Source organism: Emydura macquarii, unplaced genomic scaffold (assembly GCF_026122565.2).
Source record: "Emydura macquarii macquarii isolate MOO-44397 ecotype Brisbane River unplaced genomic scaffold, CSIRO-AGI_Emac_v2 contig_1305, whole genome shotgun sequence".
NCBI lineage: Eukaryota > Metazoa > Chordata > Testudines > Chelidae > Emydura > Emydura macquarii.
In genome coordinates, this window is record NW_027131442.1 from 2098443 (window position 1) to 2234276 (window position 135834).

The following is a 135834-nucleotide window of genomic DNA, read 5'->3' on the forward strand; positions in this document are numbered from 1 at the left end:
GCCTTCCTCCCCTTCCTCAGGGGCAGAGTGGTCCAAGTCCTTACGGACAATACGGCAGCCATGTTCTACATGAACAGGCGGGGGGGGCATGCTCCTCGGCACTTTGCCAGGAAGCCATTCACCTCTGGAACTTCGCGGTGAGACACGGTTTTCATTTATCTGCCTCTCACCTTCCGGGGTACGAAACAGCGAGGCGGACCGCCTCAGCAGAATTTTTTCTCCCCGCCACGAATGGTCCTTACACCAGGACATAGTGGCTTCCCTTTTCCAACGGTGGGGTTCTCCCCGTCTGGACCTGTTCGCTACAGCGGAGAACAGGAAATGCCCGAGGTTTTGCTCGCTCAGGGGTCGCGAGCCGGGCTCTCTGTCCGATGCCTTTTTGGTTCCCTGGACAGGGGAGTTAATGTATGCTTTTCCCCCTGTCCCGCTCCTGCCCCAAGTCCTCCTAAAAATCAAGAGGGACAGGGCGGACGTTATCCTGATTGCTCCAGCGTGGCCGAGGCAGCATTGGTACGGCGTGCTGCTCGACCTCTCCATCACCGAACCGATTCCGCTACCCAGACGGTGCGACCTGATCTCCCAGGACCATGGGAGATTGTTGCACCCCGACCTGGCCTCCCTCCACCTCACCGCCTGGAGACTTTGTGGCTGACGGAAGGAGAGAGAGCCTGTTCCATGCAGGTTCAACAGGTCCTCCTGGGCAGCAGGAAGCCGTCCACGCAAGTAACATACAAAGCTAAGTGGCGGAGGTTTTCGGGGTGGGCAGAAGCGAGAGGGTTACACCCTAGCATCTCCCCTATTCAGGCTATCTTGGAGTACTTACTGCAGCTTAAACTGCAGGGCCTGGCTTTGGCCTCCCTCAAGGTCCACCTAGCAGCCATCTCGGCCTTCCACCAACCCATGGAGGGCCGCTCCCTGTTTTCTCACCCTATGTCGGTGAGGTTCCTTAAGGGGGTGGAGAGGACTTTCCCTCAGGTGCGGGACCCGGTGCCACCCTGGGACCTCAACTTGGTCCTTAACGGGCTGATGGGTCACCCATTCGAGCCCTTGGCTACATGCTCCCTTCTACTTTTGTCATGGAAGGTGGCCTTCCTAGTGGCTATCACCTCGGCCAGAAGGGTCTCCGAACTGAAGGCGTTAACCTCGGAGCCCCCCTACACGGTTTTTTATAAGGATAAGGTCCGGCTGAGGCCTCACCCGGCTTTTATGCCTAAGGTGGTGTCTCAGTTCCACTGTAACCAGGACATTTTCCTTCCTGTGTTCTTTCCAAAACCCCATGGGTCGGAGGAGGAAAGGAGGGGACATTCGCTGGACGTCAGGCGAGCCTTGGCCTTCTACCTCGAGAGGACCAAGCGTTTCCGGAAGTCGACACAGCTCTTCGTAGCTGTGGCGGATAGGATGAAGGGCTTGCCTGTCTCCACCCAGCGCATCTCCAAGTGGATTACTGCCTGCATTAAAACATGCTATGAGCAGGCAGGAGTACCCCTCCCAGGGCCGGTGAGAGCACACTCCACTAGGGCCCAGGCCTCTTCCGCAGCCTTTCTAGAGAGGGTTCCCCTGCAGGACATCTGCAGGGCAGCGACCTGGTCGTCAGTCCATACGTTCACGTCGCATTACGCCATCGTGGAACAAGCGAGGGAAGACGCAGGGTTCGGCAGAGCCGTGCTGTCTAGATCAGGTCACCGATAACTCCTACCCTCCTCCAAGGTACGGCTACGCAATCACCTACATTGGAATGCATATGAGCAATCACTCGAAGAGAGAAAACAAGGTTACTTACCAGTAACTGTTGTTCTTCGAGATGTGTTGCTCATATCCATTCCAAACCCACCCCCGTCCCCACTGTCGGAGTTGGCAGAAAGAAGGGACTGGGGACCCGCGCAGCCAGCAGCGCCCTTTATACCGCGACATGAGCGCGGCACTCCAGGGGGTGCCTGAGCTGGCCATGCGGGGCTTGCTAGGGAAAAAGTTCCGGGAATCTGTGCACGGGGCGCGCACACACCTACATTGGAATGGATATGAGCAACACATCTCGAAGAACAACAGTTACTGGTAAGTAACCTTGTTTTCCTTACTGTTACAGGCTAGGGGAGAAAACCCTGTCTCCCTGCCAGCCGAGCTATTTGCATTTACACTGACACCTCCAGTGTGTGGCTCTGCCTCCGGTGGCTCACGCCCTTGGCTGGCACTGGAAGAGGGACTGCATTTTGTCTGCAAGTGATATAGTCACTCCCAGAAGGGGGTCAAAGCCGATGTCCTGGAGAACCGTGATTCCCAGCACCACCGTCCCCGACCCTTCCTGTGTCTGTGCTGGGCTCTGAGCCCTCGCTAGGGCACCTGGCACCACAGGTGGACCCTTCTCACAGGCGGCTCGGCCTTTCAGTGTTCACTGGGGCTGTACTGCACAGGGTTTGACAAGGGGGCAGAGGGGCTCGGAGGGCCCGGTGGCCTACGGGTTAGTGCATCTGATGTACAGCCCCTTGCACCTCTGTTGGGGCAGAAGAGGGCCTGTTTCTGGTCCTAACCCAGGAATCTCCAGCTCTACACCTGCAGCTGGGCTTCGGCCCGTATGTGGTAGGGGAATCTGCACCCTCTCTGTGCCCGGAGCCTGTGGGAAGCAACATTGGCATCGAGGCCAAGTCCGCTGCCCTTGGCCCCTCTCCACCTCTGTGTAAGGCGACTGTTCGTCCTTTACTGAAACTTAACGGGCCTTTTTGGCTGGACATCTTCTCCCAGCGCCAAAGGACAGGGGAGGGTCGATGAGGAATCAGGCCCGTGAGATGGACAGACCCCAGGGCCAGTGGGGAGAGGCCAACGCTCCAAGTAAGCCTGATTGACAGGGTGGACAGGCCAATGCAGGAGCCAGGAGGGGGGCAAGTCCCGTGCTCTGTGATGTGTCTAGGGAGCTGTGGGCAGACCTAAGGACAATGCGGTGCCCTGAGCCAGGCATTGGCGAGCCAGAGCGGCCCGAGGAGCAGCCCAGGGAGCCGAGCCGCACCGAGAGATGCAGCCAACCCGCAGCAGAGAAGCTGCCCAGGGAGCAGAGCTGGGCTGGGAGCAGAGAGCAGCAGCTGCACAGGGCCTGGAGCTGGAGCCAGGGCGGGAGCCATCCGGAGCCGGGTGCAGTGAATGAGCAGCTGGGAGTAAGGGGGGCCCTGGGCAGAGGACCTAGGACAGGGAAAGGCCACCAGCCACGAGGCCGCGCAGGCTGGACTGGGATGGGGGTTGTGACCCCGACAGGGGCAGCGCTGGGGAGAAGGGTCCTGCCACCTAGAGCCTGGGGCGTGTGGCCACCATCTGATCCGCGGCGTCCCTGCAGCGCAGCCAGGGCCTGGAACGTGTGAGAAACAGACTGTGAGTGTCCCTCTCACCCCAGGGACGCTGTGTCTCTGGGTCCCTGTGCCAGGGGGTGGCCTTGGGTGTTTTCCTTTAACCTTTCCCATTATTTTCCACTATTATTTAATTGGTTGTTGTTTAAACAATCATGTTTGCTATGAGCTGTACGCACTGATCAATGGGTCTGGGAAACGTCGGGTGCAGAGAGACCTAAGTGACCAGGGCAAGTCTGGGGGGGGGGGGTCAAACACACAGAAATCCTGGGCCCAGCCTTGTTGGGGTTACAGGGACTCTGCCACGAACGAGAGGTGGGGGGAGGTCGTCCAGGTCAGGCAGGCCTCTGGTAAAGGGAATAGGAGCGAGGACTCAGATCCTTTTGCTAACCAATTACCTGGATGAGGCAGCACTTGCGTGGCAGGCCAGAGGGGCTAGCTGGGCCCAGTACTGCCTTGTAACCCCATCAGTATCTTCCCAGTAACTACCACCTTCTACCCACTGGGAGTCAGATGAATACAACAGGACATGGGGACCGGTGCCTGGCGTGGGAGCCCATCTGTCACCACAGCCCGTGTTCCAGAGGAGCTGGCTGGGCGACTGCTTTCCTCTGGCAGTTCAGTGCCCTCCTCAACTCTGAGCCTGAGCTTGACGCTGCCTCCTCGGCTGCCCAGAGGAGGAGTTAGCCCTTCTGTCCCGAACAAACCCTATTTCCTCAGTCCTCTGCCATTTTACTCACAGAGGCCCTGTTTTCCTATAAATGTTGCACCTCAGGAATTTGCCGTCACTCAGCAGGGCCCACCACCAGTGTCGGCTGCTCTCCTCATTTTGGGTTTACCCGACTCCCATTTCTGGGGCACCTCCCCTGGCTCCCTTCCCAGGACCCATGCTAGGTCCTTGTGGGTCATACCCGGAGCTACTGTCCAGTAACGCATCTGCCAAGCGCCCTGCGCTGCGCAGCTCCTCAGGCTTTTTAATCTCATGGGGGAGCATCAAACCCTCCAGCAAGCGCCACCTGCCCCATTAGCCAGTTGTGGAGACAAGCTCCCAGCAGGGCCGTGGTTTCCACAGACGTCACAGCCTGGGTCATTTCACACCCCAAACCTTTTCCTACAAGCCTCAAGGTCAGTTCACACTTCAGCAGTGGAGCCTCCTTAAACTGTTCCTAGTCCCCCATATCCACTCCGTCCATCCAGCTGTGCACCTCCTGGTGTTGGGACCCAGGAAGGGAGTGAGACATGGAGCCAGTCCACAGGGTCAAACCACCAGCCTGCTGAAAGGCAGGGAGGTCGGCATCTGCATCCCCCTGCCTTACAGTGGGGCCACAATTTGGTATCTAGGCTCCCTGCAGAATGGGCATCCTGGGGCTCTTTTCCCACTTCCCCCTTGGTGGGGCCTCTCGCCCCTCCTCCAGCTCATGCTTCACTGCTTCTCTTCATGTTTTTGCTGCTCCTCAGTCAGCTGCTTCCCTTTCACGGACCGCTATCTCCTTGACTTTCAGCGCTAACTCCTACTGCTTCAAATCTAGTGGAGGGGAACCGGGCCCTGAGGACACCCAGCTGGGGGGAATCAGGTCTGGAGGATGCCCTGCTGCTGCTTCTGTTACTCTTGGACTTTCGTCAAACCCTGCTTGGGTCTGGAGCCTGCTTCTGGGTCCCTCCATCCTCTCCTGCCTGCAATCAGCCCTCTCTCCCTGCCCTTGTTTGCCATGTGCGTCTCAGGGCCGTGGTCCTACACCGGCTTCTTGCTGTTCCCTTTGACAAAGCTGGTTTTACTACTGGTGCATTCAGTATCCCACTGCTACCACCAGCTGAAAGCAAACGGCCTGTGTGTCTTAGCACTAAGAGCAAATGTAACTCGCTTCCCCCATGGGGCAGCCAGGCAACATACGGCGCGGGGAAAGTGAGGCACACAGAGTGGTCATAAGACACTACAAAAATGCCCATTTGCCACAGGGCAGAGGTGGGGCTCCAGAGTCACGAGGGAACCATGGGATGTTTACAGACAGCGCTGGGGATGGTGATAGCCATGGGGACCATGACTGGCTGGCACCCAGCTCTTCCAAACGGTGACGGGCTGCCATGGTATTTCACATTTCCACTGGCTCACACAAAACCCCCCACATTGCAATTGGCTGGCCCAGAGACCCCCTGCTCTGATTGGATGGGCAGGTGCTGCCTGCTACACTGGGTGAGCAACAGGTATTTTATTGGTGGGGTGCTGGGTTCAGATTTCGGGAGGCAGGAAGGGCGAGTGAGGTGAGGATCCCTGGGGGAGAGAGGGGCCCCCGCCACCCTCTCACCCAGGTGAGTAACCTACCACCTCCCCCACTGATACCCTCCCCCCCACTGCTACCTCTACCCCGAAGCAGGCAACCTGTGTGACGAAGTAGGAGCTTTCTGTAGTATGCTTCTCATTCCTATGTGCACCTCGGTTTCCCTGGCGTCCTGCACAGCTCTGCACAGTGTGGGAAGGGCAGGGAAAGGGGTCTGACTCCCTAGCAGCCCGACTGGAGACCAGTGTCAGTAACAAAGGGAAATAAGCCCACACCTGTGAAAGGAGGATCTGGAGAGACCATGGAGACCCCGATGGCTGGGATGGACGTTGACACTGAGTGCCCAGCAACCGAGAAGGAGATTCCCCCCACTGCTCCACTGCAGTGGAGAGGCCCCAGCTGGAGACCGACGGCCAAGAAGGGTCAGGAGGGGGGGCTAAGAGCCGACTTTTGGAGGGTCTCAGCACCTGTCACTGGGGTCTAAGGACAAAGGGAGGGAGTCAGACACGGGACCAGGATGGGCTGGGGCTTCACCTTCCCCCTGTGCTGATCTGAGGACTTCTTCATGCTGTAGCCAGTGTACTAATGAACAACTACCATATTTTGCCAAGGCGGCCAGTGTCTCTGCAAATGCTCACATTTACATCGCGCACACCTGGGCCCAGAACAAGCCTCCAGCAGGGGTCTGGCTGGGCTAGATTTGCTGCGGGGAGCCATGGAAGGAGACCCATCGCTGGAGTCCCAGGGCCAGCCATGATGGAGGCTGTGCACCTGCCCCAGTGGAGCTGTGTGGATAAGAGCCTGTCCCTGCACTGCTCCCCCCGACCTGGAGAAGGGGCCTGCCCCCCAGCCCAGTCTGTGCCCCATCACCCAGGGACACAGAGGGACCTTCCCCTGCTCTCTGCCCAGCCCCAGGGTGGGAGGGATCTTGTCACTGGCAGCGTCTCAGGCAGGCCCTGCCGTAACAGCCCCTCCAGCAGCCGCAGCTTGGAGGAGCAGCTCAGGATCAGCATCTCTGGCCGGGAAGGGCCTTCACAGCTTCCAGCGGGACAGTGCAGGGGGCACCTGTGGGGCAGGTGACCCATCAGTTCCCTGTGACTGTCTCCCACCCCCACAGACCAGCGGAGAGATCCCAGCCCTGCCAAAACTGCAAACACTATGTGTAGACCCTACAATAATTAAAGAGTTTGTGCGCAGCCCTCGAGATCAGCCAGAGACCCTGCACTAACTAACCAGGCTCTGCTCAGCCCCCATGTTTACCGGACCCTGTAATAAGTAACAAGTCTCTCCAAAGCCATCATGGTCACCACAGACCCTGCACTAACCAGTGTCTGTGCAGTCCCCGTAACCACCAGAGACCCTCCAATAACTAGTGAATCTGTGTGCAGCTCCTGTGAACCCCGGAGACCCTGCACTAACTAACCAGGCTGTGCTCAGCCTCTGTACCCACCAGAGACTCTACCGTAAGAAGGTCACCCTAGGGGCATGTGATGCCAGGGCTGTCTGAACAGGGCTAGGGTGGCCCCAGCTGCTCCCACTCACCTGGGGGTGAGTCTATGCCAGGGGATGGAGCAGTCCTGGACATGCTTGGCATCTGCCTGTCTCTGTTGCGTCCTTCAGGGGCTGGTCTCTGAGCCCCGCACTAATGAACTATTAACAGAGTCTGTGCCAGCCCCGGGGCGGTGACGTCCTGCAGTCACATGGCACAGCTGATCATGTTTTTGCTCTGGGCAGTGGAGGAGGGCCTCTGGGGAAATTCAGATGCACCCAGAATGCAGCAGGGCCAGAGCAGAGTGAGAGCAGGGGCTGCCTGCCCCCCAGCACCACTGATGCCCCTCCATCCCAATCGGCAGCCCCCTGCTATCCCAGCCCTGGCTGGGCTCCCTCTGCCAGTGCCCCTCAATCCTGCCTCATCTTGGTCATTGTGTGTCTGTGCTGCAGCTGTTTGAAGGCCAGAGGGGGGGTTCAGGAAAGATTTCTTCCAGGGTGGGGTCCCCATCGAGCATGGGTGGTGGTGGTTGGATGACACCCATATGGGTTCCACTGTGGGATGGGAGGTGGTAGATGGGGTGTGAGGTCAGAGGGGTTTTATTTCTGCACTGAAGCAGGTTCTCTTGGGCTATTTGGGTGCCCCTTCCATGATGGGATCTGCTTCTCTGCTGGAGTGTCCTTGTGTGACGAAGTGGAGATGCTCCTCATGTTTTTGCTGTGTGCGCGCCTCAGTTTCTCCACACGTTACTCATGTGTTTCGGTGATGGGACCCAGTGTGTGATCAATGCGGAGAACAGGAGAGGGCAGACGGGCCTTCCCCAGCCTCATGTTCAGACAACAGGGAGACCCTCCTCTGCTCTCGTCAGTCAAAGCAGCTACGACAGGTTGTAACTTCTTGCACAGGAAAGAGAGAAAGGACTGGGAATGGGCCGGGGGAGGGGTCTGTCCAGTGGCTGGGGGAAGGAGAGTCGCCCATGAGGGGTGTCGGGCCCAACAGTGGGACTCTGAGACCTGCTGTTGGTCGTTGCTGTAACTCATAGTTAAGCTGCTAGCGACGTCCTTCTACTCTGTGATCCTGAGAACTAATGAACCCTTCTCGCTTCCACACTGGCTGTGAATCGCTTCTGACTGCAAGGCGTGGTGCCTGGCCCTTTGGGGGGTGGGGACATGTAGGGCTCCCCAGGGTCCCATCCAGGGGGACCACAGGGGTAGCTTGGGCAGAGCGGGGGGAGGGCTGCACTGGTGTGTGCAAACCCCATTGGGGGGAGGGGCAGACTCCGAGCACTAGAGTCCTGACTGGCTGCGCCCCAGGCGGTTCCAGAGCCCCATCCCAGGGACTGCGTCACCCGTGGTAGCAGAGGGTGGTTGGATGCAGACGAGCGTCTGGCAGTAAGTGATTCAGGAGCAGTGGGTGTAAGGGGAGTGGAGGGAACAGCGAGATGGAGTACCACCGTCTCCTTACGAAGGACATTGTAGAGCTGAGCAGAGAGAGGTTTGTGCGTTAGAATGCTGGCCGGGGCGCAGCTGATTGCCCAGCTGCAGGAGAGCAACCGGTCTTCAGAGCCAGACCCACACCCAAAGGGGAGTTCCAGGGGACTGGGAGTGGCAGCCAGGCGTCCTCAAGACACACATCCCCAGCCAGCGGGGGGTCTTCACGGTCAAGTTCCCCCCTGGATGTGAGACGGTTGGGGATCGAGCTATGACTAAAAGAGCTAGAAAAGCAAGGGGAGCATGAAAGGGAGGGAAAAAAGGAACAGCGGTAGCATGTGAGAGATCAACAGGAAAAACAGAGGCAGCATGAACTGAAGTAGGTCAAGAGGACAGGCACCGTGGTGAGTGCGGATAGAACCTGGGGTGCCAGCTCTGCAGAGCACATAGACGCTTAACTTGCTGCCCCATTCAAAGAGGGACGGAATAGATGCTGGGATGCTGGCTGAATTAAGGAGACCATTCATGATATTATCTAACATCAATATTTCAAAATTACAACAATTCATATGAGATAGGCCATGTCAGGTAGTGTTAGAAAGGTTATAATTTGCTAAGTATGATGATATTGTTTATGTGCATGTGTCATATTTGTGTTGGAAAGTATGGATCTGTTTGATGTATCTGTAGTGTAACTTGTGCTGTGTTTTTGGGTGACACCCCAGACAGGATCGTTGCAGCACTAGCCTGCTTAATGGCCCATTAAAGAAATTCACAGGTATAATGGGCCCAGGGAGAGAAGCAAGGGATATACCTGATGAGTCACCAGGACTTACTCATGTGACCCTGGACTCCATCTTATTTCTGTAAATTTCCACAAGCAGCATGAGAAAGGCCAAGGGAGAGGGATATAAAAGGCCGCTGCACCACACATCCATATTGTCTTCAGTCAGTCTTCTTCAGTTGTTATTAGTTACTATTTAGTCATTCTTAAGCCTTCAGCCATCACCTACCTCTAGATCAACTCATCTACAACTGAAGATGCGTAACAAAGGACTGAGACCCATCCAGGTACTGGATGTACACCAGAGGGACTGTACAAGCCTGCAAATTCCACAATTCTACTGAAAATCTGATATATATGGACTTTCAAATCATTTGTATGTACCTGACATCTCTCTTATAGTTTGTTTCTTTCCCTTTATAATAAACCTTTCATTTTAAATACTAAAGGACTGGCTGGCAGCGTAGTATTTTATCTTGATCTGGTACTGTGGCTGACCCTTTGGGGTCAGGAGAATCTTTTTGGTAAAGAGCATAGAGTTTAAATAACTTCTCTCTTTACTGGACCTAGTGGCTGATTGGGAACCAGAGACTGAAATGCAGTAAAGGGGGCTGTGTGTATTTGTATTTTGACTTCTTGATAACCAGTGTGGGGAATCAGAAGCGCAGTTTGTGGCTGGTTGGGAAGTCTGACTTCAGTGTCACCCAACAGTGCTGGGAGAATCCTTTTGCAGTCTGCCCTGACCTTGGGATTCTCAGGTAGCTATCCTAGGCACAGACGGTCACAGATGCCTACCTCACTGCCTTCGAGAAAGCTTGTAACTTGCACCAAGTGGACCCTGCAAATCGACTGCAGCACCTGGCACCCCTCCTGGGGCCGAAAGCCATAGATGTGTTCAGCCAGACGGACAGGGTGGAGACCGGGGACTAGGAGAGGTTCAAGGAGGCTCTGCTGCTCACATTTGAGATGACCCCTGAGGTGTTGCCGGAAGAGATTCCGGGTCGTGCGAACAACCCCGGGGGTGACCTACCTGGGAACCATCTCCCTGATGAGAGAACACATCTGCAAATGGACCAGTGGAGCTGGGGCTGTCAGCAAGGAGGACATAATCAAACTGATAGGTCTGGAGTAACTGTACGATATATGCCCCCCAAAATGAAGCTGTGGCTGAGAGACAAGAAGCCTCCGGATCTATGGAGTGCAGGCAAGCTGGCTGACAAGTTTGTGGGCAAGACATGGATTAAGTCCAAAGGGGGATGGGCCCAGATCAGGGATGACAAAGGGGAGCCACCAAGGAGGCCCCAGATGGGGGACCCTAGGAAGCCTGCCCCCAGAGGGACAGCTAATACTGGGACAGACCGACTGGCCCCCAGAGACCAACGAGACTGGAGGTGCCATTCCTGTGGGCAGGAGGGCCACAAGTGGATGCGATGCCCTAGGCTCCAGGATGGGCGGGGCAAGCCTACTCCTCAAAGAGTTAATTGGGTAGGGACTTCCCCGGAGAAGGAGCTGGCTCTCCTGGGGTGCAGCTGGCAGCGTCAAGGGGTCTCAGAGGGGAGGAGGTTGCCAGACCAGCTCACTGGGGGAGGGCAGAGCTCCGGACTTGGAGCTCTCCATCTGCCAAGTGAGCGTGGGGCTGTCCCGACGGAGCCAGCACCACCTCATCCCCTGGGAGGTGGAGGGAAAGAAGAAAGGTCCAGCACTGCCAGGTGGTGCCCGATACTTACCTAAACCTGAGGGGGGTGTTCAGCCCCCCCGGTCAATGTACCCGTGGTGAGGGTGCATCTGATGTGGGGGCCAAGGAGGTGGGAGATGCACAATTGGTTGACAGCTGAGGTGCTGATGGGGAGTGACTTGGAGGACTGGCTGGGCAAACCCCAGAGCCCCCTGGCCATTACCCATAGCTGGAGCCAGGCACGTGGGAGACCCCCCCATCCAGATGTGGGGAATCCTGCCTTGACAGGGAGGGAGCTACCGGGGGCAGGGCTTAGCAGGGCTGGGATCCCAGACCCAGCAAAGGGGTGGGGACAGGCACCACCCCATCCCCAGCAGCTCAATTCCAGACTGAGCTGCAGAAGGACCCCTCCTTAGCGAAGCTGAGGGAACTTGCTAGCCATGGGGCTGCAAAACCCCTTGGGGAATGCTGCGGGGAAGCGTTTCTGTGGGAGAAGGGGTTCCTGTGCTGGGAAGGGGCTCCCCCTGGGGAGGGAGAACCGGGGGGAATCAGGCTTGGGTGCTGGGTGTGAGGCCAGGGAAGCAAAACCTTCCCTAACAGCCAGGCGTGGCCCTGGCCACACTCTGTTTCCTCCTGCTGGTGTGGATCTGGTGGCCGTGGCACTCCCAGCCAGTTGCCTCTCCGCTGAAGCAGATAGGGGCTGGGGTGCAGGTGGCTGCCCAGCCAGAGAGAGGGGGCATGGTAGCGCTGGGGTGGGCCGACCCAGTCCAGCTCTCCAGGACTGAGGCCACCTGGCCTGCCCGGTGCTGGGCCCACCTGGCGCTCTGGTGCTGGAGTGGGCAGGCTGTCCAGCCCAGGTGGGGGTGGGTTGGCGCCGAGGCAGGCCAGGCCAACACTCTGGCAGTGGGGGGGAGTGTCTGGGGACACTCTGGAGGCTGGGGCGGACTGGCCAGCCCAGGCCGGCAGTGGGGAGGAGCATGGGCTGGCGCTGGGACGGGGCAGTGCTGGGGCACAGGTCTGCCAGCCTGGGTCCAGGGTGGGTTGGGGCAGGGCTATGACGGGAGGGGGGGTGAAAGGGGCGTGACTTTGGGCAGAAGGGGAGGGGGCAGGGCAAGTCTCTCCAGACCAGCAGCTCATGAGTCACCCATGCCACCCCGAATCCCAACCGGGGCACCAGTCACCCCGAGTCCCAGCCAGGCTGCATGTAGCCCCAGTACTGGGTGGCCCTGGCCACCCTGGAGTGCCGGCTTCCCCAAGTTGCAGCCAGGTGACCCCAGCGCTGTGTGGCCATGCAGCCGCCCTGACTCCCGGCCAGGTGGCCCCAAGTCCCGGTCAGGCTGCCTCGAGTCCTGGCTGCATGTGGCCCCAGTCCCCAGCCCCACCCCCTTTGGGGGTGGAGGGGGGCTGAACAAGGGCAGGAAGAGCTGCTGCTGCAGCGCCCGCCTGCCGGGGAAAGCAGCTGGAGGGGGCAGGGTCACGCCTGGCTGTTTGGGAAAGCTATGCCTTCTCCCGCCTATTAGACCAGTCACCCGGCTGGCACTCCGGGGTAGCTGTGGCCATGCCCAGCCGGCACTGGGGTGGGGCCAGGGCCACATTTGGCCCTGCTGGGACTCAGGGTGACCAGCAATCCGGGATGGCTGGGGCCATGCCTGGCCAATGCTCCAGGGCAGCCAGGGCCGCCCTGTGCTGGGGCCACGTGCAGCTCAGCCAGGACTCGGGGCAGCTGAGGCCACCCAGTTCTGGGGCTGCCTGCCTGGGACTGGGGGCAGCTGGGGCCTGGCTGGCATGGAGCTGGGGCTGGTGGCTCAGGCCGGCTGGATTCAGCGAGGGGCTCCTCCCCATCAGCTGCAATAGGGGGCTTGGCTTGAGGGCATGGCCTCAGGCAGAAGGGGCGGGACCATGGTCTAACCTACCCTAACAGGGGGTTCACCAGCCACCCATGCTGAGTGAGCCACCAAAGCAAAGGAGCGAATAGGATGGCCAGCTCCTTACACACCTATCTCCCAGCGCTGTGTGCCTGTGCCTGGGCCCTGCACAGAGCCTGCCCGTCCCAGTGCTCAGCTCAGACTCATCATGCCTAGCACTGTTTGGCAGGAGCCCAGCAGAGACTGATTGGGCCTGACTGTGACTCTTGCACTGATATCCCTGGTTGGTACCATTCTCCATGTGCCAGCCAGTTCCCCGAACCCACTCCAGCCCCACCAGGCATCATGTCCCTGACAGCAAAGGCCCAGATTGTGCCAGGGTGGAACGTTGGCAGACAGGTTGGTGGCAGGGGCCAGAACTTCTCAAAAGCACCCCTCCCACCCCCGCCTAAAGACCCTTGCTCTGGACCAGACAAAGACCAGGAGTGCCCTATCACTCCCAGCACCCAGGAGAAGGCTACAACATGCAGGCCACAGACTGCTGGGATAACACTTGCTCCATTAATCCAAGTAGGAGCACCCGGCTCAGTGCACAGCAGAGCTGCTGAGGGGGCAATTGCTGGCACAGATGCCAACCCACCACAAACAGAGAGATGCAAGTTCATGTAGCTCAGCAATTTCTGAGCTGGCCCTTGGTGCCACTGAATAGCTGAGCTCAGTGCAGGCTGCTGGGGGCGGGGGAGGAACAGCCCTCAAATTGTCCAGCACCTGGTACCAAATAATAGGTGTAAGAAGAGTTTAACAAAGAGAAGGTTGAAGGGTGACTTGATCCCAGCCTGTACGTACCCGCATGTGGAACAAATATTTGATAATGGGAATCTAGCGGGAAAGGTCTATCATGATCCAATGGCTGGAAGTTGAAGCTAGACAAATTCAGCTGGGAAATAAGGTGTACATTTTTAACGGTGAGAGTCATTAACCATCAGAACAATTTACCCAGGGTCACGGTGGATTCTCCATCACTGGCCATGTTCAAATCAAGACTGGATGTTCTTCTAACAGCTCTGCTCTAGAGATTATTTGGAGGAAGGTCTCTGACTTGTGTTACGCAGGAGGTCAGGTTAGATGATCACAATGGTTCCTTGAAACCTACCTTAGAGAGAGAACTGATTTTCCAGACAAAGGGAATGCAGTAGAGCTAATTTACCTGGATTCCAGTAAGGCATTTGACACAGTTCCACATGGGCAATTAGTATTTATATTGGTGAAGATGGGCATTAACATAAGAATTGAAGGTGGGCAAGGAACTGGTTAAAGGGGAGACTACAACAGGTCAGACTGAAAGGTGAACTAGCGGCTTGGAGGGAGGTCAGCAGTGGAGTTCCTCAGGGATCGGTCTTGGGAACCAGTCTTATTTAACATTTTCATTACTGACATTGGCACAAAACATGGGAATGGGCTAATAAAATGTGCAGCTGACACAAAGAGCGGAGGTATTGCCTATACAGGGGAGGACCAGAATATCATACAAGGAGAGTTGGACTACCTTGAAATCTGGAGTAATAGAAATGGGATGACATTTAATAGTGCAAAGTGCAAGGCCATGCTCTTAGGGACTCACAAGAAGAATGGTTGCTGTAAGCTGGGGATATATCAGTTGGCAGTGACGGAGAAGGGTAAAGACCTGGGTGTACTGGCTGATACAGAATGACTATGAGCCACCAATGTGACGCAGCCATGAAAGGGATGAAATGCAGTCTAGGGTGCATCAGGTGAGGTATTTCCAGTAGAGACAGCGAAGTGTTAGTACTGTTATACAAGGCGTTGGCGAGACCTCATCTGGAATACTGTGTGCAGTTCTGGTCTCCCATGTTTAAGAAAGATCAATTCAAACTGGAACATGTGCAGAAAAGGGCGACTAGGATGACCCGAGGAATGGAAAACCTGCCTTACGAGAGGAGACTCAAAGAGCTTGGCTTGTTCAGTCTAACCAAAAGACAGCTGAAGGGAGATACGATTGCTCTGTATACATACATCAGAGGGATAAATACTAGGGAGGGAGAGGAATTACTTAAATTAAGCACCAACGTTGACAAAAGAACAAATGGATGTAAATTGGCCATCAACAAGTTTAGGCTTGAAATTAGGTGAAGGTTTCTAACCATCAGAGGAGTGACGTTCTGGAATAGCCTGCCAAGGGGAGCAGTGGGGGCAAAAAACCTAAGGCTATGTCTACCCAACCGCTTTTGTCAATATAACTTCTGTTACTCAGGGGTGTGAATAAGCCACTCCCTGAGCGACATAAGTTACATCGACGTAAGTCCCAGTGTGGACAGGGAGAGCTTCTCCCACTGACATAGCTACTGCTGCACGCTGGGAGTGGATTAATTAAGTCCATGGAAATGTTCTCTCCCACCAGTTTAGAGCAGCTACATTAGAAAGCTTACAGCAGCGCAGCTGCATGTCCCTGTACACTCTCTAGTATAGCCATAGCCATGGCCTAAGTGGTTTCAAGACTGACCTTGGTGCGTTTGTGGAGGGGATGGTACAAGACTGCCTCTGATGGCAGGTATCCCATCTGTGGCTGCTAGCAGCAAATACCTCCGCCGGCCAGTGATGGGGAGGGTTCTGAGTTACTACAGAAAATTCTTTCCCAGGTAGCTGGCCTCTGCTCAGTTCTAACTGATCGCCATGTGTGGGTCGGGTAGGAATTTTCCCCCAGATCAGATTGGCAGTGACCCTGGGGTGTTGGGTTTTTTTGCCTTTCTCTGCAGTGTGATGCTCAGTCACCGGCTGGTTTGAACTAGAGTAAATGGTGGGTTCTCTGTCACTTGAAGTCTTTAAATCAAGGCTGGAGGAGTGTGGTAACTCAGCCAGAGGTTCGGGGCCTATCGCAGGAGTGGGTGGGGCAGGTTCTGTGGCCTTCTGACCTTAACGTCTATGAAACATCTGAACAGGACAAAAGCAGAGCAGTGCAGAGGGCTGGATCTTAGGTGCCCACCTTCACCCCCCAGTCCCTGGTGGGGGGCAGCACTTTGACAGCTCAGCTCCTGCACTCAAGGGTTTGACAGTGCTTGAGTCGGTCCTTAACCAGAAAGGCCCACTCAGCTGTAACAGCGAGCCACCGCGCCTTGCAGACGTGCCTGTCGTCCCCCCCCTCCGGCAGGATTTGAATGCACAGCCCTTGGCCATCGACTTCAGGGCCTTTTCCCCACTCCCCAAACCCCCGTGTAGCCAGGCTGGGCTGACCGCCCCTGGCAGGCACCACCTGCACTCCCCATTGAAGGGAAGCAGGCCAGGTGAGGGCACAGATTCCCGTCGGGCAGCAGTTGCCAGTCACCAGCTCAGGCTGCCCTCCTGGTGAAACAGTGCCAGGGCTTGAGGCCCCAGCACCCACTGCTCCCCTCATAGCGCCAGCTCCTGCCGGCGGTGCCGCAGCAATGCCAGACGCTCGCAGGTTGCAGGTGGATTTTAGAGACTTTGACACATCAGTTGGTAACAGGCAGCCCTGCTCCCCCCAGCCCCTCCCTACCCAGGGGAGCTGCCCACATCCACAGGCCCTGTCCCCACCCCACACAGATAGCAAGAGAAGAGGGAACCTCTCCTGTCACTTGACCCCAGGCAGGAGGGCCTAGGGCCAGCCCCCTGTCCCCATGGCAGCATGATCAGAGGGTGGGGGGCCCAAGGCCCCATCTCTCGTGCTGTGATGGACTCCCAGGCGCACGACAGCGCTGCAGCTGCCCTAGGCTCTATGCCCAGGCACCAGTCTCATCCCTGCTGTCACTAACAGCCAGGGGCTGGGGGCAGTGCCAGGCTGAGAACTGGAAGGGGAGGGGGGCAGAAAATCAGCAGGGACCCCACTATGACCAGCAAATAAACAAGTTACAAGGCATCAAATCCAGCTCAGCCCCCACGTAACAGGGGCTGCAGGGCCTCAGGGTGCCTGGGACTGGGCCTAATGGGGTCTTGTGATGTGGAAGCAGTGAGGAAGGTGGCGGGGGATGGCAGCAGCTCTTGCCTCCTTGGACTGGCTCAGGCAGGGAGGGCAGAGCCCATCAGTTTATTGGCTACTGAGGGTGGGAGGCGAGGCAGAGGCACGCAGGGGGCAGGCCAAGCGCAGATGGATAGACAGATGGGAGCTGCCAGCTGCGGGAGCCGGAGCACAATGGTCCCGGGGGCTGACCCAGCCCCCCGCCTTGTGCAGCCACCTCTGGCGGTGCCCTGCTACTCCCCGGAGGTGGGGCTGGCACAGCCGCTACTGGGAGAAGATGCCTTTGAAACGGATCTTGTCCTCATTGTCCTTCTGGCGCAGGCGTGTCTCCAGGCTGCGCAGCTCCTTGGCCACCACAGGGCCCAGCGACGGATCCAGCGCCAGCACCTTGGCGAAGTCGGCCTGGGCCTCGGCCGTATTCCACACGGCTGCATGTGCCTTCCCCCGCTTGAAATAGGCCTTGACGTTGTCTGTGGGGAGAGAGCACAGTGGCGGCACCCTTCACACACGGCCCACAACCTCTGCTATCCCGGCCCTGGGCTCCCTCCTTCCCCCCTCGGCCCTGGCCCGCAGCCCCCTGCAATCCTAGCCCTGCCCCTCCCAGCTCAGTACCTTCATACTTGTTGAGGATGGAGGAGCAGTGGTCCAGCACCTCGTAGTACTCCTGGCACAGCAGCTTGCACTGGCAATAGTTCAGCAGCAAGGGTGTGATCTTCAGGTCCAGCTGGATCCAGTCTGGGGAGCCTGGCTGCTCCTGTGAGGGGGGAGGGGAGTGAGGTGCAGGCACTAAGGGGGGGGGGGGCTGGGGCTGGATCCCAGAAAGACAGTGAACTTGGTGCTGCTCCGATGGAGCAGCACTTGGGGTTGGGGACTGGGGAAAATATTGTCCTGAACCATGTGCGTGATTCAGTTTCCCCACCCACTCTGCACAGGGGGTGAAGGTGTTAATTCCTCCTCTGGGACAGGGACAGGGACTGCTGGCAGTCACGTGGCCGGTGGGGCTGGCGGCACTGGTGTGTTGCCACTGTGAGCCCTGTGTTGCCAACTGCAGGGCCGTTCCAGACAGGACAGACCCTGCAGGCAGCTGGGCTAGGAACCAGGCTCACAGACAGACTAAGAGGCACAGGACGGAGAGCACCCGGTGGAGATGGACACCAGGAGGACCGTTGGCACAGGGGCAGCAGGCCGGCTGCCCCGAGGTGTCACTGTGCGGTGGGCCAGGGGTCGAACAAACCCTGCCCTGTTCTCTCTCTGGAGACAGGGCAGCCTGATCTCTGGCTGCTGGAGCTCAGGTGAAATGGGGGACTGAAACTGAGCTGGGGAACTCGCTCTGGGGAAAGCAAGCCGAGGGCTCAGCGGGAACAGCAGCTCTCCCAGGAGACTGCGTAGAAGGAGGCAATACTGGCACGCCAGGCGCCGCAGCGTAACCAGACAGGGGCAGCAGCTGGGTTGGAGGGGCCTGTGCCCCCGTGATCAGGGCCAGCATCTGGGGATGCAGTGCCTGGGGCGTGGCTCACCTTCATTTGCAGGTTCTTGAGGCAGGCGATGGCATCATAGTATTTGGCGGCCGCCTCGGCCACCTTGCCCTGGCGATAGAGCTCATTGCCCTCCTCGTGGATCAGCGGCACGGCCTGCATCTTCTCCTCATCTGTCATGGCCCATGGGTCCTGCCGGTATGAGCCAGGTGCCTCCACCTGCAACATCGTGTCCGTTGGGGGAGAGGCCGGGCCCTGTCCCAGCCATGGGCACCACGCCCACCCGGAGAGACCCTGGGCCCCACCCCAGCCATGGGCACCACGCCCACCTGGAGAGACCCTGGGCCCTGCCCCAGCCATGGGCACCATGCCCGTCAGAGGGACAGCCCCATCCCCCTCCATCCCAAACCCAGGCACCACACCTGTCAGGGGGAGAGCCCCAGTCCAGCCCCAGGCACCACATCCCACCCCACCACCCCCTCCCTAGGACTGCCCCTCCCTTAGGACCCCTGCAGGTCAGGGACCACAGGGCGTCCCCCTTCCCAGCAGGGTCCCTTAAGCCTCCAAGCACCCTCCCTCCCCATCCCCAGGTCAGGGTCCCCAGGCCCCCCTCACCTTCAGCATGTCAATGGCGAAGATCAGGGGCTGGGGATTCTGTTGCAGGGCATCCAGGTCAGGGTAGCCCAGCGAGTGGTGCTCGTGCATCTGGGCAATGCCGCAGCAGTGCCGCTGCCCCTCCAGGGGGTCCTTCCCTGCTGCGATGTTCCGCAGGCTCTTCGCCACCAGCGGGTACAGCACCACGTGCTGGGGGGACAGGGGTGTCAGCGCTGCACTGCAGGGGACAGGGGCATCCCACAGGAACCTGGGGCACAGGGGCGTCAGTGCTACGCAGCGGGGGACAGGGGCATCCCACAGGAACCTGGGGCGTGGGCTGAAAGCAGGAATTTCTGGTATTGACTCTGGGCAGCGGCCCACTCTGCATGGCTGGTGGGGTGGGGGAAGGGGGATCATTCTCCTTCCTGGGGCTGGGAGCTCAGAGCCAGGGGTTCACCACTGCGCCAGCTGGGTTTGAACCAGACCCATTAATGACGGTGGGCTGGATTCAACACCCACGAATGGAGACCCAGCAGGAACCTAGGAGCCAGGTAACGCCTACCCACTGACCCAGAAGGGGCCTGGCTGGGGCTGGGTACAGACGGGAGGAGTTGGGGGCTGCTGGGAGACACAGGCCTGGTCTGTGCTGCAAGGCTCTGCTGGCTACAAGAGCGAGAAAATCAGCCCCCAACCGGCAGAGCTGGCTGAATTCCTGGCGCAGACACAACTGCGCCGACAAGAGTGCTGCTGTCAGCAGAGCAAATAGCATTTGGGGAGGCAGGGTAGCTATAGCAGCAGATCTCTTGCTGCCTTCCATCGGAGCTAACCCTCTGCCGACACAGCTATGCTGGCGCTCTACAGTACAGAGCCCTGGCTGGTCTAGCTATACTCGCTGCTAAAAGCCTCCAACAGATCTCGGCTGGACTTGCTGGTGAGCCTGAAGGTCCAGAGCCGTTGAGGCTGTATGGCCTGCCCTTGTGGAAAGCTCTGTCCAGAGTCTTGCAAAATCGAAGGGTGCACCCCAGAGAGTGTCTCAAAGCTGGGGTCACAGCACAGGCAACAGAAATCCCTGATGGGGATAGGGGGGTCTTGATGTCACACAGGAGCTTGGCTTATATCCCACCCCCCAGGGGTGGTGCTTGGAGGAGGGACGCAGGGAGCTGTGGGGCCAGCAGGGGTACGGTGGAAGGATACCTTGGTGTCACACAGAAACTCAGCCTGCTCCCCCTCCCGCATGGTGCACAGGATGGTCTCCCACACAGGCAGCTTGAATTTCTTGCCAACAATGAGCTCCATGGGCTTCCCACGGGCACGGCTGTCATCCAGCAGGCGGCACTCCCCGTCAGACAGCATGGTGCAGTAGTGGAAAGTGGCCTGGGTGGGAGGGAGAGCAAATGTGGATAAAGCTGTTCCACACCACACCCCACACAACACAATGAGGCTCAAGGGTCAGTGACTGCTCACCAAGACCCAGGCTCTCATTGGAAGGTGCAGGTGCTGGCACTGGGATTCTCAGCTCTCGCCACCTCTGATAACTCCCAGTGATGGGACCCTGTCAGGCCAGGGGAGGCTCGCTGGGCCAAGGAATGGGCCTATGCTGCCCCAATGGCTCCAGCTGCCATTTGCCCCTCCAGAGCCAGGCCCTGGCCAATGAAAAAACAGAGAGACCCTACCAAAATATCCCACCGTGGGTCACTACCCTACCCCCAGCCTTAGGAGGCGGGGCCTCAGCGCTGGCAGCTTGGGCCACGCTCCACCCTGGCAGACAGCGCCTCTTCCCCAGGAGTCCCCCGCCTGCAGCGCCGCTGGCCAATCACAACACCGCCTTGAGGAGGCGGGGCAGGCAAAAGCGCCTTCCGGTCGCTCAGTTAAGCCGAGCGGGCCCCGCCCCGTTAGTGTGAATGACCAATCAGCGTACAGGACGAGGCCATACGTCACTGGCAACAGCACCAATAGAAGCGGGGTGCTGAAAGGCAGGGCGCGTCACCATAGTACCGGCTCGATTTCGCATGCGCACTGACTACTCCCATGTCAGCGCCGCCCGATTTCGCCGAGCCCTGGCCTCGGTCCGCCCCCACCGTGTCCCGAAGGGGAGGGGCAGCCGGCTGTTTACCTTGGTGCCGTCGCGGTAGTCGGGCAGCGGGCCCCGGCCCTCCTGTACCAGCCTCTTCATGATCCCGTCGGCCCGCAGCTGCGCGACGTGATCCGCCATGATGGCTCCTATAGAGGCTTCTACGCCGCCGCCGGCTCGGAGAGCTCCGAAGTCTCCAGGGCGTTCCGGAAGGGCTCGGCTACTTCCGGAGACGCTCGGCCATTTCCGTAAATGCTCGGCTACACGGGGCGGATGCTCGGCCATTTACGGAAGAGCTCGTCTATGGCGAGAGGCTATCGGCTACTTCCGGAACCACTCGGCCATTTCCGGGAAATCTCGGCGCGGCAGGCGCTCGGTTCTTTCCGAAACGGCTAGTTTGGCGTTGGGAGGTCCACGCGGCAGGCACTGTTCACTCTGAACCCTACTGACGGCAGCACTCTGCGCTGTGCCCCTTACCTGCCCCAGCCGTCCTCCCCCCACATCTGTCCACTTTCCTGGTCTCACCCCACCCTAGGTCTGTGGGGTTGGGAATCCCAGCTGCAGCATGTAGCAAGCTAGGAGCTTGCTGCTGCTGCTCCCAGCTAGAGAAGCTGATGGGGTGGGGGGGGAGTGTAAGGCCATGGGTTTGAGCCCTACCCACGGAGCACTTGTGTATGGTGTGAGGGGAGGTTGTGCCCAGGGCTTTGTGTGAGATGGCAAAAGTCACTACAGAGCCAGGTCTCAACTCTGACCCCCTCTGCCAGGTATCTGTGGGCACCCTAGCGCTGGGGGGACCCTGCTGCTTTTTGTCCTGTCTCTGCAAACCATAAATGAAGGACTTTTGAAATCTTAACAACCAGTTGTGTGAGGGGTGGGGGGCTGCATCTCAGGCCCCCCTATCAGGAAGCAGGACCTGCAGCACAGCCACTTTCTGGGCAATCTAATGAGCACAGCTGGCCAGTAGCAGCCTGCCTCATTGGTGGGAAGAGTCTGCAGATTGGCTTTTAACCCCAGCTGCAGTTTGGTGACTGTTCAAAGTATTTGCTCATGGTTGTAATAACTCCTGCGCCTGCTTGTTCCCAGCTCTGCACCCCCCTTTCCCACTCCAGGTAACCCAGCTTTGACCCTCAGCTCCAATTCCTGAGAGTGGCTCTGCCCCTGAGCTACAATTCCTGGTGACCAACTCCTGCTATGACCACTAGGCCTGATTCCTGCTCTGAGCATCAGGCACAACTGCCCATGTCCAAGGCTCTGATGCCCCTTGCTCAAATAAGCTCCAGTTTGCTCCTCAGACCACAGTCACAATTTAGGGTGCAATCCAAACCAGGGAAGGGTTGTGTCATTGCCTGCCCTGGGTGCTGTGGATGCTCTGCTACTATGGCTCCTGCTCCGGGCACCAACCGCCAGCAGACAAGCATGCAGTCCCTGAATGTCTGTGTGCCGTGCATGCCTGGGGCAGCAGCTGGCCTACAACACAATAGCTCCCCCCGCCCATCTCAGCCAGCCTGGGTCACTACTTGCAGGGTAACAGCTTCCAGTCCCAAATTTCCCCAGAGTCATCTCCCCTGAAGTGTCCTGCCCTCTCCTGGAGCACTCAGAGAATTCATAATGTTTGTTCTTCCTTTAAAGAGACAAAAACACAGCTTATTACTTCAACGGGAGCTAACAATCACTTCCGTTCAAATGCAGCACATGTACATTAAAAGTAAAACAAGTTTATTAACAAGGTTCCAGAGGGGTAGCTGTGTTAGTCTGTATACAGCAAGCTGTGGGAGGTAGATCTATCCTTGCTTACAGAAAGCACCCCAACCTGAAACAAATACTCACCAGCAACCATACACCATACAAGAAGAACACTAACTCGGGTACATACCCCTGCAACAAACCCCGTTGCCAGCTCTGCCCCCACATCGACTCTAGTGACACCATCACAGGGCCTAACCACATCAGCCACACCATATAGAACTCATTCACCTGCACATCTACTAATGTAATATATGCCATCATGGGCCAGCAATGCCCCTCTGCCATGTACATTGGCCAAACTGGACTGTCACTATGCAAAAGAATAAACGGACACAAATCAGACATAAAAAATAGAAACATCCATAAACCAGTCGGAGAGCACTTCAATCTCCTAGGATACTCTGTCACTGACTTGAGAGTTGCCATACTTTTACAAAAAAAAAACTTCAAAAACAGACTTCAAAGAGAAACTGCTGAGCTTGAACTGATCTGCAAACTTGACACTATCAAACTGGGTTTAAACAGGGACTTGGAATGGCTATCTCATTACAAGAAGTAATTGTCACCTCCTAATCAATGGTTGTGAATAGGCCTCAACTACTTCCCCATTGCTATTCCTTAAACTTGGATGTATATATATATACCTGCCATTTGATTTCTATTTCTTGCATCTGACAAAGTGAGTTACAGCCCACGAAAGCTTATGCCTGCAGAAATTAAATTTGTTAGTCTTTAAAGTGCTACAGGACTCTCGTTGTTTTTATTAACAAAGAGGTTTCCAGTGAGTTCAGGTACAAGGGATACAGACAAAAATGGTTACAAGCAAATAGGAGTAAAATATGCTTCTAGTAACTAAGACTTAACAAGCTACAGCCTTGGTTCAAAGGTAGATTTCTTACCAATCTTTTTCTTCTGACTTTCCTTCAGTCAGGTCCATCCGTAAAAGTACAAAGGGCTGGTTTTCCTTGCCTTCCTAGGTGAAAGATCTTTGTCGAAGCAGGTTTCTCACCTAGATTCAGTTTCCAGAGACTTCAGCCCCCCCTTGGTTGAAGGACCCATCTTTCTCAGCTTGCATGAGCTCTGGCCCCTTGTGTCTGTCCAGTGATGGATGTCAATGTGGCTTTTTCTCCCTCCATATGTCTTCCCAAACTTGTTGTTTTGTCCGCAGACTCAGGATGACCTCATGCTGTTCTTCCCTGCCTATGGACTTCCCACCAGATGATTCGTAGATAAATGGGGATTCCACTGTTTTTGGTCACACCTTGCTTAATTTCATTGGACACAGGCAGTTCCCCCCTGTCTGGGGAAAACCTGTTTCTCTCTTTGTTTGGTCGCAGACTTTAAAGCATAATAGCCATGAATATCTGTAATTCCTCATGTAGTGTTACTACAGACATTTCACAATGGCACTCATTACCAGTGTATCACAGGCTTTCATAAAAGACCTCACTCGTTACAGTATCATAATACACTAATGTTATATACAGCCCATTGAGTCAATAGCTTACCAATTGTGGCTCAGACCTCCCATGAGAGGCTACCTCCTCCCTCCCCATCACCAGTTTGACAGCTTTGTTTAGCTTTTATGGAACTGTACCTTCATTGTCTCTGCCTGACAACCAGGCTAGTGAGACAAACACACTCCTTTGTCTAGGGCAGACTGGATTTATGCATTGCTTGCCAAACACATTTGAAGACCATCATTCTTGCACTTGCCCATAACTCTTTGTACACTCCCCACACATACCTCCTGCAAGGACACTAGCGATCCGTGAGGTATTCTCTTTCCAACTCTCTCTCACGTGGCACCTTTTAGGTACAGATTATGCCAGCAGTGTGTTAAGTGCAGTGAGTATGTCAGGCCTGACAAGAGCTGCTGATGCAATAGTGAACCACCAACAGGCCTGTGTGGCACAACCAGTCTCCTCCTTTGAAGTTCCTGCCAATTTCCAGGCAGACTTGACCGTGTTTGTATCATTCAGAGATGCAAACTCCAGCTTGAAACAGAAGCCCTGTGTTAGCCTGAGCCATTGGGCAGCTATTGCCCAGGGGGCCCAGTGCCACTCAGGGTCAGGACACTAATTTAGCTGCCTGACTATGGACTCAGGGGCAAGAGACCTGGGTCGCTATGATGAGAATTGTAACTTTGGCGCAGGGATGTCATTCCTCCAGGGAATCCATATTCGCTGGGCCCTGCGGGCATCTGTCTGGTATAGTGACAGCTCCTCTGTGGCCCTTGGTTGGGAGGGTGTGGCACAAGCCCAGACCCCTCCACGCAAACCTATATCCCAGTTCCCTGAGCAGCCAAATGCTGCAGCCCCCACAGACCCGGTTCCCCCCACTCCTCGGTCGTGTATCAAGGGTGTGACCCGTGGAAATGGTAACATTCGAATGAACTGCCTGTAGGACTCTGTACTTACCAGCTTGGTGTCATTCCCCGATGGGAGCAGAAGGGTTAAAATGCAGCTCCTGGGGCCGAGCAGGAGATGGGCAGTGGTGGGAATGGGCATTAAAGGGCAGGCGGAAACTGACCCACGTCGATGGAGGATCCAGGAGGACACTGGGAACCCCAAGGACTGACTGCAGCAGGAAGCTCCGGCAGGCTGCATGTGACCCCAGCATAGTTTGCTGGGCAGGGCAATGGACTGAGAGGTGACAGGAGGGGTGATAAGTACGTGGCTCCCAGAGACGCAGCAGCTCTCCCCTGGGATTGACAGATGGAGACAAGGCTAGGATGGCTTCTCCAGCAGCTTGGCTGGGTAGAACCCTAACGCTGGCTGGACTGAACATGGGCTAAGACTCTGTCTCTCTGTGCTGCCCTCCTGCTGCACAGGCTGCCTGCTGACAGTGCAGAGTCTCGCTGGGAGCACCACGTCCCGAAGGAGCCCAAATTTTTTTTGCTGACTGTAATAGTGTCAGCCTTTGCACATGGGTAAGCTTTTACCCATCCTGAAAACATACATACAATTACCAATACATATTCATATGAAACACATTTTGGCATTTGAATGAAATCAATCTGAATATTTACAAATGGTCCCCATGGTGGGGGATGTGCTGCCCTTTTTGTTTTTACAGGTTTACCCATATTGTGAGCCTGACAAATAGGGCAGGTTTGGCAATATTGGTGAGCCACAGTGGGGAAAGTGGGGGCATACCAATCCCTTTTCACTGCTTCTATCATCCCCCCTTTGCTCAAGTGGGCTACCCCGTGATGCAATCGAGCAAAGTAAGGGAAAAGGACCATGGGTGCAACCAGGCGGCTGTCCGGGGAGCGCCACAAATGGTCTGGGTGCAATAGGCACCCTGCCAGTCTCCAACACTTCTTTTTACTTTCTGGGGCCTGATCCTGGAGGAGGGCAACATCCTCAGGAGTAGCCATAGGAGATTGGACTGACATGAACAAAAACATTGATGTGGCCTGAGGTGCGGAAAGGGCCGCAGCCTTAGCAGCAGAGTCTGCCAAAGCATTCCCACGAGTAACTTCATCATAAGGAATTCGGTGAGCTTGACATTTAACAACAGCAATGGTGGAAGGTAACTGTAAAGCATCTAATAAAAGCAGCAACATAAGATCCATTTTTAATATGTGAGCCTCCCGAAGTGAAGAAGCCTCTTTGTTTCCAGAGTTGACCAAAATCATGGACAACACCGAAGGCATAACGGGAGTCAGTATAAACATTAACAGATTTACCTTTAGCCAGGATACAAGCCCTAGTTACAGCAAAAAGTTCAGCTACTTGAACAAAGTTCACAGAAGGAAGAGGGTAACTCTCAATTACCTCATGTTGAGAACAAACAGTATAGCCGGCCACAAGAATACCTTTAGAGTTTCTTTGACAAGAGCCATCAACAAAGAAAATCAATTCTGGGTTCTGCAAAGGGGTGTCTTTAAGATCAGTTCGAGGCATAGTAAGCTGCGCGGTCACAGTCAAACAATCGTGAGGTTCACCATCAAGAGGGGTGGGTAATAATGAGGCAGTGTAGGACGGGCTCCTGCCCGGTCCAGTCCTGGCGGCCCTCCCGCGGGCCCAGGCTCAGAGGAAGGCCACTGCGCCTTCCTACAAGACAGGGGAATGTTAGTCTTTCAGTCTTTCGCCCCGGCCCTCAGGCAGGGCGGGCGAGCAAGGAGTCTTTCGCCCCGGCCCTCAGGCAGGGCGGGCGAGCAAGGAGTCTTTCGCCCTGGCCCTCAGGCAGGGCGGGCGAGCAAGGAGTCTTTCGCCCTGGCCCTCAGGCAGGGCGGGCGAGCAAGGAGTCTTTCGCCCCGGCCCTCAGGCAGGGCGGGCGAGCAAGGAGTCTTTCGCCCCGGCCCTCAGGCAGGGCGGGCGAGCAAGGAGTCTTTCGCCCCGGCCCTCAGGCAGGGCGGGCGAGCAAAGAGCAGTGGCTCGAGTTTAGCGGGCGGCAGAGGCTATTTCCCTTTTGGGGATTGGCAAGGATCAGGGGGGAGGGGAGGGGGACGCAGGCTCACCTAACTCCACTGCGTCCCAGCCCAGGGCCCTAGCAGTGGCACAGGTGTTGCCACTCAGTCGGCGGGGCTCCTGCCGCAACACGCCGACTGGGCATTACCCCTAGTACAGCCACGCCTCTGGCTGTCCCTGGGCTCCTTCCTCCCCAGGTTCCCCACTACCTATGTCCATCGGTTCCTCTGGATCATCAGGGTACACCGCACGGGGTAGGCCGGTCAGTCCTTCTGCGTCGACGGGGGGTAGGTTGGGAAGCTCCTCAGCGAGGGGCAGCTCCTCCAGATCGCTGGGTTGGGGGTACGGTTCAGCCTCTGGCAACTCCTCCAGGTCGGATCCCGCCTCCTGGGGTTGGGCGTCTGGCAGCTCCTCCAGGTCCGGACCAGCTTCTGGGCGGAACTCCCAGCTCTCTGGTTCAGGTGGCTCATCCCAGCCGCTGCGGGCCTGAGGCTGGGCCCAGCGCCTCGGCCCTGGAGACCTCGGCCAGTCCAGAGGGCCCGGAGGCCCAACCCAGGCCTTAGAGGCGGGTCACCGGGGCCGCAAGGCCGGGAGGGGGTTACCTGCGGCAGTAGTCTGGCATGATTCAGCCCCTGGCCGCAGCCAGCAAGGCAACGCGTCTGTCTCCGCCGGCAGCCTTCTCCCTTCTGAGCTGTAGGGCCCGCTTTTTATAGCTGCCGCCCTCCCTAAGGCTCCGCCCCCCTGCTGCCGGGTTGGCCGTTCAGCAGGACCTATCGGGGCCCAGCTGCCTGGTTGCTGGGCAGACTGGGCTGCCGGCGAGTCTAGCGTCTGATTGGGTGCCTGTGGCCCTTCCGCGGGCCCAGGCTCAGAGGAAGGCCACTGCGCCTTCCTACAGGCAGGATTGAGGACCGGACACCAGGTGAGAGTAATATGGCCTGCAGACAAAAAAAGAATTTCATATTTTGTTAAGTGAGCATTAGATAAGTGCTGTGTTTTGGTTTTCAACAACAGAGCTGCAACAGCATGGGGAACAGAGACAGTAAGCGGAGAGCCAAGGACCAGGGTTTCCGAGGTTTCAACCAAGACAGCTGTGGCTGCAACAGCACGGAGACAAGATGGAAGCCCTGCAGCCACAGGGTCCAGGGTAGTACTATAATAGGCAATAGGCCTATGCTTATCCCCATGCATTTGTGTGAGGACACCTAAAGCAAACCCATCTTTTTTATGACAAAACAATATAAAAGGTTTTGAATAATCAGGCAAACCAAGTGCAGGTGCACTAGAAAGTGCATGTTTTACAGAGGTAAAAGCTTGTTCTGCCTTGGCAGACCAGGGAAGAGGTTCAGGAGTCTCAAGTCGAGTGAGTTCTTGCAGAGGCTTAACAATAGAGGCATAGCCCAAAATTCATTGGTGGCAATAGCCTGCCATGCCTAAAAAGGTTCTCATTTGTGACACAGTAGTGGGTTTAGGAACCTGCAGGCTAGCCTGGACCCGACCTTTGGAAAGGTGTCATTCACCTGTGGAAATGTTATGGCCCAAATAATGAACTTGGGGCAGACAAAGTTGTAATTTTTCCTTAGAGGCTTTGTGTCCCTTATGAGCCAGAGCAGAAAGCAGGGTTAAAGAATCCTTTTTACAGGCTGCTAAAGAAGGAGAGGCTAAGAGCAAATCATCCACATATGGAATTAAAACAGAACCTTCTGTAAACACTATATCATATAAATCTTTTTTTTAAAATCTGAGCAAAGAGAGAGGGGGCCTCGCAGTAACCTTGGGGCAGGTGAGTCCACATGAATTGGAGCCCCTGGTAAGTAAAGGCAAAAAGAAACTGGCTGTCAGGGTGTATAGGAATAGAGAAGAAAGCAGAGCATAAATCCACAACAGTAAAATACTTGGAGGTTGGTGGAATACAAAACAATATTGTAGCTGGATTAGACACAACAGGAAAGGTAGGTAAAACAGCAGAATTAACAGCTCTTTAATCTTGCACAAAGCAATAAACATCTTTCCCAGGTTTCTTAACAGGGAGAATTGGGGTATTACAGGAGCTTTGAGTAGGCACAATAATTCCTTGTTTTAGAAGGGCTGTAATCATAGGGTGTATTCCTTCCTCTGCTTCAGGGCGCAAGGGGTTCTGAGGAATTTTAGGCAGAGGCTTGGGTGGGTTTAGTTGAATTTTAACAAGTTGAGCTGTTCTAATTTGTCCAACCTTATTGGCATGTTGGGACCAAAGAAGGGGTGGAACCACTGACAAAAATGTTTTCTGTATGTTGGATATCTCAGGATCCTGTCTTTGTTCAGGTGGTACAGCCAAAACAGCAAGTTCATTTTCATAAGGAAGGTCCAAATAAACCCCATCTAGTGAACAGTAAATAGTACAACCAAGTTTACAAAGTAAGTCTCTACCTAACAGGTTAACTGGAGAAGAAGGACTTAAAAGAAAAGCATGCTGATCAGAAATAGGTCCCAAAGAAACAGATAGCGGTTTAGACACCGGGTGCGGTACTAATTGGTTAGAAATTCCTACTGCATTTACAATTTCAGTAGATAAGGGAATAGAGGAAAAATCCTGGGCTTTTAAAGTGGACCTGCTAGCTCCAGTGTCTATAAGACATTCTACTGGTTTCCCACCAATAAGGCAAGACACAAAAGGACCTGATTGATCTATTGACAAAAGGGGTGCATTGATGAAGTTACTATTCCCCAGGCTGTCCTGATAAGAGGGTTGAGTCTGGTTTTGGGGAGGAGGAGGTGGTGGCCCAAATGTCCGCTCCGACTGGCCAGGTCGGTTTGGACAATCTGCTTTCCAGTGTCCCATCCGTCCACAATAGTGGCAGGAAGAATCTCCTGGGGCTGAAAAGGTACCACGTCCCACTCCACAACCCTGTCCTCAACCCCTAAAGTCCCCTCTATTAACTTCTTTACCTTGGGCTCAGTTGGGGTCAAAATGCTGGATTTGAAGAGCCATCAATTTAGTTTCTGTGCTTTCTTTCATTTTTTCCTGGCAGGCCACACAATGATTTGCAATACTAACAAGTTCAGCCAGTGTTTTAGTTTTCCAGCCTATTGCAATAGAACGGAGTTGTTCTTGAACTTTAGGCAGGAGACCTTAAACAAAAGCTGCAGCAGAGGCTTCAGTAGTTGTATCAGCTGCATTCTCTATGCCAGAATGCCTATCAAAAACAATTTTAAGGTGGTCCATATAGTCTGCTGGCGATTCACCTTTGCTTTGTTTACAAGTATTTATTTTTGCCCAATCTGTTTTCCTGGGACAGACACGAGTGATGGCTTCTATAAGTCTATTTCGGGCGGCATCCAAAGCTTCCAAATCATTTGGGTCTGCTTGAGGCCAGCGTCCATGTATTTCCAAGTGCTGGCGCACTTCAGCAGGCATAACAGCTCTCATTACTTGATTTAAGTCTGCCCAATTAGGGTTATAATCATTTATAGCAATTTGTCATTCTTCTTTGAATTTCAGAGGTTCTTCTCTTATGTTAGGAAATTCTTTGACTAGATTCCTTAAATCTGTTGGTCACCAAGGGGCATGGACCATTACCAAGCCCCCGTCCGAGCCTGGCAATTGGTGAAGAGGAAAAATTCCCTGTGAGGTAGTTGTCAGAGGTTTTTGGTGTGAGGTAGAAATCAGGAGTTTTTGATGCCGGGTATGAAAGGCTGGACCTTGTGGGCTTATGGTGTTTAAAGTCTGATCCAAATCCTTTTCCTTGGGACTGTCAGGCGGAGTTTCTACCTGGGCTGAAGGTTGTTGTGGTGGAGGCGCCCCTTGGTTGTTTGGGTTATATGGTGATGGAGGAAAATCACTGGAAGAGTCTATTATATCCTCAGCCATTCCTTCCTTATCCTCCTTTTCAAGTTGGGGGTACAATGGAACAGATGGAGCGCTAGGTGGGCAAGCCAGGCCAGGTTTACATTGGGTCTTTAGCTCCTTTATCTGAATTTTCAATTTCTCTTGGGAGTCCTTTAGACTCCTCACCCAGGATTCATGCAGTCTTTCATGCATCCCATTGAGCCTGTGTGGGTGACTCTAGGGCTCTGCAGAGGTGTACAATTTTATTTAGATCAAAAGTTCCAGTCAAAGGAAACTGCTTACTAGGATCACCTCTGGTATACCAATTCCACTTAGCCAAATATCTGCAAGTCTTTTGGCCATAATGTGTGCACATATAAAATGCTGGGGTTCCCTTTGGCAGGACAGAGACATCCTTTGACTCTCCAACCCCCATTTTCTCAATTCACACGGGCACAATCACACAGCAAAGTTCATAAAGGCAGTCCTGTTGCCAACAGGGCGTGTCTGAGGGAAATGCCAGAGGCACTCCAGCAGTGTCTCCTACTGTGGCTTCAGGCTCATTATCATGGATAAAGGGGAGGAAAGAAAGACAGTCATTCCCACTGGGTCACAAGGTTCCACCGAGCCCCCTTGCGATCAGTTCTGCCTTTTAGACAGCCCTGGGGTGGCTGAATTCGGCTTAAGTCCTAGACCTGGTCAGCGGTTATAGTCTCAATTCACACATTATAATCTCAATTCATACATCCCGCTGGTTATAGTCTCAATTCACACACTGGTTATAACCACAATCACACACTGCCAGCTTTTCAGAATCTCTTTTAACTAGTCACCTTTATACCTTAACCAGTATGTCTGATGAGCCTCCTTTCAAAAGTTCAGATCACGTCAACCAATGTTCAGGATTTCCAACCCCACGGGCAGTCCTCCACCGAGCACCCCATCAGAGATTTCAAAAGGTCTCTTACCTTGGTGTGGCATGCCAGGGTTCGGAGGGAGACGGCCTGCAGCTTGTGGGGTCCTGACTGGCCATTTAGCGATCCGAGTCATGGCACCAAAGAATTGTGGAAGAAACGAGACTTCACTCTGCATTTTTAGTTGAGGCTCATCAGAGATCTGAGACTCTTATTATTATGAAGCACAAGCACATGCAAGGGGAGAGCAACTGACAGAGTTGCCTCTGGTCAGTAAAGGGTCTCTGCCCTCAGGCAGATTTTAACATATATTTATAACAGTGTTAGAATTACAGCATTCATTCTTCTTATCATCAGTCAAGGTTACAAACATAAGCAGACTGCAATACAAGCTTTTTCTTTTGATTCATACAGTTACATTTTTCAGCACTTTCTCACTCTCTGATTTACCCTCTCCCTTTACCCATAAGACATACTTTTCTTGACCAAAGTTTAAGGCCTAAGCAGTTTACTTCAACAATATGGACTTACAATCATCTGTATGTGTTTGATTTGATTTGACTCTTTAACCTTTCTCTTATGGTTTATTTCTTTCCTTTTATAATAAACCTTTAGTTTTAGTTACTAAAGGATTGGCTGGCAGTATGATATTTTAGGTAAGATCCAAACTTATATTGAACTGGTGATGTGGCTGACCCTTTGGGGTCAGAGGGAACCTATTTAGTAAAGAGTGTAGCGTTTAAATAACTGGTCTCTTTACTGGACCTAGTGGCTGACTGGGAGCCAGAGGCTGAAATGGAGTAAAGGGGGCTGTGTGTATTTGTATACTGGCTTCTGTGGGGATTCAGAAGTACAGTTTGTGGCTGGTTGGGAAGCCTGACTTCAGTGTCACCCACCAGTGCTGGGAGAATCTGCTCTCCGTTTGCAGCCTGCCCTGACTTTGGCATTTTCAGGTGGCTACCCTGGGCACAGGACGGGTCACAGATGGGGACCCCACCCTGGAAGAAATCTTTCCTGAAGCCCCCTTCTAGCCTTCAAACAGCTGCAGCACGGACACACAGTGACCAAGACGAGGCAGGATTGAGGGGCACTGGCAGAGAGAGCCCAGCCAGGGCTGGGATAGCAGGGGGCTGCCGATCGGGATGGAGGGGCATCAGTGGTGCTGGGGGGCAGGCAGCCCCTGCTCTCACTCTGCTCTGGCCCTGATGCATTCTGGGTGCATCTGAATTTCCCCAGAGGCCCTCCACCTCTGCCTAGAGCAAAAACACGATCAGCAGGACGTCACTGCCCCGGGGCCGGCACAAACTCTGTTAATGGTTCACTGGTGCGGAGCTCAGGGACTAGAGCAGCCCCTGAAGGACGCAACAGAGACAGGCAGACGCCAAGCGTGTCCAGGACTGCTCCATCCCCTGGCATAGACTCACCCCCAGGTGAGTGGGAGCAGCTGGGGCCACCCTAGCCCTGTTCAGACAGCCCTGGCATCACATGCCCCTAGGGTGACCTTCTTACGGTAGGGTCTCTGGTGGGCACAGGGGCTGAGCACAGCCTGGTTAGTTAGTGCAGGGTCTCCGGGGTTCACAGGGGCTGCACACAGACTCACTAGTTATTGTAGGGTCTCTGGTGGTTACAGGAACTGCACAGACACTGGTTAGTGCAGGGTCTGTGGTGACCATGAGAGCTTTGGAAAGACTTGTTAGTTATTACGGGGTCCGGTAAACATGGGGGCTGAGCACAGCCTGGTTAGTTAGTGGAGAGTCTCTGGGTGAACATGGGGGCTGCACACAAACTGGTTAATTATTGTGGGGTCTACACATAATGTTTACAGTTTTGGCAGGGCTGGGATCTCTCCGCTGGTCTGTGGGGGTGGGAGACAGTCACAGGGAACTGATGGGTTGTCTGCCCTGCAGATGCCCCCCGCACTGTCCCGCTGGAAGCTGTGAAGGCCCTTCCCGGCCAGAGATGCTGATCCTGAGCTGCTCCTCCAAGCTGCGGCTGCTGGAGGGGCTGCTACAGCGAGGCCTGCCTGAGACGCTGCCGGTGACAAGATCCCTCCCACCCTGGGGCTGGGCAGAGAGCAGGGGAAGGTCCCTCTGTGTCCCCTGGGTGATGGGGCACAGACTGGGCTGAGGGGCAGGCCCCTTCTCCAGGTCGGGGGGAGCAGTGCAGGGACAGGCTCTCATCCACACAGCTCCATTGGGGCAGGTGCACGGCCTCCATCATGGCTGGCCCTGGGACTCCAGCGATGGGTCTCCCTCCATGGCTCCCCACAGCAAATCTAGCCCAGCTAGACCACTGCTGGAGGCTTGTTCTGGGCCCATGTGGGCGCGATGCAAACGTGAGCATTTGCAGAGACACCGGCCACCTTGGCAAAACATGGTAGTTGTTCATTAGTCCCCTGGCTACAGCATCGGGAACTCCTCAGGTCAGCACAGGGGGAAGGTGAACCCCCAGCCCATCCTGGCCCCGTGTCTGGCTCTGGCTCCCTCCCTTTGTCCTTAGACCCTGGTGCAGAACGCCATGGAAACCGCACATAGGAATGAGAAGCATACAACAGAAAGTTCCCACTTCGTCACACAGGCTGCCTGCCCCGGGTAAAGGTAGCAGTGGTGGGGAGGGTAGCAGTGGGGGAGGTGGTGGGTTAATCACCTGGGTGAGAGGGTGGTGGAGGTCCCTCTCTCTCCCAGGGAGCCTCACCTCATTTGCCCTTCCTGCCTCCCAAAATCCAAACCCAGCACCCCGCCAATAAAATACCTGCTGCTCACCCAGTGTAGCAGGCTGCACCTGTCCATCCAATCAGAGCAGGGGGGCTCTGGGCCAGCCAGTCGCAATGTGGGAGGTTTTGCGTGAGCCAGTGGAAATGTGGCATACATTGGCAGCCCCTCACCGTGCGGAACAGCTGGGTGCCAGCCAATCATGGTCCCCGTGGCTGTCACCACCCCGCCTCTGTCTGTGAATGTCCCATGGTCCCCTCGTGACTCTGAAGCCCAAGCTCTACCCCGTGGCAAATGGGCATTTTTGTAGTGTCTTATGACCTCTCTGTGTGCCTCACTTTCCCCGCGCCGTATGTTGCCTGGCTGCCCCGTGGAGGAAGTGGGTTACGTTTTCTCTTAGAGCTAAGAGACACAGGCCCTTTGCTTTCAGCTGGTGGTACCGGTGGGATACTGAATGCACCAGTAGTAAAACCAGCTTTGCCAAAGGGAACAGCAAGAAGCCGGTGTAGGACCACGGCCCTGAGATGCACATGGCAGAGCAGAGCAGGGAGAGAGGGCTCCGCCTTGGGGAGTTCAACAAGGCGCAGCTGATTGCAGGCTGGAGAGGATGGAGGGACCCAGAAGCAGGCTCCAGACCCAAGCAGGGTTTGATGAAAGTCCAAGAGTAACAGAAGCAGCAGCAGGGCATCCTCCAGACCTGATTCCCCCCAGCTGGGTGTCCTCATGACCCAGTTCCCCTCCAGTAGATTTGAAGCGGTAGGAGTTAGCACTGAAAGCCAAGGAGCTAGCGGTCTGTGAAAGGGAAGCAGCTGACTGAGGAGCAGCAAAAACATGAAGAGAAGCAGTGAAGCATGAGCTGGAGATGGAGGAGGGGCGAGAGGCCCCACCAAGGGGAAAGAGCCCCAGGATGCCCATTCTGCAGGGAGCCTAGATACCAAATTGTGGCCCCACTTTAAGGCAGGGGGATGCAGATGCCGACCTCCCTGCCTTTCAGCAGGCTGGTGGTTTGACCCTCTGGACTGGCTCGTGTCTCATTCCCTTACTGGGTCCCAATGCCAGGAGGTGCAGAGCTGGATGGACGGCGTGGATACGGGGGACAAGGAACAGTTTAAGGAGGCTCCGCTGCTGAAGTGTGAACTGACCAATGAGACTTGTAGGAAAAGGTTTGGGGTGTGAAATGACCCAGGCTGTGACGTCTGTGGAAGCCACGGCCCTGCCGGGAGCTTGTCTCCACAACTGGCTAATGGGGCAGGTGGCGCTTGCTGGAGGGTTTGATGCTCCCCCATGAGATTAAAAAGCCTGAGGAGCTGCGCAGCGCAGGGCGCTTGGCAGATGCGTTACTGGACAGTAGCTCTGGATATGAAGAGATCCACAAGGACCTAGCATGGGTCCTGGGAAGGGAACCAGGGGAGGTGCCGCAGAAATGGGAGTCAGGTAAACCCGAAGTGAGGAGAGCAGCCGACGCTGGTGGTGGGTCCTGCTGAGAGACGGCAAATTCCTGAGGTGCAACGTTTATAGGGAAACAGGGCCTCTGGGAGCAAAATGGCGGAGGACTGAGGAAATAGGACAGAGGGGCTAGGCTCTGAGAGTTGAGGACGGCACTGAAATGCCAGAGGAAAGCAGTCTCCCAGCCAGCTCCTCTGGGGCACATGCCAGGCACCGGTCCCCATGTCCTGTTGTACTCATCTGACTCCCAGTGGGTAGAACGTGGTAGTTACTGGGAAGATACTGATGGGGTTACAAGGCAGTACTGGGCCCAGCTAGCCCCTCCGGCCTGCCACACAAGTTCTGACTTATCCAGGTAATTGGTTAGCAAAAGGATCTGAGTCCTCGCTCCCACTCCCTTTACCAGAGGCGTGCCTGACCTCGAGGACCTGCCTCCACCTCTCCTGCTTGGAAGAGTCCCTGTAACCCCGACAAGGCTGGGCCCAGGATTCCTGTGGGCTCGACCCACCAGACTTGCCCTGGTCACTTAGGACAGGGGCTAGGGTGTCTCCACCCCGGGGTTTCTCTCTGCACCCGACGCTTCCCAGACCCGCTGATCAGTGCATACAGCTCAGAGCAAATGCCATTGTTTAAACAGCAACAGTTAAATAATAGAGGGAAATAATGGGACAGGTTAAAGAAAAACACCCAAGGCCGCCCCTGGCACAGGGACCCAGAGACACAGCGTCTCTGGGCTGAGAGGGACACACACAGTTTGTTTCTCACACGCCCCAGGCCCTGGCTGCGCTGCAGGGACGCCGCGGGTCGGATGGTGGCCACACGCCCCAGGCTCTAGGTGGCAGGACCCTTCTCCCCAGCGCTGCCCCTGTCGGGGTCACAACCCCCCTCCCAGTCCAGCCTGCGCGGCCTCGTGGCTGGTGGCGTCTCCCTGCCCCAGCTCCTCTGCCAGGGCCCCCCTCGCTCTCCCCAGCTGCTCACTCACTGCACCCGGCTCCGGACGGCTCCCGCCCTGGCTCCAGCTCCAGGCCCAGCGCGGCTGCTGCTCTCTGCTCCCAGCCCAGCTCTGCTCCCTGGGCAGCTTCTCTGCTGCAGGTTGGCTGCATCTCTCAGTGCGGCTCGGCTCCCTGGGCTGCTCCTCGGGCCACTCTGGCTCGCCAATGCCTGGCTCAGGGCATCCGTTGTCCTTAGGTCTGCCCGCAGCTCCCTAGTCACATCACAGAGCACGGGACCTGCCCCCCTCCCGGCTCCCGCGTTGGCCTGTCTGTCCTGTCAATCAGACTGACCTGGAGCGTTGGCCTCTCCCCACTGGCCCTGGGGTCTGTCTGTCTCATGGTCCTGATTCCTCATGGACCCTCCCCTGTCCTTTGGCTCTGGGAGAAGATGTCCAGCCAAAAAGGCCCATTAAGTTTCAGTAAAGGATAAACAGTTCCCTTACACAGAGGTGGAAAGGGGCCAAGGGCAGCGGGCTTGGCCTCGTTGCAGGGAGGACCCTGCCAACGTTGCTTCCCACAGGCTCCAGGCACAGAGAGAGTGTAAATTCCACTACCACGCATGGCCCCTTACGGGCCGAGGCCCAGCTGCAGGTGTAGAGCTGGAGATTCCCGGGTTAGGACCAGAAACAGGCATCTCTTCCACCCCGACAGAGGTGCAAGGGGCTGTACATCAGATGCACTAACCCCTAGGCCACCAGGCTCTCCGAGCCCCTCTGCCCCCTTGTCAGACCCTGTGCGGTACAGCCCCAGCGAACACTGAAAGGCCGAGCCACCTGCGAGAAGGGTCCACATGTGGCACCAGGTACCCTAGCGAGGGCTCAGAGCCCAGCACAGACACAGGAAGGGTCGGGGACGGTGGTGCTGGTAATCACAGTTCTCCAGGACATCGGCTTTGACCCCCTTCTAGGAGTGACTGTATCACTTGTAGACAAAATCCAATCCCTCTTCCAAGGGCGTGAGCCACCGGAGCCAGACCCACACCCTGGAGGTGTCAGTGTAAATGCAAATAGCTCGGCTGGCAGGGAGACAGGGTTTTCCCCCCTACCTGTAACATTAAGGAACGGCTGTTAGACTCAGGACACCTGTCTGTCTGCCTGTCTGCCTGTCTGGAAGCAGACCCCTGTATCTGAGTGGGGCAGAGGAAGGGTCTCCACCCATCTCCACACGGGACATGTGAGTCACAGGGGCTCAGGCAGAACTAGCCTTAGGCTGCAGCCAAGGGACCCAGCGCACGACCTCCCTCCCTGGAGAAACAGAGGCAGAGCTGAGCTGGGAGCGGCATGAAAACCCCCCACATGTTCCCTGGCAGCGTCATTGACGAGACCAGCCCTGAGGGAGGACATGAGACAGCTCTGAGCTGGGTATGGAAAGTGCCTGTGACCAGAAACGGAGCTGTACCAACGCTGACAGGGCCTGGCAGGCCATCGCCTGAGGGAGGGGATTGGACCACATCGATGCTGCTTTAACACTCAGGTCTCGCTGCTGGCCCAAGGCCGCCCCGTGCTGTGCAAAGGGAGACTCAGAAAGCTGCCTGGCTTGACAACGCTGTGTGTGTGCGTCCCTGCAACCCGGGCTGGTGGCCTGAGTCCCCGAAGAGGGGCCAGGTCGGTGCCTGCTGTCTGGCTCAGGGGGATGTGCTGGGCAGAGCTCACGGGGGGGAAGCAGGAGGCTGGAGCCCAGAGGCTCTGTCTCGGAGGCGGTGAGGATGTGTGGCCTGCCCTGGGGGAAGAGTAGGGCTCCTGGGGGGGCTGGCGCACTAGGGGCTCCTCCAAGGACTGTGTGAACGCTGGGGCCTAGCACCAATCCCAGGGATCGTAGACACCTCCCTGACACCCCCTCACTTCCGTCCTCTTGCAGCTCTGACCTCCCTGTCTTGGCAGGTCTATGGCGCTGTGATGCATGTGAACCGCGGGAACCCGGCAGGCCAGGAGGTGCTGGTGGATTCATGGCCAGAGTTCAAAATCGTCCTCACCCGGCCACGCAGAGAGGTGCAGGCCCTCGCCCCATGGCCCTTTGCTGGGTCCCTCCCCCTGCCTGGCACCATCTCTGCCCCTCCCCCTCCCCCACCTGATGTCATACCTGCCCCACCACCTTCCCCACATCCTTGTCCCTCTCCCTGCCTGGTGTCATCTCAAACCTCCCCCTTCTGTCTGCCCCACCGCCCCACCGCCTGGCTCCCTTTCTTGCTGCCCAGACCCCCTGCCCAGTCACACCACCTCAGTCTCTGCTGTGGGACTCCTTGTGCTCCTGCTGCCGTCCCTGAGGGTCAAGAGGGAGGGGGCTCAGAGGCTGCGCTCACACCCAGGCAGTGTCCCCCCTGCAGGTGGCATGTGACCCTGGCAATTACTGCGCCAACTTGTACTCGGCCTTCTACCAGGAGGAGGGCGCCTGCCGGGCCCTGCTGCGGAGCAGCCACGCCGTGGACTGGAGCCAGGCCTTCCAGATACAGGGTGAGCCCCTCCTGCCCTGCACACATGGGGGCAGTGCCGCAGAGCCCCTCCCCCACATGGGCCATAGCCCCAAGGAACCCAGCTGGGCTCCTTCTCCATCCAGCCCTGGGATCTGCTCCCCACCCCCACACCAGGCTCCTGAATGAGCCAAGCTTGGGAACCCCCTGGTCCATGGGCACCTCTCAGGGTCCCCTGCTCACGGTGCGTGGCTGTCCCTGGCAGGGCTGCAGGATGGGCTGTGTGAGGTCGTCCGGGACATCGCCAGGGTCAGGGGGGTCGACGTGGAGACATATCAGTACCAGACCCTGCTGCATCCAGACCCGCCTGCCATGCCCCAGCACCGGTAGGTGCCCCCCTGCCATGGGCAAGGAGAACGGGGTGATGGACATAACCAGCCAGAGCTAGAGGGAAGGGGGAGGGAAGCTCCCCAGGGTGCCTGGCCAGAGGCCTCCGTTGCCCCCCTGGATCTGGTGGCAGTGAGTTCCCCAGGCTCATGGTGCTGAGGGGTTGGGGGAATCACCACGGCCCCCCACGCAGCCCCAGGCCTCGGGCACATGCTGCCAGGGATTTCCCATCATGCTCAGGGGCAGGGCTGGCCAGGCAGGCTCCTTGGGCTCTGCCCCCCACGATGGGGAGAGCAGCAGGGGGGGCAGCCTGTAACTCTTCTGTACCCGGGCACTGCCCTGACCCCGCACTGTCCCCGCTGAGGGGGGGCTCCCAGCACAGACCCCTTTATGCCCTCCTTCCCCATCAGGGGCAGATCCCTGGGCAGGGTGGTTGATGCCCACTGAGCGCTGGCACTTTTGTCAGGGGGGGTCAGGGTTTGGCCAAGGCCCATTGGCAGCCGGGACGCTGCTGGGCTGGATTGGACCCCCCCCAGACAGCAACTGAGGCAAGGCCTGGGGAGTGTTGATCCCGCCCCCCTCAGTTCCCCTCCCCCCCCCCAATGCCAGATCCCTGGGTCCATCCCCTCCCCTCCGGTCTGCCCCATGCTGGGTCTGCTCCCCTCAGACTCACCCCCTCCTCTCTGTGCCACCTCAGTGCCCTCCAGCTTCCTTCCCCTCACATGCTGTGTTCTGGCGGCTCCATTTCCTCTCTCCCTTGTACCAGGTCGATACCCCACCCCCCAGCTCACTGCCCCCCAAGTCAGGTCGATCTCCCCTGCTGTTTGCTCGATCCCCTCCCCCTGGCTCAGCCTCTCCCATGCCAGATCTATCCCCACCCCCTGTGCTCCCTCCCTCCCTCCCTCCCTGTGTCGGGTCTGTCACCCCCTGTCCTGTGTTACAGGCCGGGCAAAGGGCTCACACTGGCCCCCGTTTCTTCCGCCCACGTCGCGCTGCTCAACGACACCTGGGACTTTGGAGGGAACAGCTGGAGCCTGCACTACCTGGACCTCCTGATCCGCCACTTCCCCAGCGCCTGCCTGCTGACCCCTGAGGGGCACCCCATCTCCTGGACCCTCACCGACCCCGTGGCCTCCCTGACGCACGGCTACACCCTCCCCGGGCACCGCGGCCAGGGCCACATCAGGGTGTTGATTGGGGCGCTGGCGGCACAGCTCCATGCCTGCGGCTTCCCTGTGTACGCCGGGGTTCTACCCGAGAACGAGCCCTCGCAGCGCTCCCTGCACCGCCTCGGCTTCCACACCCAGCCTGGGCTGTCCTACCAGCTGGTGGTGACGCCCAAACCCACCCAGGGACAGCCAGCCAGTGTCCAGGGCCCTGCGCCCAGCTCTGGGGGACAACTGCGCTTCCACAGCCTCTAACACTGGGGGAGGGGAGAAGAAGGAACATCTTGGGGGGGGCAGCAACTATGAACCCATAGCCCTGCTCCTCCTAGCCCCGTGTGCCCAACTGAGCCTCTGCACTTCTCCCCAAAGCCCAGAGCCCCCACTCAGCCCCATCCTCCCCACAGCCCAGAGCCCCCACCGAGCCTCCTGCCCTCCTCCCCACAGCCCACACGGCGTGAAGCCAGAGCAGCAGGACAGGCACGAGGAGTCCCCGGGCACTAGGTGCAGCACAAGCTGTGCTAAAGCTGGCTTGCCCCAGGGACCAGGCTGGTTGTGGCGGCTGTCACAGCCGGGTGCAGTAGGTGAGGGGTAATGGGGGGAGCAGCGGGGCCAGGCAGGGAGCTGGCACAAAGGGCCCCACTGAGACATACTGACTGAGCCTGGCTTGGAAACCCACCAGTGCCCTGTTCCCAGCCAGGAACTGCTATTGCTCCCGTGAGCTAGGGTGGCCCTAGGGGAGCTGCAACCGCCCCCTCTCCTGCCAGCCCTAGGACAACACCCTGGCCCTTAGCCCTGCCCCATGGGGTAATTGGGACCTGCGAGGCCTAGCTGCTGAAACACCTACAGTGCCGGGATGTGGGTGGCGGCACACCTGGCACGCTCCTAGCGCCCTGGATGTTGGCATACATCGGCCTGGAGCAGCCCCATGAGTCTCACTTTTCAGGGCTACATCTCCTGCGGTCTCCCTTTGAGGGCCAGCTGGGCCCCGAGCAGGCCACTGCTGACCCCCCACGCCGCCAGCCGCCCCCTTCCAGCCAATGGGGTGAGCGATGGCTGGAAACATTCAGGGCTGTGCCCACAAACCCCCCATCTGACCAGACAAGCCGAGGGCTCAGGAAGCCTTCAGCCAGGCCTGATCCGCTCCCCTCCGCTGGCCTGGGAGGGGAGAAACGAGCCGCACAGCGCCACTGCTCCTTCCCCGGCTCCACTCGCCAAGCGGTTCGATGGCGGCACCGAGGCCCAGGTGCGCCACACCCCCATGGTTCTCCCACACACACTGAAGCAGGACTGACATGGAATTGGACACCTGGTCTTTGAGGACCTCTTGGGGAAACCCCACCCTGCTGAAAATGGTCAGCAGTGCATCTGCCATGGCGTCGGCCTTAGTAGAGGACAGAGCCACTGCTTCAGTGTAGCAAGTAGCAAAATCTACCCCCCGCCAGAATGTGTTTCTTCCCTGACCAGGCAGCTTTGCTGAGGGGCCCCACCCTGTCCAACGCCACCTTCTGGAAAGGTTTCTCTATGGTGGGTAAGGGCCTCAGGGCTGCTTTACCCTGGTCCTGGGCCTTCCCCACCCTCTGGCAGGGGTCACAGGACTAGCAGGACAGCCGGATGGCATCAAAGACTCCAGCCAGTCAAAGTTCTGCAGCAGGCTCTGCCTGGTGCGCTGGATCCCCTGAGAGAGGGACATCGTGGGCCAGGTACGATAGCCTGCGGTGGTACTTCTGGGGGGCCACCGGCTGTCTCCTGCTTCCCTGACTGTAGCAGACACCAGCGTATACCCTCTTGTGCTCGATCTGGTCGGGCTCTGGTCCATAAGCTTTCGAAGGCATTTTCTTCTGGGTTAGCAGATAATCGCATTTTTGACAAGGCCCCTGCACTGTCCCCTCCCCCTTCTGTCATCTCGATCCCTGCTTAACAGGTTGTAACCAGTAATTTTAACATTCCAGTCACGCAAATCTTCCCCTACGGACCCACTGTCCTGTATTCCCCTCCCCGCCCAGGAACCAGCCCTTCCTGTTTGCACCATTCTTTTTCTTTTCCTGTCTGCTGCTTTTCTTGGTGAGGGTCCCGGCCACAGCGTGGAAGAAAGGAACATCTGGTCCTCCCATAACAGGTGCCAGCTCTTCCTGGGGTATTCCCAAGCCAGCCGAGAACTATAATCCCTCCAGCCTGTCCTGGGTCAGCCTCGGGGCCTCCTCCCAGTGGGACGTGCTCAGTATAGTTTCAAAGGAAGCCTACCAGGGGACATCCTTATCAGGTGCCCAAACCACCTCAGCTGACTCCTCTTTATCCACAGGAGTAGCAGCTCTAGTCTGAGGCTCTCCTGAATAACAGAGCCCCTCACCTTATCTTGGAGAATTACAGCCCAGCCACCCTGGGGAGAAACCTCATTTCCGCCTCATGTACCCGCGATCTCTTCCTTTCGGTCATCACCCACAGTTCATGGCCATAGGTGAGGCTGGCACACTAATCCGCTGGTCAATGTCACGCTCCCGCTTACCATCACTCGCGAACAAGACCCCCTAGATACTTAAACTTTTAGTGGAAGAGTAGCCGCTCACCTGGAGAGAACACTCCGCTTTCTTCTGGGAAAGAATCATGACCTTTGAGTGCACGTCGCAGATCAGAGTCCGAAGCAACAAGGACATCATCGTACCAGATACACTCCCCAACTCGGCTGTGCCTTGACATCCTGGCCGTGAAGATCATGTTTGCACCATTTTCTGTTTATTTGTTTTTTTACATTTTTATTCCACATTTACACAAATTTTTAAAAAACAAAGAACCATGAATCCTTCAGGCCCCTCCCCCACCAGGCCCTGCCTCCTCTGGGCCTGGCCCCTCTCCCTCTAACTCTGACACCAATGCAAATAAATAATGAACCCCCTGTAATGTGCCCAGCAGGCAGCATGGCCTCAACTTGCACCACACCCTCAGACCCCGCTTCTGGGATCCAACATCAGACACAGAACATGGGCGGCTGGGGGAGGGAGAGCATGCAGGCCACGGGGTACAGGGGCTGCCCAGAGACAGGGGCAACTGGCCCCTCCTCCCTGTCACTGTGATGCTGACAGCAGGTCCCAGGGGCAAACGTGCCAGGTCCAGGCCTTGCATGGGGGGAGGGGGGGGAAAAAAAAAAAAAAAAAAAAGAGATCCAACCCCCTAATTCCCAGCAGCGACTCGCCCTCCCCCTGGAAAACCCAGCCACAGACCCCCCCAGAGGCAGTGACGTGGGGCTGGGATGGCAGAAGTCTGCGGGTCGGGATTGATGTGTGCCAGCAGAGCTGTGGGAAGGGGAAGCCCGGGACTGGGATAGCAGGGGAGCTGGGGGAGGGGAGCCCAAGGAGATGGAGAGCAGGCCATGTCCAGTGCTGGGGGACTCCTCGGGCCCCCAATACACAGTTCTTGCCCTGCGCCAGGGCTGCGGTGCAACACGTGGTGCCAGCGGGAGCTCCCCCTCCATGCCGGGAGCGCTCGTCTCCTCGTGCAGGCACGGCCTGGGGACGGCGGCACTTGCTTCAGGCCGGGAAGCGGCAGCGGGGGCTCATTCCTCGCTCTCCAGCTTGAGGCTGACGCTGCGGACCTTGGCGCGGGGCGCTGCCGGGGCGCCCCCCTCGCGCTCTGCCTGGCTCTGGCCCCGCGAGCGCAGCAGCTGACTCTGCTTACGGAGGAAGTCGACGGGGGCAGGGCACCCATAGGTGCCTTTGCCCAGCGTGGGCCGTGGCGCCCCCTTGGGCGAATGGGCCAGCGAGGCTATCTCCAGCTGGGCCAGGTGCGCCACGTAGCCTTCCGACAGGAACTGCGGACAGATGCACGAGCCCAGCATGAGAACAGATGGACAGGAGAGCCCTGGGGCCCAGCCCCCACTGTCCCCATGCCAGCCCCCACTGCCTCCCACTCTGCAGGCCCTGTGTCCCATTCCCCACTCCCCTAAGCCGGCCAGTCCCCTACCCTGGGGCCACATTGGAGCCAGCAGCCCCTAGATGGGAAAGGCCCCCTTGTCCCATTCACTGCCCCCCTGAGTCAGCCTGCCCCCTGCGCTGGGGCTGGGCTGGAGCTCGTGCCCCCCCCGGTGCCCGCGTACCTGGCACTGGTTCTGGAACTTCTTGACGGTGCGCCCAACGATGTAGATCTGGGCGGGCGAGAGCCCCAGGGAGCTGTAGACCGAGATGTCCTTCGTGGAGCCATAGCCAGCCACAATGGTGACTTCTGCCTGTAGCACATGGGTACTGAGCCTGTCATCCTGCCCCCTCGCACCACCCAAGCCCCGCCCCTCGCACCACCCAAGCCCCGCCCCCCACGCCGCCCAAGCCCCGCCCCCCTGTTGGCGCTGCCTGAGCCCCAGCCTGGCCTCCCTTCCTCCCCCGGTCACTCCCAGCCCCAGCTGTGCTCTACCCCCCATGGTGCTGGGCACAGGCCCCACCTCAGTGCGCAGGCTATGCAGGAAGGCAGCTTTCTGGCGCAGGGGGTCGTGGGTGAGGCCGTCGCAGAAGGAGACGACGCCGTGCGGGAAGTTGTGTTGTGACAGCCAGGCTACCACGCGGTGCTTCTGCATGTCGGGGCGCCCGGTCACGTAGACGATCATGTACCCCGAGTCCTGCCAGTGCCTGGGGCGACACGACATGGGCATCACAGGGGGCTGGGGAGGGGGTTGGAGCTGAGAGGACAGCAGCGGGAAGGGGGTTAGGAGGCTGGTAGGGGGTAGCTGGGCATAGGGACGGGGCAGGTGGTTAGCCAGGGGAGTCACCGGGGACACTTACCGCACAACGTCAACGGCGCCCGCCCGCACTTTGGGGTCACTGCCCATGATGGAGACGCTGGCTGTGAAGGAGCCGTCAATGCTGAACACCACCGCCTCAGTGCCGCGGGCCACCACTGTCAGGAAGGCCTCGGCGTAGCTGTGATCCCCCCTGCGTAGGGGCGAGGGAGTGTCAGGGACCGGGCAGACACGGGAACCCAGAGAGCCCCCTGCACATAGATCTCCCCTCACACCTTCCCGATCCGCGTCCCAACACGGCTTTCCGGCCCTTCCCGAGGGCTCCACAGCCAGGCCCTCGGTACAGCCCCCTCTCCCTGGTACGTCCCTCCCTGGGATCCCAGGCACCCAGGCGGGGCTCTCACCTGACCACCATGCGCACGGGGTACATGCCAATGCCCAGCGCCTTGTCGGGCGGGAGGAGGAAGGCCAGGCGCCCGCTGCTGCTCGTCACCTCGGTGCCGTAGTGCACCCACTTCCCCGACAGCGGCTGCGTCATGATGTAGACGTCCACCTAGGGGGAGACACGCAGACGTTCACCTCGGCTTGGAAACAGGCTGTCAACGGCAGCCCCGGCAAGCGACTGACCCCTGCTGGCAGCTGAGACCTCTCGTCCGGAGAGCCCGGCTGCCTTTCTGAGTCTGTGATTAAACTAAAACTCAACTACACCCTTCCAAAGAGTGGCGATTCCCGAGATGGGATGTCCCAGCCACGATCAGTCCTCTCCCCAAGGACTGCTGTAATTCACTGCACCCTATTGTCTCCCAGGTGTAAGCCAAGCGCCAGGGGCCACACATAAGTTTAAGGCAACTGGGAATGGCTTGCTGGGTGATCCAAAACGTTGGGAGTTCCTGAGGTCAAATTTCCTGAGAGCCTGCCCAATAAGTGTCAACCAGCCAGCCCTCCCCCGATGCCAGTGTGCATCCGTGTGCCGTGGGAGACGGAGCTGCCCCTCTCCACGCCAACCCTCCGTCTTATTCCTCCCTGCGACGTCTGGGAGGTGCCTGAAGGGTGGAGAGGCAAAGGCACGGGAGATCATCCAGTAGCGGGCGGGTCGGGCCCGCCGAGGAGCTGGCAGGGTGTGGTGTGTGCAAAGTGACTGGAGTGCTGTGGGCGTGATCGGAATTACACAGCACACGCAGGGCTGTGGAGAGAGCCCTCACTAGGGCCTGAACTGGCATGTTAAGGGGGGGGATTCCAGTCACCAGTCTGGGCTAATTATGAACCAGGCCTGGAGGTGAATCGAAGTGAAATCCCTCTCTCGGCAACGTCTCACACGCCATCTCCTGGACGCTGGTGGGAGCAGAGGAACCACCGAGCGCCGCGGGAAGCTGAGAGCAATTTGGAAAGTGATCAACAGAAATGAGAGAACCCGCCGCCCCCCAGCCCCAGAACTAGCTGATCCCTTGCGGGCAGCCTCTCTCCTCGGCCACGGCCACAGCCCCAAGAGTTGACCGAACCCAGGAAGAAGCTGCAGAGTCCCCAGTGCTATGAGGAACGACTCGTTCCCCTCCCAGGATTCACAGAAGCCGGAGAGAGAACAGAAATAAAGGCAGGGCGGCTAGTTGAGTCTGCACATCCTAGCAACACCTCAGGCAGCCATGCGCTGGATTTTAACTACTGCACTTTTAATGCTCTCCTTTGTAGGTCCAAGCACGTTGGCCAAAGGGACGCTGAACCATAGCTTTCAGCAGATCTTTTGATATCTAAGCTTGTTGCTCAGGGACAAATCCACTCCCATAGCAGGGACCACAGTGTAACGTGCTGTAAAACAAGCACCTCCTTCCTCCTTGGAGAAATCCCGGAAGGGGGGTAGCCGTGTGTTCGAGATGGAAGAATTGCTGAGTGATGGTCAGAGGTACATGTCCTAAAGCAATCCGAGCACTCTCCACTGCTTGGTTGAACGGCTCATCCTCAACCTCGCTGTATTGCTCGCAGAGCTAAATGGGCAGATGCAGGACAGCCCTGAAAGACTGGTTGTGTCTGTGACCGAGGGGTGAACTGCTGCCTGTGTGCTAAGGTGGCTCTGGCCAATTGATAAACTGGTTGGTTGGGAAGAACTGAGTGTCCTGATGTGAGAAATGCCGTCTGAGGTGAGCACAGACCCCATGGATCCATGACATGGCGCATCCGCTGGGCAACCAGGCAGCCCCTCTCTGCCCCACGCCCCCCTGCACTCCCTTAACCCCCAGACAAACACTCAAACCCCCAAGCACCCCCAGACACCAGGGTACCCAGATGGAATCACCCCTCCGGCACCCCCTTGCCCTCCACCTGCTGGGAAACCCAGACAGAACCCCTCACCCCCGCACCCTTACGACCCACCTACCAGGGTGCCCAGATGGCACCCCAGGGTGCCGGTGCCAGGATTGACGCTGCCCGCCCCCCACCGCGGGAGCCCACCTCCCCTCACAGGGCCGGTACCTTCTCCCCGGTCAGCGTCACCACATCCAGGGGGCCGTACATGAAGCGCCCGCTCAACACTTGGGGCCGCCCCTCGCACACGATGACGTCGCTGGCTCGGTGGTTGGAGGTCACGTTCTGCAGGGCAGGGCAAGGCAGTCAGTGGCTGCTGCTCCTTGCTCCCCAAGAGCTACTGGCCTCCCTGCCCGCTGTGTCCCGCCATCCCCCGCGAGAAGTGGCAGGATCCAGGCCCCTGCCCTCTTTACCCCCCACTATCCTCTGCCCACTGCCTGGCACCACTATCTTCTGCCTAGGCCCCCCGTTATCCCCCACCCAGGCCCCCGCCTTGGCCTCATCAGTGCCGTCCCCACCCGGGCCCAGTGCTCGGGCCCAAGCCAGCTGCCCCGATGTGAGGCGGGTGGAGGCCGCGTACCCGGATCTTCACTTGCGTGCGCTTGCGCTGCCACTTCTCACGAGGGATGGCGGGGCTGTAGACGGAGCTCTCCTCGCACTCTGCCACCTGTGGGCGCTCCTTCTCGATCACCTGCAATACACAGCACGGCCTCAGCACCCCCAGCCACAGCCGCCGTGCCCCTCCCCGCCACGGGGCGCCAGCCCCCTGGCCAGCCCCGCCACAGGCACCATCACGCCCCTGCCCATCCTGTCACCACATCCTCTGTGCCACAGAGCCTGTCCCCAGAGCTGGCCGCCCCTCCCTCCCTACCTCCCCACAAAGCGGGGCTGGGCGCACCTGGCGCAGCATGAAGGCGACCACGTCGGAGGACTCCCAGTAGCTGGCATGGAAGAGGTGCGGCAGGGTGATGGTGGGGAAGGCGGTCAGCGCGTCAGGGCAGTACAGGGAGTAGTCAATGCGCTTCGGGCCCCACCACCGCTCCAGGACTGCGGGGAGAGTGGTGTCAGGCGCAGCCGGATCCCCTGCTGCTCCCTCGTCCCGGTACCCCCACCGCGGCCCAGCCCCAAACCCTCCGCCTGGTACCCCCACCCCAGGTCAGCTTCTGTACCGCACTCACTCTGCCCCAGACTGGCCCCATACCTCTCACCCTCTGCCCCACACCTCAGACTGGCCCTGTACCCCACATCCCCCACCTTGCACAACCCCAGACCAGGCCTAGGCCCTGTATCCTGCACCCAATACCCCCCATCCTGGACTCTGCCATGGCCACCCCCAGACCTACCCCATAGCCCCACTCCACATCTCAAACCTGCCCACTATACTGCACTGTCGTACTCCACTGCAGACCAGCCCCATACCCCACATCCCGACCCACAACCCCCCACCCCAGACTTGCCCTGTACTCTTCCCTTCCACCTGGCTTCCCCCAGCTCAGACCTGCTCCATACCTGCATTGTCCCATCCTGCATCCTCCTTTCTGTGCACCTGACCAAGCTCATACCCTCGCCCCACACCCCAAACCTGCCTGCTATCCCGACCCTCCTCCACAAGACCTGCTCATGCCCAGACTGGCTCCATACCCTGCAACCCCCCACCCTCTACTCTGCCCCTTCCTCCCTGCACCCCCTCACCAGACCTGCCCCGTCCCCCTCAGCTTCTGCCCCAGTCCCCCACACTCCACCCCTTCCACCCTGTGCAACCCCCCCCCCCAAACTGACCCTACCTTTTGCCTCCTGCCCTCCAGCCCCACAGCCCCTGCCTTGTACCCCCTGGAACGCTCCCTTCCCCTCTTACCCCCCCTCCATGTCACTTTCGAGGACCATGATGGTGCTGATGGAGTAGGCGAGGCACTGGATGGACGGGGAAGGGGTTGCACTTACTCTTGATGACCTCACTGGTGCTAGGGGGGGCAGCGGCTTCGCCCATCTCGCTGCCTCTCCAGAAGCCCCCAAAATTGCTGGTAGGGGTGGTGGGTGCCGTCAGCTCCAAGTTGCCCAGGAACAGGGTGGAATGAGTCTGCAGGGCCTCAGCTGAGCCAGGGAGAGAGTAGGGGGAGCATAGCAACACCTAGGACCCAGCCTCCCATTGACAACCCAGAGGGGACCCCCTCAACCCCATTGTCCCAGCCCCCCACTGCTGCTGATTCGGCTGATTGCCCACACAAAGGGGACATCCCAGAGTGGCCTCCCATGCCCCACAATGTTATCCCTGACCCCCTGGGGACTCCATGCTTTCACCCCCCACCCGACTGCCCCAAAGGGATCTTTCCCCCTGCCCCACAGTTCCCAGCCCTTACCCAGCAGTGCAGAGGTGCCGTCGCCCAGCGGGTATTTCTGGTAGCGGGGCACGCCCAGGGGGGGTACGGCGTGGAAGGCCTTGGCCAGCAGGGGCTCCAGGCGCGAGGCGCAGGGGTCGGCTGCATGGAACAGGTTGTAGATCTGCTCGCAGGCTGGGCGCATCTGGGCCACTGCGGGGAGAGGGGGGTTTAAGTGCCTGCAATGCAGGGGGGAGGGGAGGAAGGAGGTAGCAAGCAACACGGGGAGGGAGGGTCAGCCCCTGCACCTGGGGGGAAGTGAGTGAGATGAGGGAGGTGAGCAAGCAATGCAGGAAGGGTCACCCACTGAGTGAGCAGTGTGGGAGGGAAGCAGTGATGTGGGGGGGCAAGCGATGGGGCCTGGGGGGGTATGTGAGCAATCCAGGTGGGAGTGAGCCACATGGGAAAGCGGCTCCTGCACTGAAGGGAGGGGGCAAGCGATGCAGGGGAATGAGTGGGGCCCCCTTCTCTGTTGGAGAGCCACGGGGAGAAGCAGGGGCGCTGGAGCCAGAGGCCCCGCCTTGGAGTGGAGCCGCGGGGTTGGCCCTGGCTTGGTAAAGGGGACACCCCAGAGGTGTCTGTGTAAAGGTTGGGGCAGAGACCCTGGAAATCCGTGCCAGCTGGGTGACAGCGGTGGGCCCAGGCTGCAGCAGTCATGCCCCACAGCAAGTGGCTGCGGCAACAGAAACACGCTTAGAACAATTTACCGTCACCAGCAACATTTAAGTCAAGATCGGATGTTTGTTCTACAAGCTCTGCTCTGGGAACTATTTTGGGGCCGTTCTCAGGCCTGTGCTAGACAGGAGGTCAGGCTGCCTGATCACAATGGGGCCTTCTGGTCCAGAAAGTTATGAATCCACAAAAAAAAAAAAGTGGCTGGAGAAACAACGTCTAAACGTCTCTCCGCGAGAGCGAGCGTGGAGCAGGGCAGATGAGGTTAAATGCTGCTCCAGGACCATGGGGCAAAGAACCCTGCTTCCATCCCAGGCAAGGTTTTGCGAGAGGGGGGAAGGGAGACTCAGTCACCCCAGAGGAGAGAGGAGAGGCCAAGCATGAGGGCTGCAGAGTCCCCAGCAGCCTCAGGCGTCTTCCTGGCCCAGCCCAGGAACTGGAGTAGCACAAAGTGGAGCTGGAAGCAAAGGGGCGGCATCTGGGGTTGCAGAATCAGGGGCTGGCTGAGCGGGGCTAGCAGCCAAAGCATGAAGAGCAGTGGGGAAGCAGCCCTGGCAACGGAGACCTAAGGAGCAAGAGGCTGCGCTGCAGAGAGCTCGGGGGACCAACTCCTCCAGGACAGAGATGCTGGATGAGGAAGGGACACAGGTGGATCCTTTCCCTCCAAAGCAGCCTGTCAACCTGAGCTATGAGGAAGGGCTGTTAGAAAGAGGACGCTGATGAACCGTGCTTCCCATCCACTGTGGGACGGGGGGGGACAAGAAGTAACGGGTTTAACCTGCAGCAAGGGAGATCTCGGTTAGATACTAGAAAAACCTTTCTGACTGCAAGGCTGGTGAAGCTCTGCAGTAGGCTGATGGGACGCAGTGGGCATTCTCTGTAGCATTTTTATGACTGATCCGCGTAGCAGGGGCTGACTTGGCATGGGGCTGGTTCCCAGCGCAGGCAAAAGGGTGAAGCTGCTCCTGGGGCAGAGCAGGAGATCCGTGGTGTCATGTCACGGACCTCCCCGGGGTGGTGCGAAGGGAATAGGGTGGCTGAAACTGACCCATACCATAGGAGCCCCTAGGACTGAACAACTGACACCGACGCAGGGAAACCGTGGCAGGCAGCACACATGGGCTCTGCAGGGCTCTGTTGGAGCTGGACAATGGGCCGCAAGTTGTCAGGGGGCTGGGGTAAGAGCTGACTTTTGGAGAGACTCAGCAGCTCTCACCTGTGATGGACAAAGACTGGGGGAGAGCCAGAAAAGGGATTGCAGGGCAAGATTGGCGGGGTGGGGCCCTGGCTTGGCCAGATGGACAGCGTCTCAGGGCAGCAGAGTGAAATACAGGTTAAGGATTGCCCCAGGCCAGGTCCCAGGTGACTCTCAGCCTGGGGCTGTTCTGAAAAGGCTGCAGCATGTCACTGCAAACACTGGCTGGGGGGCACTGGTCCCTGAAGAGGGGCCAGGTCTCTCCCTGGAGTCTAGCTCAGGGGGCCGGGCTGGGCAGAGCACACAGAGCGAAGCAGGAGGGCTGGAGCCCAGAGGCTCAGTCTCAGAGGTGGGGAGGCCCCGTGGCCTGTCCTGGAAGAACAGCGGGAGCCCTCGGGAGGCTGGCGCACTGAGGTTTCCTCCGAGGGCCGGTTTAAAAGCTGGGGCCTCGCACCGACCCTGTGGAGCCATGACAGCCAAGGGTGGTCATGGAATCCCCGCCACTAAGAGCCGGTGGGACAAACACCCGGCAGGGATGGTCTAGGTTCATTTGGTCCTGCCTCAGCATAAGGGGCTGAATTTGATCTGCCGAGCCCCTTCCAGTCCTACGTTGCTATGATCAGAGTGCGACCGCCCAGGGCACAGGCAGGGGGAGTGGCCCCCAGAAACTCTAGGCGAGGGCAGGGAGTGGGACTGGGATGAAATCTGGCTTCCCACCACGGCCCCAAGGCCTCTCCAGCAGTGGCCTGACAACCGGTGGGGGAAGAGGCTGCGTTGTCTCCCTGCAGACGTTCGCAGGGCCCACTGCTCTGCCAGGGGCCTGACCTCGCACGGAGTCGCTGGGGAGCCCCGGGGAGAAGCCGGGTGGCCGGAGCCCAAGGGCCCAGTCTCAGGGGGTGGCGCCCCAGGCCTCGCCCTTGGAAAGAGCTGAGCCCAGGGCCTGGCCCACTAAGGGTACGTCTACACAGGGATAAAAGACGGGGCTGCGGGGTTTTTATCCTGTGTAAACTCAGCCTGAAGAGGGCCCGGCCAGAAACTGTGTAAGAGCCAGGGCATGGAACCCCCTGGAAATCCGTGCCAGGGGGCGGTGCCAGTGCTGGGTGGGGGGAAAGGAGAGGGTGTGTGGGTCAATGCCTGTTGGGGGAGGGGGAAAGAGGTCAGTGCCTGCGCCAGGGTGGATCAGCACTGGAGGAAGAGAGGTGGCCCGGTGTCAGGGCGTGCAGGGACCGAGGCAGGCTGGCACGGGGTTCCCTCACCGTCCAAGGCTGGCATGACAGTCTTGCGCAGCGCCAGCACCAGCCCCAGCGGCGAGCCGAAGAGGAAGAAGCCGGACACCTTGAAGCCGAGGCGGGCGGCCGTGCCCTCGCCCCCATCCAGCGACGAGCCCGAGGCGTAACTGCCGCGCTGCAGCTCCACCTCCCCCTGGGGGACACTGGCCTGCAGGCTGGGGAGGACAGGAGAGCAGGCTCCAGCAGGCACCGGGACGGGACACGGGGCCTTTCCCCGCCAGGGGCTGCCGGCTCTGATCTGGCCCCGGGGCAGGGAGGGGGCTCGGCTCGGCGCACGTGGTCGATGTCCTGCCCTTCCCCCCGCTCCCCCTCCCGACTGGAGTGAACCGTGCCATGGGGCCAGCGGCCTCCTGTGGAGGGGTCACTCTGCCCCCTTCTTTTCCCCCTCCCGCCCAACACCCATGCCACTGAGGGCGCCCCTCCCCCACCCCGGGCACTCTCACCTGCACAGGAAATTTTGCTGCTGGCGCACGGAGTCCAGGTCGCTGTGCTCCTGTGGGGGCGGGAGCGCCCCTGGGTCGGGGCTGGCCCGGCCCGGCCCCCCAACCCCCTCGGCCAGTGGGTCCTTCCTGCCGCCCAGCTCCGGGGAGATCGGTTCCATGTTCTGGGCAGAGAGAGAGAGCAGTGATACAGCAGCGCCCGGCCGGGAGCACATCCATTGCGGGCACCCCCTCCATCGCAGGGCCGGTGCTGCCCCTCCACACTCAGCATGAGCCCCTTCCCCACCTCAGGGGGAACCCAGCACCTCTCAGAGGCCAGTTCCTATCCCAGACCCAGGCTCCCTAAGCTGCTGGTCCCTCCCCACCGGGTCGGGGTCACAGACAGCCCAGCAGGCTCCCATGCTCAGGCGGCTGGGGATGGGGCAGTGTGGGGTGAGGTGACAATGGGAGATCCCACAGAGGGGCTGCCAGGGTGCAGCTCCCCTGGCAGAGAGAGGCCCAGGCACTCACCAGGCTGCCCCGGCCGCTGCTGGTTCGGCTCCCTGCAGTGCCTGTCCGGCTCTGACACAGGGCATCAAAACCCAGGATGCCCCCCACGCAGTCACCAATCAGCACCACCTGCTGGAAGGAGAGGCCGTCAGACTCGAGATGGACCCCACGCCCCATAGCCAACAGCTTCCTGCCCTGCCCCTAGCCCAACAGCCCCGCACCCTCCCTGACCCCCACCACCATTGTCCCCTACCCAGAAGCCCCCCCACCACACAGCCACCAACCCCACCACTCTGCCTCCCACACCCAGCGCTCCCTTCTCCAGGCCCACAGCCAGAGACCCCCGATCCTCACAACTCCCCCAGCCCACTGCCAGCACCCCCTGCCCCCATAGCAACCCCATCCTGATGCAGCCAGCAATCCCAGCTCGCCTCCCCCCAGCCCTGGAGCTAGTGCTGCCCCCCACACCTGGCCACAGAAGCCGGAGCCCTCGGCGGAGTGCAGGAAGGCACTGTGGGCCTGGTTGGCACGGGCGATCGTGGTGGCCACGGCGTGCTGGTAGCTCCCAGAGGACGTGGCGAGAAGGGGCAGGGCGGCCAGGGGAATGTGGTCCTGGCTGCTGGACAGGCTGTCCCTGTCGTGGCTGTAGGGGCTGAGGCTGGGGGAGAGGGGTCAGGGGTGAGAAAGGCGGCTGCTGCCCTGTGCCATTGCCTCCAGCCGAGGGAGGGCACAGGCATCTGGGCAGGGCCATGCACCCATGGGACCGCCACCCTCCAAGCCTGGAAACACACGCAGAGCTGGCTTAGTCTTGGATTTCACGCAGCAGTCACGCAGGGAACCCACAGGCCTGTGTTCTGTAAGACACCGGCTTGAACAAGCCAGCATACATAAAGTAGGCCCACGACCCTCAGCATCGAGAAAATGGCCCGACAGTTACCCTAGATTTGGGGAACTGGAACTTGCTTGCTCAAGAGAGAGAACTGGGAAAGAACAGCACCAGGCGACCACAGAAGCACTGAACTGTTTCCGGGCTTGGGTATTTTAGGACAGAATCGTGGGCAGAGGTCTGCTCACAAACTTGCTTGAGCAATAGGTGATGCATCTAATGAGCTAAAAGGCACTGATGTGACAAGTGCAGCCACTGTGATGAGGGTGAGGAAGTTAGATTTGGACATGGAAGGCTGGGCTGCAGAATGAACATTCATGATATTGCCCAGGTCCTATAACAGGCCGAGCCACCACGTAGCAGGGGCGAGCTTTCCATCACCCACTCTTCTCTTCCCAGTGCTCTCTCCCACCGACCTGTGGGCATGGGGACCATGGGACTCCTTGGGCATGCCAGGGACAGGGCAGGTCCTTTGCCTCTCACCACCAGGTCCCCAAGGAAAGGCGCGAGTTTATGAGCGTATACAGGAAATGACACCAAAGGCGTCCCTCGAACTGTGGCCCTGCTACATGCGTGTGGTCTGGTGCTTTCCTGTCTTCACGGATTGTGTGACTAAAACTTGCCCTGGCTTTGCTTCGCCCTCAGTGGGAGAGTCTTGAATATTGAACTTGTCGGTTTGAATTCTATAGAGCCGGATTCTGGGACCAGAACCGAGGCTCCCCAGCTCATTACATTAGTAGCAACCGGCAAGTGGTATAATTAGCATTAAGCCTGAAAAAGGATCAGGCAAATCCTGCCCAACAGCCATCTTATCTGCCGAGACATGACTGCGGTGCCCCCCAGAGCCAGCATTGCCCCCTATGGAGCTCCCACCCCACTCCCTGCAGCACAGGCCCCCCAGCATGGCACTGGGGCATTGGGGCCAGCCCTGACAGCAGGAGGGTGGGCGTACTTGGAGACCAGGGCGTAGGCGGCGGCGCAGATGGGTGGGCAGGTCACCAGGCGCAGCGCCACGTGGCCCAGCGCTTCGGGGAAGTGCACACGGGCAACGGCGTCGAAGGTGGCGGCCAGCGTCTGCACATCGGCCTGCTTGGAACCTGGCTCGCCCACACCCTGGTCCAGGATGTTCCCGCTGTGCAGGATCAGGAACAGCGCGTGGATCTGGCAGGCCTGGGCCACGCTCTCTGCAGAGCCGCCCTGCGGGAAGACATGCCATCAGTGGGGCAGGCGGGGACAAGTGCCCGTGGCAGTGGGGGGTGTCACAGCACTGATTGGTGGTGGGGGGGGGGATAATGGTGCCTCTTCTGCGTGGGGGAGGGGAAGGATGATGTCCACAGTGTGTGCTTGGGAAGCACTTCCCTGCAGGCCAGGTCACCCATTTGGCGGCACGCTGGACAGTGAGCAGCCAGCTCTGTCCCCTGCCACGGCTGGGAGTGTCTGTGCCAGGGGAGGCCATGGTTGGTGATTCCCAGGGGAAAAGGCAAGTGGCACCCGGGTTGCAAGGACAGGACAGGGCAGGATCAGATGGGGCGGGGCGGGGGGCAGAGCCAGGGGCACCCACCTCGGCGAAGCTGGCCTGGGTTAGTCCATCGCCACTGGGCTTGGCCACGCCGGTCCCATCCCCTGCGCAGACAAAGCCCGGGTGAGCGTGCTGGCGTGGGAGGTGCCCTGGGGGCCGGGCCCAGCTGCTGGCTCCCAACCCCGATACCCTGGGGTGCTGGGTGAACCATGGGAGCCCTGGCCTTCGTTCTGCCGTGCCCTGACTCACTCCCCTGCCCCGCACTCTCTGGTCCCCCTTCCCCCACACCACCTGCCACCTTGCGCCAGCCTGTTCCTTTAAACTAATCCAACCCTCACACTCCTGCCTCCCTGATGCCCTGCACCCTACCCTCCCATTCCCCATCTCCCTGACCCCACACCTGCTGCTGCTCTGCCCCCCCCCACCCATCTGCCATCCTGCCAGCCAACCCCGTCCTACCCACACATCCCATTTCCTGCCACCCTGCTCCCTCACCCCCATCCTCCGACTCCCCTGCCCTTGGTCTCACCCCTTCCCTCCCCGCCCCCTCCCCCACGCTTACCCAGTCCCTCGTCCAGCTCGCCTGGCCGCTCCAGCGTGTCCAGGAAATCGTTGGAGTTCCACTTGGTCATTTCCTTGGCAAAGACCTCGTCACTGTCAGACAGATCCTCTGGGGGGGAGAAGGGTGGGTTATGAGACTGAGACACTCCCCAAAGAGACACCCCCCAAGAATGAAGGACCCTTGGGAGAGAGACCCCTGGGAATATGAGATTCCCCCCCCCATCAGAAATATCCCCAGCAATGCAGGACTCCATTTGCTCAACTGCCACTGAGAATGGGGGACCCCCCCAGAAGAGACACCCTCTCCCCAAGGGACCCCCCCGCCATCCGTACCATGTGCATCGAAGAATTCCTCCTCCGAGCTGTTCTCTGAGTCCCGTGCGATGTTCTGCATGCGCCACTCTGAGAGACTCTGGGGCGATACCCCACCTGGGGGGATGGGATGGGGGTCAGATACCAGAGACCCCTCCCTACAGCGCTCCCACCAGCATCCCCACCCCGGTGCCCCTGCCGGAACCCACCCCCCGAAAGTCCCTGTTTCCCAGCACCTCCCTGACTGCCCATTTTCCAGCACCCCTGCCCCACACCCCCAGCCCTGCCCAACTGCACCCCATGCTTCTGCCAGCACCGCCGCCCTGCTCCCATCCCAACCCCATCAGCCCATTGTTCGCAGCGGCACCCCCAGCCCCTGCCAGAACCACCATCCTGCTCCCCCTCGCCCCTGTCCCCATCAGCACCCCCGGCTCACTCCCCACAGCGACCCCGGCACCCTCACCTCCGTGCTGGGAGGAGTAGGAGGAGCGGGAGGACGTGGACCACTGCTTGGTGAAGGTGTCGTCAGGGGAGGCGTCAGGCGACCCCTGCCCCTCGGTTCGGTCCTGCCCGTCAACACCGCCCAGCTCGGCCCGGCCCTCAGTGCTGGGGATAGTGGCCTCTTCCTCGGCCTCAGCACACTTAGCCATCTTCTGGGCCAGCATGCGGGCCGTCTCCTCCTCCAGCTGCCGGATGTCCTCCATGGTCAGCTCCGTCCACTCATCCTGCCAGCACCAGGCCTGGCGGTGTGCCCGCAGCATCACCTTGCGCAGCCCTGGGGCAGGGGGAGGAGGGAGAGGGCAGTGTGGCGCAGCCAGAGCGGACTCCCCAACGCCAGAGCACCCCCTCCCCACTGCCAGGACCTCCTTTCCCAGCCCGAGCCCCCCTCTCCCGACAGGCCCCCCAGCTCTCTCCCAGCCAGCGCTAGAGTGGCCCAATGCACACTCCAGGGCTCATGCAGCTCTCCGGGGAGGATCAAGGAATTGGGGTTCCCCTGCAAGGGCTCCAATAAATCAGTGTGACCCAGTAGGCTATGAGCAGCTCTCCCCCCTCATATAAGGAGGCTGGGGAGTCACTGGGGGCTGCAATAGGGATCTTCCCAGGTGGGGCTGGGGGTCAAATCCAGGGGTCTTGGAAGCAGCACCAGGAGGGCCAATGCCAGAGGGGCTTGCGGGGGCAGCACCAGCGGGAGGAGGCCCCATGTTATGGGGCAGTGCTGGAAATGGAGGGCAGTGCCTCCGGCCTGGGGGCTGCAAAGGTGACAGTTCCAGGGCAGAGCTCCGGGGCAACGCTGTGGGGTGCGGGCGGGTGAGGGGGAAGGGCCAAGGGAGAGCGCCGGCAGGGAAGCGCAGGGACTGGCGCTCACCGACGTCATGGATGAACTGCTCGATCTTGGACTGCATGCCCCAGTAGCGGAACTCCACCTTGCAGAGCTTGTAGGCGCACATGAGGGGCCCGGCAGCCACGGCCCCCTCCAGCCAGTCATCGCCCAGCGGGCCCCGGCCCGTCTTCGCTGAGCGGTACAGTTTGGGGTCCTCCTCCACCTTGTACTCGTTGGGTGAGATGGGGTCCCGCACAATGTCAATGATGTCTGGGGAGAGGGGGAAGGGGCAGGGAGTCAGCACCCACGAGTGGCACCTGCCTGCCTTGGTGCCAGGGGTCTCACACCCCATGTCCCCCTCAGGGATGGGGGAAAAAACCTGCCCCATTCCCCACAATGCCTTGAGGCCCGTTCCTCAATTTTTTTGTTGCACAGCAAAGGAAAGGGGTTTTGGAGCAGTGTGTGTGGGGGGAAGGGTGCATAGGAGGGAAGGAGATCAGTGGGTGGAGGAGTGGGGGGGAATACCCACCCCACCCCTGCGCTCTGCCCTCCCTGCCCCACAGCACTCTGGGACAGAGCACATGCGAGCAGCAGGGCTCAGGATGGCACCTTCTCCCCACTCCAGCAAAACCCAGGCTCAGGAGTAGGGAGTGGGAGTTCCCCTGAGACCCCGGCACCCATCCCCCAGACCTGGCCCAGCACTGAGTTCCTGTACGACTAAGGGGCTTGCGAGGCAGGTCTGTGCCCTCGTCCCAGCACTGAACACAGCCTGGGCTGGTCCCTTCCCTGGGTGCCGGCCCCATTCCTCACCATCTTGGCGGGTGCAGCACCCGGTGCCCCGAGTGTAAAAATGCAGACTGGTTCACCCAGTAACAGGTGGGGGCGCCTCAGCTGGAGCTGCCCCCCAGCGGTGATGCTTACCCATAATCCGCTGCCTCTTCTCAGCTGCCGTGAGGTTGAAGACATTGGTCTGTTTGCCGGCGTCAGGCCGGTAATAGGTCTCGATCTCGATGGAGAACTTCTCCACGAAGGGACAGGTGTATCTGGGAGATGGGGGTGGGGGGGAGGCAAGGGGTGAAATGGGCAGCTCCTGCCCTGCTCCCACCCTCCCCTAGCCCCACACACCTCACCCTCCCCATACCCTGCTCCAGCCCTGCTCCAGTGCCACTCAGCACCTATCCCAGCCTACTTCTCTGTTGGTCTTGCCCCACTCCCATGCCTGCCCTGCCCCACAACCTGCCGCCCCCTGGGCAGGGAATGAGAGGCACTTGCCCTGAGGCTGTCAGTGCAGAACGCAGGCTGTCCCCTGCCCCGCAAGGGACTTTGTGACGGCCCTGGAACAAGTGCCCCCGACCGACCACACAGCAGGGGCAAGGGGGCAGGGCAAGGACAGAGCCCCCCAGATACCACTACCAGTGTTCCACAGCTCCCTACCCCTCAGCTGGCCTCACACACCTTGTCCCAGAGAAACCCCTGCCCCTCCCAATGCTCCACCTGGTGCGTGTGTAGGGATAGGCATTCCAGGATTCCTCCTCCACCTGAAGGGCAGCTTTGGGCAGCAGGGCACGGAACCAGCTGGGGATGTGGGAGCCCACGTGGTAGATCTTGTGGGTGTACTGGCCGCTGCCACCTGGGCCATCATTGTAGGGCCGGTTGGCCAGGATCTCGACCCCGCTGCCCTCCCCGCTTGACTCCTCCCGGCTCTTCTTCTGGAGGGGAGATACCGACCCATTGGCTCCGACCTGTGCCCTGGCACCAGTCCCACCCCAACCCCCCTGCCAGACAGACAGATCTACACCCACAGACAAACTCTGCCCTGCACCCAGATCCCCCCACCTCATGCTACAAACCCCACCCTGCACCTAGACAAACAGGCCCAGCCTGGCCCCGCACCTGGATCATATAGAGCTGGGCCACCTGGTACTCATCCAGGGTCATGGGCAGCAGGATGTGATACTCCTTGATGAGCATGGTGACAAGGGTGAGGCCTGCGGAGAGGGGAGAGGAGTTAGAGTCCCGCTACTCCTCCCCCTCCCTCGCACAGTCCCCCTCACCCCAGGGGGCCATCTCTGCCCCTCTCCCCACCCCCTTTCTGGCTGTGTGTGGCCCATGGGGTGGGGGATGGGAACCAGGAGCAAATCCTCATGTGACCTGCTTAAAAATCCATTCTGCCTGGTGTGTTTCCATGGTGATGTTCGGGAAATTGGTGGGGGGCAACAGGATGGGGGGCATATCCTCTGCCCTCCCCCCACCAACACTGTCAGCTCCTCTGGTGTCCACAATGCCCAACCCTGTATCATCAAGGGACAATCCCGGACACCTGGGTCCCATCCCAGGCAAGGCTGGGCCACTGCCCAGCTCCAGCCCCCAAACTAGCTAGATGCTGTGGGCAGCCCAGGGCTGGTGAGGGGCTTGCTCCCAGAGCCAAGGGAGCACAGCAGTGGGGCACCCACCCTATTGCCTGGGCCCAGGGCACCCAACCTCCTGCTCACCACAGCCTGGCCTGGGCAACAAACCTTCCCCCACACAGCACCCACCTGGGCCACTAACCCTCCCTCCAGCCTGCACACCCCCGGCCCCACCCTCCCCAATTCATCACAGGAAGCTACTGACTAGAGCCCAGCTGATGGCACTCCCAGCCTTTCCTTGGGGGACAATCACCAGACAACACCCCCTAGATGGGGAAAGGCCCCATGTCCCATTTTCTACCTCCTCAGCCAGCCAATCCCCCGCCTTGGGGCTAGATCAGCTGGAGTCCACTAGGGGGCAAAGGCCTCTTCCCCATAGCCCCCCGGGCTGGGTGGCAGCTGACATGCCCTAGAGGGCAAAGGTTCCTGCCCCATTCCCTGCCACCGGGGCTGGGTCTCAGCTGGCGCCCCCTAGCGGGCAAAGGTCCCTGCCCCATTGCCCCCCTCCATGGCCGGGTCACAGCTGGCGCCCCTAGCGGGCAAAGTCCCCGCGCTCCGTTCCCCGCCTGGCTCGCAGGCAGCCGCCCCCCTCCGGCGCTCCGGACGCCCCGGGTCCCGCCCCACCTGCTCGCGGCGCGGGCTGCGCCGGGCGCTCCGCCTCTCACTGCACCAGCCGGGCCCTCGCCGTCCCGCGGCTGCCGCAGCGCGGCCCCCTCCCCGCCGCGCAGCGGAGCATCGCGCTGGGGCTCGGCTGCTGCAGCCCGGCCGCTGCGCTGCGCTCGGCTCGGCTCGGCTCCGCTCGTTGCCTGCCCTCGTCACCGCCGCTCCGTGCGGAGGAAGCGGAGCCCCCCCGAGGAAGAAGCGAGGGGCGGGGGGGAGCCGTGGGGCGGAAGAGAAGGGGGGCCGGGGGAAGGGAGAGAGCCGTGGGGGGCAGGGCAGGGGAGCGGGTCAGGCTGTGGAGCTGTGGCTGATTCCCGGGGCTGCCGCGTTGGGCTGGATCCTTCCTGGGAGGGGGCAAATCCCGCAGCGCACAGCCAGCGGTCCAGGGCTGGGGGCAGTGTGTGGGGGCGGGGCAGTCCAGTCCAGCCCTGCAGCCCCGTCCCCCAAACAACCAACACCTGTGGCCCTTTAAGAAATCAGCACACCATCCTCGCTGCTCCTGACATCACAGCTAGTTGCCATGGAAACAGCTGTGACATCAGAGGCCAATGACATCAAGCCCCAAAAGGATGTAAACAGCTTGGGGAGGGCAGGAGTGTGACTCACGCACACTGTCAGTAGCCAGCAGCCTTCCCTGGAGTGCCACTTCAGACCCTCCAGAGTCTGGCTCAGGGGGACGCGCTGGGCAGAGATCTCGGGGTGAAGAGGCTCTGGCTCAGGGGCAGGGAAGCCCTGTGGCCTGTCCCTTGTGGGTCTGGAACACTGACGGGCTTCTCGAAGAGACTACTGAAAAACTGTGGCCTAGCACAGATCCTGTAGGTCATGATACCAGGGACTGAGCCTGCCTGTGCCCAGCTCCCTCCCCTCGCCAATCCCAGCTCTGAGTGCCTGGGCCCTGCACGGAGCCTGCCCTTCCCCAGTGCCCAGCTCAGACTCAGCTCATCATGCCTAGCACCGCTTGACAGGAGCCCAGCACAGACTGACTGGGCCTGGCTGTGACTTTTGCAGTGGTATCCCTGGTCGGTGCCATTCTCCATGTGTCAGCCAGTTCCCCGAACCTCTCCCAGCCCCACCAGGCATCACACCCCAGGCAAGGCATCCGTTGTGGACCAGACACTGCACACAAAGGCTGGGAGTGCCCTGTCAGGCCCAGCACCCAGGAGAGGACTTCAATGCAGACCACGGGCCACTGAGACAGCATCTGTTCAGTGCATGGCTCACATGGAGCTGCTGAGGGAGCAATTGCTGGTCAGCAGAGATGCCAACGAGTCACAAATAGAGAGACTTAAGCTCTTGGAGCTCAGCAGCTCCTGAGCTGGCCCTTGATGCCACTGAATAGCCAAGCTCAGGGCAGGGTGCGGGGAGGGGGCAGAACCCCAAATTGTCCCTCACTTGGCACCAAATAAAAGCTGTAAGAATCTGGAAATGACAAAAGCAGCTCACTGAGGGAGGGCTGGATCTCAGGACCCCTTGAGCAAAGGACTCCAGATTTTCCCCACAAAGTCTACCCCAGTGCCTGGATGTGTTGCAGCAGTTTTCAAGTCAATCTCCCTCTGTGCAGGGATTTTACAGCACTTTGATTATTAAAGTCAGCTCCTTATTGGGGTGAGAAGCAGTAGCTGAGAAACCTCCTTGAGCAGGTGATGGCAACTGGCACCTTGAACTACCCTTTGCCTGAACATGGAAGCAGACACTTTTTGCAAAACATTTAATCTAATCAAAAAACGATTTTTCCACCAAAGCCGGTCCCACCTTGGGCTTAGACTTGTCAGAGACTTAGGGGAAGGTCAGAAGGAACAATCAGGTTATCTGGTCCGACCTGAGTATCACATGCCACCAGCAACATCCAGCTTCGTTCAAAAACCCCCAACTCTGGACCAATGCCCTACCCCGGGCTTCCACGGGGCACAGCAAGATTCATGCCAATCCAGGTACAAACATGGATTTTAAAGCACTTACAAGTATGGGCTGTCTCTAGAGTGGTTCTGCCACTTCACCCTAACCCCCTCCAGTAACAGCTGTGTGTTCCCCACTCCGCTGCACTGGAGCGTGCCCTTGGTCTGGCATTCTAGCCCTGCAGGGGGTCCTGGGATGAGGCCAGGCTCTAGTGCTGGTCCTGCTCGTGCTGCCAGCCAGCTGGTCATGCTGAGTCAGCGGGATGCTTGGCTAACACGGTGAGGAGGCAGTGCCAGGTCGCAGCACAGGCAGAACATACGCTTGGCATGCAGGGGATCGAGTACAGGTGCGTCTAGAGAAGGGCCGGCACAGCCCCTCCCTGGTCCAGTGCCGCCATGCTGCTTTCCCATCAACCTCAGAGACAGAGCCCTATGCCCCAGGCACGAGGTGGCATGGCTCACTCCGTGTGATGCAGTTCCAGGATCCAGATGCTGTGGGCTCTCTCCAGGTAGCCCAGGGCATACAGCAGAGCCGTGGGGTAGTCTCCTGCCCCCGATGCAAGGTGACCTCCCTCCTCCGAGCTCCTGCTGCTTCCAAGGCCATGGGAGGCCCCGGGAACGTACTGTGGGAGGGACCAGCTCCTTCCTTGTCATGGAGGGCAGCACAAACCACAAGGGCCAGAGGCAGGTCAGAATCCCAACGCTTTCTTTTATTGAGTTATAAAAACAAACATGTTATAAAGCTGTGAGAAAAGCCGCTGGCTCCTCTCCCTGGAGATCCCCGCAGCGTGGTCCAAGTGCCAGTTTCCCCGGCGCTGACTGCCGGCAACAGCAGCACTCCAGCAGGACCTGCTCCAGATCCTCGGCTGCCAAATGGCTGAAAGGTCTGTGTGGGGTACGGCAGAGCCAGGTCTCAGGTGGGAAGGTCCGTGGGAGGGCAGATCTCCAGGTTCTCAGATGCTCATTGGTGGGGAGGTCCATGGGGCAGGGCAGCAGCTGTTACGTACGGGCGTTGCGCTCTGTCTCTGCCAGACACTCTCTCACCAGCGCCCGGGCATGGATAATGCCTGTGAAGGGAAAGCCCAAGGGAGCCTCAGACCTACTGAATGGCCTCAGAACCCAGCTCAGCAGGGCACAGTGCCAGGGCCACACCTAGGATCCCAGCCCCTTTTGGAGCTCTATGTGGTCTGGCATCAGCTCATAGCCAGGGGCAGAATGCCCGCAGGCAGGGCTGGAAGGGAAGTCCCAAAGGTAAATTCAGCCTTGTGGGAGAGGCACCAGCTAGCTCCCTGACCCCCTGTCAGCAGCACAGGAAGGACGGAGTGGATCCTGACTCCATAGGCTTTACCTCCACTCTCATGGCACTGCAGCCACCGGCACCACAGGCACTGGAGCTTTGCATGGCTGCACGGGGGCACTCGGGGCTTTCGCCTGTGGGGGATGCATCTCCTCTTTGCCTCCCTGCTGGGCAGGGCTGGAGAGGACCTTACAGCGGACGGAGGGATGCATTTCTCCTTCCCACCCCTGGAACTAGCTGCCCCACAGCCCTTCACCAGTATCTGGCCTTGCATCCGACAGCGATGGATCTGTGCTCGCCGGATGCCAAAGCCCCTGGCAGGAAACAATGTACAACTGTCCTTATGGAGTTTGGCAGTAACTGTCACTGAGATGGGCTTAGGCTGGCTGCAGCTTCAGGCAGCGTTGGCCACACCTGGGTCAGCTCCCCATCCGACACCGGCAATGGGCTCAGACTCAGCATTTCTGTGTCAGACACACCTGAGGCAGCCCCACCCCCAACCCAGCAACGTGCTCAGGCTCTCTGCAGCCTCAGACAGCATTGCTGCACTGGTCACATCTGGGGCAGCTCCTCCCTCCCTTCCCCCTGCAGCGATGGGCTCAAGCTCTCTGAAGACTCAGGCCGCATCGGTCACACCTGAGGCAGCTCAGATACTTAGCAGATGGCTCAGGCTCTGTGCACATTCAGGCTGTGTCACTGCATCAGTCACCCTCAGACTGACTCCCTAAGGGCCTCATACCTCTTTTCAGCCGCTCCATGGCACTCTTGCTACCTGCATAGGTGGGTCGAATCTCTTTGCCCATCTCCTCAATGACAGAGAGTAGGTCAGTGTATGTGCTCTGGGAGCCCTGAGAACCTGGCGGCTTCATGGCCTGCAAGGGGCAGAGAGAGCGTGAGAGAGCCAGCCCTCCCCAGACCATGCTGGGCCAGGCAGCAGAGGTGGGGGCAGTGGCTCACCTGCACGTAGCCCATGGACGGGGGGCCAAAGTCGTTGAAGAGGGGCCGGAAGGGGGCAGAGGCTCCAGGGACAGATCCGGATGGCGATGGGACACTCGTGGCTGGAAGAGATGGGACAGGAGAGATCATGTTACCAAGGAAACAGCAATCCTGTGTCATCCTCCCCCCACCCTCTGGCCAGCAGCATCCAGCACACAGGCCCTCTCCCAGCCCTGCTGTGGGATGGAGCAACGCCAGTAAGGCCGAGGTATCCCACTCATGACACCTGGCATTCCCTCCCCCTGCTGTGTTAGTGGTGGGGACGGGGAGTGGATTGGATCTGCTGGGATCCAGGTGCAGCAGGGCTCTAGCCCCGGTGCTACTCAGTGATATCTGGGCTGTGCCATCTGCTGTCACGGGTGGGGGGAGGGGAGAAGAGAGAATTCACTGCTTCCTCCTTTTGCTCCAATGTCTCCTGTGCCCCTCCCCCTCCCCGATCTATCACCCAGTGCCTGTGCAATAGCACCTAGGCTGTGCCTCACGGCTAGAGCTAAGCACACGCACCCCCGGGTCCCACCAGCCCCTCCAAGCCTGTCCAGCTGAGCTCCTACACTGGTGCCATCACTTCTGCAGGGATTGCCTTGCCCCTGACCATTACAGGCCCACGACCTGGAGAGTACCACCTCCACGCAGCTTACCCCCCTTTCTTGGGGCTCAATGCAGCCTTTTGACACACTGTGGTGCTTCTGCTCCCACTCCACGGAGGGCTCAGTTCCATTCTCAGCCCTCACCGCCTTCTTGGGGCTGAGAGGCTTGAGCACAGTGCTGGGAGGAGACCAGGCTCTCGCACTCTCACTGTGCAACCCTGGTCACCAGCTGTGCCATGGGCAGAGTGCCACTGACCTAGCTCTGCCAGGTGCTGGGAGCACTTACAGCTGGTAGCATTAGCCCCCTCGGCTCACAGCAGCACCACAGGCTCCTCTTCTCATACACCCTGCTGGCCTTGGTCACAGGAACTTATGGGTTTATCTCAACTTCCTGCAGCCAAGTGTTGCAAAGAAACAAAATCCTATCTTGGGCAAGAGCTGCCTCTGCCCCACAACCCCATCTCTACTGTCCCTCCTACTCCCTGCCTGCACCTGCTGCACTGCCCATAACCTGCGCATCGTCTGCGACCCTTTGTTCTCTCCTCCCCCTACCTTGTGTCTGCAGATCGGCCCACCACCACAGTGATGCCTCCCCCAGCCCCTGCTCCAGCACACTGCAGCTGCCTTCCTCTGGCCACAAAGCAACATGGGTACCTCCTGCTCCTGCAGCTCACTTGCCTTCCCTCCAGACTCTCCACTCACTCCAAGTCAGCCTGCTCTCTGGAGCCCTCTCAACACCACTCCAGCCTCCCTCTCTGACCTGCTGTCTCACTCACACCATCCAAGTCTGGCCTCATGCATAGCACTGGCCAGGAAATCCACCTACCCCATATTACATAGTTGTCTCCTGCCTCCCGTGTTTCCTCCACTTGTCTGGCACCAGCCCCTCACAACAGGGTCAGTGTGACAGCTTCCCCCGCATCACTCGTCCGTTTCACCAACTCCCCTCTCACTTCAAGTCTCAACTACAAGCATCTCGCCCTTTGCCTCAAGCCATCTGCAGTATCAATCCTGGCCTGGAGAAGTCCCCATTGGACCAGAGAAGTGGGAGACCCCTGGGTTCCTCATGGAATAGTTTGACTGTTGTGGCTTCATAAAATATCTTCTCTCTCAGTTGTCAGGCATTGGCATGAGACAAAATCCAGATGTTTTAAACCTTCTGACTAAGGCCTTGTCTACATGGGCTGGTATTCCAGAATAGCTATTCCATGATGCTCTTACTCCAATTCAGCTTAATCCATTTTCCATGTGGATTAAACTAATTCAGAACAAGGCACTCTTGTTCTGGAATAAGAGCATCCACACATGCAGTTAATCAGGAAGAGTTAATCCACTTTTGAGTCACATCCCAGCTTCTTCCAGATTGACGTTCATGTGTAGATAAACTCTAAGTTTCCCTTCCAAGCCCCATAGCTGAAGATTCACTTTTTGGGTGAAGTCACAAGCCTGTGGACTGCCTCAGAGGTCAGAGTCTTCCAGGAGAAACATGGCAGATGAAATCTCACACAAGCAGATCAAACCACCACCACTGCACAGCGTTCTTTACACATCATACAGCAGCAAAAGCCAAAACCCATCCCCCCCAAACTGTGACATTTCCTGACTTTTGCACGCTTAAAATACACATTTATTTCAAAGGAAGGTGCAGGATACTCTACAGCAGCAGTTATGGGAGAGCCTACCCCATGGCATATAGAACAGTAAATATTAAATAAAAAAACTGGTTTTGGCAGGGCTATCTGGATGAAAGGAATCCCCAGTTGGATCCTTGTCTATATCCACCTAAAATATTGGCCTCAGTGATATCAAAGGGTAGAGAGTTCCATAAGCTAACTGTGTAAAAAGTATTTCCCTTTATCATAGATTCCTGGAGTTAAAGCAGACAGCCTGGTGTCCCCAATGTCATCGAATGCCCTCGTTCCTTGCATTACAATATAACACTACCTTCTCTAGTCCATTCAGTGTTTTGTATCCTTTTATCAAAACTCCTTTGTGCCAAGCTAAGCTATGCCAACCTCCTTCCAGGGCTGAGAATTTCTTGTGGCTCATCTCCAAAGCCCCTTCAGTTCTGCAGTATGCCTTTTGTGACGGGCTGACCAGTATTACATGCCATTTCCAAGGCAGGGTGCCACATTGATTTACAGAAGGGCACACAGAGGTTTTCAATAGTATTCCTCAGCCCATTCTTCATGCACCCAAGCTCTATGTTTGCCTTTCTCAAGAGTTGTTGTACAGCAAGCCGAGGAATCACAGAGTGGTACACAGCCGTGCTCTGAGCGGTGGCAGTTAATATACAGCCCTGTAAGTTCAAATTAGTCCCTCCAGTGTGCATTACTCAGCATCTATCCCCACAGAATCCTATCTGCCATGGTGCTACTTCTTCCCCTAGCAGGGTTAGGGCCCTCAGAAGTACCCTATTAGCATGAGCCTCCCACCCCAGGAACTGAACTGGCCCTTCCAATGGAGCTAATCACCCGCTATAATTGCAGCTTTGCTGTATTTAGTCTCCTAGTTCCTTAGGAGGGAGCGTACAAGGTTGCACAGTTAACTGCTCAGAAGTCAGGAATGCGCAAGTCCCAGCTGCATGCACGACTGCAACTCTGCCCTGTCACCCGTAAGCAGCATTACAATAACAAGTCTAACTCCACAATCCGAGGTTATTCTCAAACAAGCTGCTCTTCGAGCTTGGAGGCTACTAATGCATGCAGCATCTGCTACAGACAGGCAGAGTCTCCAAGTCTGGTGTAGCTGGTGTCGAGAGACTTGAGTTCCATTCCTTGCTACACCACAGACCTTGGATAAGTCACCCCCCAACCCAGTGCCCCATCTGTAAGATAGGAGCACTAGTACTTAACTTTCTATATAATGTGTTCTCAGGATGAGAAGTGCTACCTAAGTGCTGAGCTGACAGAGCATGGCAAGAGGAGAATACACCATGTCAAAGCTCAGATAGCAGAGACAGACTTGCCAGTGATCACGTTAGCTTCTCAGACACACAGCGCCCGCGTGTCCACCCAAGGGGGAATGGAAAACATCCCCAACACGACAACATGTGCCGTATCGGGTCTGTGCCAATGGTGCGGTGCAGAGGAAGAGAAGGTCCTGTGGGAAACAGAGCCATGGCACTGTCTGGCAGAGGGGGATTCAGGATGTTGATAGGGAACAGAGTTACTGTGAGGGGGCTCCCCAACAAGTGGTGCCCCAGACCCTTGGAGGGTCATTTCTGGGGCTGGGTGGGTGGGAAGCCAGGTAGGGCTGCTCGGGTGGGGGTTTCCTGCATGTGTCTGTCACTCACAGGTGGGGGTCAGTTGGAGGCTGGGTTTCTTGGGGGAGGAGGATCTACCATAAAGTTACTCAAGAGGGTGGGAGGAGGCTGGTCCCAAGGGGGGTTGTTAGTGGGGGGGGGAACTGTTCACTGCAAGGGTTAGTCTCTCACTGGTGAAGGGAAATAGGGCCATTCACACAAGCAGGGGGTTGAGTTTGGGAGGCAGGGTGGAGGATGGTCTTTCGCTAGTGGGTATGTCATTCGAGGGGGAGGGGCTGCTCCGGTGGAGGGGGAGGAGTCACCGGCTCGCGGGGGGGGGGAGGGGCTGCTCCGGTGGAGGGGGAGGAGTCACCGGGTCGCGGGGGGAGGGGCTGCTCCGGGGAGGGGGGAGGAGTCACCTGCTCCGGTGGAGGGGGAGGAGTCACCAGCTCGCGGGGGGAGGGGCTGCTCCCGTGGAGGGGGAGGAGTCACCGGGTCGCGGGGGGGGAGGGGCTGTTCCCGGGGGGGGGGGGGCCCCGGCTCCCGAGGGGGGGCAGTCACCGGGTCGCGGGGGGGAGGGGCTGCTCCCGGGGGGGTCCCTCTGTCGCTCACCGGCGGGCGGGGCTCCAGGGGCGGGACTGGCGCTGCTGCTGGTGCCGGCGGCTCCGGAGCTGGCGGGGGCGGGCGCGATGGGCTTGTAGGACATCCCCGAGTCCCCTCCCTGACGCGGCGCGCGGCTCCTGGGCGCTGATTGGCTGCGGCTCCGGCACGGGGCGCGTCGACTCCCGGGCTTGTGGGAGGATCCCGCACGCTGCCGCTGATGGGCCGGCGGGCGAGGATCCTCGCGCCGATTGGCCGACCCTGCTCACCTCTCGCCTCTGATTGGCCGCAGCCACCCCGTCCCGCTGGGTCCCGACGCCGCTGTCCAGTTCTGTCCTCGCGTTGGGTGGGCGCGCGGACCCTTCCCGGCCCCACGAGCGCGCGCGCGTTCTCGCGCTCAGCCCGCCTGAGTCCTGCTCGCGCCTCGTCCGTCGTCCCCCCCGGCCTGGGCCCGCCCCGACCCGGCGCGCGCCGCTGCCGCCTGCCTTGCTCCGCTCGGACCCCGGCCGAGCGCCCCGCTCGCGGCGATGACGCCTTCCCCCCCCCCTCCTCCGCGCCTGCGTCACGTGCTCCGCCCCCTCTGTGAGGTCGGAGTCGGACTCGCATCTCACGTCACACGGCGCCCCCTGCACTCGCTCCGTCTCCATGGAGACCAACGAGACGCCGGCCGCGCGGCCCGGCCTGGCCGGCCCATCAGGGCGCGAGGGCAGGGTGGGCTCGGATGCGCCTGGCGCCTGTTAGCGCTGGGCCCCGGCTGCCGGCCGCGTCTGGCTCTCGGCCCCGCCGCTGCGCCACGTGCCCGGCCGGAGCGCTCGCGCGCGGGGCCTGCTCCAGAACCCAGGCTCCAGCCACGTGCGCGGCGCGCGGGCTCCGAGCTGAGCCGGGGGCTCCCCAGCCCCTGGGCCTCCCCCCCGCCCGGCTGGGCCGGAGCCACCCCACTGCCCTAGGGGCTGCCGCGTGGGCGGGGCCAATGCCCCTCCTCCCCACTGCTGGGGGGGCGTGTAGGGGCGGGGGCCGCCCCAGAGCAGGGACCTTCCGCCCCCTCCCCCCCACCGATCCCGGACACCGCCGGGCCCCTTCCTTCCCCCCCACCCGTTCGTGTTGGAGCCGGGGGTGCGATGGGACCATGCCGCGTGGAGCCGGCAGTGGCACGGGGGGGGGGGCAATCACAGACTCCCACTGAGAACTGCAGGGACCTCGCAAGGTTAAGGCCGTGTTCCGCCCCCCGGCAGCGAGGCAGGACCAAGGGAACCTGACCCATCCCTGGGCGGCATCTGTCCAACTGATCGTAAAACACCTCCCCTGACAGGGCTTCTCCCCCACCTCCCTGCTCCAGGGCTTCGCTAGCTTTAACCTTAAAGTTTTCCCTAATATCTAACCTACGTCTCCTTTGGTGCACATTAAGCCCTTTACGTCTTGTCCTGCCTTCAGTCAACCTGGAGAACAGGTCTGTTATCAGACCCCTTAAAAGACTGTTATCAGACCCCCCCCAATCTGTTCTCAGACCTCAACAGCCCCAATTTTTTTTACCTTTGCTCATAGGAGGTTTTCTAAATCTTTTACCATTTTTGTTGCTCTCCTCTGGACTCTCTCCAATTTGTCCACATCTATTCTGGAGTGTGGCACCCAGAACTGGGCACAGGAGCCAGCAGAGGCCTCCTCAGAGCCGAGTACTGTGAGATAATTATCTCCCGTGTCTTACATACGACACTCCTGTTACTACACCCCAGAATGACATTTGCCTTTTTTGCAACCGCATCACATTGTTGACTCATATTCAATTTGTGAACCACTATAGCTCCCACATCCTTTTCAGCAGCACGGCCTAGTCTGTTATGCCCCATTTTGTAGTTGTGCATTTGATTTTTCCTTCCTAAATGAAGTACTTTGCACTTCTTTTTGTTGAATTTCATCTTGTTGATTTCAGACCAATTCTCCAATTTGTCAAGATCATTTTTGAATTCCAATCCTGTCCTCAGCAATGCTAGTAACCCCTCCCAGCTTGGTGTCGTCTGCAGATTTTATAAGCATTCTCTGCACTCCATTTCCAAGTAATTAATGACAGTGAATAGTACGGGATTCAGGACTGACCCCTGTGGGACCTTACTAGACACATCCCCCCAATTTGACAGCAAGTCATTGAGAACTACTGTGTGAGCACGGTCTCTCAGATAGTAGTTTCCTCTAGACCACATTTGCCTAGTTTGCCCATGATTGGGACTCAGCGTGACCCGGGGTGGGGGGCATGGCAATGGGATGTGATGGAGCACATGCAGTCAGGAGAATGGAGCCATCTCCTTTATGCAGCTCCTCATCAGCCATTGTCCACAGCTGATGGGCAGGGGAGAAATGGTTTTAACCAGGGGAGATGGGAATGGCAGAGATCCTAGCCAGACCTTTTGGGGGCTCTGAGACCCAGCTCAGGGGTATTACTCCTCCCCCCCCACATCCTGTGACAAAGTGGGAATTGTTAGTAATATTTTTATGACTCCTGTGTGTGCCTCAGTTTCCCCTATACATTGCTTGGCTACCCAGTGGCAGGGGAAAGAATTACATTTACTCTCGGGGCAGACTCAGAGACATAGGGGTGGGTGTCATTCCCTCTCTGGGTAGAATGAAGAGTCATTAAGGAACTGTCTGAAACTGAACCAGATCGATAAGGAGGACTCATAAATCAACACAACAGCAGGAAGCTCTGTCCAGGGGGCCTGTGACCAGAAGGTGGTCCTGCCTGGAGAACAAAGGACAGATGGGTCCAGCAGAGAACAAGTGTGGGCTCTGGGGGAAGCTGGGGCTCTCACCTGGGAATGGAGGAAGGAAGGAAGTTAGAGAGAGACAGAGCCTAAAAGTGCAGCTTGTGCGAGGTTGGGAACAGGTTCTGGATGTGGAGGACAGCGTGAAGGGCAGGATCAGTTTTGGCTGATAAACTGTGGCTCGGCCAGAGGGACGATGCTTTAACCTTTATTTCTCTCTGCTGCCCTAAGGCCTCCCTGGGCTGTGGAACCAGGTGCCTAACAAACCAAACCGTTTTGAAAATGCTGGCTGTGGTGGGGCATCACTGCAAACCCGGGCTGGGGTGCCTGAATCCCCGAAGAATGGGCAGCCTCTCCCTGGAATCTGGCTCAGTGGGACATGCTGGGCAGAGCTGTCTGGGAGAAGTAGGAGGGCTGGCGCCCAGAGGCTCCCTCTCAGAGGCGGTGAGGCCCCGGGGAGGAAAAGTGGGACCCCTTGGGCATACGGAAAGCTCCTTGACACACGGAAAGGCTCCCCAAAGGGACTGATTAAAAGCTGGGGCATAGCACCAACCTGTGGATCTGTGACACCCCCACGAGCCAGACCCTCCAATCCCTGATCCCCGCACAACCTAGACCCCACCCCCATCTCTGACCCTAAGTGCCCCTCCCCCACGTAGCCCAGACCCCAGTCTCACCAGAGTTGGCAGCAGCGCCCTCAGGGGGTGAGAGCTTGGGAAGGTTCCCCCCCCCCCCCACTCTCCCCATTCTCCCTACTCAGGTGTGAACAATACTTTATTAGATCATCTCTTGGGGTCACAAGCAGAACACTTGGGGAGATGGGCAAGGGGCACAGGCTGGGCAGACTCGGGGGGACATACACACAAAACCTATAGGGAACCTGTCTGGAGAATTGGACAGGTGCAGGGGGCAGCTTTAGGGTTGGGGAGAGGGGCTAGGGTGCAGAGCAGCACTGGGTTGGGGTGCAAGGGACAGCATATGGGGCAGGGCACGGGGGCAAGGTCCAGAGGCAGAAGGCAGCTTTGGGGTTAGGATTGGGGTGCAGGGGCAAGGTCGAAGTGCGGGAGCCAGCGTATGGGCAAGATCGGGGGGCAGCACTGGGGCAAGGGCAGAGGACTGGGATGGTGTGCAGGGGCAGGTTTGGAGCAGTGGGGATGGTGTTAGGAGCTGGGGTGGGGGCAGGGTTGGGTTGCAAGGTTTGGGGGGCCAGGTCAGGACGTGGGACAGCATTAAGAGTGGGATTGTGAGCAGGGCTGAGATGGGAGGGGCAGTGTTGGGGTGGGGGGCAGTGGGCAGCACTTTGCCATGCGTTATATGCCTGGCTGAGTCCATGCTCTGGGGCCCTGGCCTGCTCCAGGGCTTGGGGGTGCAGGCCAACCTCAGCAGCAAGGGATGGTGTGGGCTGGGGTGCAGGTGGAGCCAACTGAGAGTGTGGGTGAGGGGGTCAGTGTGGGCCAGGGGTGCAAGAAGAGTTAAGCAATGGGGCAGGTGTGGGGTTGAGGAGTGGGAGGAGTAGGCCAGGGGCCGGTGTGGTTTTGGGGTGCAGGGAGTGCAGGCAGATCTCAGCGGCGGGGGTTTGGGACGCACTGTGGCAGGGCCGGCACTGGAGAGGTGAGGTCCTTGCTCAGTGCTTGCACCCACGTCGTGCTGCTCTGGTGTCCAGACCCTCAGAGTTGCAGCCGGAGCCAGCTGTCTGCAGGCCGCAGCCCCCTCCTCTCCGTAAGGCACAGCAGGGCTCAAGTCCCGCGCCCTGCGCTGGCACTTGTTGCCTCAGCGTGACATCATCCGCACAAACTCTGCCAGAGCAACCCAAGGACACTGTCAGGGCAGTGAAGGCAAAGAACCCAGGAGTCCTGGTACCCCCACCCCCAACCCATTAGGCCCCCCTCCCCTACCAGAGCGGGGGATGGAACCCAGGAGTCCTGACTCCCAGACCCCGGCGCTAACCATCAGACCACACTGCCCTGCCCACATGGTACCTTCGAAATCCACCAGGCCGTCCCCGTTGAGATCCACGTCTTTGAGGATTTCGTCCACCTCGCGATAGTTGAGTTGTTGGCCCAGCAGCTTGCGCATGGCCTCACGCAGCTCTGCTGTGCTGATCCGTCCGTCACCATTGGTGTCAAACTGGAGGGAGAGCACAAGGGAGATGGCTGGGGTCGGCACAGAGCCCCTAGTCCTTGGACTGCCCCACTGCACCCCTGACCACGCCTGGGCCTGGCCTCTGCCTACCCACCTTGCTGCACCCTCAGAACAGCTCTACTCACACCTGGTCCTGGCCCCGCCTGTCCCTGAGACTGCCCTGTCCTGTCCCCGGGACTGCCCTGGCTTGTCCCATCCACCCCCAGAAATGCCCCCCCACATAGCCCTGCTCTGCCCACTGCCCCCCTACTCCCTGTCACACCCCCAGACCTCCTCCCTGCTGCACACCTGGGCTGCCTGGCCTGCCCCAACGGTTACCTCAGCCCCCCACCCCTTGCTCCGGCTCCCTACCCCATGCCCAGCCTGACTGGCTGCACCTGGGTATTCTCCCTTGCCAAGAGCCAGTTCAGCTGCCTTTTGTCTGCCTCCTACTCTGTCCTGTGGGCTGTGGCAGCAATGGGGCAGTGCCCCTGGGGGTACACAACTGGGCACCACCGGGAGCCCATGGCTGGGCCACACAGAGCGCGTGGGGCCAGGCTGGGCTCTCACCTCACGGAAGGCATCCCGTAGCTCCTTCACTCCGATCATGTCAGCTGTCTCCGCAAGCATCTTGGGGCCCATCAGCTCCACAAAGTCATCGAAATCCACCTTCCCCCCGGCTGCAGGACACGGACGCTGTTACCAGAGGTGGGGATGGGGAGCTGTGCCCAGTGTGGGGTCCTGGCGGATGAAGTGGGCCCTGATGGGGACTGTGCCCCACGGGAGGCGGGGGCGACAAGAGATTACGTCCTGGGGGAGAGGGGGCTGATGGAGTCGAGGACCCAGGGCGAAAGGGGGCCTGAGGGGGTTTGTGACCCAGGGTAAGGTGGGGGCTGACGGGCCTGTGACCTGAGGCAATGGGGGGCAGGGCCTGTGAGCCGGGGCAAAGGGGGGCTGACGGTGTGTGTAACCTATGGGAAGAGGGTCAGATGGGGGTTTGTGCCAAGGGCGAGGGGTCTGCAGCTCTGCAGAGACAGGCTGCGCTCAGCAAGGAGCTGCCCTGTCGGGGGTGCTGTCTCTCCCCCAGTGGCGCGGGCACATACTGATCTGCTGCGACAGCTCGATGAGCTCCATCTCGGTGGGCATGTAGCCCATGGTGCGCATGCACTCGCCCAGATCCTTGTAGCTGATGTAGCCGTCGCGGTCCTTGTCGAACTCCCGGAAGGCTTCCTTTAGCTCTGGGCGGAGGAGACAGTGTGTGGGGTGCTGGCATCCTGGCACCAGCGCAAGCCCAGCACCACGGCCTGCCCCTCAGTGAGGGCCCCCTCCACTCACTAGCTACTGACAGGGACATTGGTCTGAGACCCAACTAACGCAGCACATATCCCACTCCAGCACCGTGCTCCATGGGGCTGGATTGTCAAAGGTGACCCCTAGAGGGGAAAGGCCCCGTGTCCCAGTCCCCGCGCCCCCTGAGCCAGCCAGTTGCCCACCCTGGGGCCATATCAGAGCCAGTGCCCCCTAGAGGGGCACAGTGCCTAGGTGGGGGGGTAGGTGCCGGCTGCTCTCCTGGGCAGCACTAGCAGGTGGCTGGGGCTGGATCCCCAGCGGGGCAGGCAGGCCCCATCCCATGGTCCCACTCCCACCTTTACCTTCGATCTCTTCCGGCCGCAGCTCTCGGTCCTGCAGAGAAAGGAGAATTGGGAGCAGTCAGAGGGGTGGCAGCTGTTGTCGATTCCTCCCCCAGCCAGGCCCCGGCCCAGCCTGCCCGAGAGCTCCCCTGATCTCAACCCCGGAGGCCCTGGGGCCCCCACTGCCACAGTGCTGGGTGCCCTGGGTGACCGCTCAGTGGCTTCATGGCGCAGGTGCTGGCAGCTCCATGGGCAGGGCTGGTATGGGGCGCTGCAAGGCAAGTGCTGGGGGCACCACAGGTCGGAGGGTGGGTGCAGCCGGTGGAGGGGGGCATAGGAGGGAGGGCGTGGGGGGAGGAACTGGTGCAGGTGGGGGCATACTTGCATTTGAGCTGGGCGGCACAGAAGGAGGGCACGGTGCAGAGGGGAGGCCGTCGGCGGGCACAAGCTGTGTGGCATGTGGGAATTGTGGGTGATGGTTTGGTGAATGCTCTGTGGGACTCTGGGCATCACTCTCCACAGGGGGAGATGGGGCCAGGGAACTGTGGCATAGAGCCGCTGGTGCTGTCTGGGTCAATGGCAGAACCTGCAGAGAGCACGGGGTCCCGCGGGGCAGGGAGAAGGGGCCAGGCTGAACTCTGGCTTCACCTTTGGCTCCCTGTGCCAACCTACGGCCTCTCATCCCTGGTTCTGCCACGGCTGGCAGGGTGAGAGGGCGATGGGCATCCACATGGCCAGTTTCCGAGTCGTGGAGGTCGTGGGCCAGCCGCTGTGGAGCTGCGAGGGGACAGGCGGAAGGGGGCGCAGGGTACGTACGAGCTGGGTGATGGCGATGCTCTGGCGTAGGAAGATGCAGGCCGGCCCCACCAGCCCGTGCAGCACCGAGTAACTCTGCAGCGGCGGGGTCTGCGCGGCAGCGTCCGCGTCATCGGGGCCGTGCCTGCTGGAGGCCGGGGAGCCCGGGGCACCTGAGCGCTGCCTACCATCCTATGGCAGAGCGGGCAGTTAGCAGCGAGCGGGGCCCGCGCCGCCCCAGCCTGGCTGGCGCTTGGGACCCAGATGGCGGGTGGGCTGCATTGACACGTCACACACGGGGGGGGAGAGGGGGAGTCCTGAGCAAGGGACAGATGGGCAGAGGAACACGGACAGGTCCAAGCGAGGCTCCCATGGGCCGGACACTCCAGTGCCCTGCTGACTCCACTGGCTGAGACACAGCACCTACCCCCACATCTGCCTGGCACCCACCCACTCAACACCCGGCACCGACACATCCATGAGCCCCGCTGACACCCCCATATGTCCCCTCACCCGACACCCCCAGAGCACAGCACTGACAGCACACACACACACACACACACCCTGCTCACCCATGCGGTTACACCGCCCCAGAGACCCACGATCCCACCCCCAGCGGCTGAGATGGCTGGGTTGGGGGGGGACGCACACGTGGTATCTCACTGCCACTGGGGGGCTGATACCCTGGCACCGGTGTGTGCATGTGTGTGCTGAGGGCCCCATGGGGATGGGGCTGTTGGGAGACCACACACAGGCAGTCTTAGGGGGATAGGCCTGTTGGCGGGATGTCAGGGGCTTATCAACTGCAGGCCGGAGGCGAGGTCTGGGGGTGATGTGAGGTAGGGGCCTGTGGGTGCAAGTAGGGGAAGGGCCTAATGGGCATGGAAAAGGGTCCTGGCAGCAGGAGTTCTGGGGTGTTTTGGGGACTGGGTCCCATAAACAGCTTTGAGGGGAGCACGGGGGGCTGTCGCCCATGGCCAGATGTGAGGCAGGAGCCCACAGGTGGGCATGGGAGCCTTGCATGTCCCTGCCCCATTCCTGCTGGGAGGCCTCGCTGCCTCTAGGCAAACCCCTCAGGGTGGCCCCAGGCCGTGCATCCCGCAGGGCCTGGCCCCCATCCCCAGCACACCCAGCTGGCACCAACAGGCCCCAGTGAGGGGTCAGTGGGCATCAGGGACCCAGGCCCCCCAGCTCCCTGCAGCACAGATCCAGCCAGGGCCTCAACATGCAGGATAAGCCAGCTGTCACCAGGGCAGGAGGGGAGCCCCTTGTAGGTGCAGCCACCTGGCGCCCCTGGCCCTGGGGTGAAGGTGTCTCCAGCAGCAGCAGGGCGAGCTGTGTGGATGTCCAGAAGGACGAGGAGCCTGGGAGAGGGGGACTGGGGTGGGGGTTTGAAGGGCAGAGCAGGTAGGGCTGAAGCACAGACTCGATGTGGGGACGGACAGAGGGATGGGTGCCCACGCGGCCCTGCCCGCCCTGCTCCACCCAGGTCTTACCTTGGAGACCCGCCTCTCAGGGGTCTTGGTGCAGTTGCCCATGGCGTGCGGGCCCCCCGCCCGTGCCAGAGAGCATGCCTGTGCGGGGCTGGCGCTGTGCCTGGTGCTCTGGCCAGAGCTGGGCCGAGTTTTTTATAGTAACAGGGGCTGGTGGCTGCGTGGGGATTTGAGGTTTTTATTGAATATCTCTGGATATGCAGGGCGCTGGGGGGGGGGCTCTCTCACACACACACACACACACCTAATCCTGGGATTACTCCCCGCTCAGTCACGCCGCTCCGGACACAGGGACAGCCCCAGCTGTTCCCCACAGCACCCGCCCTCCCCACCGCCTTGCACCCTAGGGGCTCACGGCCCCTCTTGCTCTCTCAAGGTTGGCTGGCCTGCCTGCTGCCATTTGGGTGCCTGCCAAAGGCGCCCTGCTCTCCCCGCTGGCACACGGCCCTAATCTCCAGTGACAATTGCTAAGGATTTACAAATCTCTACCCGGGCTGGGCGGTGTCACCCCAAGCCCTGCACAATGTCCCTCGTGATGGCATGGGGGGGGCAGGGACAGATCAGAGGTGATGCAGGAGGGGGGACGTGGGGTCATGCCCCCCCCGATTTCCGTCTTCCATTTAGCAACAGCTACATGTTCCAAGGGGACCCATCCAGCTGCAGGCTCTGCCCCCCAGGCCAGTAGGGGTGAGCAAGGCCTCAGGCAGGACGCCCCACAGTGAGGAAGCAGCACACACTCACCGTGTGTCCCTGCAGCATAGGGAGGAAGAGAGCAGCAGGGGCTGCTTCTCCTTCCCTGCTGCTGGAGTCGCCAGTGCTGCTCTCTGCCTGCTTTGCAGACCGCCCTGGGACAAACGCCCTGGGCCTGTTCCCATGGCAGAGGCCGCTCAAGGACTCTGCCCCTGGGAAACCGCTCCCCTCACACTGCAGCGCGGCTTGCCTTGTTTTCCATGTAGCAACAGCTTTTATCAGAGACGGCCGGTGTCTCTGCAAACGCACAGAGGGGGCATCACCTTGGCAAGGGCCCGGTACAAGCTTCCCGCAGGGGTCTGGCTCAGCTGCATTTGCTGCAGAAGCCACGGAGAGAGAGAGAGAGAGAGGCTGGCACCCTCAGCCCCAGTGTCAGTGCTGTGGAGGCCACGGGTCTGCCCCTGTGGATCTCTGGGGGGCTTGGCCTACCACAGGGGTCACTCCCAGGCTGGGGCACAGTGCAGAGGCTGTGGATCCATGACGGTGCCGGCAGGTCCCACCCTACGGCCCGGCTGCCAGTCTGCTGTGGCTCCAGTTGCTGTGGCTCCAGCCTGTGGTGTCACCCAGCTCCCACGTGGCTGCTGCACCAAGGGGAGGTTGGGGCTAAGCTGGCCTGACTGCGATGCCGGGGACATTGCAAGGCACTTGTGCAGGTGCTGGGGCCCAGAGCCCGCCAAAGGGGCACCCTGGGGAAGGGCAGAGAGACAACCCCCAGCCCTGAGAGCACAGCCCAGCCTGGCCCTCCCCAGCGGCAGGGCCAGAGAGCATCGCCCACCGCGGCCCGGCCCACCTCACCCGCAGGCTCCCGGACCTTTCCCCTGCACCGCCGCAGCCTGGCCATGCTGCCTGCAGGAAGCACCACAGGGCAGCCTGACACTGCATGGCTGGCTCGGGGTAACTCCAGCCGGGCAGGGACTGGCTGGGAGCATTTCTGAGATACCATCCCAGGGAACCCCACCCCCTGCCCCAAACATTCCCCCCCATCCCTGCCACCCCTCTCCACCACCCCATCTTTCCCACGGCCCCCCAATCCCACCTCCTCCCCTGCCCTACCCCCCAATCCCACCCCTCCCTGTCCAGTCACCTGCCCAAAGATGGAGCTGAGCATGGGCACCAGGTCCTCGGCACCCTGGGGCCCCTCCACAGGGGATGCGCTGGTCTTGCCCAATGATGCCCCCTCTGGGCTGCAGGCTCCATGCGGGCCCCGGCAGGGCGCGGCCCCCAAACCCATGTGCCCTGCAGGGCCTGGCTGCTTCTCCCCCTGCTGGGGGCGGCCCCCCCTCTTGCGTGAGCCCTGTCTGCTGGCTGCCCGCTGGGAGTTTCCCCGGGGGGCCAGGCGGGGGGCCAGGCGGGGGACCCGGGGTTCGGGCACCTCGCCGCTCAGGCGCTGCGTCTCACGGAGGAAAAAGAACATGCCAGGGAGAACTGAGCTCCCTCCTCCTCCTCTTCTTCCTCCCTCCTTTCCTCCTCGTCTCCCACCGCTGCCGCGTTCCCTCCTCTTCTACTGTGCTTCCTCCTTCTCTCCTCTTCCTCCCCCTGCCGCACTCCTTCGCTCTCTCCGTCCTTCCCTCTGCCTACCGTGCTCCCTCCCACTCGGGCGCGCTCCCCCTGGCCGTGCCAGGCAGCCCCCAGCTCCCTTCCCTCTGCGACTCCAGCGCAGGCTCCCAGAGGGGCAGGCTCCAGCTGGCACCACAGTCCAGCCCCCCGCCTTTGCTCCGGTCCCCTTCCCGCTGCCTCTCCGAATCAGGTTCCCTCATTGCCGGGAGTGAGATTGCAGGGGGGCGGAGGGGGAAATCGGATCTAAGGGGTCAGACATGCGACCCGGCCCCTTCTCCGCCAGGTAAATCTACCCGTGCGGCCCGAAACCGGAGAGCGCCTGGGGCTGCCAAGGGGATGGTGAGAGTGGGGCATCCTGACAACAGCACCCGGCCTTTCCCAGCAGGGGGTGTTGTGGGGAGGGGGGCAGAAGCACAGGGTATGGGGCGAGCTCCTGGCTACTCTAGTCCCAGCCTCTTCCAGCAGGGGGCGCTGTAGGGTTGTGGGGGCAGGAGATAGGGTGACCAGGTGTCCCAATTTTATAGGAACAGTCCCAATATTCGGGGCTTTGTCTTATATAGGCACCCGTTAACCTCTGCCCCATCCCGATTTTTCACACTTGCTGTCTGGTCACCCTAGCAGGAGCACTGGCTGGCGGGGTGGGGAGCTCCCGGCTACTCCTGCCCCAGCCACTCCCAGCAGGGGGTGCTGTGGAGAGCGGGGCAGAAGCACTGGCTGAGGGGAGAGCAGCGGAGGGGGTAGGGTTTGGAGGGGTGGTGCAGGGGTCTGGCCGTGGGGGTGGGGATGGTGGTGGGGTTTATCAGTTGAGAGGTGGCCGAGGTGTGGCCCTTCTTGTGGGGCTGGCTGGGGGGCTAGCTGCAGGGAGGGGGCTAGCTGCAGGGAGGGGGCTATGGAGGCAGAGGGTCCTTGGCTGCGGATGGGGTTGTGAGACCAGCGCAGTCCCAGCCAGCTTCCTTGTGTGTGTAACTAGATTCCACCTGCACAGCACCGTGAAACCAGAGACACTGGGCACCAGCCCAGCTCCTCCCCCCCAGCGGCTCCCTGCCCAAAGTCTGCTCCCCCCACAGCCTCCCACACACTCCCCGCCCTCAGCCCAGGCCCCACAGCTCCCCCAGCCTCTTCCCCCTTTAGCTCTGCCCCCAGCCCTCTGTTGCTAGATCCCTGGATAGCTCCTGCAGTTCATTCTGCCACCAGATCTCCCGCTGCCTGCCCCCCAAGTTTCCCCTACAGCTCACTCCCCACCAGAGCTCTCCTCCCGGCTCGCCCAGTACAACCCTACAACCCCCCACATCCTTCAACCAGCTCCCCCACACACTCCTACTTACCCTGCCATCCGCACTGACCCCCTTCCCCCTCCCCCTCCCTTCCCCGTGGCCTGCATAGGCCCCCTGCCAGCCTCCCAAGCCCTCCCTCAGCCCCCCAACCATCTCATGCTCACCCAGCTCCCACACTGGCCACCCCCACCCCCTCCATCCCTCACACAACCCTCACTCAGACACCCACAGGCCCCCCCCCCCCCCCCCCCCCCCCCCCCCCCCCCCCCCCCCCCCCAACCCACTCCAGCCCCCCAACCTCTTCCTGCCCCCTCCAGCCCTCCCCAACCCATCAGATGTGGCTCGGCTGTGAAGTGTGGGGGCAGGCCCCCGGAGAAAAGCTCTTTCTCTCTCCAGCCCAGGAGTTTGGGTATAGATAGCAAGGCTGGCATCAGACAAGCCATCTGGTTGCTTGGGGACAGTGAAAGCAGAAGGGGTGACCCAGAGGCTCCTCGCCCTGCAAAAGGCTGCTGCTTTAGCTGCAGTGCATGTGGGGTGGCTGCGAAGGAGGGGTATACACCACATCCCCCATCTGGGAGGAATCAGGTCACCTCCCAGGGTGTGGAAACTAATACCAGGGAGGCGGCCCAGGGGAGTGACCAAGGTAACTGCAGCCAGGAAGGAGAGGGGGATCCCGCCCCTTCTGCTACTTGAAGACATCACACACACACACACACACACTCCCGAGCTGGGGGAGGGGAGCCCCTCAATTCAGTGTGTGGGAACAAAAGGCCGCACCAGGAGGCTGGGGGTCAGTGCTCTTCCTTCAGAGAAGCTGAGGTGAAGCCACAGGGGTCCCAGGCCTCTCTGTGCCTCCCCCTGCCACACACACACCCGCGTGGTCCTGCCCTTCCCCCCACCACCTGACACCTTTTCCCGTTTCACTTTGGTTCCTCTTTGTCTTGCTGGCCCCCTCTGTCCACTTGGCTTGGATTCAGCCTGTCCTGTAATGGCCCAGACAGAGAGATGACACCCACCCAGCCCACCTTAGAGCAGATCTAATCCCCACCGCCCACTCCCGGGAGCTACGAAAGGTGTAGGGGGAAACCAAGGCACACATTGGCATCATAAAAATAGGACAGAACAGATCCTCTTCGTCACAGAGGTGCGCTGACTTGCTAGCAGAGTGCTGGTTCTGTGCATGGGGGGAAATATAAAATCACGCAAGGTAATGGCAGAAATTCCCTCCAGGGAATAAACTGGGCCAGGAAATAAATCAAATGTACCTTGCCCCTCGGCCCTGCCCCCCGGGGAATGGGGAGTGGCCAGGGGAGTGGGAGAGGCAGTGAGCCCTGCATCACCTGGTGGAGAGAGGGACCAGGTGGGTGGCAGCAAGCCCAGTGTCAAGCAAACTGGAGGGAGTGGCCACTGATCCCGGGCATGACCCAGAATGGAGCAAAGGTGGGTGGGGGCACCGTGCCCAGCCTGACGCAGTGGGGGGAAGGGCCAGGGTGCAGAGCGAGCCATGTTGCAAGGTGGGGCAGATGCGAGTCATGGACGCAAGGACCAGCCCATCCACAGTGCAAGGCCCTGGCTGGGGGTGTAATGTTAGAAAGTGCTACCGCCACAATCTGCCACCCCTAGCCGTGACTGACTGACTGTCTAGCATCGATTTTAGATGCCCTGTCACCATTTGTTGCCTTCACCTTTCCCCATCTCCTGGTCCGGGGGTCGCCTGTTGTGGTGGTTGGGGGCACTGCACACACCATTTGCTACCATTGTGAAATCTCTAGTTTAAACTTTGACCCAAATAAAGACTGGTATTGCTGTAATTTGGAGAAGCCTTCTACAAAGTCACTCCGCAGGGCTGCTATCTGTAAAACCCTGGCTGAAGGTGTTTGTCCTTTATTAGGTCTCTCCACTGGGGATTAACTGTTTGTTTGCTATCGGCCATGCAGTTTCTAAGGTAACCAAACACTGTAACTGGCGTGAAGCGTTGCAATCAGTATTTGACATACTGATGAATAACTTTTAAACACAAGCTGTTAGGTGGAAAATCCACCGTTGCTCCTTACACAGCCCCTGCCCCCGTCCCTCATTGTCATTGTTACACAGGCAGATCAGCTTTGAAAACCAGCTTTTCACGTCCATAATTTGGCACACACATATGTGCGTGTGCCCCTCCCGGTCTGATTCCAGAGACGTTTTCTCAGGCCTTTTCCTCACTGCTAAAATGGAAGTAAGTGCCTTGTCCTCTCTGTGTTGTTAGCTCACAATAGCTCCTGCACCTCAGTTACCCCAAGTTAAACAAGACAACGATTGCCTCTTTTAGTACTGAGGAGAAGGCCTGAGGGCTAGAGTCACACGGGGACTTCGGCACTGAACGCTCAGTGTCAGTAGTGTTTAGGCACCGAGAAGGTCATAAGGATGCCCTGTGATTCACAGATCCTGAGTGAGGTGCCCGGGCTCCCTGTGCAATGAATGGGGGGAGAGTGGGACCCACAAAAGCCAGCATGGTAGGTGGGGAGCTGCCTAACTCAGCCAACAGCGGATGCTGAACAGAGGGGTGTATGCTAAGCTCTGTGCCCCTCCCTCCCTTCCCCACAAATTCTGTGCTTAAGTCTCTGCCGGAGGTAGGCACCTGGCTCTGCCTGGCAATCCGCCAATGGGAAGCCCTCTCATGGAGTCAGGGGGCTTATGTGTCTCACAAGAAGCAGCTGAGGATGAGCTAGGCAGGGGCCTAGTTCCCCACAGAACAGCGAGAGGGAAGCGGTGGTGCCTGCTTTGTAACTTCTAGCCCAGTGGTCAGAGCACTCACGTGGGCTTTGGGAGATAGGATTTGAACAGGGCTGTCTCCCACATCCCAGCCAAGGGCTCACTGCACTGGGCTGGAAGTTATAAGGTGGGTGGTGACTTATCTCCTCCTCCTCCTCCAGCCAGATTTTGAATGGGACTTGATCCAGTGTGCAGCCTCTGAGCACGCCTACTGGATTGGGCTCCACTCACTAGGTAAGTGTTGGTCCCTCCCCTCCCCGCCCATCTTCCCTGGTTCATGAATGCTACGGGGCTAGGTGGGATATTGCCATCCAGATGCCTAGAGTAAGGCAGCAGCATCCATGCTCAGAGGCAGAAACTTGGGCATCTTAGGAACTTTTACTCTGAAAACGTAGGTGCTGAGCGAGCTGGGCTGGACGACATCCTATACAGGTTCAGAAACAAATCCAGGGCACATCTAGTAAGTGCCACCCTCCGGTCTCTGGGCGTTTCTGGGCCTGGTGATCAGCCCTGCCCTCTGCATGTGCGCTGAGACATAGCATCATGGTAGTTGAAGGGAGGTGGCGATATTTCCGTTGCAGCCTATCAGATTGTGTCCTGACATCTTTGTGGAGATCACACCTACAGACTCACTAATATTACCAATGTAAGGTAAGGAAGGTGTAAACGCAACAAACACTGTGTTTGTAGGTTACGTTTTCCTGGGTGCACACTGTAAATTTATATCACATGCGGTTAGCCAGCAGGTAGAGGCTGCGCTCAGGGAGTTAAAGCACCAAAAAGATGGACCAACTCGTTAATTCTAATGGGACAAGAGGGCCACCACTTTGTATGCATTGCTTTCAGAGGGATCAGCAGGATCTACCATGACTTTTTCGGACTGTCATTCTCCTGCTCATGGAAGATGTCCTGATCAGTGCAGGACAGAAAGAAGGAGCAAGATCACCTATAATTTTAACCTTAAATCATTTATTGAAATTTTGTCAGGCCAGAATTGATGCCTGTGCAATATTGCACAGGCTTTTCTGCATGGGGTAACACTCAGGAAAGTTAAGATGAGGGCTCCATGACTCCCTGCCTTCTCCTTGGACTTGAAGAGTCAAATGGGGAACACACCTGACCTATCCAAATTTCTTAAAATCTTCAAGGCAAGTCAAAGGCCTGATGATTAACAGTGCTTGGGAGAAGATTCCTGCAATCTTCTATGGCTGTCCCTGACTCCTGTTGTCAAAACTAAAGCCAAGTCTGAAAGAGAGCATCTACACAGGGGTTTAAGGCATGGAAATGTATGCAGTGTTTAGCGTCACACCGTCTAGACAAGCTCTGAATAAGGGAAATTGGGGAGACAAAGGCCTCAGTTAATTCCTTCGGTTTAAAATGTTTTCACTGGTTTTCCGTGACATCCACACAAATGGGGGGCTGCAAACATTCAGACGCAAATGCTTCCATGTGACATGCCAGGGTACAGTTCAGACCGGGGGGGGGCCTGTGTCACTGTTTGCCAAAATCTTGATTTTGAAATATATGTAAGAACAGAGCCACAAACACACACACACACACCCCCCACCACCAAAAGGCACATCAGTCTGAATCAAAAGCTAAAACCCCAGACTGACTCTTACTGTTCTACCCTTTTTAAATACTAATTCAAGTCTGTCTGTACTTAGTACAGACATTTAAAAACAATCTTAAAATTATACAATGTCCACTGGCCAGTTTATCTGTTAATTTTACCTGCTTCCAATATATTTGTAAAAATCCCTATTCTAAGTACAAAAGCCACACTGTGCAATGTAATGTATCTATCTAATTGTGAAAGACACTGTCAAAAATGAAATAACATTAAGAATAATATGTAAGTTCTTCAGCTAGGAGTTAGCCCTGAGTGACTGAAATGTGAATGGCTGAGCAATTGAGTTGAGTGTAGATAGAAAGAGTGATGGAACAATTGGTCTGAGTGAGGGATATCAAACAGACATGAAAAAAACACCAGCCTCACCTAAAATGCTTGAGGGAAGAAGAAAGGAGCAAAGATGATCAAATGGCCGAAGAGGAACCCACCCTGATAACTCTGGAGCTAGCACATTTCAAAGGACAAAATCTGATCCGGCTTGCAACAATGTGGGTGATTAAGGATCACACCAAGAATGCAGTTGCAGCATGACAATGCAAAACCCATAGATTTACATGGGGTCCTTTCCCTATAAAATGGGACAAGAAGATGAAGGCTGGAGGTTCAGGTCTACAACATCACATCAGCCAGGAGTACCCATGCGCATCGGCAGAACCTTGCTCCTCATCCTCATGCTCTAGTCACCAGGCCAGTGACTATCATGAGCACCAAGAAGCTGGTAACTATGACATCTGGAAGATCCCTACGTATGTTTGTCTGTCTCCCTGTCTGTGTATGCCTGTCAGTGTGTGTGAATGAAAGCATCAGTTGAAACATGTCTCTAATTGTAGTATTAATATAGCATTAATACTGTTTTCCTAGTGTTTACATTATTATTAATGTTATTTCACTAAGTAAAGCACAATATTAATGTTATTACAGTGTTGATACTTTTCTTTTCTTTAATACTATTTACCAAGTTTCTGTGTTCACAATAAATGTGGCTTGTTGCCTTATCCCCTAAAAAGATCCTGTGATATTTGTTATTTGGGTAACATCACTCCAGCCTTGCATCCTTGGGTGACTTACAATGCCTTGCTGAAGTAGCTCCCACCTGGGCCCCTCACAACCAGCCTTCCAGCATGCAAGCCACACCCTGAGTGTCTGTGTGTAACTGCAGCCTGCCAGCTCCACCCTGTCTCTCATCAGCCTGTTATACTGCAGGGTGGCCCCAACACACCTTCAGTCGGGATCTTCCCCCAAAAATGTATGTCCTGTGCTGCCCTGCACTCTTTTGGACAGTACAAATATATTAAGTCCATTATTCTTTTAAAGCAATGATTCTCAACCCATGGCTTGCAGCCCAATCAGCACACAGCTGTGGCCCATGTGACATCCTCAGGGCCATACAGGCAGTATATATACATTGTGTGGATGTGGCTCACAAACCACAGAGAGAACTGCATATGCAGCCCACAATGGTGACTAGGTTGAGAATCACTACTTTGAAAGAATATTATGCTAGTTTACTACCTTAAATTGTTACCCAGAGACTGCAATTTAAAACATACTGGATTAGATAAAACAGTAAAACAAGTTTAAGTGAGTACAAGTAATGATGTATAAAAGTCAGAAATGCTTACAAGAAAAAAATAAAGATAAAATCTTCCTAGTGTCCACTTAAGAAATTACCTTAGTTGCAAAGCAAACTTTCTCACCACATGCTCCAGCAGATTATTGACCAAACTTTCAGGTCAAGACCTTGCCCCAAAAGTCCAATGGCTTTTTCCTTTTGTCTTCTCAGGTGCAGCAAATGAAGTGGGGTTGGTGGGGGCAGTCTTGGGGTGTTTGCCCCTTCTTTTTATAGTTCCAGTCTCACTCTTGAAAAACATTTCCAGTTGAGAACCAACAGACAAAGAGTCTATGTGGAAGGATGTTCCCTGCTGGGGTTTTTTTTTTTTTTTTTTTCACCCGTTTCAACTTTGTTTCTGTTCCTGCCTGGTGACTCTGTTTACTGTTTAATGCAAATAAAGGCAAACACACAGTCCTTTGTTTAGGACACACCTGTTTGCCATCTTCTGTTCAAGCAGGGCAGTGGGGTTTGGAGCATGTGTTAATACCACACATAGGGGCAAATCTTATAACTTCACATGCAATGTTGTCACGCCTATTTTATCAGGACAATGCTGGTCAGCAGATTGAGTTTTCAAATGATACCTCATCAGGCATACTTTGTACAGAGATTATTACAATCATATGTGGGGTGTGAACACAGGGATATATCCGGTTATACTCTGATGGCCACAGAGCAGCATTAGCTACACAATCTGTATCAGAGTAATCAAGTTCTGAATAATAACTACAACATGCATTAGCTGCCCCACTGTAAAAATATAGTGGAGACAAAGCACGGTAGTTTCACCAAAAGACAAACTGGGTGAAGGCAGCATTTATGCCCACTGCCCAGCCAATACAAAGGAGCCACAGAATATATATATATATATATTTTTAAATCCTTGATTTTGGCAGTACAAAAAAGGAAACTTGTCAGAATAAGAACATCAGGTATCATGTTGAAATGTATCATAATAAAATATGCAGCATACATAAAAGGCTATGGAAATATGCAGTTAGAAGCATAAACAATTCAGTAGAAAAAAACACATCTATGTGTATGCAACAAATGAAGTAACAGAAGAGTGAAGTCTGTACTTCAGCGTTTGCAGGATGGGGATTACCTACCCAAATAGGATTTGAAATAAATTTTCAGTTACAAAGTGTGTGGAGAGGAGGAAATCACATGTCACTGAAAGTCCAAAATGGTACTGAATGTTTTAGGAATGTACAATAATTTTAGGGATATGGATTCTTTGGGAGATATAACAGCAAAAGTATAACCCTCTGGTGCATGCTAAAGGCTCAGAAACAAAAAGGCAAATTAAAAGAGCACAGAATGCATTTGTTTATTTCAATGTCATGTATAACTCATGATTTCTGAATACCTCTGGCTGTCAATCTAACTTGGGGTTGTATACCTATATTTAGTAAAAATTACAGTAGAAATTTGCCTTTGAGAATGATTTCAAACAAGATAGTATAGTGCTCTTAGGGCTGGATTTCTAAAGGTGTTTAGGCAACTAGTGGGGTTTTCAAAAGCATCGAGGTGCTTTATAAATCTGGCCTGTGGTGAATATTTGGGAACCAAGTTCTGCACACAAGCGGTGACATTTCAAAAAGCACGAGGGTGCTGGATAGAGACGCAAAATAACAGTTGACAGAGGCGAACCCCATTGGTGGATCAAAGGAAACTGGAGAAGTTTTTATACCAAACCAGGAGATCAGTCAGCCTGGATATCATACCATCCCAAAGAATAAACCTGTGTATAAAAAAAATGGGAAAAAACTCAACAAAAAACCCAAAGATTTAGAATTAAAAACCAATGTCCCAATGCAAACAGGAAATCCTGTTCCAGAAACACTGTGAGCTGTGATTGCTGAAGCTACTGACCACTATTAATATTTTCAGGGATTACTTGGTACACAGGCTAAGGACTCTTTTACACACTAAGAACATGTCTGACCCTATAGCTTTTGGAGCTAGGGTATGTAAAATGTTTCACTGACCCAGGTCTCCTTAGCAGCTCTGGATATCACAGGCAGGCATTGGGCTGCCTGGTGCTTCGTACAAGAAAACACAGGCCCTCCCCCGGGAAGTGGGTTAGGAGCTGCCCAGCCCCAGCCCAGCCCCAGGGGTGAATTCCGCCCCACTGACGGAGGGGGGGGGGGCGCTTGGGGGAGGCGGTGCCTGTCCTTGTGCATTTAAGGAGCAGGGGGAGGCGGGTGACTCAGCACTTTCCTGGCTCTAACAGAGAGCGAGAATAAGATCCATCCGGTTCCGCAGCTGCAGAGAGACCAAGAGTGAGTCTAAGGAACCCTGGCGTCCGGCGCCCTCCCCCCCCACCATCCCAGCGCCCCAGGTCACTAACTCTGCTGTCTCCTTCTCTCCGCAGTGCCTGGACCCTTCACCATCACCTACTTCCCCGTGCGCGGTGAGTGAGGGAGGAACCCAGCCAGCCGGGGGTGTCCCTGGATGCTGATCTGCAGCCCCCGGCTCCCCCCCCCCCCGGCTTTGCCGGTGCTCCTCAGTCCCGACCTGTAGCCTCTGCGATCCCAGCCCTGGACCCCCCCAACACCGCCTGTCCCCTCTAGTTCTCTTGGTGTCCTGGGTGCAGTGAGTAGCCCTGGTGGCGGCAAGGGGCTGCTGGGGCCAGGGCCTGGACAGCGAGAGGGTGGGACTACCTGTGCGGATGGGGGGGTGAGGTGGAGCCCTGGACAGAGGGGGGAGGGCTGGATGGGTGGGGGTGTCTGTGCCTGCGGGAGGCTGGGTGTTGAGAGGGGTGGGGCTGCCCATGCCCTGGGGTGCTGGGGGGGGTCTGTCCGTGCCAGGGGGCAGCGAACAAATAAGGGGGCTGCCTGTCCCACCCGTCACGCAGGGCGCTGCGAGGCCGTGCGGATGCTGCTGACTGACCAGGGGCAGGAGTGGAAGGAGGATGTGGTGACCATGGAGCTGTGGCAGAAGGGAGAGCTCAAGAAATCCTGTGTGAGTGAAACCCCCGGGGAGCAGCTGACGCTGATCCTCCCCCCCCCCCTCCCCCGCTCAGCACTAGGATGGTGGGAAGGGGTCCCTGAGGGCAGTGCGGGAGGGGGGAACCCGTGGGGGAGGGGAGGAGCGTGACCCCATGGGGCGTAGGGAGGGAGAACCCTTGGGGGAGGTGGGGAGCATGACCCATGGGTGGGGGTCGGGAGGGTGGAGGGACCCACCAGGGGGTGGGAGCACTGGTTCAGAGTCCCCTCCCCAATAGCTCTCTGGTCCATCTTGCTGTTACCTCACTGAGGGGCTGCTCTGCCCCATATCCCTGGGGAGTCCCACAGCCTCACCCTGCCCTGCTGGCCCAGTCTGGGGCCTTATGACCTGTCACCTCATACCTCATGCTCCCTGCAGGTCTTTGGGCAGCTGCCCAAGTTTCAGGATGGAGACTTAACCCTGTACCAGTCCAACGCCATCCTGCGGCACCTGGCCAGGACCTACGGTAGGGCTGCGGGGGTGGGGCTGGGCAGCTGGCGGGGAGGAGGGAACTGGGTGTACGGGGCATCTCCCTGCGCTGGCAGCAACTCTTCTCTGGCAGAGCTGTATGGGAAGGAGCTGGGGGAGGCCAGGGCTGGGGGGCTGGGAGTGGGGGTCTGTGTGGGAGAGGGTTGTGGGGGAGGGCAGCAGGGTGGGGTGTAGAGGGTAGGTGTGGGGGGTGGGTCGCCCCATACTGATGGAGGCTCTCGCTCTGGCAGGGCTATACGGGAAGGACCAGCGGGAGGCGGCGTTGCTGGACATGGTGAATGACGGGGTGGAAGATCTGCGCCTCAAATACGCCCAGCTCATCTACCAGAATTACGTGAGCCAAGGCAGAGGCCGGGGGTGGCCTGGGTGCTGGGGGAGAGGGCTGGTCAGGGTGGTTTGGGAGTTGGTTTGCTCTGGCACTTGGAAGCACTTGTTGCGGTGAGGGCAGGGGTGACTCTGGTGCTGGGATGGGGGGTGAGGGGGTAGGGCCACTGCTGGAGGTGGGTTCTTGTGGGAGTGGTTAGGCTCTGACCCTGTCTCCCACAGGAGAGCGGTAAAGCAGCCTACGTCGAAGCACTGCCAGGGCATCTGCGCCCCTTTGAGACGCTGCTGTCCCGGAACCATGCCGGCCAGGCCTTCATCATCGGAGATCAGGTGAGTGTGAGGGATTCTCCCCTATTGTGTCCCTCAAAGTGGCTGGGGTGACCCCTCTGTCAGACCTCCTCCTCCCCAGGAGGCCAGGGTCTCCCTGTCCCTGCCTGCCTCCAAAACAGGTGGGTCTCATCAGCTGCTTGGGGGCGTGGCCTTGTGCTGACTCCACCCCCCTCTCCCCAGATCTCTTTTGCAGACTATAACTTGGTGGAGCTGGTGCGGAACCACCTGGTGCTGGCACCTGGCTGCCTGGCCTCCTGCCCTCTGCTGGCCGCCTACGTGGAGCGGGTGAGCGCCCGGCCCCGCTTGCGTGCCTATCTGGAGTCGCCTGCCCACCACGAGAGGCCCATCAATGGCAATGGCAAGCAGTGACCTCTGTGGATGGATGGAGGGGGCGCCCCCATGGCACAATAAACAGCTATCAGACAAGCCCCTGCTGTGTTGTGATGTGGGGCGTGGGGAGCTGGTGCTTAATGCATGAGAGAGGAAACCTGTTTCCAGTCCCTGATGCAGCTCTGTGTGGTTTCAGCAGGCGTCCCTCCTCCAGGCTGTCCACGGCTCAAAGGCCAGTCTGGGAGCTGGGCCTTGCGGTGCTGCAATTGCTGCTGTCCCCTGCAGCTGGGCATGGGGGGGGGGGACAGACAGGAGCAGAGTGTGGGGGGCCCTGAGCAGAGCGTGGGGGTTGGTGCCCATAACCTGCCCTGTTCCATCAGGCCAGGCTCTGCAAGGGGCAGGCTGTACCACCAGATTTGTGCCCACAAGCACGGAGACACTAGCCCTGAGGACTCAGGGAGAGGCCTGGCAAACTCACTCCCATGGGGATCTTTGACAGGTGGGGGTGCGGGGAAGGAAGCACACCCTGGGGCAGGTCACCCCCTGCAGGTGCTAGCGGGAGCTGGGGCTGCTCCAGCAGGTCGTCAGCCCATAAAATCCAGCTGAACTGAAGAGGTCATTCGCCTGCCTCTCCCTGGTCCCTGCTGCCAGCCCTGTTGTGGCTCTGGGCAGGATGCCCATGCTCCAGGGAGAAGCTCCTCCTTATTCTCGTGAACCTGGCCCCCACAAGGCAACTGTGGTGAGAAGTCCCGGCCATTAATGGCAACACTGACCGCTGGTCAGCCACTGCCCAGCTGGGCCAGCACAGCTATCCGTATTGTGGGAAAGGGCAGAACGCAGGAGTCCTGGATCCCAGCCCCCTGCTCTAACCCACTGAACCCAGCCACCTTCTGAGGACAGAATCCAGGCATGCCTCGAGCAGATGGGAGATGCCTTGGGGGAGGGGGGGTGTGTGGGTGAGACTGATTGACTCACAGGATGGGTGCTACACTCCCAACTTGGAACACATCCTTCAAAGAGCCCTTCAGTCTGCCAGCCACCCCCAAAGGTTCCCCCAAAGGTTCCCTGTGGTTGCACTGCCTCTGAGGAGGAGCCTGTGGGCTCCAGCCTCCTGCTCTGCCCAGCTCTTTGAGGATTCTGGCCCCCCAGCCCATGTTTGCAGGGACAAGCAGCAGGCATGTTGATGAATTGCCTGTTCCACAGCCCAGGCCGGCCTTGGGGGAGCAGAGAGAAATGAGGCTTAAAGCAGCATCCATTCTGGTTAAGCTACCGTTCACCGGCTAAGCCAAGCCTGCCCCTAACTCTGCGCCCCACGTACTGAACCTGCCCCTGGCCTAGCGCAAACTCCATTTCAGCCTCTGTGTCAGTCTTTGACTTCCTTCCTTAGGCCTTGTCTACACTAGAAAAGTAAGTTGACCTAACACAGGTTGACTTACAGCCACTGCAGTAATTACGGTGGTGGCTGCTGTCCACACAGCCCTCCTTGGGTCAGTGGAGTGCGTCCTCATGAGGAGACGCTGCCCTGGAGCAGGGACCAGCTGCTCAGCAGTCAGGAGCTTTTTTGGGGGGTCAATTTCACCACTCTAAGGGAGTGGCGCAATTGATGAGAATGACAGCCAACAGCAGCTGCAAGGAACGCAGTGTCTACATTGACACTGCCTCACCTTAACTAAGCCGCCATAAGCCCTACACCTCTCACTGAGGTGATCTTATGATGTTGGCATAGCTGGGGAGTTATGGTGGTGACAGGAGCCTTTTTATCCGTGCACCTCTGCTGATATGTTGACAAAAGCTGACTTGTCCGTAGAACTCTCTAGTGTAGAACTCCCCAGGGGAGCACCTCCAGCAGCCCATCCTTCTCCTCCACTTCACACCGCACACAGGCCTTCTTTCAGCCTCCTTGTTGAGAGGTGGAGAAATCCTCCTTCCTCTGGGGCTTTGGTTGCTAAGTGTCTATGTCCTGGTGATTGGATTTCCCATTGTCCTGTCATATTTTCCATTGATGTAGATGGCCTCATCAGTCTTTCTTTAATGACCCATTCATCCGCTCAGACCCCCCATCCCCCTCTGCTTTCACACACTGCTGCTCCTGGGCATATCTGACCCAGGCTGTATGCCAAGGGTTAGTGGTGGGGTGGGAGCTAGGGGAGGGGTTATTGGTGAAACATTAGCAATGGGGGAGCTGATGCATCCTGTAACTGGGCACAGACATGCGACCCAGCTCAGTATTCAAATGCAAATGGGCCTCCTGCGGGGACAGGCTGGCACCAGATCAGTACAGCCCAATCAGCAGATCTATTGGGCAGTGCAGAAGGGAAGGGATTTCCATAGCAGGGATCATAGAAGATGCGGGTTGGAAGGAATCTCAAGAGGTCAGTTAATCCAACCCCGTGCTCAAAGCAGGACTAACCTCAGCTAAACCATCCCAGCCAGGGCTTTGTCAAGCCAGGCCTTAAGAACCCCTGAGGATGGAGATTCCACCACCTCCCCAGGTAACCCATTCCAGTGCTTCACCACCCTCCTAGTGAAAAAGCTTTTCCTAATATCCAACCTAGACCTCCCCCACTGCAACTTGAGACCGTTGCTCCTTGTTCTGTCCTCTGCCACCAAAACAGCCTAGTTCCATCCTCCCTGGAACCCCCTTTCAGGTAGTTGAAGGCTGCTCTCAAATCCCCCCTCACTCTTCTCTTCTGCAGACTAAACAAGCCTAGTTCCTTCGGCCTCTCCTCATAAGTCTTGTGCTCCAGCCCCTAATCATTTTTGTTGCCTGTGCTGGACTCTCTCCAATCTGTCCACATCCTATTTGTAGTGGGGGGCCCAAAACTGGACACAATACTCCAAATGCAGCCTCACCAGTGCCCAATAGAGGGGAATAATCACTTCCCTCCATCTGCTGGCAATGCTCCTACTAATACAGCCCAATGTACCATTAGCCTTCTTGGAAATTAGGACACATTGTTGACTCATATCTAGCCTCTTGTCCCCCAGTTTTCTGCAGAACTGCTGCCTAGCCCATCGGTCCCCAGTCTGTAGCTGTGCATGGGATTCTTCTGTCCTAAGTGCAGGACTCTGCACTTGTCCTTGTTGAATTTCATCAGATTTTTTTTTTCGCCCATTGTCCAATTTGTCTAGGTCACTCTGTATCCTATCCCTACCCTTCAGCATATCTACCACTCCCCCCAGCTTAGTGTCATCTGCAAACTTGCTGAGGGTTCAATCCACCCCATCCTCCAGATCATTAAGGAAGATGTTAAACAGAACCAGCCCCAGCACCCAACCTTGGGGCACTCCGCTTGTTACCAGCTGCGAATTAGACATCGAGCAATTGATCACTACCCATAGGATGGCACCTCCCAGCCAGGGGTTCCCCAAGTGGTCCCATCAGACCTGCTGTGCCCCGTCACCTGGTGGAGTGAGGGAATAGTCACTATGGATGTGTCGTGGTGCAGAGACTCTCCACCCCCATCCGTTCCCACAGCCCCGTCTCATTGCACCTGCACTGTTAGATGTGAGTGCCTCCTTTCTAGCTGGGATGTACCTGGCTTCAGCTCCCAGCCATTGGGTCCTGCTCTGCCTTCCTGTGCTAGCTCTAAGAGCCCCTCAGTATCTGGTGTTTTCTCCCCTTGAAGGCACGTGGACCCTGTTATCAAGTCACCTCTCAGGCATGGGCTCGAGAAGCTGAACACATTGAGCTCGGTCAGTCTCTCCCTGTCAGGCGTTTTCTCCAGCCCTCGAATCATTTCTGTGGCTCTTCTCTGCACCTTCGCCAATAATTTCAACAGCCTTTGTAAAACGTGGCCCCCAAAACCGGCTGCAGCATCCCAGGATCGGTCTCCCCAGGGCCAGACACAGAGGTAAAACCACTGCCACGCCCCTATTTATATATCCCAGGGTCGCATTAACACTTTTTGCCACAGCACTGGGAGTGGCTGACAAGTAGTTTGGCCCTGTGATAATTTTCGGGCCGTCTGTCCAGCTGCATGATGTTGAGAAGCTGTTGCTATGGAAATCACTGTGTCACGAATACCCTCCTGTATGTGCCCCCCAGGCTAGCAGAACTGCGTCCCAGCCAAGGGACAATAGGGAATGCTCAGCTCATACCAACTGGCCCATAGACAGGCTAAGGGGCTGCTGGGAGAAGACACTTCCTCCCTCCTTTGCTGAGCCGGGGTCAGTAGGAAGTTACCCAACAGACCCAAGTGTTGGTGGGGGATACATTAAACAGACCCCCCAGGGAGAGACACAGGAAGTTTGGGCATGAGGAAGGAGGGGGGCAGACAGTCACGTGAGAGGAGGTGAGCTGGGGGAGAAAGCTCCATATCGCAGCAGGCAAACTCTGCTCTAGGGCAGAAGGACCTGGCCAGCCCAGAAGGCTCTGACCGCAGCCCAGGAATGTGCTGAGTGGGCAGGATGCTGAGGCAGGGAAATGCATGTCAGGGTTGTTGTCTTGCATGGGCCTGGCTATTGTGCTATTAAAAGGCAGTAATGGGGGAGACTCTGGGCAAAAGAACTGTGTGTTTCTCTGCTTCACATACCCAGGCCTTTGGAGGGACATAACTGGGAACCCAGCTGGCTCTCCTCTTTGGTGGAGTGCTGGGGTGGGGAGGGAAGGGTCAGCTCTGAGCCCAAGGTCTGGGCTGCTGGACAGTTGCAGCTCTCAGGAAGGGGTACTAGCCAGAGGGTCTGTGCCCCAAGAGTGTGCCTAGGGACCCCCAGACTGAGACAAGGGCTTAAAACAGGCTTAAAACACCTGGGAACCTCGCAGTTGGATCCCATCCCACCCGCAGCAATCTAGTGATCCACGGAGAGAGGGCACTTGCCTAAGACCTGTGATACTCCCTAAGTCCTCTTCAGACACCCTGCTCTCCAGGGTGGAGGTGTGGGCTGCATTCCTTGCTCCTGCACAGGTGACTTTGCATTTGGCCGAGTGAAAACACATTCTATTTGACTGCGCCCAGTTTGCCAAGAGCTGTAGATCAGACAGTCTGAGGGCCCCAGCCACTATGCTGTTTACCACGCCTGCTGGCACCGCCATCTGCACATCCCTTTCTTCAGCAGTGATTTTCTATTTGCTGCCAGGTCATTGACACAAGTGTTAAGTAGGGTCAGACTCAGGCCTAGCCCTGATCCCTCCAGAACCATGATTTCCCATTGACTACTCCTCTGAGCTCAGTCCCTTAGCCATTTCTTAATCCATTTAATTTTCTTAATCCATTTAATAGGGGGTTTGGTGACACAGGACAGTGCTGATTAGTTAATCAGGCGCTGAAGAGACACCAGGCACTGGAGGAGAGCAGCAAAAGGAAGTGGGAGGATGAGGGGGGGATGGTAGGAGATTAGAATGGCCTGGCCTGGTGGGGGGAGGGAGGGAGATGGTGGAAGGGGATTAGCACAGCTTGGCCAGCCGGTGGGGAGGGGACTGATGTCTCAGCAGATGTTCCCAGAGCCCTGGATCATTCTCCGCCAGTTCTGCCCTAGCGCCAGGCTGGTCCCAGATCTGCCAGTTCCCACCCCATTGGGCCCCCCCTGCACCCCACAGAGGCAGCTCCCATGGAGCAGGAGGTGCAGTCGGAAGCACTCGCTGCACTCCCACCTCCGCAGCCCCCCAGGGGCCGCCCGCTCCATCGCCCTCCAGCTGCGGCCAGGGGAGCACACGGCCTGGCTGGGCTGGCATCAGGCAGGCCCTGCCTAGGAGGCTCTGCCCGAGGCAGATCCCCCTCCCTCTCCCTCTCTGGGCCCGGCTCGCTGAGACTTTCCGGGACAGAGACGGGCGGTGGAGGAGGAAAGGGGGAGGGAGGAGAGAGAGAGCCCACGTGACGCGTCAGTGATGTGGGCGTGGCCATTGGAACCCCGCCCCCTTCCGGACTACCACTCCCAGCAGGCCCCGCTCCGCGCTCGGCGGCCTCTTCCGGTCCGGTTCCGTCGCGCCGGAAGTGGTCACGCCCCCCCTCCCCGGCGAGGTGACGTAAACGTGACGGGTTGTTCGCGCGCGGCGCTGCCGAGTGAAGGTGACAGGTCGACGCGAGCGCGCGCTAGGCGGACAGACCCGGCCGCGCCGGACCCCGCCATGGCCGCGCGGCAGCTGCTGAGCCCCCGCGGGGCCGCCGCCCTGCGCCGTTTCTCCGCCGCCGCCGCCGGCTCGGTGAGTGCGAGGCGGGGCCTGGCGGGGGGCGGGGCTTGGAGCCTGCCCCACCCCCGCCAGGCGATGACTCTGGAGCGGAGTGACGCCAGCCGGGACCCCGGCGCCTCTCCCCCGGCTCGGGGCAGGGCCGGTGCCGTAGCTGGGCAGCGGCTTGGCCCCAGCCCTTGTGTTGCTCTGGGCCCGAGCCTGCCCCCATCATCTTGTCCTTCCTCTGCCCCCTGGCAGCACCTCCCCGCCTGGGTGGCGCTGGGTGCCGGGGTGGGGGGCAGGAGCGAGATTGGGGGGGCGAATTGGGTGCCAGGGCAGCTCTGGGTGGGATTGGGGCAGTGCTGGGGCGGGTCTAGGAGTTTGAGCCCCCCCCCAGGTTAATACCTGGCCATGAGGGAGAGGTGGCGCTTGCTGTGGGGCTTGGACCACGTCACCTTGGCAATGTGTCTTCTGCAGACCGCTCCTAAGAAAACCCAGTTTGGTTCCCTGAAGGACGAGGACCGGATCTTCACGAATCTCTATGGACGCCATGATTGGAGGTGAGATCCAAGCGGCACAGCTTACAGTATGAATCCTCGCCCCGGAACCGGTGGGCACTGCCCTGTACTTCTATACTCTGATTGCAGCTGGAGTGTGGACCAATGGGAACTGACACCCCTGAGGGGGAAGAGGTCCCCTGTCCCAGGGTCCCCCTACTCCCAACCCTAAGGCTGAATGGGAACTGGCATCCTCTAGAGAGGAAAAGCCCCATGTCCCATTCCCTACTCCTCCAAGCAAGCCAGTTCCCTGTCCTGGTGCCCCATGGAGTTAAAGAACTTGTATCCATTTGATTTCTGCTTTAGGCTCAATACTGCAGGAATTGACATGGGGGGGGGGGGGAGATATTTGAATTTACAGAGGGTGAGGGCAAAGGTGGGCTGTGTGGCAGCATAATGAAAACTGTTTCAAGATTTAACTTGTTTTAAAATCACACAAATTAAATTAAATTAAAGTTGGCTACTCAAGCCTTCTGTGAAGCATTACAGCTACATCCTTCTTTGTTTCTTGTCCTAATTTTGTACAACTGTTAATGAAGTTCTCGAATGCAGCGTGTTCACCTTGGGTGGCTTCTTGTGTGTCTGGTACTTCCAGTCCTTCAATGGATATGCTCATTATTTCATGCACATGATCAGGCAGAAGGTAACTTCTTTCAGAACACAAAGTTCTATTCAATGATGAAAAAGAATGCTCCACTGTAGCTGTTGTGACTAGGAGTAGCAAAAGATGAATTCCTACTTTTTTTTCATCCCAGGAAACGTAGCACAAAGATTGGGTCAAGCCACTAGTAATGATTTAAAAAAAAAAAAAAGTTGAAGTCAAATCTTCATTCATTCCTCATATGACATTCCACTCTGTGTTCAAAGTCTCTATTCTGTCCTGATCATGTGGCAGCCCCATTGTTGGTAATGCCTCACTCCATTCAGCAATTGGTGTTTTATAAGACAGGCATCGGTAAAGAATACATAGCGATTGAGTAGAATCCAGAAGTCGCTGTTGTAGATTGTAAGATTCAAGTCTGTGTACTTTTTCAGCTGGCTGAACAAATACTTTTTGTTCTCTTCACTTAAGGATTCAATATACGTGCCTTCATTAGTCCATTTCTGGACTGATGTTTTTGCTTCTTCCAGTGTGTTTTCAATGGATATCTCTTTGATCCAAGTGTAGCTTCTGTTGCAGGACAAAGATCTACTACTGTTGTAGGAGATGCCTGGATGGCATTGTTTAATGACCCAAGTGGTTTCAGCTATAGGCTTACGAGAGAGAGAGAGAGAATGGTGATTGTCTTCTCTGACATAATAGCAAAAGTAGTCCACCAGCCTCACTACTTAGATCTGTCCCATCATGGTAGATAATTTCCAAAGCCAATAATAATGGTTACAGTAATTTTAAGACAACAGCCACTCACTCATGAGAAAGCCAGCGGGTTTTCCTAGATTGGACTAATTTGAACTTCAGTCCCAGAGCATCTTCTGTTTTTTTTTTCAAGATATTCAGTTGTTTTGGACTCTTGTTGAAAAAAAGAGTAGAACACAAGACATTAAATGTATGGCTTTTTTAATGTCTTTTGAAGATTCTGCAGCTCGTACTAGTGCTAGTTGAGTAGATTATAGAATCGTAGGGCTGGAAGGGACTTTGAGAGGTCTTCTAGTCCAGTCCCCTGCACTCAAGGCAGGAGTAAGTATTATCTTCTAGACCATCCCTGACAGGTGATTATGTAATCTGCTCTTTAAAACCGCCAGTGATGGAGATTCCACAGTCTCCCTAGACAGTTTATTCCAGTGCTTAACTACCAACATAAACCTCCCTTGGTGAAATTTAAGTCCATTGCTTCTAGTCCTAGCCTCTGAGGTTAATGAGAAGAATTTTTCTTCCTCCTCCTTGCAACAACTTTGTATATACTTGAAAGCTGTTATCATGTCCCCTGCCAGTCTTCTTTTCTCCAGATGAAACACACCCAATTCTTTCAATCTTTCCTCATATGTCATGTTTTCTAAACCTTTAATTTTTGTTGTTCTCCTCTGGACTTTCTCCAGTTTATCCACATCCTTCCTGAAATGTGGCACCCAGAACTGGACACTACTCCAGTTGAGGCCTAATCAGTGCGGAGAAGAGTTGAAGAATGACTTCTTATGTCTTGCTTACAACACTCCTGCTAATAGAGCCCAAAATGATGTTTGCTTTTTTTGCAGCAGTGTTACATTGTTGACTCATATTTAGCTTGTGATCTGCTATGACCCCCAGATCCTTTTCTGCAGTACTCCTTCCTAGGCAGTCATTTCCCATTTTGTATGTGTGCAACTGATTGTTCCTTCCTAAGAGGAGTACTTTGCATTTGCCCTTATTGAATTTTATCCTATTTACTTCAGACCATTTCTCCAGTTTGTCCAGATCATTTTGAATTTTAATCCTATCCTCCAAAGCACTTGCAACCCATCCCAGCTTGCTATTGTCTGCAAACTTTATAAGTGTACTCTCTATGCCGTTATCTAAATCATTGATGAAGATATTGAACAGAACCAGACCCAGGACCAATCCCTACGGGCCCCACTCAATATGCCCTTCCAGCTTGACTGTGAACCACTGATAACTACTCTCTGGGAATGGCTTTCCAACCAGTTATGCACCCACCTTATAGTAGCTGAATCTAGATTGTATGTCCATAGTTTGTTTATGAGAAAGTCATGTGAGACAGTATCAAAAGGCTTACTAAAGTCAATATCTACCACATCTACTGCTTCCCCCATCCACAAGGCTTGTTACCCTGTCAAAGAAATCATGTTTGACATGATTTGTTCTTGACAAATCCATGCTGACTGTTACTTATCACCTTATAATCTTCTAGGTGTTTGCAAATTGATTGCTTAATTATTTGCTCCACTATCTTTCCAAGTACTGAAGTTTAAACTGGCTTCTGCAGTGTGTATAGGAGAGATTAGGATTACACTTTTCTCTGAGCAAAGCTTCCACCATGTCTTCCAGAGAAGTTTGCAGCTCCATCAGATGCATGAGCAGATATCTGTTTGGGATCCAGTTTACAAGCATTTAACTCTTCTAAGATGTGGGTTGTCACAGATGCATCTGATGTGTAGGTTATGGAAGACACAATGACTTAAATACTTGACACCCATTTGCATCGTGCATTCATCAGCCATGTATGCAAATATTTTGAATGGGGTGAGAGAGTTCTTCACTTTCTCAACTGCTGAGTTTTTCACTGTTGCACCGCATGCTTCTAACCAATCAGCTGAGGTTTTTGCAGAAAGATACAGTAGTGAGCATTTGCTGGTCTTGTTCAGAACCAGTGTCCGACTTCAGGGTTAACAAGTGACAATGCATTTAACACTGGCCACCAGTTTGTAGTGTGCGGTATCTCTTGCTTAAGTAGATAGTATGATGCGGCAGCCATGTTTGTTCACATAAACTCTGAACACACGAATTCCAGCATTCTTCACAGCCTCATTAAGTGTTTCTAAAATTGACTTTGACAGTGACTGGCTTACAAGGCTTGCTGCATGTCACTGCCATCCAGAGGCGTGGTGTTTGGCAAAGCGTTTTCACATAGTTCGTTGTCAGCAAACCAATCTCTTCCAGTTTTACCAGTTGTAGCCATAGGAAGCTTTCTTGCAAGAGGTGCCCCAGTAGCCGTCTTTTGTAACTTCAATAAATGGGAAAACTTGGACCGAGAAGCACGGGAAACTGCCTTTAGGTTGTGGAGACACTGTTTCTTCAGCAGGTCACTGGATTTGTGCTTCGGGCTGGTCAGATGTAGATACGCCACTGGAACCTTCAGATGACTTGTTGAACATATCTTCCTCTTGGCTGGTTTGACCACTGGGGGGGCAATGGAGAAGTTCAGGAGGGATGTAGGGAAATCCCTGGATGCCTGTGATGTAACCAGCTGCTTTGCCTTCTCTTCTGTCCAGGCTGAAGGGGGCTCTGAGCCGGGGGGACTGGTACAAAACCAAGGAGATCTTGCTGAAGGGGGTCGACTGGATCTTGAGCGAGATCAAGACGTCGGGCCTGCGAGGCCGGGGCGGGGCTGGCTTCCCTACAGGCCTCAAATGGAGCTTCATGAACAAGCCTTCAGATGGCAGGTGGGTGGGGCAGGGCCCTCTGCAGCCAGGGGTGGGCAATGGCCCAGGGTGTTGCAGCTCCTTCCCCCTCATCTGAAACAACCCCTGCAGGGCAGAGCTTGGGGGGTGGGCAGTGATGAAGCCCACATAGAACTGAGACATCCTGGCTGCAAGCCTCCCGCACTAATGAGCGGTCCCAGTATGCCCTGCCTCCACCCTGTGGGGCAGGCCCATTGCAGGGCATGGGGCTGCTGAGTGTGTCTGGGCCCCATTGGCTCCCTGGGTGGCAGCAGCAGGCAGTGTTGGCCAAACAGCCTTTCTTCGCTGGCAGCAGCGGCCTGGTCTGTCTGCTGGGGGACAATAGCTCACGTGAAGTGGGCTGCTGCGGCCTTCTGTGATGGGGTGTCTGTTCTAGGCCCAAGTACCTGGTGGTGAATGCAGATGAAGGGGAGCCTGGTACCTGTAAGGACCGTGAGATCATGCGCCACGACCCACACAAGCTGTTGGAGGGCTGTCTGGTGGCAGGGCGCTCCATGGGAGCCCGGGCTGCCTACATCTACATCCGTGGGGAGTTCTACAATGAAGCCTCCAACCTGCAGGTGAGCGGGGGACGTAGAGAGCAGATGCACTGATCCACAGAGCTTGGGGAGTTGTGAGGGGCAGCCGCCACCGCTTTGACCCATTTTCCCATGTGGCATTCAGGGCAGGGCCAGGGATGTGACAGCAGGAGCGGCTGCAGTGACCTGTCTCTCTGCATGGCACAGAGGGCAAGGCAGGCCAGGGAGCCAGGCCAGGTGGGTGTGGGGCGGCAGGTCCAGGGGGTGCATAGAGGGAGCAGCTGTGCTGACCTGTCTCCCTGCAGGTGGCGATCCGTGAGGCCTATGAGGCTGGCCTGCTGGGCAAGGACGCCTGCAGTTCAGGCTATGACTTCGATGTGTTTGTGGTGAGGGGCGCTGGGGCCTACATCTGTGGGGAGGAGACGGCGCTGATCGAATCCATTGAGGGCAAGCAGGGCAAGCCACGCCTCAAACCACCCTTCCCAGCTGATGTTGGTACGACCTCCCCGGGGAACTGTGCTGTTTGGGGGAGATGGGTGGGATTCCCAAATGGGGATTTACTTGCCCTTTTTAGGGGGCTTCAGATTTGTGGGGTGGTCTAGCAGGAGTCCCTCTGCCCTGCTTGGGGGGACAGAGTGGGGAAGGGGGTTCACACCTGTCTTGGGGGCAATAGGACCCCAACTAGCTCTGTGTCCACATCACTGCTCTCTCCTTCCCCAGGCGTGTTCGGATGCCCCACCACTGTGGCCAATGTGGAGACAGTGGCTGTGGCGCCCACCATCTGCCGGCGCGGGGGAACCTGGTTTGCCAGCTTCGGGCGTGAGCGCAACTCGGGCACCAAGCTTTTCAACATCTCAGGGCACGTGAACACGCCCTGCACTGTGGAGGAGGAGATGTCGGTGCCGCTCAAGGAGTTGATTGAGAAGCATGCAGGTGAGATGTCAAACCCCAGCCCTCCCCTGACCTCTGGGTGAGCGACAGGGCTGCTCCCTCCTTGCCACATAGTCTCAGGGCTACCTACATATCGAATTCCAGCTGTTTTGGCTGTGGCTGGCTCTCCCTACACAAGGAAGGCAGGTGGGTGTGGGGGGTAGGAGGGATGGGACAGGCGCTGTCCTGCTAACCTGGCTTTGTGGCCTGTGAGCAGGGACTGATTGGTTGCTTCTGCCCAGAGCTGGAGTAGCAGATGGTGCTGTGAGGAGGCCAGGGGGGAGGGCACTGGGCCCCACAGCTGTGGCTAGCTGTGGGGTGGGGGGAGTGCCTGTCCCTAGCCCTGCCCCCTCTGTGCACAGGGGGCGTGCGTGGTGGCTGGGACAACTTGTTAGCGGTGATCCCAGGAGGCTCCTCCACCCCCCTCATCCCCAAGTCGGTGTGTGAGACGGTGCCCATGGACTTCGACGGGCTGGTGGAGGCGCAGACTGGGCTCGGCACAGCCGCCGTCATTGTCATGGACAAATCGGTAAGGCCGCCGTGGCCTGGCTGGCCCGGACCCTGCAGCATCCCCCCCACCCCTGCCGGCAGTCAGTCTGGCTTCTGCAGTGTGGGATTCACCCTCTCCTCCTCCCCCAGACGGACCTTGTCCGAGCCATCGCCCGCCTCATTGAGTTCTACAAGCATGAGAGCTGTGGGCAGTGCACCCCCTGCAGAGAGGGTGAGTGCCGGGGGCTGGGCTGCTGCTGATCTGGGGACGGCGGGGGGGAGATTTGCCAGGCTGCCCATTGGTGAGATCGAAGGGGGTAGGATGCCAAGTGGGCCGGGGGTGAGGATGTTGGGTGGGCTGGGGTCGCGGGGAGGGGAGGGGGGCAGGGAGGATGCAGGGCTGGCTGGATCCATGGGTGGGAGGGAGGATGCCCAGCTGTCAGGGTGGGTGGGAGTGGGGGAGGGCAGTGATTCTGCGCAGCTGTGATTGGCTGTGGTGCCCCCCCCAGGTGTGGATTGGATGAACAAGGTGATGTGGCGGTTTGTGCAAGGCAACGCGCAGGTGGCCGAGATCGACGCGCTCTGGGAGATCAGCAAGCAGATTGAGGGCCATACCATCTGCGCCTTGGGCGATGGGGCCGCCTGGCCTGTTCAGGTAGTGGGCGGCAGGGCACCAGGGTGTGGGCTGGGATGGTTAAACCAGCCTGGGGTGGGGGGTGGGGGAGGGATGGGGGTGGCCTGGCCCAGGGGCGGGGGTAGATGATGGGGGCTGCTGTGGGTGTGTGCACAAGCTAACCTGGCACAAAGGCAGAGTGTTGAGGGGAGGCTCCTGCAGATGTGGGGGCACACTGCATGTCTGGGGGGCTGCTCCTGTGTGTGTGTGTGTGTGTGTGTGTGTGTGTGTGTGTGTGTGTGTTGGGGGTGGGTGGGGGATGGTAGGGGTGGGGGTGCCGTTATCTTGCCATCCCTGCACACTCATTCCTTGCTTGCAGGGGCTGATTCGTCACTTTCGCCCAGAGCTGGAGGAGAGGATGCGGCGCCACGAGGAGGCCCAGGCTCGGCAGGCATCCGCGTGAGAGCTGGGGGCCTGTTCCTGCCCTGATGGAGGGGGCTGGATCCTGCCTCTCTGTGTTTGTGCGAGAGGCTGAGCACTTGACATTTGGACTGGGATCTGCACACTCCCGCATGAGGGCAGCCCTCAAGGCTGAGTGTTGATGGGGTTCGCTGGTGTGTGCGGGGTGGGTGACGGTGACTGACCTGTGTGTATATTGGGGTTTCTCTTGCATGAGGGGGAGAGGCCTGGCTGTGCTGTTTCCTCACCCCCCCCGCTGGGTGAACTCCCTAATAAATGTGCTGTGCTGGCAGCTGGTCTCTTGCCCCGTGTGCGCACGCGCGTGTGTGTAACGCCAGCGGGGCATGGAGCCACAGGCTGCTGTCGCTCACATGGCCACTCCCACAGAGCCCGCCCTGGAGCCGACGACCTCCTGCCTCCACTGAGCCGAGCTTTGTGCCTACTCTGAGGTGTTACAGGTGTATCGGTGTGGGACGTGGCAGTCCCTGCCTTGCCCCACTGCTCCCAGCAGCCAGGGGGAGGGGCCGTCTGTTCCTCCCAGCACCACGGTGGGCAAAGCCCCAATGGCCTGGCAAGAGCAACTCAGAGGCAGCCAGTGCTGCTCCAGTAAAGGGTGGGGCTGAGTAAGGGGCGCTGTCCCATGGCAGTGGGTGCTGTGGGAGTGTGGAAGAGCAGCAGGTTGGGTTCCCCCAGAGCTGTGGTGTTCTGAGGGGTGATCTATGAGCTCTGCTTGGGTCTAATTCCAAAGCCTGACCCAACACTTCCCCCAAGCCTGAGTCAAGCTGCGGCCGCCTCCCTGTCCTTGGGGCTGAGCCTGGTGGGGGCTTCCCATCACCTGGCCCTGTGCCCGCGATCTGTCTGCAGGCACCACCTGCTGGTGGCCATTTCCTGCTCCTGCAGTGGGTCGCAGCACCTTACTGCCGCGGCACGCCTATCGGCATGCTCGCTCTGCAGCCCGCAGCATGGCCAGCGGCGACTGGCAGGAGGAGGGCAGGGGGCTGCTGCTGCACCAATCCCCAGGGCAGCAGGTGGTGAGTGGATCCAACCATTGCCCCACAGAATTGGGTTGTTCTCTGGTGGACAGGTCCTGTTGGGCTCTAGCTCCTGCTATACATAGCGACAGGCTGTGTGGGCACCATGCAGAGAGGTGCTTATCCTGTGCTAGCTCATCCCTTCTCCTCCCCAGTAACAAGCCTGCCAGCAACATGTGTGTGTCTATTTGGGGGAAGGGTGTGTGTGTGGGTTGGGGAGTGCAGTCTGTGGCGGTACCCCCAGTGTCTGTGGCAGGGAGGCATGGTGAGGCCTGGCTACAGAGGGCTTGCATAGAGTCTATGTGTGTGAGTGGAAGCGGGGGGCAGGGGAAGCCTGTGGGAAGGGGTGGGGCTAAGGACCTAGGGGTTCCTCTGGCTCCCATTGCTGGCAGGGGTGGGGTAAATGGGGGGAGGCCTTATCCGAGTCCCTGTTGAAATTTCCTGCAGGGCGGCAACGGAGGCCCGGCAGGGGGCAACACCTGGCCCTAGGCCACTCCCTTCTCCCCCCCCCCACAGCAGTGAGGTGGCACGCTGAGCTCAGGGAGGTTTGTTTATGTGTAGGTCCCACATCATATACAGCAGGATCCAGAATCCACAGATCTCACAGCCCTTGTCAGCATCTCCCCTTCCCCTCCCCCCACATCTGACACCATGTAAATCCCACCAGGATTATCACTGGGGCTGGGGTCCCATCCCTGCTCACCCCCTCAGCTCTGTCCCACACACCAGTGGGAGGGGGAGGGGCGGGGACACCATCCAGCCTGCCACCATCCCACTCTTTCTGCCCATGGGATGGGGGGGAGGACCTTGTCCAGCCTACCCCTGTAGCTCTCTGCCTCCAGGGGGATCTCAGCCAGCCAGGCCAGCTGGCTCTCTCCATGCTGTGGTGCTGGGCAGTGGGCAGGGCTGGGGGCTCAGCGGGTGCTGGGTGGGCACGTTCGCCGGCGGTAGGCGGTGGGTGCCAGCAGGGCCAGGGTGAGGTCCGTGATGATGGCTGTTAGCCCCCACACCCGGTAGCGGCCGCTGAGGAAGATGGGCAGTGTGTGGCTGTAGCGGCCCTGGTGGCGGAAGTGGGTGTAGGCCTGGTTCTGTGCCTGCAGCAGGTGAGCCAGGGGGAGGGTGAAAACATCCTCAACCTGGGGGCAAAGAGAAACAGAAAGGGCATGTTGGTGCTGCCTTGCCTGCCAGGTTCTGCATTACCCGTGCACACGGCCCTTGGTCCCCTCGCCCACCGGGCGGGCTAGGTAAACCCTAGTGCCCCAATGTTCTGTGCCCTCAGCACATGGTACTGTACCACTTATAGTAGAGCAAGCGTGGGGACTATGGCTGCTCCCTTCTGGACAAGCCTCCCTGACCCCATGTCCCTCTCCATGGGAAGGGAGTGTATTCTTGAGCACAGATGCTGCAGCAGGGCAGTATCCTGCCCATGAGCTACCTGCTGGGCTGGGCTCATCCCACCACTCCCCTGGGAGCCATCTCCTGGGCCGTTCCCCTCTGGACTAGTGCTGCTGCAGGCTGAGCTGGGTGCTGCTTTCAAAGCGAGGGTGATAGCAGGGGAGACTCCACAGCAAGGCGACATGGCCCCCAGCAAAGGGTTAAAGATGGGCCAGTTCCCCAAAGTGACTTGCCAGCAGGGAGCTGATGGAGCCTTTTCCAGGGTGGCCTCTGGGATCTGAGCTCAGCCTCTGCCATTTAACAGCTTTATCAGTGAGGGCTGCTGGCCAAGCAGGCAGGCACCACAAACAGGACTTGGATGCTTTGAGGACCTCAGGGTAGAGCATCTCACAGCCTGGGGCAACAGAGTGGGGCTCATGCTGGGGTGTTAACAGCTGAGTAGATGTGGCTTGGGCTCTGGGGCCTCACCCCATTCCTCAGCAGCGGCGCTCAAACCTGCACGTCTCTGCAGCTGGTTTCAGAGCTATGGCACGAGCCCAGGGCTCACACGAACTGCAGCAAGTTTTAAAAGGGGGGTAGATGTACCCACAGGTAGCAGGATGGGAAATAAGGGCGGGGAATACATCAGAGTGACCCGGATCCTGGGTAAACCTGGCCTTTTCCAACATCCAACCCTGCCCCATGCCAGCTCCTGCAGCTGGGAATGGAGGCCAAGGGTCAAGTTGAAGGGTAGGAACTGTCCTGGGGAAGCTGGGCCCCTCATTAGCCCTTGTGGGTCCTGCAGGTTGAGCAGTGAGGGCGGTGCTGGATGTACAAGTAGAGATGGGGAGTGGGAGCAGCTGTGTGCATGCTGGGATGAGACCCCCCCCATAGGCTATTGCATCCAGTGCTGGGAGTGGCCCTGGCCAGAGAGGGCATCTGCTAGTGGCTCTAGCCACGAGACAGTGGCATGGAGCCACCGGCTCGATGCTGCACCCGAGCGTTTAGAGTCCCTTGGAGGAGCCCTTCAGTGTGCTAGTCCCCAAAGGGGTCCACTCTTTCTCAAGCGCAGGCCATGTGGCCTTGCTGCCTCTGGGCACCAGCCCTCCTATGTCACCCTGTGAGCCCTCCTCAGCAAGTCCACGTGTGACAAACTCCTGCTCACGGACTTTTACACTCTTCAGGGACTAATGCACCCCAGATAGTATTTGCAGTGACACCAGGCAGCCTTTTCCCAACAGAGTAAGGTTTATTAGTCCCCTGGAACCCAGCCTGGGAAAGTCCTTAGGGGAGCAGAGAGAAATAAAGGTTAAGATACACTCCACCTAGCCAAGCCCATAGGATCAACCTGCCATTCTGCTTGGCCTCCATCTCAGGCTCTCTGTCATGTTTTCAGTCCCAGAGGAGCAAGCCATGTCTCTCAAATGTCAATTCCCTGTGCCTTCCCAGTCCCTCAGTCCTTGGTTATCGAGCTGGCCTCTTACCTCTGCTTCCCTGCCCCAAGCTGTGCGGGAACCTCCTTCCTTGTCTCTTGGTTGCTACATGTTCTTGTCACCGGGGTTTCCTACTGACTTTTTTGGCTTATGCATTGATCTGGCTAAGGTCTGCAGGTTCTAGCCAGTTCCTTAATGGCGACATCTGCACCTCCTGTTGCCTGTGCTGCTCCACAAGCAGACAACCACTTTTTCATAGATGCCAAGGCCAGAAAGGACAACTGTGATCATCTTGTCTGGCCTCCTGTGTAACACAGGCCAGAGACCTGCCCCCAAATAATCCCTAGAGCAGAGCTTTGAGAGAAATATTCAGTCTTGCTTTAAACATGGCCAGTGACGGAGAATCCACCATGAGCTTTGCTAACTTGTCCCAGTGGTTAATTACACTCAGTGTTAAAAGTTTACACCTTATTTCCAGTCTGCATTTGTCTAACTTCAACTGCCAGCCATTGGATCATGTTAGACCTTTTGCTGCTAAATTGAAGCACACATGATCAAATGTTTGTTTCCCCTTTAGGTACTTAGAGACTGGGATCAAATCACCTCTCAACCTTCTCTTTGTTAAGCTAAATAGACTGAGCACCTTAAGACGATCACTATAGAGCAGGTAATCATTTTCATAGATCTTCCCTGACTCCTCTCTCCAACTCATCAAAATCCTTCTTGAACTGTGGGCACCAGAACTTGTCACGGTGTATCCAGCAGTGGTCTCAGATTATCTACTACAACCCCCTGATCCTTTTCTGAGTCTCTGTGTCTGAGGATACAGTCCCCATCCTGTAAAAATGGCCTACATTTTGTTCCTAGATGTATACATTTACCTCTATTTAAAACATATTGTTTGCTTGTGCCCAGTTTCCCACTTGGTATTAGTGACCTGTCTTCATTATTTATCGCTCCCCTGCTTTTTGTGTCATCAGCACACGTTATTGGTGACAATTTTGTGTTTGCTTCCAGGTCATTGATAAAAAATATTAAATCGTATAAAGCCAAGGACAAGTTCCTCTGGGACCCCACTGGAAACCCACCCTCTCAATGACAATTTCCCATTTAAAAATTTCCCCCCACTGGATAGCATTGCAAAGTATGGGGGGAAACTGAGGCACACAGCAGATTCATAAACATTATTACAAAAAGTTCCCACTTAGTTACAGAAGATGAAGAGGCGACTTGCTGTGTGTACATAAGGATCTCCACACAGAGGGCATTGCTGAGACCAGAGGGCTCTGTAGACAGAGGCACAGTGAGACCCCATCACCTGAGACAGACTGGAAATGAGGTGCTAACAAGCAGGGACAATAATGCTTGGAACAAGGGTGGATTCCCCATCATGGGCAGTTTTTCTCAGACCCTGTCTACACTTACCTGCAAGATTCGGCGGCAGTTGATGCAAGTTATGCAAAGTACTCAAAAAACTTGTGTAACTCCCGTAAACTGCTGAGCTTGTCTTCTGCGCTCCGTCTTTACTGTGCTGCGCTGCAGCGCTATGCTACTTGTGTAGCTGGACTTAGTACGTTGATTTCTGGATTGACTGAGTGGGTCTGCACTGACCGCTCAGTCGATCCAGAGCAATCGATCTGATGGCAGCTAATTTGCCGCTGTCAGTGTAGCCGTAGCCTCAGGCCCTGTCTACAAGAAGGGTGTTACGGCAGCACAGCTATGGTGCCATAGTGGAGATGCTTCTTGCAATGCTGGCGGTAGCTAGGTTGTCAGAAGCGTTCTTCTCTTGACCTAGCCCCTTCCGCTCCGGGGGCAAGGCTGGCACAGCTTTGGCACTTGGGTGGGGACTCTTCATACCCCCAAGAACCACAGCTGTGTCATCCTAATATTTAAGTGTAGAGTAGCCTGTCTTGGGGTTTCTCTCTCAGCCGGGATCCCACTGCCCAAGTCGGTGGCTAGGTGGAGGTCTCCAGTAGCTGCAGGAGGGGAGTTGCTGGGCAGGGGAGGGGTCCTCAAACAGGGGTCTTTGGGCTGGGCCTCAGCCAGGGTAGTCGGGAAGGTTCACTCGGCCAGACCACGAGTGACGGCCAGGGAGCCTGATGCAGGCAATCAGGTCCACGGTGACACTGGCCCAGCTGCCCCACTGAGCGCAAGCCCCACTGCCCATGAGTTCTGCTGATCTCCCTCCCTGCAGGGAGCCGGCACGCTCACTGGGCTGGGGCGCCTCCCGCGGGCTAGGGTCCTGAATGTGTTAAGGGCAGCCCCAGGCGGCACAGCCATGGCAGGGTGGGGTCTGTGTGGGGCTCACCTCCTGTGGGTTGGGGCTCAGACACACACTCTCCAAGGGGCCCAGATTTGCCAGGACGGGAGCAACAGTGAGTCCCCTCCTCTGGAAGGAAACCAGAGTGAGACTCCACTGAGACTGGCTTCCCTAGGAACACCCCCCCACCACCACCACCTCATCACCCTCCCTCAGGACCCTCCTCCACCTTGCAGCACCACCTCCCTGGAATCCCCCCACCTAAGAGACCCCGCATGGGACCCCTCTGCCTCCCCCTGAAACCCACTCTGTCTCAGACACACACCCCCCTGTGGTCTTCCACCTCAGCATCTCCCCCCATGGCCCTCTACCTCACAATGGGACACCCGTGCCTTACAGTGCACCCTACCCCATAGGACCCTTCCCCATCTCACAGCACTCCCTCAGAAAGACCACCCCCCCAACACCCACCCCCCACACCTCACATTGCCACTCCCAGGTGATGCCCCTGGCAGACCTCAGCCTCACGGTGCTCCCCTCAAGGGGACCCAATTCACACGGCTGCCTTGCATGGGACCCTGTTCCAGAGCAACTCCCCTCCCTTCATGCTGCTCCTCCCACATGATCCCACCCCAGAGATTCCCCCTTCCCCCATCACATTTTCTTCCCACAGAATCCTGGAGACCCCCCCACACACACACACACACACACACAACCCCCCACGGGACCTTGTCTCAGACAGGACCCCCGCCCTTCCTTCACTGCCCCGGAACCCCCACCCCAGAGATTCCCCCCCACACCGCCAGGGGAGTTGAGTGCTGTTACCCCGCTGGGTAGAGGTCTCATGACCCCCCAGATGCTCTCGGCCCCCAGGTGCAGGCCCAGTTCTTCCTGCGTCTCCCTCAGCGCTGTGGCGATCACATCCTGGTCTGTGCTGTCCCGTTTGCCGCCTGGGAAACTGCAACAAGAAAACCAGAGTCTCCTTAGAGAGGCAGGACCCATTGCCCCGGCTGCCTGCCACGGCCACTGAGGCATCTTCCACCCTTTCACCGGCCACTCAGGGACTGGAGAAAGGGTCACAGACTTATCACAAGACTGCAGAGAAGAGCTTCTGTTAACTATTGGAACGGGGATGAAGGGGCACCAGCAGAGCTATATGTGAGGGGTGCCCAGGGCTGGGATAGCAAGGGGTGCAGGCTGGGATTGAAGGGCACCAGCACAGCTGTGGGAGCAGGTGGGGGAAGCCCAGAGCTGAGATGACAAGGGTGTGGGTCAGGACCGAGGGATACCAGCAGAGCCGTGGAAGTTCGGGGGGGAGTGCAGGACTGGGCCAGCAGGGATGCAGGTTGAGATTGAGGGGCACCAGCAGAGCTGTGCATGCAGTGGGGCCAGGGCTGGGGCAGCAGGGCACTGAGCAAGTCCAGGGCAGGGGTACCTGACGTCACCCTTGTGCTGGTCCGTCAGCGTGCTGGAGCGCAGTGTGTACAGCAGGGCTGGGTAGCCACCCACAGAGCACAGCGCCACCAGCACAGCCGCTGAAACCGCCTCCTGTCGATAGCGTCTAGTGGAGGCTTCCAGCAGCCCACGGCACCGCTGCTCATTCTCCTGGGACAGGTACCCCCGCACAGAGCCACTTGTCCTCGTGGTGTCGGGTGTGGGGCACGCGGCTGGACGAAGACGGTGCAGGGCCACGAACATCGCACCCTGGGGAGAGAGCGAGAGGACAGTGCAACTGAGGCCAGCTGCCCTTTGCCCAGCCACGGCCCTGTCAGCGTGCAGGGCGGAGCTCACGGGGTGAAGCAGGAGGGCTGGACCCAGAGGCTCCATCTCAGAGGCAGTGAGGCCGTGTGGACTGCCCTGCCCCAGAGGAAGAACAAGACCCCTTGAGGGGACTGGCGCACTGAAGGGTTCCATGATGCTGTTTAAAACCTGGGGTTTCGCCCTGATCCTGTGGATTTGTGGCAAGTGAGTTCAGGTACTGGGGAGCCTAAAGGGCCAGCATTGCACCAGAGGGGTAGGTGGCTGGACAATAGGTTTCCAACACTGGCAGGGGGGTGCCAGATGATAGGTCTGTGCTCTGCGTGTGTGGCTAGGGACCCTGAGACTGAAGCAGGAGAATGCCATTCAAGCTCCAGCAGCTTGAAATATCCCAGGGATCCAGACCACAGAGGTTTGGATTCCCCTTAAAGCAGCTGTAGCGGGTGGCCAGAAAGGGGTGCTTGCTAGGATTGGTGGCAGAACCCATCCATTACCACACACCCCCACCCACACCTCCACCTCCACATCCAACATCCCAACCTCCATGCACTCCCACCCACTCACATCTCCACCCACCGCCATGCCCATCCACCACCCCTGCACCCACCCACATCTCCATCCCCATGAGCACCCATCCTCCTATCCCACCAGCCCCACCCACCCATCCTTCTCTCCATCCCATGCACACCAGGGATAGCGTGGTATTTACTACAGATGTTTTTTAAGTAGGTAAAATCATGGTGGTTACCACCCTGGGAAAAACTAGTTAGTCTCACTTTAAGGAATTTTCTATTTTAAAAACTGCTTCATTAATGCACCCCACATTATTCTTGGTTTTAGTAACATATTCAAATTATGGTTACATAAGGCAGTAGATTCTGCGATTAATGTAGGATTACACAAATAAAAAGTAAAACTGCACTGGGCATAATATGAATATATGTAATTAGAATAGGAACATCGGAAAGCCTGTGTACATTTTGGTTTAGTATTTTCTCAAGGAAATTATACAGCTCATTTCAGTTTTCAATATTATACAAACAAATCAAAGAAACATTTCATTATATGCAAACAACAGTAAATGCAGAGTTGTAGGCCTGAAGTGTTAAGCAATTAGAAGCATACTGACTTGCAGACAACCAGGCCAGGTCCATTTGGCCATGCAACATTCTATAGCAGAAGACCAACTTTGATGCAGCGGATAGACCGAGCCAATTCCTCAGTTATGAATGGATGTATCCAAAGTTTAAAAGATTCGTTCAATGCTTGCTGAACTTGCTGGATACTGATGCAATAGCTCCCCCAGTTCTATGAAGTTAAATGGACCGGCAGCATCCTTCAGATTTTTTCATCATTTTCTTTGACAGTGGATGAAAACAATGATTTTTGGATACAGAGATTCTTTTGCTTTAAAAACAAGTAAATATGGTACAAAGTTGGGATTTTTGCAAAGCAACTTGCAATGTCTTCTTGTTCAGCTAAAAATTTCTTTCCAGCATATTTTGGATGAAGAAGGTTGGCCAATATGTGTACAGGAGTAATTGCCTCATGAAATCTGTTTTGTACTTTTGCTTTATGTGGTGCAATATCTTCATTTATGAGCAGGTCCAAGCATACTTTGCATGCAAGAGCAATTGTTGATGTGTTCCTTTGGAGTGTGTCAAGGACCACAGCAACTGGTTTCAATTGACTGATCAAGTTCTTTGCTTCTTGGTAAATTCCTTGAATGTTCATTATATTGACCACTCTGTCTTCAAATTCTGCTTCATGATTGCTCACAATGCTGAGATAATGTGGCCCATTTTTAACGTATGTTTCCAGGCATGTTATCTGACTGTTCCATTGTGTGTCACCAGGGATTTGGGGTTTTCCAGATCCTTCGCATTCTTTTAACCATGCTCCAGGCTGACAGCGATTACAAAAGTACTTTTGTAAATCTACCACATTTCATCAAAGCTGTTGGTTCTTGCGCAAGGAGATTTAGCCAATGTGATGCACCGCTGATAAGTAACCCAAATGTCATCATCTTGTCCCAAATCACTTCTCAGACTTGGCATCTTTTTCTTGTTTTCTGTCATGTAGCTCTTCACAACGCAACTGTACAGTTCATTTGCTTATGCCTTGGCTTCTCTTCCCAGTGTAGTATAGCACTTTCCAGTCTTATTCCTTCTAGTATCAACCACGGAAGCATGAACCACAGTTAGTTGCATGCAGTTAGCTGTCACTGGTTGTGCACGTTACTCCAGCCATCTTGTATTAATGGAACTGCTTTTCCATGTAATTAGTTGCTTACTTTCACCCTCAAGCATCAGTAACTGCATTTCACTGTTCACCTGCTACCTGCTTTTGATTGGGTGCTTTGTAGCCTGGCCTGAGGCAGCTGATCATTGCTAGACAAGTTGGATGCTCAACAAAAAAAGGGAATATTACAGCTATAAAAAAAATTCTGCAATTTTCCAGTCTCTCCCTTGTTTCAATTCTGGAGTTGTTCTTTGTGATTGAAAAAAACGTGATGCTTTCTCCCCATTTTCTTTGGCTGACCTGGATTCAGTTTCCTTCTGATCTACTCAGCAACGGCAATGTAGTTAATATCTGTACCTTCAAACTCGGAGTCTGAGCCTAATAGTTGCATATGTTTAGCCAAAGTTAGTGGTTCGGTTGTCTCCTCCTTCCCACTGCATTCAGCAAAATGTTTCCCCTATAGTCTCTGCCATCCCACTCACTTGTTCTTTGCAATTTCTGCAGCTCAGACTTTCTTTGCTACCTTCCCGAACTTGCTCACACGAGCCATGAATTGGGTTGATTGGTTTTTCCACCTTTAGCTCATGCTGAAACATTTGGACTTGGCAGTAACCGTGTGCAGTGAGTCCAGTTGCAGCAACCGTGCACCGCTCCAGCCAGTCGGACAGAGGGAAGGAGGACCAGGCTGGGCAGCTCCTTCCAACAGGAGCCGACACTTCTGGAGCTACACCTCCCCTACTGGGTTTGGTTTAGGGTTTTCTTAGGAGCACACAGCAGGAATTCCCAGGGCCTAGCAAAGCAAGGCTGGGCCCAGCCTCCAACCTTTCCCTTTCTGCGGGAGGGAGCCAAGGCAACCGTGTATACAGCCCATGCACCCCTCCTCCCACACTTCCACCTACCCTCACCTCACCCCCTGCACCTCCACCTACCTTCACCCCACCCCACCATGCACCTCTCCCCCCAACACCCTCCTTCCCTCCATGCACCCTTCCTCCTGGACCTCTACCTACCCTCCCCTCCCTCTGCACCTCCACCATGCATCCCTCCCGTCCCACCACCATGCATCCCTCTCCCAACACCTCCACCTACACTACTCTTCACCAGCTGTCCCCCCACAGCCCCACCTCTCCCTCCCTCCCTCCCTGCATGCACCCCTCCTCCTGCACCTCCTCCCTGCATGCACCCCTCCCCCTGCACCTCCTCCCTGCATGCACCCCTCCCCCTGCACCTCCTCCCTGCATGCACCCCTCCTCCTGCACCCCTCCTTCTCCTCCCCTCCCTCCATTCATTGCACCCCGCCCCACGCGCTGCGGGCTGTCTCTAGCCGGCCGCACAGTCCCGTGTGTCCCGCCGGCTCCCCGGGATACCGAGCGCAGCGCAGCGCCGGGCCGGGCTGAGTCTCACCCACCAGGCGGCAGCTCCTCGGACGCCGCGGGGTCCGCGAACAACCGCCACTCACCTTCCGTCCGTCCGTCACCTTGCCCTCAACAAAGATGGCGCCGGCACCGCTCCGCCCAACATACCGCGGCCCCCCGGCCTCCTTCTGCCCCGGGCCAACATGGCGGCAGAAGCCCCGCCCCCCTCGGCCGCTAACCGCCAATCAGCTCACGGGGGAGCGGGGCTGTGCCGCAGCCCCACCCCCCCATCACTATCCTCGCCCTCTCAGGGTGAGCTGGGCTCCCCAGGGGTTGCTGCCCCCTAGCGGGGCCGGGGCAGACAGCCCAGGGGCTGGGGTGTAGCCATACCCGAAGGGGAGGGGGGGCTCCTGACACATGCCATCCATCTCATTGCCCTCCCCCCCACTGAGTCCCTTCGGCAGCACCCAGCTCAGCGGGAGGGCTTTTGTGGGTCCTGTTCCTGGGTAACTCTCCCACCCCACACATCGCACAGGGAGCCGAGGTGCATCCTGCTGATTTCCTAGGCATCTAAAAGGGGGGGGGCGGGTGTTGCAACGTGCAGTCTCACAGCGCCTAAAGTCCCTCTGTCCATCTGGCCCATATAGGACTTGTGGCACCAACTGTGGTTAGGCGGCAGCTGAGCGTGGGTTTTGAGAGGCTCAGAGGGCCCCAAGACCTCTTGTGGAGGTAGTCCACAAAGTCTAAATTTTCTGCAGGGGAGGGACACAAAAAAACCCCAAACAATAAACAAAACCAAAGCACAACAAAAGAGCCAAGGTCATTTTCCAACTAGCTGTGCTTCCTGACCTTGGTCACTCATGAGTGGGGGTGACGTGGACTGGAATATAAACGGCAGCTAAAGAGGGCGACATCTGAACTGCCGGATTCTTTGGTGTCAACTCAGGGGAGCGTCTACTGGGCTACCAGTGCAATCAGATTATGCCGGCTTGTGTGCGATGGCTCAGTGTATTATTGAAATCGCCTCTCCAGAGTGATCACATGCACCAAGCTAAATGCAACCCAGCCGGGATTATTTTTTCAGGCTCATGATTTGTGTGAGGAGGGGGGAAAAGGACAGACACAGGGGCTTTAAATGTTTAGGAGTGGCATTGCTGGCTGCATATCCCTGGTTGGGGGAAGTTGCCAAATGCAGCTCCCAGAGCAGCTTCAATTTCTCCCAGAAGGGGTCCAGAAAAGACATGTGAGATGAGCCACTGAAATAAAAACCAAAAAAAACCAAAACAAAACTGCCCAAAGGGGCAGATTAGGAAATGTTTCTTACTTTCCCTGAAGAGCTCCATTTTCTACAGCTCAGCCGGCCACTTCTTGCCATGCCTGAAACTTGCACATGAGAGACTTGAACGGGAAATCTGCTGCACAGTTTGACTTACAGCTCCTGCCTATTCCAGATACTGCCTTTGTGTACAGATCCCGTCCTCACACCCTGCCTGGCCAGAACTGTGTATGCAGGGGGGCCCTGGCACCACCCCTTTATCGACATAACCCTGCCCATGGGAGGGGCTCTCTATAAATACACTGCCCCTCCTGCTATGGCAATGGTGCTGCTTGATTCAAACAGTCCCAGGTGCAGGTGAGTTTATAATCCAGTGGGGATGCTGGGTCAATGATCAAGGGAAGATACGGGGGATTCCCCCAGCTGTGCCCCAGAGCTGCTGGGATGTGGTGGTTCAGTGTCCCAGACCCCCAGGTGTCTCCCCTCACGTGTCTCCGTGGGCTCCTCCATAGACCATCATACCTTGCCCCTCTCAGTCCTGCCTCCAGCTATCTCTGTGGCATCTCCTGCAGCTGTGCTACTCCTTCCCTTTGCTCCTTCCCTTGGTGTGTGTGGTCTGAACTGCCCCACGAAGAAGGCCTGGGCTTGCCCTGCTACTTAACCCCGGCCTCCTCGTGCGGCCAGGTTACTAAGGGCGATTGCCAGCTGCTGGCATCAGTGTCTCCTTGCCCAGGGAGCTGGTGGTGTGTGTCTGTGTCCTGGGCTTATGGGGTGCCTGAACCCCCAAGGCTGGAGTCATGGATCCCCCTGAGATATCCCACTCTTGTGTGCAGGGAGCCATGAGCCCCCCAGGTGAAATGTAGCCATTTGCCTGTAGCCCTCCCTGCACCCATCTCTCCCCTCCCACGTGCCTACAGCTCCAGCTGGGGATAAGAGCCCGTCTCAGGTGAGCTCCAGGGGCACTGTGCTAACTGCGTTCTCTCTCCCGTCCCAACCCACTGCTTGGAGGATAGCGCAGGGGGACGACAGCTGGATCCTGGAGCTGCTTGGTGTGGAGGCCTGGGAGAACCTGATGGGTGCCCATGCAGGTGAGGAATGGGTTACCCTAAGGGAGCTCCAACTCCCCCATGTCTGTCCAGGAATTGCTGGCCCTGCTGTGAGATGGGGAGGCAGAGCTGGTGTCCTGGCCACAGGGGTTGCTGTTCAGTGGCGCTGGGAGGTGGCGGCTGATGTGTGGGGCTGAGACTCTGGATTCCTGGGTTCTATTACTGACTCCACCCTGTCCTTGTGTAAACCCCTCTCTATGAATCAGATGCCCTGCAAAACAGGGAAAATAACCCCTTGTCTCTGTAATGCCTCTCTAGAGCATGAGATCCAACTAGGGGCAGGGAGTGTGTTTCGCTCGGTGGCTGCACAGTGTCTGGTGCCCTGACCTCAGCAGCGGCATGTCTGTAATACTCACATTTCAGGGTGTGGCTAAGGGTTTCAGGGTTTGGATAAGATGTTCTAAAGACTGTGACCCCAATGTTCACAAATGACTAGAGACTTTTGGGGTTCAGCCTGAGTGGCCTTATTCATAGAGTTTGCAGCCAGAGGGGACCATTGGACCATCCAGCCTGACCTCCCACTGTGCTGTGGCAAAAGGCCTGTGTCATGCAGGAGCTCACATTCACTGGTCTGTCCACTGTGACCCATAGATCCTTCTCAGAGCCATTGCTTTCCATGATGCAGCCCACCATCCTGTAGGTCTGCCTGCATCCCTTATTTCTAGATGGGTGATGCTGCACTTGGCTGTATTAAAAGGCATCTTGTTTGAATGAGCTCAGCTTACCAAGCCATCCAGATCGCTTTGCGTGTGACAGCCCTGACCTCATTATTTACCACTCCACCAATCTCGCTGTCACCTGCAATTTTATCAGCAGTGATGTTATATTTACTTCCAGATCGTTGCTGAAATGTTAAATAGCATCAGGCCTGGACCCGTGCCCTGTGGAACGTCCCTAGAAACGCCCCCATTCGTTAATGATTCCTCACTCCTTGAGATCTGTCATCAATTCTTAATCCATTTACTGTGTGCTTTGTTGGTTTACTGCAGCGCTAGTTTTTTTTTTTTTTTTTTTTTTTACTCAGCAGGCTGTATAATACAAAGTCAAACTCCCTTAAAAGGGGGTTGCTTTTCAGGGGGCGGATGCTCATTATGTCCTCAGAGGCTAGGCCTCCTGAAGGTGTTTTATCTTATAGCTCAACCAGGAGCTGGAGGCAGGAATCACTGGGGGAGGTTCTCTGGCCTGGATTATGCAGGAAGCTGGGCTGCATGGATGGACACAGTAGGCCCTGCTGGCCGTGGGATTGATGCGTCTCCAGTCAGGTGACTGTGAAGTGGTTTTTAAGGCCCAGCTTGACAAAGCCCTGGCTGGGATGGTTTATTTGGGGTTGGTCCTGCTTGAGCAGGAGCTTGGGCTAGATGATCTCCTGAGATCCCTTCCAGCCTTAACTTTCTATGATTCAGGTGCTCAGAATTACATGTTGCTTCTTAAGGTCTAGGCCTGGGGACAGCGGGAAGCACAGGCACTGATGCTCGCGTGCAGCCACAGAACAGGAGGGACATGGTCAGAGCCAGGCATCAAGCCCTGACTTCCCTCTGAGTCACATCTGGTTCCTCTTTCCATTCCAGGGGTTGATGGGTTGGTGACAAACAGCGATGGGGAGAACCTCCTTCCAGTGGCTCAACTAGAGCTCCCGCCTGTGGGGCACGGGACTGACCCCCACGTGAGGCGGCCCCACCGGTGCTCAGACTGTGGGAAAAGCTTCCGACAGCTGTCACCTGGCGCACCCATGGGGAGCACCGGCCCTTCTCGTGCCCCTGCTGCGGCCAGGGCTTCAGCCATCTCTCCAAGCTGGCACAGCACCAGTGCTGACACACGGGTGAGTGCCCCTACTGCTGCCCGGACTGCGGGGCCAGCTTTAGACACAGCTCCCACCTGGTGGTGCATCGGCGGCGGCAGCACATGGGGGAGCAGCCATACGCCTGTGTCCACTGTGCAAATGCTTCGCCCGGTGTGCCCACCTTGCCACCCACCAGAGAGTCCACACTGGGGAATGGCCCCATCGCTGCCCTGCGTGCGGCCAGGCCTTCCAGTGCCCACCTGGCCAGGCACTGGAAGACCCATGCCGGAAACCGGCCAGAACCTGGTGATAGGGACCGAGCGGCAGGACAGGCCCCTAGTTTCAGGGTGTCGGGGCTGATGGGATGAGGCTGTGGGGAATGGGGTGTTAGAAGGTAGAAAGGCCCAGTCCCCATGTGCCTTCAGGTACGGCAGCAGCCCAGGAATCCTCTCTCCTCTTGAGCATCCAGTCCCCAGCAGGCCTTAGCTTCTTCCTGGCTCATCTTATCCCCCACCCTCCCCACCAGTGGTCACTGACTCCTGCCCACAGCTGCTGCATCTGGCATCTGACCAGAGAGATGGAGCCGGGTTGACTGGTGAACTGGAGAGTTACCATGGGGGAGAGGGGAGGAAGACGGTGTGGGATTGGCTGGGAGCTGGGAAGTTACCATGGCGGGGAGGGGGCAGTGGGAGGGTAGCATCGGATTGGCTGGAAGGTAGGAAGTTACCATGGGGGTTGGCATCGGATTGGCTGCTATTCTCTGCACTAGCTTGAGTTTCAAAATCTAATGTTTTTATCATTTGTAGTGGTTTATTTTTATAAAATAATCCCTTTCCCAGCCGTGTCTTTTGTGTCCAGGCCTGCCCAGCTGTAGCAGGGAGAGGTGGGTGTTTTCTATCTGAGCTTGCCTGGATCTCACTGCCACTCAGGCTCAACCCAGACGTCCAGGACAGGGTTTAAAAAGGGGATCATCCCGGCCAAAACGGGACATATGGTCACCCTAGCTACAGCCCAAGGAAGAGCCTACGTTTGCTCAACTGTCTTAGCATTTGTCACACTCCACTAGAAGCTGCAAGTCTTCAAAATCCATGAGTCAGGCCCTCCAAAATCATACTAGTTGCTCAAAATGAAATTGTAAAAATACATTGGGTTCTGTTTATTCGTCCCTGGGTTCGGAGCCACCCAGGGTTGTGTTTTTCCACCTCTTCTCCCCAACCAGCGGGGGTGGAACTTGCCTTGTTCTTAAATGGAAGCCAAGATTCCTCCCAGAGATGGAGCTTTAAGCAAACACTAAAAATCACAAAAGTTGTGATTAAAATCACCAGGGTTGGCAACACTGCTGAAACCTTTAGCACGTGAAGCTGGGTAGAGTTATATCTGGGTAGAGTCTTCATGGCTTTGTTTGGGAATTCCATCCCCCAGGGAATTATGGTATTTCAACATTTGCTTTTATCTTGAGCAAAATATTTTTTTGATATTTGAATTTGTTTAAAGTGAAAGGACACTATCATTTGAAATATTGAGGAAGTTCTCTGGCTTGTTGGGCAGGAAGCTAAACTAGCTAGACCACAGTGGTCACCTCTGGCCCTAGAACCTATGAAAAACAACACTTTACAAACTAAAAAAAAGTTGAAATTGACATTTTCATCATGGAAATTGTCTGAGATTAAACCACACTTTTTGGGGGGGGGGAGGGGAGGGGAAATTTCCAACAAAAATCTTTTTGATCGGCTCAAATTGATGGCATGTTAGAGCTTTGGCAAAATGTTCAAAGCACCTAAGGGATTTAGGAGTCTAGCACGATGGTTACACTAAAAACTAGTCGACATGTTGGTGCAAAGTCCCCAAAGTTTATGCATTGCTCAGGCACTTGCAGACCTGCCTTTTTATGTTGGCGCTGCATGTACTCACCAAAAATGCTTTTGTCAATGCAAAGTGTAGTGCACCATGAGTGGGTAACCCAGTGTGCCATGTACCGCTGTCTGGTGTGTTGTCTCTTGGGAAGTTTTTGCAATGTGTTGTGGCACAGAAATGACTCCCCTAGAGATCAAGTTCTCAGCACGTAACTTTCCCCATCCCTTAATGCCATCCATATCCAGTAATTTTTGTCTGTTTAAAAACAAAATCCCACATATCCACCTGACACTTTTTGGTGTCTGCCATCTCTGACAGAAGCATGGAGCCTGCACTATTCTCATGAACGGAGCAAACACGGGATGCATGGTTCTCCTGTATTTGCAGACTCGCAGGAAGTACTGCAATGGTGAGTGACATGACAATTTCTTGGAGGACGGTATGGCCCTCAGCAAAGCAAAAAAGCAATTCAAGGTTTTGGTGGCATTATCGGAGTAGCTGAAGATGGCAGAGCACTGCTTCCGGGCCCAAGAAATGAAATGACCTAAGGGATCACATTGTTATGCAGGTTTGGGATGATGAGCAATGGCTGTAAATCTTTTCCAAAAGGCCACCTTCCTGATCACTATCCAAAAGTACTTACACGGGGTACAAATATTCGATCATGGGCTTTTCAATAGACAGCCAAAGGTCTAACACAATCTAGTGGCTGGAAGATGAAGCTAGACAAATAAGTGCACATTTTTAACAATGAGCGTAATTAACCTTTGGAACAACTTCCCCCAGGCTGTGGTTGATTCTCCCTCACTGGCCATTTTAAAACCAAGATTGGATGTTTTTTCTCAAAGAGCTGCTCTAGTGCAGTCACAGCTGTTGGGTTTGAAGCAGCATTTAATGAATGGATGTTCTAGGGACTGTGTTACATAGGAGGTCAGACTACACCCCATTACGATGTTCTGGCCTAAAAAATCTATAAAAGGGGCAGTGTCTATTTAAAAATTAAGCTTACAGTATTTTAAAAGCTTCTTCCGGTGGGTTGTGGCCACCACCAACTGCCTTCCACAGATGTAAGATTGCACAACTCATATACCCAGTGGGGCTGTCACTTCTAGTCCATTTTGCCATTGGGGTCACCTAGGGGGCAGCACGTGGGTTGTAATTGAAGCTGGAGGATTCATTCACTGTGCTTTTAAAACTGCTCCCATTGGTTTTATCTGCCCCTCCCCCCAAAGCTCCACGCTTTCGAAGAACCATGGAATCAGCCCCCCAAATATCATAAAATCAGTTTAAAAATAATGAGATTTAATTAAATAACATAAATAAAGATGGAGCGATTCGCCCTCTGGCATCGGAGCCAGTAGGGCTTGAGTCTCTTTGATTTTCTTCCCAGTCACTAGGGCTAAACGCAGATTTTCTTTTTTTTTATATAAAAGCAGAGCTGGGACTTTAAGAGAAACTCCACAGATCACGAGCGTTGGTCACACTGGGACCTTTCCCTGCCTCATTTTAATTCCACGCAGAAGGAGATTTCTAGGGCTCCTTTTACCCACTCTCAGATCAGGTCCCAGTTTGAGTTTAAAATTCTCCCAGCTCTCCCTTTCTATTGCCTGCTTAGATTCCAGCCCCTGCATAGAGAGGTGTCTGTGTTTGCATTTTAAGTGCCAGCCACTTGCCCTGCCAGCTCTGGTCCCAGGGGAGGGGATTCTCTCTGCAGTACCAGAAGTGCCTTCATCCTGTCCTTCCTCTCTGAGCTCTAAGTGCATCCGTATGTCTGTCCAGCTTCTCCATTGTTGCATAAGCGTGAGTCTATAATATCGCCATTACTTCTCTCCTGCACATTGATGGGGTTACATGCCCAGTCTGTGAAAACCCAGCTCAATGCATGTGCAAAGGAGCCATTCCTGACCCTACCGTGTACTGACAGGGCTCCCAACTGTCTGTCCCCCACGCAAGCCATCCCTGCCCCTATCACGCAATGCCATGAGGGGGATCCCCGGGGGTCTAAGCTCCCACGTGCCTGGTGCCTGTTTGGGGGCAACTCTCCCCTTTTCTGCAACTGATGAGTGTTTTGTTGCTGCTTTGCCTTTCCCCACAGGCAGTGCATCTTTCAGGGCTGCTCCCTCCTCCCCCAGAGCTGCCCTGTTTTGGGGGACGGTTCTCTCCACTACTGTGCCCGGTGCTTTTCTGGGGGCAGCGCTGTTCTTGGGCAGCCCGGGGCTGGGGCCCTTGTGGGTGCGCCGATGTTTGATCAGGTGTGAGGCCTGGCTGAAGCACTTGCCGCACTGGGGGCAGGCATAGGGGCGCTCGCCCGTGTGGACGCGCCGGTGCTGCACCAGGGTGGAGCGGTCGCTGAAGCGCTTGGCACAGACGGCGCACTCGTAGGGGCGCTCGCCGGTGTGGGTGCGCTGGTGGATGATGAGGTTGGAGCTGTGGTGGAAGCTCTTGCCGCACTCGAAGCATGTGTAGGGCTTCTGGCCCAGGTGGATCTTGCTGTGGGTCAGGAGGTTGGAGCTCTGTGAGAAGGCGCGGCCACACTCCCCACACTGGTAGGGCCGCTCACCGGTGTGCGTGCGCTGGTGCACGATCAGGTTGGACTGCAGCCGGAAGCTCTTCTCGCACACTGGGCAGCGGAAGGGCTTCTCTCCGGTGTGGATGCGCATGTGCCGCTGCAGGTCCGAGCTCTGCCTGAAGCTCTGGCCGCACTCAGGGCACTGGTTGGACTTCTCAGATGGGGGTGGGAGGCTCTTGCTGGTGGCAGAATCTCTTTCAGCTGCCTCCTTGCTGCAGTGCTTAGCCAGTGATGGAAGCTGGGTAAGGGGCGGCTGTTCTCTGTGCACAGAATGGGTGGACAGCTGTTCCCTGCTCAGCAAAGGGGGCGGTCGTTCTCTATGCACAGAAGGGGGGAGCGGTTGTTCCCTGCTCAGCAGAGGAGGCGGCTGTTGCCTGTCCACAGGAAGGAGCGACTGTTCCCTGCTCAGCAGAGGGGGCGGCTGTTCCCTGCACACAGGAGAGATGTGGAGCTGCTGTTTCCCACACCGAGAGGGGGCTGCTTGAGAGGGTTTCTTTCTCTCCCAGCCCGGGCTCTGTGGCGCTCTCCTCTTGGGCCGTCTTGGTGAAGCCCTTGGCGTTAGAGCCGCTTCGACAGGCTCCTTCGCCTCCCCGTGGTGCATCACAGTCACTTCCTCAGCATCCTGCACCCTCCCGGTGTCTGCTGGGACCAAGAGAGAAGCGGTGCGGTAGCCGGGCCCTGAGGGGGGGAAGCCAGCACAGGGATTTAAACTAAGTCTGGTTGGAGAATGGAATGCAAATTTCACAAAAGTATTGGAGCTTTTGGAAAAAAGTTTGTCCTGAATTGGGTCAAAAAGCCAAAAATTTGAAATTTCCCCCCAAACTTAAACCCTGCAATATTTCATTGGGGACACACAGAGCTGCGGGAACGTTTCTGTGTGAGAAATGAAATGTGCTCCCCCGGGATTCCCAGCTGCCTGCCTAGGCAGGTGCCAGGGGATCGGGAGAGCCTGGAAGCCCTGGCTCTGGGGAAGCCACCAGGCTATCTGCTGAGGGCCAAGACAGCTTCGGAGCCGGGATTCCCAGTGCTTCCAGGCCCCTGACGCCACTGTAGTTTAGAAACCCCAGGCCTGGGGGCAGCCCTCCAGGCGAGCTGCTGAAGGACTGGGGAAGGGCATGCTGGTGAGACACCAGGCAGGTTTCCGTCAGTCCCCTGCCTGGTTTCTGCCCAAATTCTGTCAACACTGAGAAATTTCCATGGAACGTTTTGACTTCAGCCAATCGTCATTTTCTGATGGAATAAAGGTCCCTGGGAAAATCTCCAGCCAGCTCCAAAGTAACCCCATTATCCAAACTGGGGCAAACTCCCACCTGGAGGCTCCTACTTCGGCTTACCCTTAACCTGTTTCCACTTGCATGGAACTGAACCAAAACAAGCTTGGTTAAAACTAGAACAAAGACGTTCTCTCGGCCCAGTGCAGCTGTTTAACTGAAACTGTTTATATTAAAGTGTCTCTCCGGTATTGTCAGGCCCCCATCACCATAGTATGCAAGTGCCTCACAATCCTTAGTGTATTTATACATGTGCATCCTCGGGTGGCAGGGTCGGGCTGTTATCCCACGTACAGGTGGGAACAGATGCAGAGAGGGAATAAGTGACATGCCCAAGGTCACAAAGGGTGTCTGTGGCAGAGCCCAAATTGTTCAGAATGTGGCTTGGGGAATCATGGTTCTGCCTCCCCCATGGCTCAATGGGCTCAGCTGTGGGGCAAGGCTGTGGCTGCACCTGGCTGTAGCTGAGCACTGCCTCTCTCGTGACTCAGCAAATGCAGCCAGAGGGCACTGCCCTGGGACCTCATGGCTGGGACCCCAGAATTTTGCTTCCTAAGCTGGCTGATTCATCCCTCACCTGTCTGGATATCTCTCTGGGTCTCCTGCTCCTCCAGGGCTGGGGGATCTGGGACGCACGGCTCCTCCCCTCGCTCCAGCTGAGAGATCAAGCCAGGTTTGTGAACCGGAAAACCTGCCCATGGGGAAGAGAAGAGAAGCCATCAGGGCGTGGTCAGGGAGCCCCAGGGCTTGGTAAAAAGGCCCCTCTATGCTGGGGAGGTGGCAATGGGGAATTAGGACGGAAAGTGGGAGGAGGGGCAGGCACAGTCTAACGGTGACAACTCTGAATGCACAGAGACAGACGAGAGTGTGTCCAACAGGGCAGGAGCCCCAGCTCAGGCAGGCAGGGCGTACAGGCATAGAGTGTGTGCACACGTGCGCAGATAAGGAGCCCCCAGGACAGAGTCAAAGGTTGGAAGGCCAGCAGGGCCCATTCTAACCAGACACTTTGGTCCACGTTCACTGAGCCGGTTGGGAAAAACGCTCCAAAGAAAAGTTTCCTTTGGAAAATGCCGTTTCAACCAATGAGATTTTTCACAAAAATCAAATAATTTTCAAAATGGAAACATTTTGGAATGTGTAATTTAGGGAGATTTCAAAACAAAATTTATTTTATTCTCATTTTTATAATCTTTTTAGATTATTTCATGACAAGTCACTGGTAGCAGTGCATCATAGGACACAGCTCAAAGTCTCTCCTCTATGTGCTGTGGTTTTTCATTCATTTATTATTTGTATTACTGTACTGCCCTAGGAGCCTCTGCATGGAGCCAGAATCCTATTGTGCCCGGGGCTGTACAAACACAGAACAAACAGACAGTCTGTCCCAAAAAGCTCACAATTGTGTACATGACAGGAGCCAGCAGATCTGTACAGACAGACAGTGGAGTACAGGGAAACAATGAGACAATGTTATCTAAATAGATAAGACATAGAGGGGGGAAAGGGTAGAACAGAATAAACAAGGTGATGGCGGCAAATGTCATGATCGTTCCATGATTTATGTCATGGTAGTTCCACTGGTGTCAAACTATTTCACTACAGCATAATCAGGAAACACTTTGAGTTAGAAAATAAGATAAAATGTTTCTATCGGTACTAAGCAGCCACTGACCTTAATTTTTTTTTAAATAAAAATATTTTGACTATTATATTGTGTAATAATATTATTACGTGACTTGACATGAGAAGATATGTTGTGTTGTAACCTTCAGACCTGAAGAAGAGCTATGTGTAAGCTCAAAAGCTTGTCTCTTTCACCAACGGAAGTTGTTCCAATAAAAACTATACCTCACCCATCTTGTCTCTTATGAGAAGACATGTCACAGTGTGTGCCGCATGTCATGAAAAAATTTAAAAATAATGCAAATCATACGACAAGAAAAATGAAATAAATATCTAAAAATGCTTTTTAGAATTTCTATTTCATGGGAAATTTCAAGAATATTTAGTTTTTTTCTGATGCAGAATGAAAACAAATTTTGAATGGTCAAAATGTCCAGCGAAACGGAAATTCTGAGTTTTGATCAGACCTGCTCCTGCATAACCCAAGCCAGAGAGTCTCACCCAGCGATTCCTGCATCCAGCCCATCACAGAGCTACTCAGGAAATTATTTTTCTTTCCCCACCATGAAAAGTTTTTAGAAAGGGGGGAGATTTATTTTTAAAAACTTTTCCAGGTTTTTGTTGAAAACCACACATTTTTGGGGGGGTTTTCAGCAACTGAAACCCAAAAACATTTGATGGAAAGTTTTTGTGAAAATTTCCATTTCATCAAAAAAGATCCTATTTCCATAGAAAATAATTTTGATGGTAAGGTTTGTAGCAGTTCTAGCTAGGAGCAATGTGCTGTAAGTGCGTGTGTTGTGTTTCTGAATCTCCTTCAAAACGAAGGGTCCAGGGGTAAATCTGGGACTCCCATTGCTGCATCCTACCAGGAACCCAAGGGACCAGGGAATAGTCTGTAGCTAGAGCAGGGTGAAAATTTTCCATCAGAACAATTTAACTTTTGGTGGAAACCATGGCGGCTGCAAGGATGGTCGGTTCCCTGGGAGGCCAGTTGGCTGGGGAGCGTGTCAAATCAGCCAGAAATGTTTATAAAATTCTCTGTCAGTTCTTTCAAAACAGAATTTTCCAAACATTTTGGTTCCATGGGGAATTTCTAATTTTTGACTTTTGTTAAGATTTTGGAAATGTGGAATTTCTCACGGGTTAATATTCTGGTTGTTCATTGCGCCATGGGGAGCCTGCCTGTCTTGGGGGTTTCAGAGACTTCACTGTGAGAATTGCTCAGTAATTAACCATCCAGATTCTTTGTGACAGAAAATTGGAGGTCTGATTGAACAAAAGTTTTAGCAGAAAGTGTGTGCTTTAGTCAGTTTTTAAAATTTTTTCATTGGAACACTCAAGTCCCCAACATTTAAAATCTTCAGGCAAAACCCAGTTTTTGGCTATTTATTTTTATTTATTTTTTTAATTTTTGTGGGGGTCAGTTTTTGGATAAAAAAAATGTTAGGGTTACATCGAAAAGTTTAAATTTCCCACTGAAAAATTAACAAAAAATAAAACAAAAATTAGTTGCCACTGAAATTTTCTATTGGAAAAAAAAATTCTCCATTTTCTGTCCAGCTCCACTCATAGCAAGCCAGAGGTGGTCAACATTTTTTGTTCAGCAACATCGATGGATGAAAAACAAACTTTATTTGCAAGTGAAAAATTTCCATTTTTTCAACAAAGGAAGTTATTAGTTTTTGTTTTTTCTCTCCAGCTTTTCCTTTTTTCCCCAGTAGCAAAATAGTAAATGGGGGAAGGAGGAGAGAGAGGAAAAGATGGGAAAGAGAGAGGAGGGAGAAAAAAAAAGCAAAGATTTATCTTTTCAGTTTGGGTTTTGTTGAATAACTTGGAATATTTTTGCAAAAAAAAATTTTTTTTTTTTTTAAATTTATTCAGTTTCTTTACAAAATAAAATTCAGTGGAAAAGTTCTGCCTAGAGCTTCCAAATTGGGCAGGAAGCATGGATAATAACCCAGCTCACCCAGCGAGTTGACGCTCCGGTAATTCTCATACATGACGTTCCTGTATAGCTGCTGCTTCTCCTCATCTAACAACAACCACTCTGACTCAGACAGAGTCACAGCCACGTCCTCAAACTGCACTGGCACCTGCAACCACAAACACGTTCTCTTCAGTACAGACCACTCCAAGGACTATCCCCTGCTCATCAATGCCTGTGCCAGGGAACAATCTCACCCCCACCCCCCAAACCTCTGCCAGTTCTCCCCCCACCCCGCTCAGTGCCAGCTGTTCCAGGGCCAATCCCTGAAATCAGGGGATCAGGCAAGAAGTAGATTAGGGTCAGGTGCTGAGGAAACAGGACCCACAGAATTAGGGTGTGCATGGTGGGGGTTAAAATCCTGACAATGGTATTGGTCCATTACTAGATGGAAATGGTAGATTTATCAATAATAATATAGAAAAGACAGAAGTGTTCAATGGATATTTCTGTTTTATACTTGGAAAAAAATCCCAGATGATATAGTCTCATCATATGGTGAAGATAACACTCTTTCCATTCCACTAGTATCTCTGGAGGATGTTAAATAGAAGCTACTAAAGTAAGACATTTGTAAATCAGCAGGTCCACATAATTTGCAACCAAGAGTTTTAAAAGAGCTCGCTGAGGCGCTTGCTGGACTGTTAGTGTTGAGAGTCAATAAGTCCTGGAGCACTGGGGAACTTCCAGAAGACTGGAAGACAGCTAATGTGCCAATTTATAGAACAGGTAAACAGAATGACCTGGGTAATTATAGGCATGTCAGCCTGACATCAATCCTGGGCAAGATAATAAAGGGGCTGATACATGACTCAATTAATAAATAATTAAAGCAGGGTAATGTAATTAATGCCAATCAACACGGGTTTATGGAAAGTAGGTCCTGTCAAACTAACTTTTTCTTTTTATATGCGATTACAGGTTTGGCTGACAAAAGTAATAATGCTGACATATATACTTAGAGTTCTGTAAGGTATTTGACTTGGTACCGTGCGACATTTCGATTAAAGAACTAGAACAATATAAAATTAAGATGGCAACCATTAAATGGATTAAAAACTGGCTAACTGTAACTGTAAATGGGGAATCATCATCGAGTGGGCATGTTTTCAGTGGGGCCCATAGGGATTGGTTCCTGGTCCTATGTTATTTAACATTTTTATCAATGACCTGGAAGAAAACAAAACAAATCATCTCTAATAAAGTTTGCAGATGACACAAAAATTGGGTGCGTGGTAAATAATGAAGACAGGTCACTGATACAGAGTGATATAGATCACTTGGTAAACTGGGTTCAAGCAAACAATATGCCTTTTAATACAGCTAAATGTAAATATATGCCATTAGGAACAAAGAATGGTAGGCCATACTTATAGGATGGGGGGCTCAATCCCCAGAAGCAGTGACTCTGAAAAAGATTTTGGCATCATGGTAGGTAATCAGCTGAGCATGAGCTCCTAGTGCGCTGCTGTGGCCAAAAGAGCTAATGCGATCCTGGGATGCATAAACAGGGGAATCTCGAGTAAGAGTAGAGAGGTTACTGTACCTCTGTATTTGGCCCTGTTGTGACCATTGCTGCAATACCCTGTCTAGTTCCGGTGCCCACACTTCAAGAAGGATGTTGATAAATTGGAGAGGAGTCGGAGAAGAGCCACGAGAATGATTAAAGCAGTAGAAAACCTGCCTGATAGTGATAGACTCAAGGAGCTCAATCTATTTAGCTTAACAAAGGGAAGGTTAAGGAGACACTTGATCACAGTCTAGAAGTACCATCATAGGGAAGAAATATTTAATAACAGACTCTTTGGTCTAGCAGAGAAAGGTAGAACATGATCCAACAGTTGGAAGTTGAAGCTAGCCAAATTCAGACTGGAAATACAGTGTAGATTTCGAACGATAAGGGCAATTAACCACTGGAACAATTTACCAGTAGCAATGGTGGATTCTCCACTACGGACAATTTTTAAATCAGGATTGGATCTTTTTTTAAAAGCTCTGCTCTAGGAATTATTTGGGGGCAGGTCTGTGGCCTGGGCTATACAGGAGGTCAGACAAGATGATCACAGCGGTCCCTTCTGGCCTTGGGATTTAAGAATCTTATTTTGGGAAGATGGAGTTTGCATCAAACAATTGCCATGCTGCTTTCTGTGTCCTGCACAGTAACACTGATGCGGAAGTGGCTTGTATGTTAGCTTAAGTCCCTCCAATTTGGAGAGCACATTCTCTGGAAGACAGCCGCCCTTACGTAGTCAATCTAAAGAGCAGGCTGGCTTGTTTCCATGAGGCCCACAATTTTGAATGGTCCAATCACTATAGGATGGCAGCCCTTACAGAGCAAATCCCAAACTTTCATAGAAAGTCAACACCCGGTGGTTAAACTCAACCCCGTCACAATACGGCAGGAGAGAGCGCTGAGATGTCACTGTTATAAGGAAGGCTTTAAATGAGAGCGGACCCTCTCCCGCTCTCCCCAGGGGTATATTTTCTGACCTCTCAGGGCCCCTTCACACAGCTGGTTTGAGATGCCGTGTGTGGGGAATTCACTCCCTCAGAACCCCCCGATTAGCAGCAGCCGAGATCTCTCCTGCTGGCCCCTCTAAGTTGGGGCCGTATGAGTCCACAAGCACTCAGCTGCCCATGAGTTGCCACTAACTTGGAGTACAGCTTTAGTTACCCAGCTGGGAGATGTGCGGGGCCCGGTTTCCAGGGGGGACGGTGCATCCACAACACCAGCTAAAGATAACACAGCTGCAGCTGCTCAGCGCCGGCACCATCAGGCCACGGGTGTCTCATGTTGAGCACCCAAATTCTGAAGCACCGAAACTCCATGGAGATTCTTAAACAAGACTTAGGGACAGATACAGTAAACCCGGCTTCCCTGTGGCTTCCACAGTCTCTCTCCCCTTCCCACCCTGGTCCCTCACTGAGATAACCACAGTTAAACTCTCTCACCTGTAGTCCCGGCCATCTGATCTCTGGCTGCCCCAGCTGGAACCCCTCAACCAGGGCCACCGCCTGGGCGCAGGTCTCGGGGCCACGTTCCCAGACCCAGCTTTGCATTTCCTCCGGCAGGAGGGTCAGGAACTGCTCCAGGATCAGCAGCTCCAGGATCTGCTCCTTGGTGCGGCTCTGTGGCTCCAGCCAGCGATGGCAGAGATCCCGGAGGCGGCCGTAAACCTCCCGGGGCCCCTCGGCCTCCTGGTAGCAGAATTCTCTGAAGCGTCGGCGCTGTGTTTCCGGGTTGATGCCGTAGCGGCGCAGGATGGTCGCCTTCACCTTCCCATAGTCACTTGTCTCGGTGATGTCTAGGCTGCCGTAGGCCAGCTGGGCTTTCCCAGTGAGGTGCGGCTCCAGACGGGTTGTCCACTCCCCTCTTGGCCACTGGCGGGCATCAGCCACGCGCTCAAAGGAAGCCAGATAGGCCTCAATATCGTCCTCTGGCGCCAGCTGTGGCAGCTTCTGGGTTCCCCAGGCAGGTGCTGGGGCTGGCTTAACCTCAGAAGGCGTCCGTGTGGCAGACGGCTGCTCCTCTCGGCACAGGGGCGTATCCTCCTTC

At 56.7% G+C, this 135834-nt stretch overlaps 9 protein-coding genes across 15 annotated transcripts in view; 3 read left to right on the forward strand and 6 right to left on the reverse strand.

Annotated features, from left to right (window-relative positions):
- Window positions 1-15796: 15796 nt before the first annotated feature.
- On the reverse strand, window positions 15797-22187 carry AIP (aryl hydrocarbon receptor interacting protein). 2 transcript variants are annotated; one of them, XM_067550667.1, is made up of 6 exons: window positions 21022-22187; window positions 20103-20282; window positions 18930-19118; window positions 18357-18533; window positions 17460-17593; window positions 15797-17309 (listed from the first exon to the last, which is right to left on the reverse strand). In XM_067550667.1, exons 1-6 carry the CDS (start codon window positions 21262-21264, stop codon window positions 17141-17143), a joined length of 1092 nt encoding a protein of 363 aa, XP_067406768.1. In that variant the 5' UTR covers window positions 21265-22187; the 3' UTR covers window positions 15797-17140. The 2 variants fall into 2 exon arrangements, with proteins under 2 accessions (XP_067406768.1, XP_067406767.1); XM_067550666.1 differs by having other exon boundaries at window positions 17452-17593; window positions 21022-22181.
- Window positions 22188-33788: 11601 nt separating this feature from the next.
- On the forward strand, window positions 33789-41226 carry LOC137154862 (glycine N-acyltransferase-like protein 3). The gene is made up of 5 exons (XM_067550708.1): window positions 33789-33899; window positions 38892-38999; window positions 39335-39461; window positions 39684-39804; window positions 40749-41226. Exons 1-5 carry the CDS (start codon window positions 33822-33824, stop codon window positions 41224-41226), a joined length of 912 nt encoding a protein of 303 aa, XP_067406809.1. The 5' UTR covers window positions 33789-33821.
- Window positions 41227-43684: 2458 nt separating this feature from the next.
- Window positions 43685-61560, reverse strand: PITPNM1 (phosphatidylinositol transfer protein membrane associated 1). Its single transcript, XM_067550668.1, has 24 exons — window positions 61538-61560; window positions 60939-61033; window positions 60540-60754; window positions 59967-60088; window positions 59091-59315; window positions 58188-58499; window positions 57746-57841; window positions 57414-57521; window positions 56894-56955; window positions 56285-56529; window positions 54915-55104; window positions 54468-54575; window positions 53961-54121; window positions 53485-53672; window positions 50344-50514; window positions 49928-50077; window positions 48885-49033; window positions 48567-48677; window positions 48155-48271; window positions 46096-46244; window positions 45735-45884; window positions 45398-45581; window positions 45059-45187; window positions 43685-44773 (listed from the first exon to the last, which is right to left on the reverse strand). The coding sequence occupies exons 2-24, from the start codon at window positions 61014-61016 to the stop codon at window positions 44519-44521; spliced, it is 3675 nt and encodes a 1224-aa protein (XP_067406769.1). The 5' UTR covers window positions 61017-61033; window positions 61538-61560; the 3' UTR covers window positions 43685-44518.
- A 3137-nt stretch (window positions 61561-64697) lies between these two features.
- On the reverse strand, window positions 64698-71242 carry CDK2AP2 (cyclin dependent kinase 2 associated protein 2). Of its 2 annotated transcripts, none has more exons than XM_067550757.1 (4): window positions 71002-71242; window positions 66263-66363; window positions 66045-66177; window positions 64698-65075 (listed from the first exon to the last, which is right to left on the reverse strand). In XM_067550757.1, the coding sequence occupies exons 2-4, from the start codon at window positions 66275-66277 to the stop codon at window positions 65008-65010; spliced, it is 216 nt and encodes a 71-aa protein (XP_067406858.1). In that variant the 5' UTR covers window positions 66278-66363; window positions 71002-71242; the 3' UTR covers window positions 64698-65007. The 2 variants fall into 2 exon arrangements, with proteins under 2 accessions (XP_067406858.1, XP_067406859.1); XM_067550758.1 differs by lacking the exon at window positions 71002-71242 and adding an exon at window positions 70745-70955.
- A 3745-nt stretch (window positions 71243-74987) lies between these two features.
- LOC137154907 (calcium-binding protein 2-like) lies at window positions 74988-79570 on the reverse strand. Its single transcript, XM_067550759.1, has 6 exons — window positions 79529-79570; window positions 77259-77289; window positions 76704-76844; window positions 76177-76286; window positions 75465-75612; window positions 74988-75281 (listed from the first exon to the last, which is right to left on the reverse strand). The coding sequence occupies exons 1-6, from the start codon at window positions 79568-79570 to the stop codon at window positions 75256-75258; spliced, it is 498 nt and encodes a 165-aa protein (XP_067406860.1). The 3' UTR covers window positions 74988-75255.
- Window positions 79571-91280: 11710 nt separating this feature from the next.
- On the forward strand, window positions 91281-94303 carry GSTP1 (glutathione S-transferase pi 1). The gene is made up of 7 exons (XM_067550760.1): window positions 91281-91390; window positions 91483-91521; window positions 91966-92072; window positions 92475-92562; window positions 92816-92919; window positions 93132-93239; window positions 93420-94303. Coding segments are annotated over exons 1-7 (636 nt in total). The 5' UTR covers window positions 91281-91389; the 3' UTR covers window positions 93609-94303.
- Window positions 94304-99533: 5230 nt separating this feature from the next.
- On the forward strand, window positions 99534-108289 carry NDUFV1 (NADH:ubiquinone oxidoreductase core subunit V1). Its single transcript, XM_067550669.1, has 10 exons — window positions 99534-99711; window positions 100156-100238; window positions 104163-104333; window positions 104728-104911; window positions 105175-105364; window positions 105590-105802; window positions 106162-106328; window positions 106439-106520; window positions 106798-106943; window positions 107281-108289. The coding sequence occupies exons 1-10, from the start codon at window positions 99637-99639 to the stop codon at window positions 107362-107364; spliced, it is 1395 nt and encodes a 464-aa protein (XP_067406770.1). The 5' UTR covers window positions 99534-99636; the 3' UTR covers window positions 107365-108289.
- Window positions 108290-108992: 703 nt separating this feature from the next.
- On the reverse strand, window positions 108993-120282 carry NUDT8 (nudix hydrolase 8). Of its 5 annotated transcripts, none has more exons than XM_067550671.1 (5): window positions 120137-120282; window positions 114894-115162; window positions 114284-114416; window positions 113507-113587; window positions 108993-109527 (listed from the first exon to the last, which is right to left on the reverse strand). In XM_067550671.1, the coding sequence occupies exons 1-5, from the start codon at window positions 120185-120187 to the stop codon at window positions 109306-109308; spliced, it is 756 nt and encodes a 251-aa protein (XP_067406772.1). In that variant the 5' UTR covers window positions 120188-120282; the 3' UTR covers window positions 108993-109305. The 5 variants fall into 5 exon arrangements, with proteins under 5 accessions (XP_067406772.1, XP_067406773.1, XP_067406774.1 ...); XM_067550672.1 differs by lacking the exon at window positions 120137-120282 and adding an exon at window positions 118917-118976; XM_067550673.1 differs by lacking the exon at window positions 120137-120282 and adding an exon at window positions 118866-118926.
- A 5831-nt stretch (window positions 120283-126113) lies between these two features.
- LOC137154864 (zinc finger protein with KRAB and SCAN domains 1-like) overlaps window positions 126114-135834 on the reverse strand; it is a 10364-nt gene continuing 643 nt past the window's right edge. Inside the window, exons 1-4 of the mRNA XM_067550709.1 lie at window positions 135231-135834; window positions 132261-132387; window positions 129246-129359; window positions 126114-128075 (exon numbers count right to left, since the gene is read on the reverse strand). The exon at window positions 135231-135834 is cut by the window's right edge and continues 643 nt beyond it. Of these exons, the coding sequence (XP_067406810.1) occupies window positions 126736-128075; window positions 129246-129359; window positions 132261-132387; window positions 135231-135834 (2185 nt within the window). The 3' untranslated portion in view covers window positions 126114-126735. The remainder of the gene's footprint in view (window positions 128076-129245; window positions 129360-132260; window positions 132388-135230) is intronic.

Excerpts from the sequence above, each read along its gene's own strand:
- AIP (XM_067550666.1), bottom strand. The coding sequence starts at position 21,264 with ATGGCCGAGCATCCGCCCCGTGTAGCCGAGCATTTACGGAAATGGCCG. Across the intron at positions 20,283-21,021 it reads ACTACCGCGACGGCACCAAG|GCCACTTTCCACTACTGCAC; the intron begins GTAAACAGCCGG and ends CCTCCCACCCAG. Across the intron at positions 17,594-18,356 it reads TCAAGAACCTGCAAATGAAG|GAGCAGCCAGGCTCCCCAGA; the intron begins GTGAGCCACGCC and ends CCCCCCTCACAG.
- LOC137154862 (XM_067550708.1), top strand. The coding sequence starts at position 33,822 with ATGCTGATCCTGAGCTGCTCCTCCAAGCTGCGGCTGCTGGAGGGGCTG. Across the intron at positions 39,462-39,683 it reads CCAGGCCTTCCAGATACAGG|GGCTGCAGGATGGGCTGTGT; the intron begins GTGAGCCCCTCC and ends TGTCCCTGGCAG. Across the intron at positions 39,805-40,748 it reads CCTGCCATGCCCCAGCACCG|GCCGGGCAAAGGGCTCACAC; the intron begins GTAGGTGCCCCC and ends CCTGTGTTACAG.
- PITPNM1 (XM_067550668.1), bottom strand. The coding sequence starts at position 61,016 with ATGCTCATCAAGGAGTATCACATCCTGCTGCCCATGACCCTGGATGAG. Across the intron at positions 57,842-58,187 it reads CTACTCCTCCCAGCACGGAG|GTGGGGTATCGCCCCAGAGT; the intron begins GTGAGGGTGCCG and ends CCATCCCCCCAG. Across the intron at positions 44,774-45,058 it reads AGTTCCAGAACCAGTGCCAG|TTCCTGTCGGAAGGCTACGT; the intron begins GTACGCGGGCAC and ends ATCTGTCCGCAG.
- CDK2AP2 (XM_067550758.1), bottom strand. The coding sequence starts at position 70,838 with ATGTCCTACAAGCCCATCGCGCCCGCCCCCGCCAGCTCCGGAGCCGCC. Across the intron at positions 66,178-66,262 it reads CGTCCATGGGCTACGTGCAG|GCCATGAAGCCGCCAGGTTC; the intron begins GTGAGCCACTGC and ends TGCCCCTTGCAG. Across the intron at positions 65,076-66,044 it reads CATGGAGCGGCTGAAAAGAG|GCATTATCCATGCCCGGGCG; the intron begins GTATGAGGCCCT and ends TTCCCTTCACAG.
- LOC137154907 (XM_067550759.1), bottom strand. The coding sequence starts at position 79,570 with ATGGGCAACTGCACCAAGACCCCTGAGAGGCGGGTCTCCAAG. Across the intron at positions 76,845-77,258 it reads GCGGCCGGAAGAGATCGAAG|AGCTAAAGGAAGCCTTCCGG; the intron begins GTAAAGGTGGGA and ends TCCTCCGCCCAG. Across the intron at positions 76,287-76,703 it reads GTCGCAGCAGATCAGTATGT|CCGGGGGGAAGGTGGATTTC; the intron begins GCCCGCGCCACT and ends CGTGTCCTGCAG.
- GSTP1 (XM_067550760.1), top strand. Across the intron at positions 91,522-91,965 it reads CACCTACTTCCCCGTGCGCG|GGCGCTGCGAGGCCGTGCGG; the intron begins GTGAGTGAGGGA and ends CCCGTCACGCAG. Across the intron at positions 93,240-93,419 it reads CCTTCATCATCGGAGATCAG|ATCTCTTTTGCAGACTATAA; the intron begins GTGAGTGTGAGG and ends CCCTCTCCCCAG.
- NDUFV1 (XM_067550669.1), top strand. The coding sequence starts at position 99,637 with ATGGCCGCGCGGCAGCTGCTGAGCCCCCGCGGGGCCGCCGCCCTGCGC. Across the intron at positions 104,334-104,727 it reads AACAAGCCTTCAGATGGCAG|GCCCAAGTACCTGGTGGTGA; the intron begins GTGGGTGGGGCA and ends TGTCTGTTCTAG. Across the intron at positions 105,365-105,589 it reads ACCCTTCCCAGCTGATGTTG|GCGTGTTCGGATGCCCCACC; the intron begins GTACGACCTCCC and ends CTCCTTCCCCAG.
- NUDT8 (XM_067550671.1), bottom strand. The coding sequence starts at position 120,187 with ATGGCAAGAAGTGGCCGGCTGAGCTGTAGAAAATGGAGCTCTTCAGGG. Across the intron at positions 115,163-120,136 it reads AATGGAGCTCTTCAGGGAAA|GGTGCGATGTTCGTGGCCCT; the intron begins GTAAGAAACATT and ends CTCTCTCCCCAG. Across the intron at positions 113,588-114,283 it reads TGAGACCTCTACCCAGCGGG|AGGAGGGGACTCACTGTTGC; the intron begins GTAACAGCACTC and ends GTTTCCTTCCAG.